Raw genomic sequence first — 144,179 nt, 5'->3', positions numbered from 1 at the left:
ACCTGTCTATCTGTCCCCAAAGAGCAGTATTTCCACTCATAGAATTAAACCCAACAAGTATTTTATGAGGCCCAGTTGCATGTGAAACCCTATGTAAGGATTGTACACAAAGATGAAATGATGTACAGCAGCTCTATTTTGGAAGTAGATGTAAGCATTTCTCTGACAGAGACTTGGTTTCACATGCGCCTTGATTTGTAGAATTACGTGTGAAGAAAGGTCCCACTTCACACACAGCGGTTCAGTCTTCCTGCTGCCTCATGAAGAGCATGCTGTCTTAGGTTACGGGTATTCACTGAGTGGTGCATCCTGCAGGTGCAGTGGGTGTGGTCAGGTGTGGGAGGAGCTGGGCTGCAGGTGGCGCGTCGAGGCCGGCGGCCTTCAGAGGACACTGCTTAGGGAAGGGACACCTCTCTTTGGAGTCTGGAGCACTGTGGGTTCTGCAATGGGGTTTCCCCTACAGTCACTGCCACACTCAGCCGAGTGGGCTGTTCTTATGAGAAGGAAGAGGCCTGCTGAGCCCGGCTGCAAGGCCAGCATAAAAGACCTGTCACCTCCAGGAGAATGTGGGGTCCCCAGCCACAAGTCCAGCCTCCCTCAGAAGGCCTCAAGCCCAGAGTTCCTGATACAAACTGGCCCGTGACAGCTGTGCAGTGGGAGCTTCTTCCCCGTGGACACCAACACTCCTTCTGTAAGTTCTCCTGGAGGACCGGAGGGCCCAGGTCTGTGTTGGCAGGGCTTCCTACTTACGACTGGGCTTAACTGGGTTTCTGAGTTTCAAAGTTTCAAAGGAACCCCGAGTTAGCACCAGAGGCCACTGGCCCAGACCTGGCTGCGCTCTGAGGCCAAGTGCCACCATGCTGCACCCCGAGGCTGGGGGCCAAGCTCCTTCTAAGTTAATTTGAAAGACTTCCTGCTTCTGACTCTCTCTGCTAAATGAGGATCAGGTCGCTGCCATCAGGATCCTGGATGTCTCCTTCTCCTGAACTCGGGTCTGCTGACTCTTCTCACCAGCCTCTGACAGTCAGCACTCTGCACAAGGGCTGACCTCCCAAGTGACCCCTGTGGGGAAGACGGCCCTTCAGAGTTGCGGACTGCGGTGTCTGTCCAGGTCTCTGACTCAGGGTTGAGTGAGGGCCAGGTGCCTGTAGAGTCAGCTGGGGTCGGTTAGGCCCGGGAGGACCCTGCACCGCTCCCAAGAAATTCCCACCTCCTCCTGGCTCACTCTCTGTCCCTCCCTGCCCACATGGCCCCCCCTGCCCTCAAGAGGCCTCGCAGGATGAGTCAAAATTACTGGTGGAAGTGTGTCCCCATGCGTCTGGGGAACAGAAATGGGTGAGAGCTGTTGACGAGGCTTTCCTGGTAAGAGCCTCTGTACCGCCAGCCAAGGGCGTCAGTGCATGTGCGTTTCCTTGGAGTCTGGACCTCTGATAGCGTGTAATTTGAAAGGAACTCAGGAAATAATGTGTCATAGGTAAATGCATGTGTTTTTCTTCCCTGGAAAGCAGTTTAAACACTGTTGGAAGATTAGCGTCTTTCAACATCTCCTCTTTAAATATTTTACTTCAGAAAGTAAAATGAGGGCGAGACCTTAACATGGGTGGTAAGGCCAGTGTCACCCAAGAGGGCGGAAGCTGAGCTGCCAGCCCCCTGCTGCCCAGGTGAGGGCACCCAAAGGTCACTTCCTGGCACTCTGCACCCCCTGGAGGCCGGAGGGCCACCATGTCACCTCCTTAGGCAGTGAGGGGAGGTCCTGGGAGATTGTCCCCAGAGGTTGTTCGAATCACCAAAGGCAAAAGGAAGAGAGGGGACGTGAGTGCCACCCCAGGGAGAGACGGGAAGTGCAGGTGAGGACAGGTGGAAGCCAGGTGCGCCCCTCAGAGCCGCTGGAAAACAGCCAGGCTCCCCCGCAGCTTGGGAAAGCCCAGAGACACTGAATGGCAAAGAAGGAGGTGTTGACAGGAGTCGGGGAGGGAAGCAAGGGCTGAGAAGCCCTGGGATGAGCACATGCTGTGGTCCTGACGGGAGAGCGGGAGAGAAGGAGCAAGCAGAAACACTGGAGCAGGACCAGTGGCCCCTGGGGAGCCTGGGCCCCGGGGCTGAGGGACAGGGCAAACAGGGCTTGGGTCACCTTCCACTGAGCTCTGTTTCTGTCTTCTGAATCACAAATGCCAAACAAGGGCCCGAGGGCCTGGGTCAGGAGGCCGTCACAGAGAGGAGGACAGCGGTTAAACTGGAGGCCTCCCCATGGGGCTGGAGACCAGCCTGGGGGCAGCACCTCAGTGCCCGCCACACCAGGCACTTTTCCTCAGCGGTGCATGGAGGAGGCCTGCCCTCGTCCCCGGGCGCAGGCAGGACCTGTTCGGGTCCCACTTCTCCCCACCTTCCACCGCCGTCAACCCATGAACACCAGCCCGGGGCCATCGTGACCAGTGTCTTGACCCCTGCACTGGGAACACCTTTACCCCTCACCCCTGCCCAGGTGGGGTCTTAAAGGTGCAGAGTCTGTCCCGGCCACTCTGGAGCTCTCACCTGCTGGGCCAGGCTCGGGTCCTCTTCTCTGTTCCTCTGACGGCTCCTCCCAGGTCCTGCCTCTGCCATCCTTACCAGACCACCTGCTCCTTCGTGCCACTGTGTGGCTACCCCAGCTCTGGAGCATGCAGAGCTCACCCTCATGGCATCGAAGTCTGTCCCCTGAACCCAGCCCTCCCCTGGTGACCTGCATCGTGGGCCAGCCTCGGGTCAGGGGCTGGAGACACAGAGACGGAGCAGTTGAGCTCTTACTTCAAGATCACAGAGCAGTGTGGGATGAGGCTCCGGAAAGTCACTCACCAGAACTAAAATTGCTGCAGAGAAGAGTCAATTAAAAATCAGAACTGGCGCACCGCCCCTCGGGGACTCTCCACAGCCTTGAGGTGACACCCTGGAGTAGGACGGAGGAGCTCCCTCTGAGGCTTACATTTCATCAGACCTGAGTACCGAGGAGCAGCTCCACTCTGCCTTCCACACAAGGAGAGCAGGCCCTGTCTACATGGAGGGCCCCCCCGAGCGTCCCCAGGGCACTGAGCAATCAAGATTCTTAAGACATCACTTAAAGTTATTTAACTTAACCAAACGGTTTATCCCAACCTTAGTGAAAACCGGTTTCCTGGGGGCATTTGCTGAAACCTTGCTCAGCATCACAGTTGTGCAGGGGTCCCAGCTGCCATCCTGGGCACTCACCCCATGTTGACGCCCTAGCCAGTGCTCTCTAAGGAGCCTCTTTCTGCATTGACGATAATTCAATGAAAGCCTTTGGCTAGTCAGACAGGGTTAGAGAAGGTCCAGGGAAAACGGACTAAAAATGAACATCTGCTAAAATCTTTTCTCCCCCTCAATGAGCACCTTAGGACAGAGGTTCAAAACTAGCCTGTGTGTCTGGAAAGCATTCTGAGAATGCAAGTCCTGCTCTGACTAGAAAGCTCATCCTGGGAGGGGATCCAGGACCGGACACGACCCTCAGTGGGTTCTACACTGAAAACCCTACAATAGGCAAGTCCAGGACCTGAAAGGATGATGTCATCCTCTTTTGTATATAAATAACCCCCAAAGGCTGTGGGACAGATGCAAAAACCCTACACGACCTGCCTCGTCTATTGTGGTACATGAATGGTATTTGTGACCCGTGGTGTCTGTGAGACTGACACTTATTCTGGTGATGTAGCAACAATCTCTCTGCTTAAAAAAAATCCATTCTATTTTCATTTTTGTTGTTGAGTTTCTGATGGGGAGATTTGATGGTACAGCTGTGTCCAGAAACACTTGTTTTTCATTCCTGAGCCACAAGAAGTGAGTTCTTCGGAGGAGATGGATTTGCAGTCTGAACCCATGGCCTGGTAGTTCTTGGGCATGTTCTCACTGTGTTCCTGAGACTCTGTCAGGTGCTTAACAGCAGGTGCAGACTTCAGTCCCCAGGCCAGAGGGGAAGCTCAAGAGCCCTGCACCACAGGGCCTGGGGCATCGACTGGAGAGGTGGAGAATTCTGCCTACACACATCATAATCCTAGTCACACTGTTCAACAGGCTCTTGGGCTCTTGGCTTTCCCCTGGATGAGGAGGGCCTTGTCCTCTGGCACGTGGCCCAGGAGACGTGGTGTGTCAGGGTCTGGCTGGTGGGAAGGCACCAGTGCAGTTGCTGGTAGGTGCCCACTGGGGAAAGCCAGCCATTTTTAGATTTTTTAAAATACCTGCATCTCTGAATTTGTCTACAGCAACTTTCTAATGAAGTCCTCTGGGAGCATTCTCTCCTACAACAGGCCCCCAAGGTCCCAAGGCCTTCCACGGCCCCATCGAGAGCACGACAGGGGTCAACGGCCCTCCTGAGGAGACTCGTTCCCTGACCACACACAGGCAGCACAAAGACAGAGAGAATTGCGTTATCTGGTGACCAATATGAATCAGGCAGTGCACAGAGGACTCAGGCTCAATTTCAGTGGGGATTATTTGTAGGGTCCTGGTTTACTGGTTTCTCAAAACTGTTTATTAAATCAGACGTAAGATTCACAATTATTGGAGATATTCAGAGTAATAATGCAATAAAATGTAAATAGTATTTTAATATCAACAAATCTTTATGTTTATCATCTAAAGATTTGCATACTAAATAAACTAAGAAAGAAAATACGTGTTGTAATCTATAATAATTGAATAGATCATGTCACAGAAGAGTGTCCCTATTCATGGTAAGACTATAACGAGAATTTACATGACACACACACGTGCCTCCCAGAATGCTGGTGTTCCCCGAGCTGTCACGTGGCCCAAAGCCCTCAAGTGTACTCTCTACCAGATGGTTTTCTGGACTCACTTTTCTGCATTCACCTCCTTGAAAGGTCATCTGATAAGCCACCATCTCACCGTACATCTTTTCCCAAGCCCTCTCCAAGTCCGTAACATCAGCTTTATTTCAGTTGTCGTTAAAGCATTTTAAAATTTGATTTCATCTGTTTCCTGTGCATTCATTTGTATTTAATATGCCTTGGCCTCTGTCTGCTCTTTTCATGTTTCCTGTGCTTTAACCTTTTCCTGTTTTAAGCACCAGGAATGTGCTTGGCTTTTAATGTTCTTTTTGGCTCTGCCTCCCTGATCCTCAGTGAGGAGTGTGTCCATGGTTAGTCGTCTTTGCCATGAAACCCAACGCTCTCACACGTCTTTTGAGTGGAAAGGGAGTGCCTGAAAACTATTAAGCAGAAAAAGTCAGAATAACATGGTGTGTGTGTGTGTGTGTGTGTGTGTGTGTGTGTACTCGCTTGCAGCAATAGTGGAATCATGGGGCAGAACCCAGGGGAGACAGTGTTGGGGACGGGGACTGGTGCTGCACTTGCTGAGGGGTGACTGGGTTGGGCTGCACTTAGTCACTGTTGGTGTTGATCCTCTGAGGGCAGCTTAGGGGGCTGGGTCCACAGGGGGGCAAACCCAGTGGGGAAGCAATGGGTGGGAGGTGCCCCCAGGACCGGGCAGAGGTGCAGGGGCTGTCTGCTCCTGCAGCTGTGTCAGGTGGCCGGGAAGGGTCTGCAGCCACTGCGGTTGGAGAGTGATGTACTTGTGGCTGGGTCTGGTCCGCAGCCATGGACAGATGGCACGGGCCCAGGGAGCACGGAGCAGGGGTTCAGTCTGGGTGCACCTGGGGTGGAGGACCTGCCCTGGGCTCTCACCTCTGTGGGGTAGGACCTCTGGCCTCTCCTGCAGCTGTGTCCTGGGGTACTGTGCCCCACCACCTGTGCTTCAGCTTCGAGGGGAAAGACACTGCTCACCAGGCCCACCTCTCAGGCCTGTGAGGATGGGTGGGTGACAGCTGTGGGTTCCTAGAGCCACACAGCGTGGGAGGGCGCTGGGTCAAGGAGGCCCTTGCTCTGCACACTGCCACCCAGTAAAGTGTGATTCCAGGTCTGATGCTGTTTAAATGAGGCGGATTTCCATGGTGGGGAGAGGAGGAGGCAGTGGGCTGGGGGCGGTGCTGAGATGGCCCCTCTGAGAGCCCGGCTCTGTGTCCCCTCACTTCTGCAGAACCACGGCAGAGACAGCTGGAGGGCTGGGGCTGCACAACCGTCACCTTCCTTTCTAAACTTGGCCTCAGCCACATGGCTCAGAGGCCCTCGGGTTCTGAAAAGTTTGCCGGATGACACTTTAGTTAAACCAGTCATTGTCTGGGAGAGCTGCCTGAGGCTGGCGCCAAGGTGGAATCCACCGTGTTAGGAGTCCCACCCCATTCTCTTAAATCCCCAAAGTATCCATCTAGTCATCAGTGTGTCAAGCTTTAATTCAAACGTTTTCAATATTTGTGTTTCATGTGCCGATAAGAAAAATGTCTTATCTAGGATGTGCATCACCTTCTGACTTCAGGAAAGAATAATAAACTCTTCATTCTCTGCGAGTTGCCGCACACTCAGGGCAGCGCTTCACTGAGTGTCCCCAGCCTGGTGTGTGAAGAGGCAGACACACCACCGAGGAGCCACACCCTAACAACGAAGCCTGGGCTCTTCACCACTGGGGCTGAAATGGAAAATGACATCCTCAGCCCCTTCCACCTTCCTTAGATACGTTGGTATACAAAAGACTGCACATAACTGATGTGCACGATTTAGTGACGATGGACAGGCACACACTGTGTCAGCACCCCCACAGTCCAGGTGGTAAACACCCCATCACTTACTGAACCTCCCCGAGTGCCTTTGTTTGTCTCTTCAACACGAGATCCACCTCACACCTACACCCAGGGTGCTGCGCCATGTAGTGCAGCTCCACTCCTGCGTCTCCTCCCGTCCCCTGGAGGGGACTGCTGTCTGCTTCTGTGAATATTCTTGATGCTGCGAGCAAGAGGAATCCTGCAGTATTCGGCCCCTGTGACCGACATTTAGTTTAGAGCAGTATCTTTCAGGTCTGTGCCTGGTGTGGCAAATGGCAGGACTGATCCTCTTAAGGCGAAATGCCATTCCATGGTGATCAGCCCACATTTTCTTTATCCATTTATCTGTGGACAGGCATCTGGGCTGATCCCTGGTTGTGGACATTGTGAACGGTGCTGCAAGAAGGACATGGAAGGACGGATATCTCCTTGAGATCCTTTTAAATACTCTTGGATAAAGGCCCTGCAGAGGTGTAGCATGGGGCACTGATGTGAGGTGGGTTCTTTGTCTTGTGAATCTTTGAAATCCACAGACACAGGGTGAGAGTAAAGTACCAGGACTTCACAGAAATACAGAGAGCGGAGCTCCTGCAGCGGGGTGCAGGACAGGGATGCCCACAGATGGCTCTGGTCTAGGGGTTCCTGAGCATCTGTAGGTTCAAGGAAGTCAGCCTGCTGCCCGATCCTGGGCAGGGCATCAGTGTCCACAGGTATCCATGCAGACCTTAGTCCACTCAAAATATCAATTAGGAGGTGGACTGCAGGTCACTAGGCCCTGATGTTAAAATAGCCTTTTGGCAAGTTTCCCAGCAAAAGTCCGCAGCTGCTACTGTGCTCTGCTGCAGGGAGTTACCCAAGGGCCATTCCAGAGGGTGGTGCTCACCCTCCTGACAGTTGGACTTCACGGACAAAGCCCTTGGTTGGTATGATTCATAGTAACACCCCATTGAATATCTCAGTATGAGACAAGTTGAGTGTGACTGTGGAATGAGCCCTGGGTGACAGCTGGAAACATTACCCAGAGCACTGGGCCACAGTCCATCAGAGAACCTGCAGTGGACGTTGCTCATGGCGTCTCTCTTCATAACCACGGGATCACAGATCCCTAATTATGACTAAAATACCACCTATAATAACACATTGATTTTATTCTCTAAAATTTCTACTTGACTGACCATCTAATTATTACCACTCTCCATCAGTTGATGAGTTAAGTCTTCAGTAAAAGATGAGATCTGAAGGTACCCTCACGTATCAGGAGATGCTTCAGAAATAAAGTGGAGATGATGCGTTATTTGTACTTCAGCTTTATTGTAAAGCCAAATTATTATTTGACCCCATAATGACTTTGCATATAAGTGCACACCTCAGGAAAACTACTAGAATCTGCACTTTTAGGGCTCTATAATTTTCCATGAGGCAGTGACAATTCACAAGGAGGGAGAGCCCCACCCTGCTTGGGCTGTAGGGTGCAGAGATAAACCTTCAAGACTAAAGCATGTCTTACACTGACTGGTTTTGTCCCCAGACGCTCATGGTGATGGTGGGGAATTAATTTCCTGAGGCTGGTCTTCTGCCACAAGGTTTCTAGACTTGTTTATTATTTGTTTATTCAAGGCTTATAACTCAAAGTTGCTGTCTAGAGAACTGTACTGGGAATAACCTCTCTGGTCATGCTTGGAAGACAGAGGGCCTCAAACGGCCAGCCAGGGGGCTTCACAAGCCAGGTATCAACAATTGGCTCACATCCAGAAAACCAGCCGGCCCAGAGCACGGCCCAGCTGTCCTGTGGGTGCCAGCAGCGAAGAGGCTTCTGTGCCACATCATGGGAGGGCCAGGACCAAAGTCCCAAGTTCCCACCCTGCATCTCCGTCAGACATGGGAGCAGCCGTGTGCTCTGACGGGAATCACAGACAAACTGAGCTTTGGCAGGGAAGCCCAAGCTGCACCCACAGAGCACCCCACCTGGGCTCTGGGGGCATGGAAATTTGAATGGGAAAATTAGATCCTATGTGTACTAATGTCCATCTGGAATTGAGAACATAGGAAACCAAGCCCCAGAATTAGAAGCAGTACCCATGATTTTGTTTCTGATTGAAGTCACAGACTTCTACCACATGACAGCTGTTAGGATGGTTTAGAACATTGCTTGTGCTCACTGCACACTCACTGTGTCAGGGTCGTTGGTTATACAAAGTGTGGGTAATGAAGTCAGGTGTCGCTATAGAGTACCTTTTTCTCTAGTTAACTAACTGGATCCCACTGCAGCTGGCTTCTTCTGTAATCCTGGGTGACTCTGTAGCAACAGGTGCAGGGCAGCAGCACTTCCACGGCTCTCTTCAGATGCGCAGGTGCAGGCGCCTCACCTCACCTGGGGAGCTAGACCACCAGTGAATGCCAATGTCACCACATCGTCAAAGTCATTATTCTCAGAGGCTGCAATAACAAATAGAATTGATTTTATCATTCTTCTAATATTGAACATTTATATTAATTTTCAGTTGTTCCTGGTAAAAATGATGCTCTTAGGAAAGCTTTTCTACATGGGGCACTGTATGCAAATTATGAAACTGTGTTCCAAAAGGATGCTATGAAGAATCATTTTTGCGCCTTGGGGAAAAGTGGTTGGTCTTCACAGACAATTGCTTTTAATAAACTAAGAGGACTTTTACTGTGAAGTGAAAAGAGGAATCCTTTGGCAGGAGAAATAAAACCAAAGGGTTAAAGGAACGGAGAGCTGCCTGATCCCCTGGTGGGTGCCTTTTCCTGGTCCTTGTGGGAGCGTCCTGGCTGTGGCTCTGCTGGGTGGACGTGCAGGACACCCTGGGGGTTGGCCAGGACAGGCCCGTGCTCCCTCCAGTCCTATAGCCCCTTGTTTCCCAACTCGCCCTTCAGGATGTTCCCTAGTCTGTCCTTGGTGCCGTCCTGGAATCTTGGTTGTAAGAGGAGACACTAAGCAGAACTGGGCCACTAACGTTTGACATATGGGACCTCCCTCTATGATTTAAAAATAACCGGGCAAGGGATTCAGCAAGTCCAAGACTCAGAAAGGGGACAGACACATCATGAAGGCACCACCAGAACACCACTGTGGTGTGGTGTGGTGTGGGGAGACACAGGACACAGAGCAAGCAGGGGCCAGCACAGTGGGGAGAGCACTGACCAGCCCCACAGAGAGTGCTGCCTTGTGTGGTGACTGGGGTACGTCAGGAGCTGGGGCGATGGAGGACAGGTGCATCTGGATTTCCCAGGGGAGCGTTTCATGGTCTGCATGGTGAGCGCCAATGTTATTCTAAAAGGACATCCACGATGACGAAGAAGAGTCTTCCCTGGCTTCTCCTCAGCCACAGCGCTAGGAGCCCACCAGCTCTGCTGAAGTCCACGCTCAGAGAAGTCCACGTGAACTGTTGCAGAGAAGCAGCGACTTCAGAGACAGCAGAGCGGAGCTCAGCGAAGCCTGGAGCCGCTGCCTCTTACTTTGTGTCCAGAGTCCCCTTGTGGGCGCCTATGCCCAGAGCCGAGGAGCGCCCTGACAGTGTCCAGGGTGTGCAGCCAGCGAGGAGTGGACTCCGACTGCCTGTTCCCTAGGTAGCCCCTGGCTGCCAGGCTCCTGGTGTGGCCCTCTCTCTGTCCCCTGGGTGTCCCTGTTTGTTGAATGGGAGTGCGTGGGATGGAGCTGTATGGGGCTCCGGGGGAATTTCCCCTGAAATGGAAGAAGAGCCCAAGGGCAGGAGGAGCCCCTCTAAGTTTAAGGACAGAGGAGACTTATCTTGGGCAGTCGTCACAGTAAACAGACAGCCTGAGAGAAGACATCTGGCCCTGGGACACTGGCACACCCTTGGCCCCTTAGGCATCGACTGGTTTGAGTAACCTTTGATGGTTCTCAAGAGGCTCCTGATCTGGTCTGATCTTTGTTCTTCTGTTTCCAGACACAGCAGCTGCAGCCCACTGCTGGAGAATCATTAATTTTCTATAAGATCAAGCAGATGGAAAACTTCTAACTCTTCATGCCCAAGTTGCTAAAACTTTCTTTTGAGACTGCTGTTTATTAACAACAAGCCCACACACATGGGGTCAGCAGACACGGGATTTCCCAGGGTGTACCTGACATTGGCAGGCACTCCGGTGGGAAACCAGTCTGGATATGGCTTCCTGGATGCGGGGAACTTCCCAGAGGCCTGGGTCAAGGGAGGATCACAGCACAACTGCTGGGCTGATTTGCAGGTGGAGGAACCTGGTGAGATCCACAGGGGAAAAACTCTGGCACTAGGGAGCACCGAGCAGGCAGACACCCACGCCCGAAGGTGGTGCGGAACCTCATCATGGGCCAAGAAAGCTGTGACACCTTATTTAGAAAGTATATTAAAAGAGCTATATAAAATCTCCGGGGTTCTGGATAAATACAGAATTGGATATCTGAGTTCTTATTGAAAAGCAATTTTCAATTGATCTTCTATGTCTATGTGTGATTTAATTAATAAGTAAAATATCTATTTTCTATATAAAAACCCCAGCATCGTTAGCCCAGGAAAATAAGATTCTTTCTTTTCCACTTGGGCTGCAAGTCACTGGAATTCTAGCAGATCTAAGAAGCACCTGCCACCTGCAGGCTCGACACTGGTGCTGACTTCTGGGGACCCAGAGGAAGTGAGCCAGGCAGGTCATGAGGTCGGGCCAGGGTTCCGTCGGGTCTTCCCCAGCCTCCGCTGCAGGTTACCTGGAGTTGGGACCAAGAGTGACAGAAGTGTGGCAGCATTCCTGGATTCTCCAGGAGTCTTGGGACACAGAGAGAAGGTAAGAAGCACCTTGACCACTGCAGGACAATGCAAGAAATCTAAATGCTCCGACTTCTCACAAGTGACAGGGTGTGGTCACCTGTGGGTGGACTGCGAATGGACCCTCTGCACAGGAGCTGCTTTCTTGCTTCACCGGAGGAACCCCAGCTCAGCCTTTCCCCCTCAGGCTCTGCTCGCAGCCAACCCCTGTCTGCCCAGACCAGCCTTCCTTCCTGCCTGCTGCCTCCTCCAGGGCTGGTGGAGCCTGACTCCCCCCTGAGGGCTTGCAGGGAAGCCCCCGCTAGGCATCTCCACCGTCCCACTGTGCTGCGTTGGGTGAGGGCAGAGGGCGGGGCCCAGGCAGCACGAGAGGAGAGGAGCCAGCCTGCGGTGGCCTCCCAGGAAACCCTTGCTGGTGTGTGTTCCAGTGTGAAACTTGAGACGCCAGGGCCTTTCTTTCTGTTGTTGATGGAGATGATACTGATGTTGCCATTTACTGTGGTCCTGTTATATGCTGGACACTGACCCGAACTCCTCACAAACATTATGTCATTTAATCTTATCCGTGACCTGTGGAAGCACAAGCTATTATCATCCCATTTGAGCTAGAATCCAAATTTGATTTGTCTGATTCCACTCTGCAGCCCTAATGGAGAAAGAACATCCTAGATGAGATGAGATCTAGGATGAGACAGAAAACAGGGCCACCAAGTCCTAGTCCACTTGGGACACACCAAATAGCAAATCCGACTAAGTCTAATTTATTATTAGAAAATACAATCATTCAGCTTACTGCACTGGGTGGCCGACAAGCCTAGGAATTGCTTCAAGCAGCCATTTCTAATAAAATCTCTAGCACAGGAGGAGAAAACATTTGCAGAAGCAGGATAAAGACTGGGAAGAGTTAGGGGCGAACACCTCATTTAAGCTGTGCTCTCAGCCTCGACTGCTCATGGGAACTACTTTTCTGATTCCCAGGGCCACACAGCAAGCCAGTTACATCAGAATCTATGGGGGCAGATGCAGGCATCAATATTTTTTTTAAGAATATTCTTCATGACTCTCACATACAGCACAATTGAGAAGCCAGAGGTTAAATGTAGGAAAACCCAAGTCAACATCATCATTGAAGTCAGAGACTTTCTACTGCCATGTTGGGGAAAGCCAGGCATCAGTGGGTTCTCACCTGCGAGTCCTGTTAGAATCACCCACGTTCCTTGCTAAATCACAAGCCCAGGTTTTGCCACAAGATAGCAAGGATTGGTGTATTAGGATGTGGCTCAGAGTCCTGAGGATTAGAACAACTAGAGTGGTTTTAATCCAAGCAACTCCAGAGCATCTTTGAAGAAAGCTTGTGAAGATCTGGCCACAGATGGAGGGCCCACTGGGTCCCGATGGAGCCACAGCTCCTGTGGCCGACGGGCCCCCTCTCCTCTCCTGAGGCTGGCCTGAGCTGCTCCCCCACCCCAGCTGGAGTTCTGGTTGTCCTGTGGTCATCCACTGGCCAAGCTTGGAGCTCACCACAGCCCTGGGAGTTGGTAGAAGGAAAACTGAGGAAGTGGGAAGAAGGAATTACCGTTCCTCCCTGAAAAAATAGCAGTGAGGCTGAGCAGGGGAGTCTGTCTGTGTTTCCTGGGAGTGGGGAGGGAGGTGCTGGGAGGTTAGTGTGCGTATCTGGCCCATGGCCTGCAGGGTAGCCTTCTCTCCAACTCCTGAATCCCAAGGGAGGCTGAGCCGTTGACACAGTGCCAAGTGGCTTACAAATCATGAAGGTGAATCTTTAGTCTGCAGGGGAGGGGCAGGAAGACATTCACTGGGTACCTGGTGGAGCAGGAAAATCAGGTTAAGTTCCAGGAAGGAGGAGTTTGAGTTGATGAGGCCGCTCACACAGTGGTTTAATGGGTGCCCTCTCTCGCTGCCCAGCCAGGATCTTCTTCTGGGCCCAGTAGAGCAGGTGCTGAGGCCTCCCCCAGGTGCTCCTGATCAAAGTCCTTCTCCATCACCGTTTGGGGTGAAACAGCCCTCAGTCTTGACCTCTCCTATGGAGATTGCCCAGTGCAGAGCATTCCCTGCGCACACCCAGCCTGTTAGGGAGTGGTCCACACCAGTTCCTGAGCTCCCAGTGCTCTGTCTGCCTCTACCAGCCCCGGGCTACAAGTAATTAAAACTGAATTTTCTCATTTTTTACTGCAAGTTCTTTTACATTGAGCCAGATGCATTTATATGTGCATCTTAGATTTTCTGATATTTGTGTAATAAACAACTCACTGAATTGGAAAAATAACATTTCTCTGCAAAGTGTAGTAACATAATCCAATACCTCAGCTAAATGTAACTTGAATCCCAACTTTACTCCTAGTCTCATGTAGAACATCAATTTTCATTGCCCACTCCAGCAGTCAGAGGTAGCTCAAGACAGAACCACGTTGCCCTGAGATAGCTTTCTTCATAAAATCAAGCAGGCAGTTCTGACATTCATGAGGATGCCCATGTTAGTTACTGTTTTGTGTGAAATAAAAACCAAATGTTGCATTTGGCAAATGGATTAGCCAGTTTATGAGTGCTATTTGCTTGAGAAAACTCAGCACTGCCTTCAGAATAACCTTTTCAAGCCTTGTCATTGGTCCAGAAGGACAACAAGCCTCTTGCCATCTCCATGCAGGCCAGATGCTGCCTGGTTAACACGGGCACTTGCTACGGCCAGCATGGAAGGAGCAGCCGTGGCCCAGGAAGCACCTCTCTGCAGTCCAAGTTTCATCTGGTCCATCATCTGGGCTGCTCCTTGTGAGTGCCACCCTCCCACCTCCACCGGCTGCAGACCCCGCGAGAGGACACAGCTCTGCCCTTCCAGAGACAGCTGAGACCCAGACAACTTTCCCTCTCACAGGTCACTTGCTAGCCCTGGCCTCTCTTCTTCCCCTTCCTCCTTGTCCTGGTTCCCTTCCGACAAACAGATGTCCTCAGAAAGTGTGCCCCAGAGCTCTGGGACAAGCCCTTGCCCTCTAAATGAGATCTGCCCTGCACACTTCCTCAGGTACAAGGCTGGCGTGCCTGGGAGTCTCAGGTTCTGGGACACAGAACTGCTTTCCTGCCTGCGAAGCAGCTGGCTTTCTTTACTTATTTATAATTTTGTACAGGTTGAATCTCCATTATGTAAATGGACACAATCTTAGCTGATTCTCTTGGATTTTTTTTTTGTTTGTTTTTGTTTTTTTTATTGTTGGTCGTTCAAAACATTACATAGTTCTTAATACATCATATTTCACAGTTTGATTCAAGTGGGTTATGAACTCCCAATTTTACCCCGTATACAGATTGCTGTATCACATCAGTTACCCTTCCATTGTCTCTTGGATTTTTAAGCTGATGATCATGATCATCAGCTTAAAAATCATCTCTTGGATTTTTAAGCTGATGATCATAACAATGTAAATCGTAATCATCTCTTAGCTCTATTTGCTGTAGATGATTTATTTTTTCCTGATGTATCTATATTCATTTAAATTCCAGGATAATGACACTAGATATTGCCCACTTCTGAAATTATCAGGTTGTTTGTGGCCTTAATAGGAATGTCTGTCATTCTTGAAAATTTAATTTGTTCTGTGGAATACCAATGCATCCTGAACATAAAAATATGTTTTTTTTCTGGAAAACGTTAATAAAATGTTAAGTATATGATATATAACACTATATATTTTATAATATATATATATATGTATATGCCATTTCATTTGTTAAGTTTATTGAGACATAATTTGCCTGCAGAAGTCACCCTTTCGAAGCTCGTAGGCTCATGCTATTTAATGTGCATACACTCAGCTGGGATTCTGACCATGCAGAACCTGCAGGTCTCCATGCAGCTACTCCAAACTCCTTTGTATCCCACTACCCTTCATCACAGCACCAATAACCCATGGTCTGCTGTTACAGTACTTTGGTTTATACAGAATGTCACATAAAATGAATAAAACGATAGATATTTTTCTCAGAGTTCTTCCATTTAGATTTATGCTCTTGAGATCCATCCCTGTGCTGCGTATATTGGCAATAGTTGCTTTTCGTCGCTGAGTCATAGTCCATTGTACAGAAATGAAGTCGTCCAGCCACCTGCTCAGACTGTGCTGTGTTTTACCATTATGAACAAAGGCACCGTAAGCACCTGTGTGGAGGTGTGTTTTTAATTCTCCTGGATAAATGAGGAGCATTTTGGGGGTCACATGATAAGTGTAGGTTGAACTTTATGAGAACACAAATCTTTCCTCTTCCTTTCTCTATTTCCATAGACTGAGCGACACCTAACTGTAAAGAAACTAAAAGGACAGAGAAGCAAGGTGCAGAGGCAGAATGGCTAAAAGGCAAATGGCTGATATATATAGCTCACACCCACAGACACGCACACACATACACATACAGACACACACCAACATACACATACACGCACCCACACACACACACATACCCCCCACACACCCACATATACACACATATATAGACACACATACAGACACACACCCACATACACACACCACATATACACACATACAGACACACACACCCACACCTACACACACACACATACACACACATACAGACACACACATACAAACACACACCCACACACCCACATACATACACAGACACACACACATACACACACCCACACACCCACATACATACACAGACACACACACATACCCTATACACACACACACGCCTACACAATATATACTATATGTATATGATTATATACTATATGTATATGATTTTACATATAACATGTGTAGTATGTATATATGATATACACGGGGCCTATATATACACATATTATTATATATATGTAGAAATCAAGTCTTCAATCAGGTAGCAATTTGTAAACATTTTCTCCAGATTTCTGAGTTGTCCTTTCATATATTTATTAAATTTTTATTATTTGAAAATATTTCAATTGTGCAGAAAATTATAGATAGTATTGCAGTCAGCATTAGTTAACATGTGTTTCACATTACTCCATTAGCCTGCTTTTCAACTTTTTGTTAAATAAAAATAAACATCATATAGATGTATAAATTTTTTATTTAATGAATTTTTATTTAAAAAATTCACTGAGATAATTTTCATTTTAGATAAAATTCTATTTTGGTGCATACATATTAATTTTACAACATTATTCATAAAATTTTCTTTATTAATCAACAAAAAAGCTCAGCATTTTTATTAAGCTTAATGCTCTTGCTTTGGATTATTTTTTTTAAACTATCATTTCTATACTTATAAATGCCTAAAAATATCAGGACATAGAATTGTTAGTCCTCAAAATTTTTCTTTTAAATATTTAATTTTGAAAACACTAAATCAAAATATTGATATAAATACAAGACTGCACATATGGAAAGTCTGATAAGTCCAATCAGTTTTGATGAGATTATTTTTCCTTTGGACTTTATTTTTCTATTCTGATGATATTAAATTCAGCAGTCCATCCATGTGTGTCTAGATAGGTTTCTGTACTTTATTCCTGGGTGTCTGCGAGTCCTTTTCATTTGCAATATTGATATTGTTTTATTTACATGGATTTCAATCTATTAACACTGTGGTATTGTTTCTTTTTGGTAGGCTATTTCATTTAACATTTTGTTCTGTTCAATTTTATGTTAATATAGCTACTGAAATTTCAATTTTAAAGCAATATTTTAAAATAATATTTAATTATTATTTTATTATTATAATTTAAAACAATATTTTTAAATAATAAATATGCACTTTAGATAATTATTTTACTGGCTTGACGTCCTTCCTTCAATGGGTGCTTGTTTGTAGTTTACCAAAGCAGCGTCCTATTGAATGCTGCTGAGGAAACAATGTGAAATTTCTAAAGTGTGTGTTGTGTTCTGCAGTGATTTCATTTCAAGGAAGATTGCTGTCCCGACTTCTCCCTTCAGAGTCCCTTATTGGCTGTAATGTCTTCTCATCTGCCCTGAGATTCTCCTGTGTTCTCAGGGACAGTTATGCTTGTCCTGTGCTGGGGGCTGAGACGGGATGGGTCCCGTGGTGTGTGGGTCCCTGTTCAGGTGCCCCTAACCCTGCTGAGTCACACGGGGAGTCTGCCTGGCTCTGCTGCAGGAAGACAGGGATTCTGCACCAGCCTGGGAGCTCTGGTGGCAGCTAGGGCCAGCTGGGCACTGGGCCAGCCTGGGAATCTTCCCGGGAGCCCAGGGCTGTGGTGGGCAGCTTTCTGCCTGTCTCCGCTGAGGGCTGGGCCTGAGTGTGTCTGTGGACAGATGCCCTCGGCTGTGGGACCCAGAGGTGCAGAAGGCCTGGCCCCAGCCCCTGGGGCAGCCAGGAGGTGGCGGACCTGTCAGGAGGTGTAAGGAAAGCCTGTGTGTGGACGTCGGGTCCCAGGGGTCTGCTCTGCAAGGGGTCACTGAACTCAGGCTCTTCCTCTTCCTGTCTTTGCTTCCAGCTGCCATGAGGTGACAGCCCCTGCCATGGGCTCCCACCATGCTGGCCTGCCTGGCCACAGGCCCCAAAGGAATGGAACAGCTGACCGCGGGCTTGAGCAGAAACAAACCTGGCCTTTTTCTTTCCTTTGAAGTGCTGGAGGTTGAACCTGGGGTTCTATGCACACTAGGAGAGGCCTCCCCCACGGAGGGACATCCTCAGCTCTCCTTTTAAAGTCGCCATCTCAGTATTCCTTACAGTAATGAAGCGGACTGACACGGAGGGCCCGAGAGCCCCGAGGAATCTGAAGCTGGAGGAATTTAACCTGCAGAGAACGTGAGGAAGGAGGGCAGGGAACGGGGCCTGCCTAGAGCTGAGCTGGCAGCCTCTGCGTCCGACCCAGGACTGACCTCCTCTGCGGGTGTGCTCTTTCTTGTTCCCAGGAGACGCTCACGGACACAGCTGTTCTAGGTCTGCACACTCCCCCAGTGCACCTGGGTCTCCCACCGGAGCTTAGCCTGGGTCTCCCACCGGAGCTGCCTGGTGTGGTGAGGAAGGGGAGCATGCCATCGGGACAGAGACCTCCAGGGCCAGGGCCAGCCCTCTCCCATGAGAGCCCGCAGGGAGAGGCACGAGGTGAAACCCCCTTGTGAAGTCTGTATATGTCATGTCATTTTCAGAGGGTCTCAAAGCCAGGTGACAACTGGCTCTGAAGAAGTCTCCCAGAGGTTGTGACTTTCAGACAGAAGCAGGACTCCCAGGAGGCATCTGAGCACCACGGAGCTTCAGGAGCAGGTGACTTCCAGTCTACCCACGTGGCCGTGCGAGGCCTGGCCCTGTGGTCCTGGCAGCACCAAGCGGTCATGGGGGTCCATCCCAGTTTTGCCAGGGCCTCTGATTCGGGTTACTGATGGCTTTCTAATTGCCCATTGGCAGCCTGCACCAGTTTTCAAAGGTGAGATGGCGGCAAGCTGTTAGAAGTACTCTCCCAGGCAGAGGCCAGGGGACAGGAACAGACAACTGAGGGACACCAGAGCTGCACTCCGATCCTCGTGCTCACATCCTGTGGGTCGCACTTCTGGGGAACTGCTGTTAAGAGAGACCTAGTTCTGGGGAGACGGTTGAAAGGCAGGTTTGGGGGCCATGGATGAAGCGAGTTTGGTGCTGGTCCTGTGTGGCTGTGTATGTCCCAGGAGGGTTTGCACATACATGTACACCAGTTCATCACCTGTATGTCCCAGGAGGGTTTGCCCACGTACACCAGTTCATCACCTGTTTGTCCCAGGAGGGTTTGCCCAGGTACACTAGTTCACCACCTGTATGTCCCAGGAGGGTTTGCACATACATGTATACTAGTTCATCACCTGCATGTCCCAGGAGGGTTTGCCCATGTACACTAGTTCACCACCTGTATGTCCCAGGAGGGTTTGCCCAGGTACACTAGTTCACCACCTGTATGTCCCAGGAGGGTTTGCCCAGGTACACTAGTTCACCACCTGTATGTCCCAGGAGGGTTTGCACATACATGTACACTAGTTCATCACCTGTATGTCCAGGAGGGTTTGCCCATGTACACTAGTTCACCACCTGTATGTCCCAGGAGGGTTTGCCCAGGTACACTAGTTCACCACCTGTATGTCCCAGGAGGGTTTGCCCAGGTACACTAGTTCACCACCTGTATGTCCCAGGAGGGTTTGCACATACATGTACACTAGTTCATCACCTGTATGTCCCAGGAGGGTTTGCCCATGTACACTAGTTCACCACCTGTATGTCCCAGGAGGGTTTGCCCAGGTACACTAGTTTGTGAGGGCATTTCCTGAGGTATGCTTATGTATTTTCCCCAAGCTTATTTTAGTTCAGTAAGAAGCCTTTTACGTAATTGTTGAAGTCAAAAACCAAGAAATCATTTGGATAACATGCCTCTCAAATCCACCTCTCTCTCCATCTGTATGTCTTGAGTCCTCGAGTCTGGAGTCTCATCTTCTCTGTAGATACCCACTAAACCTGACGCAGGCCCCATGGTCTCTGTGAAGACCCAAGCCGCCTCCTGCCTCCCCTCGCGGCTTTTTCCTCCCCATCCAGAGGAGTCACTGCTCCCTGAGACTTGGGGTTTCCCACTTGCCTAGGGTGGCAGGTGATCCGGCATCCACCCTCACTCTACCTTCCCTGGCAGAGGTAGCTGAGCAGGGAGCAGGATGGGTCCTCTGTTCCCCCTGCTCACCTGGGCCATGATCACCGCAGGCTCTTGGGCAGACTGGAGGGGTTGCACTTCCTAGCCCCACATTCCTGTGACAGCTAGGTGATGCTCACAAGTTGAAGGGACACTTAGCACTCCCCATCACTCTGGTGCTGAACCTTGCCGCCCTACAGTAACCTTTATCTGGAACAAATGTGCTATTTGGACCCAGGGCACTTCACCTGGCCTTAGGCCTTAGTCTGCACAGAACTGCTTATGGAAACTTCCCACCTGCATAAGCGTGTGTGCCGGCGTTACCTGCAGCTCAATCTCCAACAGTGGCCAGCTCCATTAGGAGCTTGGCCGTACGTCTTCATTCTGAATTGTTTCACTGCTGAAAAGAAATATATTTCTCTTCCAGATAATTGCATCAAGTTATCACCTGTCCTCAGGGAATTCTGGAAGAGACACAGTAGTAAAACTGAAGAATTATAGCATTTTATTAGGAACTTGTTTCCAGTAGGAAATTCATTTCCATGACAAATAGAATCAATAAAGACATTGATCATCTCCTGTGTGCCTGTAACACATTTATAGTCATTTTGAAAATTCAAAGAGAATTCAAGAACATTCCTGCTGAGAAAAGGCTCATACTCAGTTCTAAGAAGCAAAGTACAAATGCATAATAAGAAAAATAATGAAACCTCCACATGGGTTTTTAAACTCACTGCTGACATAAATGCTGAGCATCTGAGTGGAGTGGAGTGGGCTTTACGAGGGAGGCACAGAAATATGATAAAAGCTTTCCAGGATGACCCTGACAGAGGCCAGTCATGGGGCAACCCACAGAAGACAGTAATGCTGGTCGCAATCTCACCATCCGGCCCGAGGAAGGAGCTGTGGACCGCACTGTAAAACCCGGAGCACCAGCCGATGGAATTACTTGTCACTTAGAAACTGAGACATCAGTAAACACTTAATTGGGGAGATTTCGTGTTCAAATCAGTGCTGGGTGAGCAGGATGGGTTTCTCCAGGAGGGCAGGAAGGGGGCAGGCAGCTGTTAAAATATTCAGGAACGTAGAGCAGGATGCAAACATCTCTTTCAGCCTGAAATGTAGGCTCACAAGTGCTAAATGTGTTATTGCAAGAATCAAAGATAAGAAAAGGAAGACGTGGGTGAAATATCAGCGCTGGGGAAGTGTGAAAACCGTTTGGAAGGCTCTGATTGCCTGCTGATGCATCTGGCCTGCGTTGGAAGAGGAGGTGATCTTCAGTCAGCTGATGCCACTCCACTGGCCCAGGGGGGTTGCCATTACCTCCCCAGGCAGAGGTTTCCAAAGTGCTTTTCCAGAAACTTGGCCTGGTGGAATTTTGAGGTGGGTGGGCTGAGGCGTCTGTCCCTCTCTGGGGCCCTGGAGGCAGAGTGGAGCACCTCACGCATTCGGTGGCCTGTGGTCCACCGGGAGACCCTGACTTGTTCTGTAGCTCGGTGCCTCAGTTCTGAAATGCCCATTTGGTTCTTACAGCCTCCATTTCTTTCCTGTAATTTAATTTCTGCTGAGGCTTGGTGCTTTCTTTTGCTTCAATCATCTTTGTATTTTTTCCTTGAAGCCTTTTTTTTTTTTTTTTCTATGAGGACGGCTTTGAAACCTATCAGATCCTTCCAGACCTCTATTCCTGATCTTGGCATCTTTCTTCACTTACTCTGTGACCTGCCTGCCTTGTGGCATGGTGAGTGGCTCGCTGTCCCCACCTGAATCTCACTCGTCTCCTCTGTGCCTTGCTTGGGCAGGGGCAGTGGTGCCGCAGCTCCCCGGCCTGGGGTGCAAGGCGGGCTCCTGGCCAGCCGCGGCTGTCTGAAGCCGTCTTGGCAGCTGTCCTTCTCCCTGTCCGTGTGCTCTGTGCCCGGTGGCACTTCCAGGCGGCTTCTGCTGTCAGCAGGAACACCAGGGCCTGGCCTGGGCTCCCCTCTGGGCTCCCGGGGTCCTGTGCCACCTGCTCACCCACATCTTCTCAGCTTGCTCTCCACACAGGTCAAGGCCACAGGAAGAGGGACATGCACCTCTGCCCTCCCAGGAGGAGACTCAGCAGCCCTTCTGTACCACGTGTCTCTGCTCCTCAAAGCCTCTAGATTCCTGAGGGTCTTACAGACAGAGGGTAGGGACCTCCAAATCGGGACCCAGTCCGGTTGGCTTCAGCCTAGAAGTTTCCTGTGGAAGTGGAGCCTGTAAATCTGAGTCTGCCTGTCCCAGGCTGGGGTGCTGCTGAAGCCAGATTTAAAGTTAGGTAGTCAGTGTAGTTAGGTAAACCGGGTCTAATACCGAGTGAAATCTAAAATGGAGGCCATGCTGGGAATGACTCAGGGAAAACAGGACAACTCATGGAATGTTAATGAAGTCCTGAAGAGGCCCTAGGCCAAAGTCCACCTGGAAGAAGTATTAATGAATAGCCCCCAGCAGATTTGGAGATAGCCCATCACCAAGAAGTGATAATGAAGTCCTTCCTGCTCAGACTACTTCTTTGGCCCACCTGTGTCTACCCCTCGGGCCTTCCAACCTACATTCCATCACTGAAAGAACTATAAAAAGGGGAGACAACTGCACTTCCACGGATTCCACCTTCTGGGTCCCCTTCTTCCTCCGGGAGAAGTCTTTTCTTCTGTCCTTTAATAAATTTCTAATCTCTACTCTGACCTTGCCTTGGCATGCTTCTTTGGTGTTATTCTTCAACATCGGGGAGCAAGAACTCGTCACCGGTCAACTGTGGTAACACCCTCCTGGTGTGGGCTCCCTCCCAGGGGCAGGGTACAGTGGTCAGGGGAGCCCAGGTCTCCTGCACTTCCCCTCCTGGTGTGGGGCTCCCTCCAGGGGCAGGGTACAGTGGTCAGGGGAGCCCAGGTCTCCTGCACTTCCCCTCCTGGTGTGGGGCTCCCTCCCAGGGGCAGGGTACAGTGGTCAGGGGAGCCCAGGTCTCCTGCACTTCCCCTCCTGGTGTGGGCTCCCTCCAGGTGCAGGGTACAGGTGGTCACAGGAGCCCAGGTCTCCTGCCACCTCTCCTCCCAGGTGCAGGGCAGAGAAGTGTGGATGTTCGTGGATCTTAGCCACTGTTACTCTTACGGCCACCTCTTTCTTTTCCACAGACATCCTAAAATACAAGTATGACTGGTGTCTACTCTGTCTATTACTGGAGTTTTTGTTTGTGCATTTGTTTGGCACTAGAAATTGATTCCAGAAGCTCTTTTACAACGGATCCATGTCCCCAGCCCTTTTTAAAATTTTTCAGACAGGATCTCCCTAAGTTGCTTAGAGTCTTGCTAAGTTGCTGAGGCTGGCTTAGAACCAGTGTACTCCATGAGATTAAAAGCTGGCAATCCTCCTGCCCCAGCCTCCTGAGCCATTGAGATTAGAGGCATACGCCACCACACCCAGCATACCTGCAGACCTTGATGGGTGCCCTATTGGCGGACACGGAGTCCCTTGAAGGTGGCCTGTGCTCTGTGAGTGGCTGGGATCCTCCTTCCTGCTGGGGAAAAGCCAGCTCTTCCGGCAGGTCACCATGCAGAGTGTGGCATTCACAGTGGACGACTTGTAGCCTGGAGTCCTACTCCTGGGAGCAGCTGGTGTATTAATGCGCTTGTCCACCAGGCCTGGAATACCACTCCTAGAAACTGCTGATTTCCAGTGGCTTCCCAATCTCCCATCCCTTTCTGCATGTTAAAGCATTTCATTGGGAGATAGGAAAGTATGAATTTTTGTAATTAACTCTACCATACAACTCAAAAGTTCCTATATTAATTTAAAAATGGTGGTTTAAGTTACTCTCCCTAAAAGCAGTTTTAAGATCTTCCCCTAATTTATCCTGGATTGCCTCTCTGTCCGTCTGTCTGTCTGTCTCTTGTCTATCTATCTCTCCACCTGCTTCACGCGGTGCATATCAACACCTCCGGACACAGAGGGAGAAACCTTTTCCTGGTGAATTAACAGCTCCTGGCTCCTCCCGCTCACTGGCGGGCAGAGCATGGTGGCTGTGGGGTGCCTCTTGCTGGCAGGCGTCTGTGGCAACCTGGACCCCCACCATGGGCCTGCACTGCCCCCTGCTGCCTTCCTGGAGCATGTCCCCACTGTCCACTGCTGGAGAAGGTTTCTGGAAACAGCAGCCTGTGCGCCTTTCCTGAAGGGAACCTGGAGTCCTCCTTTGCAGTTTACGGTCATGTGCTTTAGTCAGCGGTGGGCACTGATGGTTTATCGCATCAGGTATGATCGATGCTCAGTGTTGCATTTCATTTTTAGATTGATATTTGTACCTGCTCATCCTAATCTGGTCAGACTGTGCCCTTGGTTTCTGGGTGGGTGCAGTAAGTACTTTGATTGCCCAGGAAGAAATCATGATTCTTTCTCTGAAAAGGTGCGGGAAACAGCTTTGGGAAGGTCACATCCAGCTGACTTGCCCCTGAGATGTCCCAGTAACAAGCAGGCTGCCAAAGAGCCCTCCTGCTAGGCGTGGGGGCATGGTGGTACCGCTGCTGGGCTGTCGGTGATCTGGCCATGTGACCGCCCACCTGCGGTGGACCTCCTGAGGTCATTAAGTTAGAGGTGTTGGCACTGATGTCCATTCAGAGGAAAACCAGAACAGTCTACAGTCATCCAACTCCTGTTCCTAAGGAGCTTTTCATCTCATGGAGTACACTGTGGATGAATTTCAAATGAAGGAAAAGTGCAGAATTCTATATGACTTCAATAATGTTTCAACAAATGGAATAGAGCAGAAGTGAATCCAGTTCTTCGATCATTAACAGCAATCTTCTCTGCATTTCCTAAAGTATGTTGTCAATGTTTTCTAAAGTAAAACGGGGTGTTTTATTATGAACAAAACATTAACAGTTGGTTTAAAATGAGCATCTTTGACTATGCAAAGAATAACCTCGTCTATATAGCACACTTACATTGGGAACAATAAAGAATTTGATGAAATATCTTTTGTTTCATTATCTACTGACATGAACATTCTTTTTCATCAAAGGGTCTGAAATTTCAGGCTATTAAACCTAAAATCCCTAAAACTAAGATGGTAAGGGTTATTATTTAAACATTTTACAAAATTCATTAACATCTAATTTATAATCATTAGAGCTCTATTTATTATCAACATTGATCTCATCAGATCTTAAATATCAAGACTTCAATAGTTTTAGAAATTATTGGATACATTTATAATCTAATATTCCTAATATTAGATTATAGTAGCTGGGGTTATAATTCAATAGTGTACCGTAGCTTTATAAGCCATGGATTAGAATTTCATCATTATGTACATGAGAACCATTATTATTAAGTTTGGTAACACTCGTTCCTTGATGGAACCCAGGTAAAGCAGCTGAGCCTGAAGCTTGAGTGGTGGTTGACTTGTGTCTCTTTAGATTCCCTTCCCTCAACGCACACATTCTCCTTTTTATTACTTTTTGAGGTGATTCATGGCTTCACAGAGAGGAGTCTGTTTTGTGGAGTGTTGCAGTGCAGAGCCTCTATCCTGTGGGACTTCACATTTCTCCCCATGGTTCACAACTGGACCTGGAAGACTCTACTTAATTTTAGCCTAATTCATTATCATTTTTATTTCCATTTTCTTTTAGAAAAAAAAATCATTCATGATTTAGATGACGGAACAATTATTTAAATTATCTAATATCTATATTAAGACTTACTTACCTGTATTTCTATTCTTACATGTTCCTGTTATTCACTGATGTCATGGACAGCTAGAAACCATCTCTGCTAAAGCCCTGGGGCCTGCAGCACCTTCCACGTGGCCCCAGGCCTGTGGAATCGGACAGAACCACCGTGGTGTGTGCAGGGCCAGGAGGCGCCTCCCAGCAGCACTGAGCCCCAGTACCCTGGAGGCAGGGGAGGTGACTGGCTGGGAAGGAAGACAACAGAAATGGCCATGAAGTTCTGAGATGTGGAAGGTGCCCCAGACGGGGACCCCGTCCGTGGCTTTACTCTAGACAGTACCAAGAGCAGTGTGAGCACTGCTTGATTCACCTTGACTGAGTGCAGAAACCCCAGAGAGCTGATGCAAGGTCACCATCTTGGGGCGCGGGGGAATCGATCAGCAAACAGCCCACGGCACAGGGTGATGTCGCAGGGTGAGGCCACTCCAAGGCTTCACCCAGGAGAAGTTAGGAGGACAGTCCCAGGACCTGGGTGACGGTAGGGAACATATTGGCCGGGAAATTTGATATTTTAAAAACTTTATTATGGCGAGTTTGGAAACAAAGGGTAACTCGGGGGAGAGTAAGCACCTGTTCCCTGTGTGCCTACCTCTTGATCATCATGAGCAGCGTTGGCCACGGCATTTCACCTCCCCCAGTCTTTTGGAAACAAGGTGTTGTTCCCTCCACTTTCCATGATCCTCAGAGAGCTTCCAGGATGGCAGCAATCGGCCTGCAAGCCTTCTCCCCAGCTGTGCCGACAGGTTGTTGACAGGTGACAAAACTACCCCCTGAGATGTTCTCCAGGACTCTTTGGCAGATGTGAGACCACTGCTAAGCCAAGATACAGACCACCCACAAGTGCCAGCACGTTCCCTCCCGCACCTCTGCCTGTGGTCGCTGATGGGCTTTCCCTAGCTGCAGCGCATCATTTCCAAACTGCTCAGACCCTTGTGTTGTCCCTCCCATGGACCGCGGTGGCTTTGAGATTTGGTGCATCGGTGCACCACGGTGGGCCATTCCTGCTTGCTGATGATGGACAGACCACAGCCTGGTCAGCACTTCTAGTGGTGTGGCCAGAGGCACTGGGCTCGCCAGGTTTTTGCTGTGGTGACTGTAGACTCCAGAACACCAACACAAAATGTCCATGTGCACGGTCTGTGTTTCCCTCTCAAGGACTCAGGGGTGACATTGCTCAATACTGTGAAAAGCATGGGCTCAAACTGCCAACCCCTGGCAGAGTGGTTCTGTGGTTTTGCCTTCCACCTTGCGCTGGGTAAGAGATCCAGGTCTGTGTGCCTGTGTGAGGATGGCCTTGAGCCTGAGCCTAAGCAACTCCATTATAAAAATTCCAGTGGAAACCTGCAGTCTCACTAGGCACTCCCACAGAGCCCTCCAGTGTGGCCTCAGACAAGTTACTTCCCCACACCCTGATAAACAGAGTGAAGCCCCTGGCAGGCTGTCCTCACCTGCTCAGAGGGAAAGGCAAGAAGATCAGGGTAGAGACCACCAGGCCAAAAGTTTCTGACTCCAGGGTAAATGATGTCACTGAGAAGTCCCACGGTAGCTGATAAGGATTGAAAGGGGGGCCAAAAGCCCCCAATTTTAGTATAAATGATAGAGCAAATGAACAGGGATTCAGCCAGCCAAAGCCAGGATGCACTTGAGCTGGAGAGCCTAATGAGGACCTGACATCCCATCACTTGTCATTGTTCCTGAGCCTCTGCGTGATCCTCACTGCTCTCAAACTCTACCTCCTCATCTGGACCTTGGTGAGAGCTGCAACTCCTCCCTTACAACCCCCTCCTCAACCAGTCGTTCACTCGAGGCCAGGAAAAGCCCCTGGGTTCCAGACCTGGTCACCAGAGTGAGTGTGCATCTGCTGGACTTAAAGCCTAAGGCTTGAGACTTTTGAACTGAGCACACAGAGGGAATGTCTGTCATTAGCCTGTCACGATTAAGTGTGTTTGCAGTGCTCAGAATTAATCTAGAATTGCTTGCTGTGAATTAATTAATCTAGAATTGTTTGCTGTGAATTGATTATGTCTATTGCAGTGTCTAGCATGGGGAATTGTCGTTTTCTTGATTAAGAACCTATAGAGTGAAATTGTACTGAGTAATTTGAGTGAATAAAGCATTGAAAGGGGCAGAAGCACGTGGACATTCTTTATTTCTCCCCTCAACTGCATACGTCACAATTTTGCCCCCTTCGCACGACAGTCTGTGACATTGTTCTTTGGAGGAGTGGCCCTTCCCGAGTGTGCAGTGCTAGACCACGTGGGTTCTGATCTGGTTCCCTTGTGAGAAGCCATCTTCCGTGCTCTCTTGCCCATGGCATTAGTGAGTGGTCCACCTCTGTGTCACTCTGGGTGCGATTTGGAGAGTGGGCCACCTCTGTGTCACTCTGGGTGCGATTTGGAGAGTGGTCCCCCTCTGTGTCACTCTGGGTGCGATTTGGTGAGTGGTCCCCCTCTGTATCCCTCTGGGTGCGATTTGGAGAGTGGTCCACCTCTGTGTCACTCTGGGTGCGATTTGGAGAGTGGTCCACCTCTGTGTCACTCTGGGTGCGATTTGGAGAGTGGGCCACCTCTGTGTCACTCTGGGTGCGATTTGGAGAGTGGTCCCCCTCTGTGTCACTCTGGGTGCGATTTGGAGAGTGGTCCCCCTCTGTGTCACTCTGGGTGCGATTTGGTGAGTGGGCCACCTCTGTGTCACTCTGGGTGCGATTTGGTGAGTGGTCCACCTCTGTGTCACTCTGGGTGCGATTTGGTGAGTGGTCCCCCTCTGTGTCACTCTGGCTTGGTTTGGTGAGTGGTCCCCCTCTGTGTCACTCTGGGTGCGATTTGGTGAGTGGTCCCCCTCTGTATCACTCTGGGTGTGATTGGTGAGTGATCCACCTCTGTGTCACTCTGGGTGCGATTTGGAGAGTGGTCCATCTCTGTGTCACTCTGGGTGCGATTTGGAGAGTGGTCCCCCTCTGTGTCACTCTGGGTGCGATTTGGTGAGTGGGCCACCTCTGTGTCACTCTGGGTGCGATTTGGTGAGTGGCCCCCCTCTGTGTCACTCTGGGTGTGATTTGGTGAGTGGTCCCCCTCTGTGTCACTCTGGGTGCGATTTGGTGAGTGGTCCACCTCTGTGTCACTCTGGGTGCGATTTGGTGAGTGGTCCCCCTCTGTATCACTCTGGGTGCGATTTGGTGAGTGGTCCCCCTCTGTGTCACTCTGGGTGTGATTGGTGAGTGGTCCACCTCTGTGTCACTCTGGGTGTGATTGGTGAGTGATTCACCTCTGTGTCACTCTGGGTGCGATTTGGTGAGTGATCCACCTCTGTGTCACTCTGGGTGCGATTTGGTGAGTGGGCCACCTCTGTGTCACTCTGGGTGCGATTTGGTGAGTGGTCCCCCTCTGTATCACTCTGGGTGTGATTGGTGAGTGATCCACCTCTGTGTCACTCTGGGTGCGATTTGGTGAGTGGTCCCCCTCTGTGTCACTCTGGGTGTGATTTGGTGAGTGGTCCCCCTCTGTGTCACTCTGGGTGCGTTTGGTGAGTGGTCCCCCTCTGTGTCACTCTGGGTTGATTTGGTGAGTGGTCCCCCTCTGTGTCACTCTGGGTGTGATTGGTGAGTGGTCTACCTCTGTGTCACTCTGGGTTGGTTTCTCGGTCAGACGTGCGTTTTACAAACACTTGTTCCAACTCTGTCCCTTGCTTTTTCATTTTCTTGAAAATCGATTTCAAAGGCATTTGCTAAAGTTAAAGATCCATTTATCTCTTTAAAACTTTGGCATTTCTTATCTCCTTTCTCTGAAGGTATTTCCACAGGGAAATGATAGTCCTTTCACAAAAAAATGCCAGATTGTATACACACACAGAAAAAAAGAAACTCAGCATTTCATATCATGAATTAAAATTATCTTGGTATGGATCAAAGACCTAAAATGTGAGATAAAATTACCAAATTTCTAGAGGAACATGAGAGATAACGACACTGGTAAAGCCAGAATTAGACAGGCTGTTGGTATAGACAGGTAAACCGAGTCAGGTCGATCAAGGAGGCCAATTTGAGTGAGTCCGGGAAGTTGGACACTGTCCCCTGAGGGACTGAAATGCCTTCAGAGCCCTTCCCCCACCCCGTCAAGATAACCCGCCGGGCTCCAACCTGTGGCTAAGGTAACCTGTCCCAGAATGTCCCTCCCTACAGGGAGTTATAAAGTTGTTAGTTAGTGCCCAGGGCTGCTCCATCTGGCCCTTCCCCCTGTCCATCTGCTTCTCACCCTTTGGCCACCCACTGAGCATCTCCTGGGCCTAGTCTCATGCACAGGGAGGAGAGAGGTGAGGGGAAGAGAGCAGGAGAACAAAGGAAGCCTGGGATATAAAAAGGCAGAATCCCTCGCTTCTGGGGACACCAGGATCCAGCTGTGGCCCCCTTCTCCCTCCCAGGGGAAGTCTGTGTTACCCCTTTAAATAAATCTTGCTCTTTATGCTTGCCTCGGTGCTTCTCTAGTGTCATACTTCAACATGGGGAGGCAGGACTCGCACTGGTTTAGACAAATGTTTTCTTATAGCCCCAAATTCATGAAATGCATACATAGGTCCCTCTGTCTTATTGCCACTGTCTTTCTGCACCCCTGATACATGGTGTCCTCTGGATGTAGCATGCTTGACTTTTCTGCCTGATGAGTGCTCGAGGTCTTCTGTGAGATCCCGGGGGTCCAGGGCCGTGAAGGAAGGCCCTGGCAGTGGCTATGCCCCAGGACTGCGGCAGTGTTGGAGACAAAAGCTGGCAGTGTCCAGCAAAAGCTGGAGACCTGGGAGGGGAGATTTCCTGTGTCCATGTACCTGACGTTGACGTCAAGTGTCAGTCAGCTCTTGTCCCCGTGGCCACAAGTCCTGACAAGATCAACTTGGAGGAAGAAAGACCTATTTTGGCTCAGTTTCAGAGGTCTCAGTCCGTGGCTGGCCAAGTCCATCACAGAAACATCCTGGTGGAAGGACATGGGCGAGAAAAGCCCCTCAGCCCTCACAGCATCTGGATAGAGAGCGCGGAGGGAGAGGAGATAAAGTCGGAGGGCAGGACTTCCTCAGACATGCCCACCTGCCTACTGATACCACCTAGTAGTCCATTCAAGCTACTAACCCATAAAGTGGATTAATCCACTGATGGGGTCCGAGCCCTCCTGATCCAACCATGGCCTGCAAGCCCCACCTTGGGATCTTGCTGCACTGGGGACCATGCCTTTAACACATGAGCTCTGGGATGTTCCAGATCCAGACTATAGTGCCCGGGATATTCTGACTCACAAAGACAACATGCAAACACCTACATAGCTTTTCTGTTTTCCGCAGGCACATCTTTCCAACAATTTCAAACAGCTGCATTAAACAGCTTCGATCTTGAGGACTGACCTCAGAATTCATGTCTGTTCAGCTCCCACTCCACTTCACCTTAGGTCACAAACACTGCCAACCCACACCAGTTCCCGCCTCGGAAGACCCCTCCCTCCGAGTCCCTCAGAGCCCAGACCCATCGGCTGGGAGGCTCCCCAGACCTGTCTTCCTCCATCCCGCCCTCCCACAGCTCTTGTTGAGACACCTGGTTGGGTGACCAACAGGTCCTTGGAGGTCTTCACGGACAGCCAACACCATGCTGTCCTGGAACTTCCTTGGGGCTTTATTCTAGAATTTCCATTCTTTCTGTATGACGTTTTTGTAGGTTAACAACCACCAAGGATATAGAGTAACCCACTATGGTTTTAGTCACTGCCAGCATCTTTAGACTTGTTAGGCGCCCATGCCGTGTTCACCCGCCTTGCTCTGGGGTTCACGTCTGTGTGTGTGGTAGAAACGGATGCACCTCACCACACTGTTGTAAATAACAGGGAGGGACGTCTCAGTCCAGTTGGAACTGGAAAAAAGCAATCTGGCCTCAGTGCCCTGTTCAGAGCTCTGAGACTGCGCCATGTCCTGGGATGCTGTGGAGAACCTAATCAGTTCTCCAGTTGCCACCACTAAAGAGCCACGTAGCAAATAAGCTTCTCTAATGGCAGCACTGGGAGCCACGTCAGTGATACTCTCTGACCCTGCAGGTGCGTTCACCTTGAAGGGAAGCGAGCGCACCACACTCCAGCAGATGTGCCGCCTATACTCCTGCAAGTGTGAAAGGAAGATTATGCTCCCAGCACTCCCTCAGAATTCCCCCTAACAGAGTGCTGAATGCGTGGTGAGGAATGGACAGCACTGGACAGCACAGGGACATCCCGTGGGCATCATATGGACACCATGGGGATACTGGCATGGACACTGTATGGATATCACATGGACACCACATGGACATCACATGGAAACCACGTGAACACCACATGGACACTGCATGAACAGCACGTGGACATTGCATGGGCACCACATGGACTCCACATGGACACTCCATGGACAGCATGTGGACATTTCACAAACACTATATGGACATCATGTGGACACTGCCTGGACACTGCATGGATATCACATGGACACCACATGAACATTACATGAACACCACATGGACACTGCATGGACAGCATGTGGACATTGCATGCATACCACATGGACTCCACATGGACATTCCATGTACACGTGTATAGTGCATGGACACCACAGGGACCCGCATGGACATTACATGGGCACCACATGAATATCACATGGGCACTACATGAACACTGCATGGATATCATGTGGATACCATGGGGATACCACATGGACATTACATGGATACCACATGAACACCAACCACATGGACACTGCCTAGATAGACAGCATGTGGGCATTGCATGGACACTATATAGATACTATGTGGACATTGCAAGGACACCGCATGGACATCACGTGGATACCATGTGGACACTGCATGAACAGCACATGGACAGTGCATGGACATCACATGGACAGTATGTGGACACTGCATGGATATCACATGGACACCACATGGATATCATATGAACACCATGTGAACACCACATGGACACTGCATGCACAGCATGTGGACATTGTGTGGACACCACATGGACTCCACATGGACACTTCATGTACACCATGTGGACAGTGCATGGAGATCACATGGACACCATGTGGACACTGCATGGACACCACAGGGACCCGCATGGACATTACATGGACACAAAGTAAATATCACATGGGCATCACATGGCACAGCATCGGCATTACAGGGGCACCATGTGGACACCACGGGGACACCACATGGATATTACATGGACACTACATGAACACCAACCATATGGACACTGCCTAGACAGCATGTGGGCAATGCAGGGACACCATATAGACACTACGTGGACATTCCATGAATACTGCATGTACATCACATGGATATTACATGAACATCCTGTGGATACCATGTGGATACCTCATTGACACTACATGGATACTGCATGGATATCATATGGACTCTGCATGGACAGCACATGAATATCATATGCACATCACACCAACACCACATGGACATTGCATGGATACTACATGGACACCATGTGGATTCCACATGGACACCACATGGACACTTCATGGACCTCACATGGACACACCAACACTGTATGAATATTACATGAACACTACATGGACACCATGTGGACTTCACATGGACACTGCATGAACACCACATGGACACTGCATGCAGCTACATTACGATTTGAATAAAGCTATTTCTGTGCAAGTGTGTGGAGAAGAACAAGCAAGGACAATGATCTATGCTATTCAGAAACCAGACAGAACATCTTGAAATCTAGAATCTGTTGTTGTGAAGTTTTGGTTTAATGTAAATAAGGACCACGCAGTACTCTGCTCTCTTCAGTTGAGCATGTTCTAATCATTCTCCTCACTTCCCACATGGCCGTCTCTGCAACACACTGGTATTGGTCTTTGGGCCCCCTGTGCCCTTGGTCCCGGATGCATGCATGTCCTGAATGTGGTCTGCTCATCTGTAGGCAGAGCAGTTGAACATCTCCCACTTCAAGGTTGGTCTGATGTATATTTGCAAAGATGTGGATGCCCCCCCCAATCCCCAGACCCCCTGGCACCAGCAAGACCCACTCCGGTTGGTTGCACGCCTTCCAGGAGGTACAGCAAAAGTCCTCTACCACTGTGGATGCCATCTTGCTCTTAGAGGTTTCTCACAGCAGGCAATTAAACTTTAAGAATCCATCAATTCACTAAAGGTTTTAGTAGGTGTTATCCATGTGATTTGGCATGCTTAGCCCTCAGAGGTCAGTAAAGAGGTCTCTCACCTATAGAGAGAAAATAGAAAAAGCTGTTGATTCCAAAGGCAGTTCTTGTCTCCATCGGGGGATCAGGCTGGACGCACTGGACATCTGGCAACAGAAGACACACACATTTACTGTGGTCTCTCACCTGTGGTCTCATAGAGTGCTCCTCGGTCTGCCACTCAGAGTGCAGTGGAAGCACCTCCACTTATAAAGGTGGAACTCCGGAGGAGCTGGAGCTGAGGGGCACTTAGAGAACACCCTGCAGAGCCCTGGAACTCCCCGCACTCCCCCCTGCAGAAAACTCCCAGTGGGGCACAGAGCCCCAGGAGGGACTGTGTTTACAAAGATTAGTATTCTGCCCTTTAGGGCACAGAATTCTCCTTTGGTGTGGATGCTGACAAATTCATGGGCAAATAGAATTTCCTTCTTATGACATTTAAAAATCTTGGAGTGCTTACAAGCACTTCTTAGAGAAACTATATAATGGATCTGCTATTGCTGTATCTTAAGATTATTTTGAAGAAATGATTTACTGGACTTCATAAGACTTTGCTCAAATACTTTTCTTGCATCTGTCTATTTAGAAGTAATTCTTAACTTCTTAAGATTTACCTAAAAGTAATTTGTTTTGTTCATGGAACTTTTAAGGATCACAAATGATCATAATCATTGGAAATTTATAGTCAAAACCAGACATTCTAATTGAACTGCACTTTAATTAGAATTACATACATCAGTATTAACCTGGTCACAGATGCTACAGATCAGGACTGCATGTGTGATTTTGTGAAATTGTTGCACTTGGTGGAGGTTTTGGAGGAGTTAACAGTAGCAGGCAAGTTGTGCAGTCGCACTTCCTCTAGCTGGGACCCCTGTCTGGGAGGAGGATTGAAGAGAAACCTTGCAGACCTGAGGCTAGCTAACTTCCAAAGGGAAAAGGCCGTGGATGAGCAATCTATTCCAGAAAGTGGCAAAGGCATTAGCAGAGGGAGCATGCAGGAGTGTAATTCTTCCTGAAGGTGCAGCGCTTGGCATGGGAGATGGCTCCTCATGAAGGGTGAAGAAGTCCCTCACTCCTGGAAAAGGCCGGAGGAGACACTTGTACACTCCAGCACATTCTGCCGAGTAGAGGAAGGGCCTAGAGTGGCTTCCAGGAACATGAGAAGCTACCAAAGCCTCTGTATACCACAGCGGATTAGTCTGATCAGAGCCAGAGTGTCGCTTGGGTGTTGGAACCACAACACACAGTTACATGACCGTGATGCACGTGACTGGCAGTGTGCATGGATGGAGAAGTCCCTAAGAGGAGAAAAGCAGCTGGAGTCCCAGGCTATCTGAGCGTGATCCCAGGGGTCGCACGAGATCACTGAGTGACCTCCAGAGCGACCTCCCACAGAGCCTCTCCATGTCGGTGCTGCACGCAGGCAGTACACTAACCCTGCAGGTGCACAGCCCATCCTCAGATGTCCCATGTATCACTGAGACTTCACGAGGGACAAAGGAGTGGAAGAGATTCTGTAGGGAATGTCATGGAGCCCCTGTGAAGGCCACATGAGCACTTCAGGAGGAGGAGAAGAAGTGCACACACAGTGGCCGAGCTGGGCTGTCTGCACTGGACAGAAGCCCTGCCGCTGCTGGACTGAGTGTTTGCCTCCTGGACACAGAGCTCCCAAGGGCCAGGGGTTCCTGGGGCAGGGCCCGTGTTTCCGCACCCGACCTCTGTCTGGAAGAGAGCAGGTGCTTTGATTAATCTTTTGTGGGTTTTGGACCATTTTTCAAAAAGCCCAGATGATCCATTGCCTCACTGGGAAGAGGTTCCATCAGAGAGCAGGCAGACAGCACCACACCTCTACCTGCGAGGACTGCCCAGGCCAAGGTGCGCGGTGACAAAGAGTGGGTGGCACTGTGGGCGTAACAGGACAGCTGCAAGGGGCCATTGCCCCTCTTAGCCTTGTCCCCTGGCTGTGAGGAAGCTGTCCCAGGGCTCCCCAGAACCACCCAGAGAGGCCTCAGCTGGAGGCAGGCTGCCGGCCCAGGGCACCCCTCACTGCGGTCTCTACCAGGTGGATGGTCCCTGGGCTTCCCCCCTTGGTGGCCTGGCCTTCTCCTTCCCCGTCCTGCACTGCCCTCCCTCCCTCCTCCATTCTCATCCCTCCATCACCACTAATCTAATTTATCACACATTGAGAAAGAGAGAAAGGTCAATCATGAAGCATAAAAGGAGCCAGGCTGCCACTGATGAGGTAGAAATACTGCTAATAACTTGTGTAGATTAATTCTCCCACAAGTTTCCGTGTGTGCATCCTTAACCTCATTACTGAAGAGGAAAAACACAATATATCCTATTTTGCAACTTGTGTTTCCACCCAGAGTGACTGGGATATATGCTGCCCTCCACCCAGCCCATCTGTCGGCAGTGATGGACGATAGGCTCTGCATACAGGAGCGTGGACGTCAAGGAACGGAAGCGCTCCGGGGCTGACCACAGGAGCAGCTCTAGTTGGTGGAAATAACAATACAATCAGTGCCCTTGTGACTCAACTCTGATTTTGCAAACTCACAAACTGGAAACAGAGGTCCAACTGGCTATCCAAAAATAGGAGGTCCTCATGGTCCCCATGACCAAGTCCCAGTAGAGCTGCTCCCAGAGGGTGCCCAGGTGGCTCTGGCAGCCCTGGCATGAGTGCGCTCTTGGGCAGGCCAGCGGGGGGACATGAAGCTCTGTGTCCCCCTCCCCCCGGGCTCTCGGCCCTCGGGTGAGCCTGTCTTAGGCAGGGTCCAGGCTGGGTAGGTGGATTTTGCCTCCACCAGTCTGGCCTGAGGCTGCAGAGCATCTCCTGATCCTCTGGGTCTACTGCGTGCTGAGTCTCACAGAGGACACTGAATCTGTTGGAAGGAGGAAGCTGGACAGGCTGCTGGGCACAGCCACTTGGGGAAGTTACTTCTATAGCAGACAGCCTCTCCTGGTAAGCGCAGGAATGATTCTGATTGGTCTCCGATGTTCCCATCATCATTCACACACCCTGCTTACAGGCTCTTACCCGCCACAGGCCTTACCCACTGTCGATGTTACAGCAGCAATGGTTCAGAAACACCCCTACCGTGGAACAATGGCTCTCAGGTACGTGCCGTGCAGGCGCTGAACATGGGCATCACCTTGGCCATCGCCCACTGCTCTCCTGGGTTTGCCTAGAACTTCCAGGGTGAGGTGGCCCGGGGCCTGGTGTGCTGCAGAGCAGAGGACACGGCTCCTAGATGCGGAGCTTGGTTCAGGAGCCAGGAAGACAGCTCTGAGCAGACGTAGATATTATTCCTGGTAGCTCTGCCAGGCTCTGGGGAGGAAGAGCCCAGGGGCATGTGAGAAGCCAGCCATGCTGAGCCTGTCCCACTCCTGGGCCCTGCATCGTCACCGAGTCCTACCTCCTTGGTCACACAAATCAGGGACTTCTAGCAGGTTCCATCGTATGTGTTTCCGTCCCTTGTTGGCCTGTTTTCTTTTCTTTTTTTAAATTATATGGTTAATTTCTTCTAACTGACTAGTGAGCATGCATATATGCATTCTGTATATGTATATTGTGTAAATATGCACTCTACATTTCTAAGTATATTCACACATGTGCATATATATAAATGTACACTTATATTTATGATGTTATAACATATTTATATGTATTGGGCTGCTTCCACCCAAAGTTGTCATTCTAGGCTTCTCACCCATAGCAGACAGCTCCCACCCCATCACTTGTGCTGCGCTCTGCACCCTTTGCGCAGGCTCAGTGCGGCACCTGACGGTTGTGCTTGACATTCTTTGCACCAAACACTGGTGGGCAGTTGGTGAACATGGTCTCTACGATGATGGCTTAACCTGTGGGTCATGTTGGTTCCTGTGACTTTAAAACACAACATTGGTGAATCCTGATGCAGAATCCAAACACCTGCACTTGAACCTAGCAGCAGGTCCAGGAATCTATCTAGGAGAGTTAGAAAAGGGCATGGGGACTCAGTGGGCTTCTCTTGGGAAATTCTGGGAGCTTGGGGGTCATCTAAGAGTCTGAGCTTCCCTAAGACCATCATCCAAAAACCCCCGTGAAAAAGAGAGAGAGAGAGACAGAGACAGAGATCTAGAGACAGAGACAGAGAGAATCCCGGGGAGGCCTGAGGCCCTGCTCTGGTGGCCCAGCTGTTGGGACTCCCAGGCTGGCAGGTGTGGATGAGGAAGGCTGACCATGCCGTGCTCAGTCTTGTCCACCTGAGCAGGAAGCCCCTGGCTGAGCCCACTCACAGCCCAGAGCCCCGAGGGGAGCGAGTGGTCATGCTTTCTCTGCTCTGCCGGGAAGGGCTACTGTGCAGGGGTCAATCCAAATGGCCCCACACGTTTATGCCACGTGTTTACACTCGAACATGTCAGGGGCAGATTTCCCACAAAGAAATGAAGAAACAGGACGTTGAGCCTCTGCTGGCTTCTTGCCGGCCACGCGGACCATGCATTCCTGTGGCCCTGGGAGTCTTTGTTTAGGTCTTTATCTCTTTGGTGTCCTTTTTGCTCTACAAAAGTCTGGTGGGCAATTTCCTGCCTTTTCTATTTTGAGCAAGTATCTTCGGGCTTTGTGGCTCCACAGCTTAACTCTGCAGTGTGTCGCGCTACCTGGGGAAGCTTCAAGTGCAGACGAGATGCAGTGAGCTGCGTAGAACAGATCCTCGTGTAGCCACCCCTCTCCTTGCATCAAGGACTAGGAGCCCCTGGGAATTAGGGTCCTTGCAGGTGTAACTGTTGAAATGGGGACATACTGTAGTTGGTGCCCTACTCCCGTGACTAGTGCCCTCATGAAAAGAGGGTACACTGGGGCCATGCCACCTGAAGGTAGAGGCAGGGTGGCAGGGATACAGCTGAAGCCAAGGGATGCTGGGCCACTGGGACTGGACAGACAAGAAGGACCTCCCCAGAAGCCTACAGGGAGCTCGGCTCCGCTGACACCTTGATTCCAAGCCTCTGGCTTCTGTAATCATGAAAGAACAAATTTCTGTTATTTCAAGCCGCCTAGGGTACAGTTACTGGCTATGTCAGACACAAGGACAGAGGGGAGACATTCAAAAACAAATTGCAGCCCGTTGCTATGGGAATCCTTCTTTCTGCTGTGTCCACGCGGATCCCAGGCACCATGCCCTTCCACCCTGAGTGTTTCCCCAAGGTACATCTCTGACAAGGACTTTTCAAGGTGAATCACCATGCCAATATCGTGTTCAGCAAAATAAAGTCAATGTCTTTTTTCTTATACGGAGGTGCTGGACAGTCATTTAAATGCTTTCCAGTGATGTTGCAGGTTAATTATGCTACCTTACGTGGGGGACAGGACTCACTGTTGCTTTTCAGAATCACTGTGTCACTAGGAGATGTACATATCTGTGCAGAGAAAGGAAATTGTCTGGCAGAGGAAAAAAATGGTGATGATGTTCAGTTGGTAGGAAGACTTTTGTATTTTTCTTCTTTCTGCTTTTCTGTTTTTTCTAAATTTTCTGGAAAAATTATAGACTCATGTGGCTAAAACATAATTTGTAAAAGAAGTTACATATGACTTCTTATATATACTCAGCAACAGAATATGTCTTTAGCACAGAAGCAGCATTTTTGAATGTTAATGAAATATTGATGTGGAGTGCTTTATAGCTCCCTGAATTTTTATAAAAGTCAGTCCTTGGGAACTGCTGCTCAATTAGACGCTTTGTTTTGATTTTAGGGGTGGATTTACCAGCAAGTTATAGTCCCAGATAGCAGTTCATTAGAGATGTAGGAGTTTTACATGCATCAAAATACATTAATTTAGTCTCTGCCTAGTGACATCTACAAAAGCAACCGGCTCCAAAAGTAAGTGAAGAGAAGGTCCGAGGTGGCCTGGCCCTGCTCTGCGGCTGCCCGGACAGTGGGTGATTAACAGGTGCTTTCCATAGAGCGGGTTGATTGGAAATGGCTTTGAAGTGATAATAAAACTGAACGGGCTGAGGAAGTGCTTCTTTCTGCTCCAGTTTAACGCTGACTTATAAACTTGACTTGGAGGAAATTGAAATGTTCAGCAAGGACACATGTCTGAGCCCCGCGACCTCACTCTGAGGTCTCGTCATCTGGCGTGAGCTGTCGGGGGCTGCTCCCTGCACCAGGCACACAGCCTCCAAATGGCTGAGTTGACAGAGCAGCGCACACAAGTGCCTGATCGATCCAGATTTGTAGCTGATTTCGTCTAATCTGAGAACCTCTACACCTGACTTTCCTTCCAGTTTGGTAATTTTCCCATCTCTACTAAGAATCTATATTTAATTCTGAAAAAAAGGAAAAATCAATTCTCCAAAGAACATTTATTTCCATCCAACTTACAATTTATGGGGCAGAGAAAATAATTTTTAAACTTCTACTGAAAAAGTAAAGATCCGATCACGGGTCCATTTACAAGTCTGTGTAACGTGCGATGGGACCGTGAAGTTTAGATATTTTAAGTGATAGCATCGTGTGATACGATCATTTCTTAAAGCCATATTGTATCTTTGGTAGTTTTCAGATTTAAAGAAAGCCTTGAAAGCGTGATTTACTTACGTATTTTAGAATTCGATTTCCTAATGTGTTGACTTGGTCTTCGCAGCATCTCTTAAAACCCTGGTGAGTGTTGAAGCCACAAGCTTGGGCTCAGCTGCAGCCTTTGGACATGTGCTCCTGTCTGGGACAGTGGCTTCATGTGGCCTCAATGGCTCACACTGACCTATCAAGGCAACAGTTTGCACAGCCCCCTCAACTTTACAGGACACAGGTATTCTCGCCCTTACCTTGTTAGAAAAAAAGCCCTTTAAACACGTCAAATGGACATTTATGGCGGAGAGCAAGGAAGAAGTCATCTGCTGGAGAAATCCTGGAAGCCCAGCCCAGGGGACAGGAGAGCTCACTGATGGCAGGAGGGACAGTGACCACTTCTCACCACATCACACACAGCAGGGTGGACGCCCTGCTGTCACAGAAACAGCACATGTGATCACTTACAATCCCCATCCTTCCAAGCAAAGGACTGACAGAAGAATGGGTTCCTTTTTAAAGCCAATTCAGGCCAAAATCATGGCTCATAAGGGACACAGAAGGTGAATCGCATTTATTGGGAACTCAGTGAAAGGAGATGGACTTAATGGCAAAGCCAGAGCCCCAATAATCTGCAGAGCCTGAGGCATAACTCTGAGAAGCCCGTTTCAATCACTTTCAATTACACTGTGGATGACCTCACCTTCCTGAAGCTTTTGTTCCTAACAATGCTCATTGTAATGATTTCATGTTAATTTTCTTGCTCAAAATGTATAGGGTAGCTACGAAATAAGTGACCTACTGCCTATGCTACTACTAGGAACAGTAAGAACTGCCACGTGAGTTTTGAGCTCACTTGCAAATCCATTTCATTTTGGAACATATTGCACTAGGGACATGAGTCCAAAACACCGTGTCCTAGGATCTTGGGTCACTTGCCAGTTACATAACCAATTTAATAGACTGGCTCATTTGTTTAGGTTGAATTTTAATTTTAGGATTTAATTGTGTTTATTTTTATTTAATTAGTTCATTTTAAATATGTGAATTTTTTTAAATGTATATTTTTAAAATATATATAACATGTTCTATTTTAGTTCAATCTTTTCCCTTATATGTAACCATTTTTATAGTTTTGTTTTTTCCTCTTAGTATTTATTTTATTCAGACTTAAACAAGTGTGTAGCTGATTATATAAACAGGACCTCTCCCTACGCCCCCTCTTGTTCTTCCTGTCACAATTACCTTTTAATTTAACCTGGGTAATTAGTTTCATGTGTATGACTGTGGACATAGCTATAGACAGAGACGAAGTACTTTTTCTTTAGTGATGTGTCCAAGAGGTCATCCCCAACCGTGGGGAAGAGACCGCTCCTGTGGAACACTCCATTGTTCCCTGTTGTGGGCATCTGGGTTTCCACTTGTGTGTTCAAATGCAGCAGTGTGACAGTGATTTCCGTAAGTTGGCCCCATTCTCTCTGCTGCATGCCTTGGTGGATTAATGAGAGTGTGGTTGGCAGCTCAGACTCCCACCCATTTGTGCTGGGGTTGTGCCTTGCCAAAGTGAGCTCCTGGGCTGGCCCAGCAGGCTTCCCTGGAGCCACGGGCGGGAAGCCCCCTCTACCAGCAGAAGGCCCTGCCAGAGTTTTCACAGCCAAATAAAAACGACGTACTCATGAAATTTTAATCTGTGTGTATCTTATGGTCTAGCTGACAGTCTTTTATAATTTTAAGGGGTATTTTCATCTTTCTTCTGTAAACTTATCTATTCATCTCTTTGGTATAGTTTTAAATAGGTTGTTGATGTTTTTATTGTAAATATTTAGGAGGAATGTCAAGGATATTCAAACTATACTTGCTTCTTTACATTAACCAATGAACTTTTGAAAGATTGTCAAATTCCAGAGGGAAAGACTGGTATGACATTGGGATCCCATTAAATCTTAAATTAACCAAGACTGACATCTTTTTACGTTTTCCTTTCCAAAACCGTGGGTTGTGTTTCTATTTATTCATATTTATTTTGTTTCTTTCTGATGTATTTTGAACTTCCATCTTCTGGGGCACTTTGGATCTTGTTTGAAGAACAGTTTGCATTTGCAGGGGACAGCTGTAAGGGCTCCTCTTGCAAGCGACCGACGCCCCACCTCTTCCTCCCTTCTCCTTCTGCTAGTGCCCACTGGCAGGGCTGGCCTGGGACGGCTGGAGAAGCAAGGGTGTGCCATGCCAGCGTCTTCCTGGTGACTAGGTTCAGAGTCTTCTGAGCAATCTCTCTTTTTTTATGATGTGGGGAGGACTTGGTTTTGATTGTAGCTCTCTTTGGGTCATTTGCCTATCCTCACAGTTGACCACGAGCTGTCCAGAGGAACCCAGCACTCCTTCATGCCAGGTTGGAAATCTCCCCGGCTGAGCACCAACTTCCCTGCCCTCAAGTCCTGCCTTCCACAGAACACGGGAGACACATGCCAGCCAGATCTTGACCTTTCCTCAAGTCTAAAGAAGGCTTCCCCTTTCTGAGCGAGGAGACCTGCCTCCACGTCCACCTCCCCAGCTCTCTGCCCCTCAGTGATCAAGTGCTCTCAAAGATGGAGCTTCCTCTGCAGGGCTCCTCTCTCCACCTGAGCACCCCCAGAACTGCCTTTACACCCCCATGACAACTTTGGCTTCCTCCAGCATGCCCCTCCAAACCCTGGCACCTCTGCCCACTACTCAAGCCCAGAGATCCTCTGCAGGTGTTCCCTACAACAGCCCCTACTTCTCAGCACCAACTTGTATCTCACTCAGCTGCCATAATCAACTACCAGGGCCTAAGTGGCTTACGCAACAAACAGCGGCTCCTCACAGTTTTGGGGGCTGCATTTCAAAGTCAAGGTGCCAGCAGGTTGGGCACCAGGCAAGGACGCACTTCTCATTCACAGATGGCCACTTCCTCACTGTGTCTGCACTGGGCAGAAAAGGGCAGGGCCTCTTCTACAAGCCACTCTTTCCATCCAGGAGGTGTTGAGGGCCACAGCCGAAGGGGCCCCAGCAAACTTCCAGCTGCCAGCAAACTCCCAGCTGCCAGCTGATGATTGGCTCACAGCAGCCCCAGCAACTTCCAGCTGCCAACTGATTGGCTCCTCTGCGGTGATGCTCATTGGGCTGTTTCCCCGCCCTTTCAGACCACGGAGCTGCTCATTGGGGGACTTTTTTTGGCTCCGCCCACGTGACCCAGCCAATTGGCCTCAAGAGCGGGAGGAGTGGGGGAGGTGGAGAGGCTTGTGGGAAGCCGGTGGTGGCAGTTGGGCTCTGAGGGTTTTTCCTGAGGAGCTGTTTTGTTTGGCGTGTGGGGTTCTAAAAATAAAGTTCGTTTCTTTTGACAAGTGGCTCCTGAATTGTGCCCAGCCAGACTGTGGCAAGGAGGGCTCCACCCTCATGGTCTGATGGACTCCCAAAGGCCACCTCCAGTGCCGTCACCTAGGTTAGGATTTCAACAGACAAACTTTGGGACGCACAAACATCCAGTCATCGCAGCAATTTGCAGCCATCTCACATATGCAGTGATATCTAAAAGGGCACAGACACACAAAACATCCCTTGCAAAGGGTGACAATTGCTTAGAAATGTGTATGCATAAGAGTCAAGGGTAAGATGTTCAATTTCCACCAACATACCAAATGAGACATGTTTGATTTTTTAAGTATCTACACAAGCTCTCAAGCCACAGCCTGTGTTTTTAATGCAGTTTTAAATTTAATTCACAACTTTTACCAAATTCCAATCTTAGTAATTTGTTATTCAGAGAGGATAATTTGATTAATATGGTACCTATATATCCCTCAAGGTTGTAATTAAACTAGAAGTCCGATTTCTTGGATCATATTGCTAAAGGCAGTAGCTTTAATGAATTATACCCACGCCCCATTTTGTATTTAGCTTTCAGTAGAGAACACTTCAGCTAAATACTATAATAGTCATGTAACGAGTGATATTGGTATTGTTTTTAGTATGTCTCACAAAGTTTCCTCTTTGAGGTTCTATCTTACACTGCTCTTTAGGGACCAATGCAAGAGCTGTATCAGTAAGGTGAAGCCTTACATCCACCATCTGCTTGGATTTTAGGGCATTCTTTACTAAGTACTCCTGGTGGGTTCTCATCTTCAATGCAACATTTCCCAAATACCTGCGTGGGCCAGACATGGCTCTGGGTCTTGTGATCCACTGGCAGATAAAGCAGAAGAAGCCTTGGAGCGGAAGTGGGATCTGATGGAGCAGGTAGGGGGAATAAGCAACTGGCCCCTGGGTGGCACTTGAGCCAGGAGGGAGGTTCCCAGCCAGGTTGTGCTCACGTCTCCCAGAAGCACCCTGCCTGGAGCAGCTGGACAGGAGCAGGGGGCATGGAGAGTGGGGCAGTGGGGAAGACTGTCCTGGAGCCTGTTGGGCAGAGGAGCTTGTTTTCCTCTGAAGTGGAGAGCAGAGGGATTTGCAGCGTGACCTACATGACCTACGTATTAAAGGAATCTTTCTGGCTGCTCTTCTGAGAAGTAGCAGGAAAATGTGTGCAGCGACCAGTGAGCAATTATCATAGCTGTGTCCACTGGTGGCAGTGGACACCAAAGGAGGTGGTAGAGTGACAGGTCTCCTGATGGCTGGAGATTTCTCTGGAGATAGACCCTCTGATGCAAATACGGCAGAAAGGTACGAGTATATTCATCTTTGGATTTGGCCATCTTCCAACACAACTAGATGATTCAGTGTTTCCTCACATTTTACAATCTAAAAAGAATGAGTGTTTAGATCTTCCCTGTGTTTTTGCTAGTCTAAGATGATGTCTACCCTACTGCATCTACTACTGTTTGATGGAGTAGGGTAGACATCATCTTAGACTAGCAAATTAGAAAAGAATAATTTCTAATCTGTGGTTGTATTTATTTCTTTGTGGCAAATTTACCTGAGTCCTTTAAATCCTTTGGGACACTCAGGTTCATGTTCACAAACATACCAGATAGGTGGGCTGATTTTGCTCCACAGGTCTGCACTAGAATTGGAAGTTTGGATTGTAGCATAAGGGTGTGATACACATTTGCTCATCACTAAAACTGTTTTGAAATATGCCTGAGGTTGTTAAACCCAATGCACATGAGGTGACAGAGTTTTGATGATTTTATCCAAGTGCAGGTGGCTTCCTGTCCTTGGGACATCCAAAATACATGAACTCGAATTTACTCATTGTGAACAGAAGCTGCTCAACATTTGGGGATCCTTTTGGGCTCTTACTTTTCATATCTGGGATGGAGTCAAGATATGCGGAAGATTAGAAGCTGGAGCTTAACTCGCTAATTCGACCCTTGGAGCCAATGGCTATACGGTCTTATTTTTGTGGAGTGGAGGTGGGGAGAGCCTGGAGAGCTGGAGGAAGTGACCCCTGGATTCCACTCGGTGGTGATTCTACTCTACGCTGCATTAGCCCCAGAAACTCTACATGGTTGATGTGAACACAGAGCTTCAACCTGAACTTTAGTCTAGAATATCAGCCCTGAAAAGTTCTGCTTTTGAAAGAAAATTCAGAAAAAACTGAAGCATTAAACACCATTTTTTTTCTCATGGAAACTTAAAGCTCTCTTCTAAATGAAGAACATTTTGAAATGATTAGATAAAAGCACAACGAGGGTAACCACTTGACAGGGTGAAGAACGGCAGCTCAAGGAAATGGGACTCAGCGCATCACTTCACAGAGCAGCATCCCGCACACCGCCTGCTTATGTCCCCAAGCTACAGACTTGACTAGGCCTGAGATGTGAACGTACTCCCAAATCAATTAGAGGAACCCTGATGTATGTCCCCCACCCTCCAATATGGACGAGCTTCTCTGACAAGTGTATGCTCTTTCAGATTCCAGTTCTGGCTTGGTTGTGACCTTAGGCAAAGTACACTTTTTTTCTATCATAGATTTCTCATCTGCAAAATGATGATGCCATGTTCCCTCCCATCTAGACACAAATGACTGTCTTAATAGCTGTCAGGCACCATTAGTCTAAGCAGCATAAAATACTAAAGAGGAACAGGCAACGATTCAAAACCAAAATAAAGCAAAACTTCAAGTCGCATCCACAGTTATGCATTGATAGGATTGCTGGCTTCTGCTATATCTTTCCTAAAATCATCGAGCTGAAAATGTTTGGAAAGATGAAATAAGTAAATGCAACATCTCATTTCTGTTTTGTGCTGCTATAACAGAATGTCAAAAACCTGGTAATTTATTAAAAAAAAATGTTTCTTTTTCACAGATCTGGAAGCTGGGAAATCCAGTATTAAGGGGCTGCATCTGGCCAGGGTCTTGGTGTTGTGCCATCTCACAGCAAAAGGCAGAAGGGCAGGACCCCAGGCCTCTACAGACAGGGTGCAGGGTGCCTTCTGTATCCCAAAGAGTGAGACTCCTGACTTCCAGAGTCACCTGCCTGTGCTGCTCCTCCTCGTCGGGCCATTCATTATCATCACGGTCCTCCTCCTCATCTCCACCATCACCACCATCACCACCATCATCCACATCACCGTCACTGTCACCATCACCAATTCCATGACTCTCCTCCTCCTCCTCCTCATCACCATCACCTCCACCACCCTCCTCCTCCTCAGCACCACCATCATCCACCATCACCATCATCCAACACCATCACTGTCACTGTCACTGTCACCACCTCCACCACCCTCCTCCTCATCACCATCACCTCCACCACCCTCTTCCTCATCTCCACCACCATCATCCACCATCACCATCATCCGCCACCATCACTGTCACTGTCACCGTCAACACCTCCACTATCCTCCTCCTTCTCATCACCATCACCTCCACCACCCTCCTCCTCCTCAGCACCACCATCATCCACCATCACCATCATCCACCACCATCACTGTCACTGTCACTGTCACCACCTCCACGACCCTCCTCCTCCTCACCATCACCTCCACCACCCTCCTCCTCCTCCTCACCATCACCTCCACCACCCTCCTCCTCATCTCCACCACCATCATCCACCATCACCATCATCCAACACCATCACTGTCACTGTCACTGTCACCACCTCCACCACCCTCCTCCTCATCACCATCACCTCCACCACCCTCCTCCTCATCTCCACCACCATCATCCACCATCACCATCATCCGCCACCATCACTGTCACTGTCACCGTCAACACCTCCGTGACTCTCCTCCTCCTCCTCCTCATCACCATCACCTCCACCACCATCCTCCTCATCTCCACCACCATCATCCACCATCACCATCATCATCCACCATCATCCACATCACCGTCACCACCTCCACGCCCCTCCTCCTCATCATCACCATCACTACCATCACCATCATCATCCACTATCACTGTCACTGTCACCATCACCAACTCCATGACTCTCCTCCTCCTCCTCATCATCACCATCACTTCCACCACCCTCCTCCTCATCTCCACCACCATCATCCACCATCACCATCATCCAACACCATCATCCACATCACCGTCACCACCTCCACGCCCCTCCTCCTCCTCATCACCATCACCTCCACCACCCTCCTCCTCATCTCCACCACCATCATCCACCATCACCATCATCCACCACCATCACTGTCACTGTCACCACCTCCATGATACTCCTCCTCATCGACACCATCACCTCCACCACCCTCCTCCTCATCTCCACCACCATCATCCACCATCACCATCATCATCCACCATCATCCACATCACCGTCACCACCTCCACTCCCCTCCTCCTCCTCATCACCATCACCTCCACCACCCTCCTCCTCCTCAGCACCACCATCATCCACCATCACCATCATCATCCACCATCACTGTCACTGTCACCGTCACCACCTCCACGCCCCTCCTCCTCCTCATCACCATCACCTCCACGCCCCTCCTCCTCATCATCACCATCACTACCATCACCATCATCATCCACTATCACTGTCACTGTCACCATCACCAACTCCATGACTCTCCTCCTCCTCCTCCTCATCACCATCACCTCCACCACCCTCCTCCTCATCTCCACCACCATCATCCACCATCACCATCATCATCCACCATCATCCACATCACCGTCACCACCTCCACGCCCCTCCTCCTCCTCATCACCATCACCTCCACCACCCTCCTCCTCATCTCCACCACCATCATCCACCATCACCATCATCCACCACCATCACTGTCACTGTCACCACCTCCATGATACTCCTCCTCATCACCATCACCTCCACCACCCTCCTCCTCACCACCACCATCATCCACCATCACCATCATCCGCCACCATCACTGTCACTGTCACCGTCAACACCTCCACTATCCTCCTCCTTCTCATCACCATCACCTCCACCACCCTCCTCCTCCTCACCACCACCATCACCATCATCCACCACTATCACTGTCACTGTCACCACCTCCACGACCCTCCTCCTCATCACCTCACCTCCACCACCCTCCTCCTCACCACCACCATCACCATCATCCACCACCATCACTATCACTGTCACCGTCACCACCTCCACGACCCTCCTTCTCAGCACCACCATCACCATCATCACCACCATCACCATCATCATCATCACCAGTCCTCTTCCTCATAATCACTCTCATTGTCACCATCACCACCGTCACTGTCACTCCTGTGATCACACTCCTCTTCTTGTCCTTGTCCTCTATTTTGTACAGCATTTTCTAGAAAACAGAGGCCTTTTGTGTAAAGCTTTTTGTTTGAAAGTGTTAGCTTTTAACAATTCAGGGTGGACACCTGGCCCCACTAACAGTCTACAAATGTGCTGTTCACTAAGTATCTTATCACAATAAGTGAGAGTGCTGTCAAATGAGAGCTCTGTGCTCCATTAAATGCAGTTCCCCAAGAGTGTACGCAGAACCTTCTGCATGGGACGCACTGTCCAGAACCTGTCGGGACCGCAACAAGCTGTGGAGGCTTCTGTTTAGGAGTAATGGTGTGTGAACTTCGGCACAAAAGTCACACGTGAGTCCTTCAAACAGTAGGTAACATGCAGTCATGAGGGAGATACAAAAGGTGAGAGGGTTGGAGACAGCCATGGCAGGTGTCAGTTTGCCTGCTTTTTAGAAGCCAGGCAGAGTCCACCGCCCCCACACATCTGGCTGCAGCTGCCCGTCCACAATCTCCCACTTCCGTCTGGCATGACCACCTCTCTGGGAAAATGGAACCCGCGGCTATGGGAAGGGGATTCTCCAGCACAGCAGCCAATGTGTCCTCCATGACAAGCATCTGCTCTTCTCCCAGACAGACACCTGCTCCGACACACACTCTCTCAAGTCTGTGTGCATGCCTTTCCCACCTCTTTCAGGCTGGCTGGTCAGCTCAGGGGTGGCCTCAGTTGCCTCAGGGAGCTGGACATCTCACCATGGGCACTGTCTCTTCCTCAGAGTCAGCATTCAAACCTGGGGCACCACGTCCACTGCAACTTCCAGCTGGTGTGGCTCCGGCAGTGCCCACGGGCTGGGCCTGGTTTGATGCCCCCTGAGCCGGTGCCGCCGGTGGGCTGACCTTCTCCCTCCTCCGGGAGGGTGCCTGGCTGTGGAGACAGGATCACACTGTCTTCCAGACCCCTGTTTATTGAGCTCGGAGCCTCCTCTTCCTAAGGGAAGTTAGTTTCTGCAGCTGCGATTACGTCTTGGCTACTCACGTCTTCTGAGATCTCCCACCAGTGCTCTAGCTGAGCACCCTTTAGCCTTTTCAGCTAGATGGGATCCGGAGAAACCTGACAACTAGCTCCCAATTGCTGGGGGGAAAGCTCAGGAAGGGATCTGAGCTCAGCCTGACTCTCTCAGCATCCCTCTCCCCCTCTGGCGCCAGCTTCTTCGGGAGCTGAGCACCGGGGTGGGGGTGAGGGGTGTTTTCCCTACAACCTCCGTCTCTCCCCTTTAGAAGTTTCCTTCCTCCTGCCTCTGGCTTATCATCTCTGCAACTTTGTCCAGTTCTGCCTTCTAGTTCACTATTTATCTGTCCTGTTGATTTTTATTTTAACTTAAATGTGACCAAAACACATTTATGTACACACACACACACACACACACACACACACACACACACATAGATAGGTAAAAACATGGGAAAATGTTAAAGATCAAGGTGGCCAAAGAAAGATAGGATTGAAATGATGAGGTGAGCCATGTTTCTATCAGACTGACAGGGAACCCTGACCGACGCAAAGGTCCTGAATTGTTGGGAAGAAAATTTCAGAAGAAACTTTTCAAATTAAATTCAGGGTGGTGTGAAAACCAGGTTAGAAGAGGGAATGACATCTACTAGGGAAGTGACATGGGTGAGAAAACCAAGGAGCCCAGCCTGAGCCAGTATTCTGGAGAGCGGGTGCAGTGCCACAGGAAGAAGGCTGTACACACAGACTCCTGCCCACGTGGCAGGGGGTGGTGGGACGCAGGTCCCCTTGCGAAGACCTGCAGTGGCACTCTCTGACGCCAAGACTTGACGGCGCTGAGTTCTTTAAGAACATCACCATAGTTACTGAGTACCTGAAACAGACTTGTTTACCCAGCTGCCACAGACCTGGCCAAGATGGTGGGGTATTGAGACGTCATTTGCAGAACAAATGTTCACAGCAGGACCATCCGTCTCCCTCTCTGGGAATGTTCTGCACATATTTCCATGATTATTTCCCCTCAGTGGAAAAAGAAGATTTGGAAACCAACCATTGTTCTCTGCTGTGTATCAATCCAGTTGATTACTTTGATAGATAATATGATTTCATGCAGACACTAATGGTAAATATTGTAAAGTTAGAATATAAGTAGGTTTTAATCTTTTAATTTTGTTCCCAGATAATGGAACTTGAACAATAACAAACAACCATGTGTTCTGACTGCTGCTTGTGTATAATCTATGGCTACACAATTACATTAGCAGAATGTACTGTGTACTAGCATTGAATCTTTCTGGAAAAGGCAGCCTCTGCTCCACAATCCTGTGAGTCTGCTGCCACCTGCTGGCCTGGGACATGCACAGGGTGGACACTTGGGCTCCACCTGCCTTTCAGAAAGTCAGTCCCAGCCCCAAACAGGGTAGCCTTGGGTAAGTTTTCAGAAAAAGCAAACACCCCCTGTATGGTAAGACAAATCAGTGACCACACATACACTGATCACAAATGGTGAGGCACGAGTGTCCGTCAGGGTGCCTCCAGTGGACCCAAGGTCAGCGTTAGGAAATCCTGCTACACAACAGGGTGGGGCAGAACACAGGACAGTGGCACGGGATGGAATGTATACAAGGAAGTTTAATATAAAATGTCTTTAATATCAAGCATTGTGCATGCCAGGTGAGTGTCAGGGTCATGTTGTGAAACCCGATGGTCCCTTTCTCTGTTGTCTACAAAGAGGAGGAAGGGAGAGTCAGGGTGAGCCAAGGTAAACCCCAGGCCTCCTTCTGAGACGGGGTGCACTCACAGCTGCTGCAGTAGAGGCAGGGCTGAAGGGCAGCAGCAATGGCCTGGGCATGGCAGGAGGAGACCAGAGAGTGAAAAATAAAGGGGCTCGAGTTGTGGAAATGCTGGGATTGCCAGGGAGGGTGTCGGGAACAAAACCAGGAAGGGTGGGCCAAGGGGGATCAAGGCGTGGAGGAGCCTGAAAAGCAAAGCAGAGACTAGGGTGCTGGGAGCATCCGAGGCACGAGGGACTCCCTGGTGTGGACAGAGGACACCAATCACCGCCCAAACGTCCTGCCTAGAAACCAGAAATGTTGTGTGGGGACATGGTGTTTTATTTAGGATTTTCTATGACCCAGGTCATAGTCTAAGTGGGAGACACAAAGGCATCCTGAGCTCCAGGGTCTGTTCCCGGGCAGGTAGGCAGGGCTATGTGACCAACCCCGTGTGACACCTGGAAGGACCTGGGAACCAATGATGAAGCCTGAGCAGAGGGTTGTCCACGGAGGCCAGGCTCCGGGTGGCTCAAGGAGCCCTACTCTGGAGTCGAGGGAGGTGGACCCCACCCAGGAAACCAGGGAGGTCCAGGTCGGGAGATCCAATATCTGAAAGACTCCGCTGAATAGAAATGAGCTTTGAGTCGAGGTCTCAGAGGTACCCCGGAGATGGTGGGTCTCCGTGGGACTTGCTAACGTTGGTTTGTCCCGGAGGAAGATGGTCACGAAAGTGTTCTTGGAGAGACAAACCAGTCTGATGCGGAGCGCTTCAGCATAGGGAGCGTGGCATGGCCTTGTGCAGGGTGAGGCCGCGAAGCAGAGACCCTGGCTCTCGTGAGAGGGAAGACGCAGGAAGTGTAGACCTGCGCCGGCCTGCGCTGGCCTGTCTGTCCAGGGCCAGGCCAGGCCCACTGCCTCAATCCTGCACAGTTTCACAGACACCTGGGCCAGGCAGGGCCACTCAGATACTTCGGCAGCAGACTGTTCCGGAACACTGCCTGGGCCACAGAGGCGACCGGGGCCTCCTTTCCTGGCTCAGGTCTCCATCTGTGACTCAATGTCCACCTTAGTCCCACTCCATGGCTTCTGCCCGTGGATTTCCCCATGTTGTTGAGGGCTCTCCATCCAGAGCGACCCCGTTCCCCCGCTGGACCCCGCCGAGCCTGGGAGCCTCGCCTTGCTCAGCCCCTCCGCCCGCCCCGCCACGGAGTTGCCTCCTGGTTTTCTGATGGGTCCTTGCTGCAGCAAACCCACTGACCCACTTTGATCAGCGACCGTGTTTGGGGGAGTCTGGAGCCTCCTGCCATCCGGGCACAGGCTGAGCCCAGGCCGCAGCCCTGGGCAGTGCTGCATTTCAGAGGCAAGCACGACTGTAGGACGGGGTTGGTGGGCCGGAGGAGGCAGAGGAGGCAGAGAGGATTTCAGGAAGGACGCCGGCCCTGGCATGGATTGCGGGCCACACAGACGGGACAAACCACAGGTTTGAGTGACCACGCCCAGCCAGCCTGGTGACGCGACTTCTCTGCTTTGGCCCTTTCTCCTTAGCCGGTCGTAACAGTTGACAGCTCTCAGATTTCCATCAGATGTCCACCTGCCTCTGAGGTGCAGAAATGGGCCTATTGCACCGTCCACGTGCTGCTTCGCCCTCTGGACCTCTGACAAGCCCCCTCACAGCTCTGGGGCTGAATCCACTCTCCCGCCTCGTCACAAGCGCACTGCCTGTCCACGGCTGGCGCTGATTACCAGGAAGCACTCGTGAGACCTCCCTTCCCTCTCCTCACAGCCGTCAGTCCTCCTTGAGGCTGACTTTGTCTTCAAGCTCCCAGGAGTCCCCTCCCTGTTCCACTCCACTGCATTGGTCCCGGTTGTGACCTTCTCTCCAAGACTCCAGCAGCACCCTCCTCCCTGGCCTTCCTCCTGCCTTCCTGTCCCCTCCAGTCCTACTGCAACCTGTTGCCATAGCGATCTTTACAGAGTGGAATCTGAGCAGGGATGCATCAGCCAGCGTCAGCCCAGGAAACAGGAGCAACTCAAGCTCACACCAGATTTAATAAGGGGACCAGAGGTGTACACTCAGCTCCTAGGACCGGAGGGAGGGCGGGGCTCAGTGTTGCTCCCGGCAACCGCAGCCCCCAGGCTCGCTCGAGAGCCCTGCTGCTTACACAGGCAGGTCCCCACAGGCGAGGGCTGCTGGAAGCCGCTTCCATCATCATCACAGCTCAGCAGGACACGGCTGGGCAGGAGCCCAGGGGCCAAGGGTCTGGTCACCCAAGAGCCCCCTGCCCAACTGCACATCTCCTCAACGTGAAGCCTGCCCACCAGGGTGGCCTGGAGACGTGTCCACTGAGCACTGTACCTGATGGCTGCACGTCTGGCCTCCTACCTGGGAGAGGACAGGGGGTGAGCAGTGCAGGGGGCTCAAAGGCTCCAGGCAGGAAGGACGTGGGATAGCAGGGGCACAGGGCAGCCTGCTGTGGTGAGGCCCGGGGCGCTCGGGAGGGAGCATGTCTGAAGGAGTGGGCTGGACCAGTCTCCAAGTGCTGGAATTAGTGTGTGATTCATGAACCAGATTGAGACACGAGGGGAACTTGAGCCCTGTGACCAGGGGGAAAGAGGGCCTGGTCCGATGAGAAGAAAAGCAGTCATATTAGGGGTAAGTACCACGGGCAAGACCAGAGGCCGGGTCACAGGCAGAGGCCGGGTCATGGTCGGCACTCCTTCTAGCAACCCTGACAAGGTAGTTGAGGCTTTCTCTGAGGTAGTACCGAGGGCTTGGGAGATGCAGAAGGCAGGACATGGGAGAGAATTTCATGAAATAAACTAGGACCTAGCCACTGCTTGGAGGTGCCAGGACACGGTTGGTCTTGCAACTGGAGCAAATGCCATTTGACAATGCAATAGCATGAAAGGATTAAGAGAGAAATGTTTTCAGGGGAAAATGTGGCAATCTAAAAGAAAACTCCTAATTTGATCTTCGAAAACCAATTTTCTTCTGGATTATCTCCACATTCACTAGGCTGTCAATAAGACCTATGGTTTATTGTGTATGCAGTGGTCAATATTCTCAGATGATTCAATTATGTGACAGTTGAACAAGACAATCCAGTTCTAGAAACTCAACATGACTGCAGAGACCTTCTGTGGGCAGTAGCTCCACTGGAACCTTGGGCTGAACTGGGAGGCGGAGGTCGGCTGGAGAGGAGGCTCGGTGTCGGACAGCTCAGATCCAGCTGGCCACGGTCCCAGCTGAAGGACGAGCCTGCAGGGCCGCTCCAGGCCGGCTCTGTAGAGAGGCAGCTCTCCCGGCGGGGGCAGGCCTGTGGAAACCACGGTTTTCTGAGCTGAGGCTCGGGTTTGTTTAGGGAATACACAATTAACTCGGGGGAGATGGCAGGAACCAGATATGAAGGGAATTAGACCCAAAGCTGGGATGCTGGGTTCTGCCATGAACTGTGCAAGGCAAGGGGGCATCAGAGCCCCTCACCCAGCGGGCATCTCCGTCCGATCACCCAGCATCTCCCGAGTGCAGGCACTGACTGGCTCACCCATGGGGAGCTCTCAGGCCAGTGTGGGCATCCCCTGTCATGGTGCTGTCTCCTAGAAATGCGCCTCCACTTGAACTTGAGGAAAGCAAGGACAGGGCTTGTGTCGGTCAGGCTTATGTCACTGTGACCAAAACACTTGACAAGAAAACTTGGAGAGGGGAAAGTTAATTGGGGCTCACAGTTTCAGAGGTCTCAGCCCACAGAAGTCCGACTCCACCGCTCTGTACTGAGGCCAGGCAGCACGTCCCTGTGGAAGGGCCCAGTGGGAGAGAGCTGGTCAGCTCACAGTGGGGTTGGGAAGCAGAGAGAGGGACAGGTGGAACTCAGGGAGGCTGCACCCTTCCAAGGGAGCCTCCAGGGACCCCCTCCTTCAGCCACACTCCACCTGCCACAGTAACCCTGCAGATAGTCTGCACAAACAGGGTAAACAACTAAGCTGTGGCTCTCAAAATCCAATCATTTCACCTCTGGATATTCCTTTACTAATGCAGGAGCTTTGAGGGACACCTCACCATGACAGTTTGCCAGGAAGGCCTGAGTCACAACTGCACTGAACCCTGCAGCAGTTCCTAAGGTGCAGGACGCCTGCCCCGCAGGTTTCCTGTGGGTCTGCAGTGCTTCTCATCAGTGGGCTGGTGCTGAATGTAACGGGACCTGGGGACACGGGGGATTCTGTTGTGCACCTTCTACAGCAGCAGGTGGTTCCTGTCACCCTGTGCCCACCTTCTCTGGGAGCCAGCAGGCATGGCAGTGTGGGGCTGGGCAGGACCCCCCTTTGTCCTCTGCCCTGCATCTAGGGAGAAAGGCACTTACAGAGCAGCCTCAGTGAAATGGAGCCATGCAAAATCAACAACTGAAACCACTTGTGTTTCTACTAAGAACAAACTCTCCAGAAGATAATTAAGAAAACAATCCCATTTACAAGAGAAGAAAAATAAAATGAAATATTAGAAGATAAATTTAATCACGGGGATAGAAGGTTTCTACACCAAAACCTACAAAACTCCAATGAAAGCGATTAAAGATGACACAAATGAAAGATAAACCATGTTCATGGATTGTCAGAATTCATACTGTTAAAATGTCCGTGCCACCTTATGTGATGTACACTTAATTCCAAATTCCAATGGCATTTTTCCCAGAGATAGAAAACAAAACCCCTAAATTCATCTAGGAACATAGGAGAGGAGGCACAGGTAGTGCACTGCCTGATTTTACAACCTTCTGCAAAGCAGAGCCACCAAAGCACCCTGGCCTTGCCCAAAAACAGACACACTGGCCACCGGCCAAGTGGAAGCCCAAGGATAAGTGCATGCATTGGAGTCAGTGGATCCTGAACCCAGGTGCTAAGAACACACATGGGAAAGAGCAGTCTTCAGTGAGTGGCCCCAGGGAACCAGAACTCCACATGCAGAAGAGTGAAGGCGGACCCTTGTCTCATTCTCCACATAAAAGTCAACCTGAAAGGCTGCAATGTGAGACCAGTAACTGTAAAAGTACTAGAAGAAAACATGGGGGAGCTTCCCCACCTTGTTCTGAGACAAAAATTCCTGAATCTTTGTGCTGTCCACAAGCTGGAGAGCCAGAAGGGCCCACAGTGTAATTTGGTCTGAGTCCTTTTTCCCAAGGACGGGGTTGTGGTGTAAGACCCATTCTAAAGAAGAAATTCTGAAAACCGTAGGGCCAGTGTAAGTCTGAAGTCAGAAGACCTCCTAGTCTGGGTCTCTGTGTCAGGGGCAGGAGGAGATGGGTATTCCAGCACAGGCAGAGGCCAAAGTCCCCTTCTTCCACCCCCTTAATAGCTCTGACCATGCCCGCCAGGTCCTCTCCCTGGGTCCACTGGCTTACACCCCTCCTCAGCAGCACTGACCATGCCCACCAGGTCCTCTGCTGGGTCCACTGGCTCACACCCCTCCTCAGCAGCTCTGACCATGCCCACCAGGTTCTCTCCCTGGGTCCCCTGGCTCACACCCCTCCTCAGCAGCTCTGACCATGCCCGCCAGGTCCTCTCCCTGGGTCCACTGGCTCACAGTCCTCCTCAGCAGCTCTGACCATGCCCACCAGGTCCTCTCCCTGGGTCCACTGGCTCACAGTCCTCCTCAGCAGCTCTGACCATGCCCGCCAGGTCCTCTCCCTGGGTCCACTGGCTCACAGTCCTCCTCAGCAGCTCTGACCATGCCCACCAGGTCCTCTCCTGGGTCCACTGGCTCACAGTCCTCCTCAGCAGCTCTGACCATGCCCACCAGGTCCTCTCCTGGGTCCACTGGCTCACAGTCCTCCTCAGCAGCTCTGATCATGCCCACCAGGTCCTCTCCCTGGGTCCACTGGCTCACAGTCCTCCTCAGCAGCTCTGACCATGCCCACCAGGTCCTCTCCTGGGTCCACTGGCTCACACCCCTCCTCAGCAGCTCTGACCATGCCCACCAGGTCCTCTCCTGGGTCCACTGGCTGACACACTGATTTCTCCCAGAAATGCCCTCACAGACACACCAGAACCAGCAGTTTACCTGAGGGTCCTTTCGCTCTGTCAAGGTGACACATGGAACTTCCCATTCCAAGTGCCTAAAGCAAGTGTAGACCATTGTTCAGCGTCAGGACAGAGGGAGGGGCTGCCATTTGTGTCAGGGTGAGTCTGGAGTCACTGGTGGTGAAGTAAGCCAGGCCCAGGAAGGTAGATGGTGTGTGCCCACTCACGTGTGGGCCCAGAAGCAGAGCAGACCTGGCGGCGTGGGCTGGGCGGCAGGAGAAAGGACAGCTTCGGGCCCAGGGCATAAGTTTCTGCTCTGCAGGACGGACGGCAAGTTCTGGAGAGCAGCCCGGGAGGGCAGTGAGCACTGCTCTGATGTGTGCTTGAGGTTCGCTCGTGCCAAGGACGTGAAGTATCTCTCCCACAAGAGGCAACTGTGAGGTGGTGGGCGAGGTAAAGAGGCCGATGGAGGCAGCTGTTTCACAATGCACACGTGTATCCAAGTTCATGTTCCCACATTAAATTTATGCAGTTTTAATTGTCAATTATACGCTGATAAGCCTAGAAAAAATGAAAAATAAAATAAATAACATTCTCAAAGCTTAACTCTGAGTAGAGCCTGATTCTAAATACAAAGCCCATTTGGTCAGACTTGTCAGGCAAGTGAGACTCATTTCCAGGACCACAGGCTCTCTGAGCCAGGCGCACAGTGGTCTTCTCTGCCGTTACGGTCAAGTGCGGAGGATTCTGAAGGACTCTGTCAAGCTGGGCACCTTCTCAACTGGTTCTGGATCAAGCAGGACCTGGCATCTGGAAGTGCTCACCTCAAGGTTCTCCTCTGAGTCCAAACCCGTTCTCAGGTGTCACTTCAATCAAGAGCACTCAAGTGTGCGGTCCCTGACATGGTCTAACCCGAAGACCAAGCCTTCCGGGGTCCATCCTGGGTACTGGCTGGAACCACGTGCAGCTCAGCAACAGGAAGTGCAGTGCAGACATGTGACTTCCTGGGTCTCAGGGGGCCACATGACCCAGTGGAGGGATGGACAAGCACTTCGGGAGTGTAGTGGCTGCAGGGACAGAAAGAGGACACTTGGAGTCCAAGGTCAGCACTACAGGACAGGGAAGGGGAAAGGAAGAGGTCACATGGAGTCCAACGTCAGCACTAGAAGACAGGGAAGGGGAAAGGAAGAGGTCACATGGAGTCCAAGGTCAGCACTAGAGGACAGGGAAGGGGAAAGGAAGAGGTCACATGGAGTCCAAGGTCAGCACTAGAGGACAGGGAAGGGGAAAGGAAGAGGTCACATGGAGTCCAAGGTCAGCACTAGAGGACAGGGAAGGGGGACAGGAAGAGGTCACATGGAGTCCAGGGTCAGCAGCAGAGGACAGGGAAGGGGACAGGAAGAGGTCACATGGAGTCCAGGGTCAGCACTAGAGGACAGGGGAGGGGGACAGGAAGAGGCCATGTGGAGTCCAGGGTCAGCAGCAGAGGACAGGGGAGGGGGACAGGAAGAGGCCACATGGAGTCCAGGGTCAGCACTAGAGGACAGGGGAGGGGGACAGGAAGAGGCCACATGGAGTCCAGGGTCAGCAGCAGAGGACAGGGAAGGGGACAGGAAGAGGTCACATGGAGTCCAGGGTCAGCAGCAGAGGACAGGGAAGGGGACAGGAAGAGGTCACATGGAGTCCAGGGTCAGCAGCAGAGGACAGGGAAGGGGACAGGAAGAGGTCACATGGAGTCCAGGGTCAGCACTAGAGGACAGGGAAGGGGAAAGGAAGAGGTCACATGGAGTCCAGGGTCAGCACTAGAGGACAGGGAAGAGGGACAGGAAGAGGCCACATGGAGTCCAGGGTCAGCAGCAGAGGACAGGGAAGGGGACAGGAAGAGGCCACATGGAGTCCAGGGTCAGCAGCAGAGGACAGGGAAGGGGACAGGAAGAGGCCACATGGAGTCCAGGGTCAGCAGCAGAGGACAGGGAAGGGGACAGGAAGAGGCCACATGGAGTCCAGGGTCAGCAGCAGAGGACAGGGAAGGGGACAGGAAGAGGCTACATGGAGTCCAGGGTCAGGAGCAGAGGACAGGGAAGGGGACAGGAAGAGGTCACGTGGAGTCCAACGTCAGCACTAGAGGACAGGGGAGGGGGACAGGAAGAGGCCACATGGAGTCCAGGGTCAGGAGCAGAGGACAGGGAAGGGGACAGGAAGAGGCCACATGGAGTCCAGGGTCAGCACTAGAGGACAGGGAAGGGGACAGGAAGAGGTCACATGGAGTCCAGGGTCAGCACTAGAGGACAGGGAAGGGGACAGGAAGAGGTCACATGGAGTCCAGGGTCAGGAGCAGAGGACAGGGAAGGGGACAGGAAGAGGCCACGTGGAGTCCAGGGTCAGCAGCAGAGGACAGGGGAGGGGACAGGAAGAGGCCATGTGGAGTCCAGGGTCAGCAGCAGAGGACAGGGAAGGGGAAAGGAAGAGGTCACATGGAGTCCAAGGTCAGCACTAGAGGACAGGGGAGGGGGACAGGAAGAGGCCATGTGGAGTCCAGGGTCAGCAGCAGAGGACAGGGAAGGGGACAGGAAGTGTTTCCACTGGTTCTTTGTGAGGCAGTCTGGAAGTGTCAGGTTAGTAGGGAGGGTGCAGGTGGACACTAGATGAAGCTAGCCGGCTGTGGGTTATCAGGTGTGGGGCTGTAACGGGTCTATTTTTATATATCTCAGAAAGTTTCCAAAATAGCAGGTTAAAAGCAAATAAGTAGAAAGTAAGTCAATGAAGAAATTAGAAAAATTTCTAGCAAAAAATTGAGCATTTGTTAAATAATATAAAAGGGTGAGTGTATTTAATTAGCCAGTAATCTATGAGAGATGTTTTGACATGTCCTCAATGACATTGATATAATATCCTTTGCTTCTTAAAAAAGAAACAAAATAAGACAAAACTCATCAAAAACAACTTAGAAGTGTTTAGGAAAACTGAAGATGTCAGCGGTTTTAAAACACCATCATTAGAGGCTGGAGCTGTGGCTCAGGGGTGGAGAGCTTGCCTCGCCTGTGTGAGGCACTGGGTTCAATCCTCAGATCAATGTAAACATATATAAATAAAATAAAGGTACTGTGTCCATCTACAACTAAAAAAAAAAGTATCATTAAATGTCCATGTATGGCAGTAGAATCTCTTATTAAAAATATACCTACTTACAAATCTTTTTCCCCAACTGGCATAATTTTTTTTTGATAAGCAAATATACTGTTGGAGATAAAATCAATGGAACTGGAGCCATGACCTCACCTGGGTGAACCTGAGCCAGATCCTGTGTTCCTGGGAAGGGACATGCGGGTTCCGGGTGCTCGGCTGCTGAGGCCCTTCCTCCACCAGAGGGCTCTGTGGGTAAGAGAAAGGCAGACTTCAGGAGCTGAAGCCGGGGCACAGGTGCGCACTGGACCAGGTGAGGCCCTCTGTACCTGTCATTTACTTGAGACAACTTATTTTATGAGACTAGAAAGTAGTTTAATTAGTATTTTCAGATATTCTGTTTTCTGAGTATTTAATTAATTAATTCCAAGAAATGTTTACACTACAGTTCGCCCTTGCTCTTTTTCCCTTGGGAGGCACCATCGTCAGCACTCCCTACAGATGGTGCTGATTTCTGAACAACACAAAATCCTCTTGGCCCAGCTGATACTTCAGAAATTGGGACTCTCGCAATTTAATACCACTCCAAGGTTACTTTGAAAAACATGATAACAGCATTAAAACACAAAATTGTGGGTTCTTAGTTGGAATCTATGTTGACTCAGAGAAACTCCCGTGTTGTGACAATGTTCACCTCTCACCTCATGGCAGATGCCCAGGGAAAAGCCTGCACGCAGACAGCAGCCGCCCTCTCTCTGCCCTGGCTTTGTGTCACTGGGGCTTTGCACTTAGCCGGGAACGTGTCGGTCCCACAGAGGGAGGAGCGGGATTCAGGTCAGTGTGGCTGCCCTATGTTATCCCAAGGTAAGTTTCAATCTGAAAAACTGGGGGGCGTGCCAAGAAATGGGGACCTGTGACCTACACACGGGTGGGGAGCACGTGGAGACGCTGCCCATGGGAGGGAGCTGAGGCCAGCTAAGAGACACAGACCTGAGCGAGACAGAAAGACCTTCCAGGAACTAGAGGGCACACGTGGAGCCAGAGGGAAAGGCCTGCATGGCGGACGAGCTGCCAAGAGCAGGCCCATGAGGGCTCTGGATTCCCAAGCCCAAGAGCTGAGGTAGAAAGTCCTCCGCAAGCTCAGGGAGCCTGCAGCCAGCAAAAGAAGACTCATCAGACTTCAGCGGATGTTCTACAGCCCGAGGACGGGGAGGGGGGCAGGAGGGAACAGAAGAGGAGCAGAGTCTCCGCCAAGTGGGGCCTCCGTGTGGTGAGACGCCGGGAGGCAGGCGCAGAGATCCCGAGTGAGGGCCCCCGACGCCCCGGGTCTGCTGAGGACACCCAGGCATTCAGGAAAGCTCCAGGCACCATAGAAGAAGATTCTGACAGCCAAGCACAAAGAGAAACTTTAAAGGAGAAAAGAAAAACTCACACATCAAAGGAAACCTCAAAGGTTCAAGGTGGCTTGTCATCAGAGCCATGGGGAGGAGAAGGCCACAGGTTGACAGTCGAGTGCCGCATGGAGAACGGTCTTTGAACAGGCGCTGTCCAGGCAGCATACCCAACGGGCCATGATCTGGGCCTGCCTCACACCCAGGCCAGAGTTACCTGAAATGCATCCAGTGCTTCATGAGGAGACAAAGCTCAGCACCTCTGGAACAGAATGTAGGCAGACATACCCATGACCTTGGAGTGGTTCCCCAGATGAGATGCTCAAAGCACAAGCATTCAACAAAAATAGGCCAAGAGGACTTCAAACAGCACGCTTCAAAGGACAGCTCCTAGAAAGAAAAAGGGAGCTTACACAGGGAGAGAGAGCACTAGCAAACCACGGGTCCACCAAGGGGACCGCCTCCAGAATGCCCACAGACTCTTTAAATTCATTAGTAAAAGGAGAAGGAGCTCACAGCAGCCCACACCTGTAATCCCAGCTACTTAAGAAGCTGAGGCAGAAGGATTGCAAGTTTGGGGCCAGCCTGGACAGCCTGGTGAGATCCTGTCTCAAAACAAAAAGAGTGAGTTCTGGGGACGTGGCCACTCAGTGGAGAGCAGCCTGCTTTCACCCCTGTGCATCTCCAGAAGGTGCAAAGGAACTCACTAGACATGACTTCACAGAGATGGTCAGTGTGTGCTCACAGAGGCCCAGGGTCACTCATCTTCAGGGGAGTGCAGGTCACAGCCACAGTGACATGCCCTTCCCACCCTTTCATGGCCACCATCAGTAAGACAAGATAACCAGGGTCCCTGGGATGTGCAGATCCTGATGGATCTTGATGGAAATGAGGACTCACAGCCTTTGGGTTTGGTGACTGCTTATTCTTCAGCCTGTGCCTGTGTGCTCCCTGCCCCTTGCTGCAGGTGGAGGTAGATTCTCCTCTCTTGTTGCTGAGGGCTCTCACGTCACGTGAACTGATGAGTTCTCTTTAGTCATCTGTGGCTGAATGTTTGGGATATCTCCATGTTGTTGTTGCAAACATTCTTTGTCAGTCTCTCTGTGGACACATTTTTTTCCTTGGGTTAATACCTAGGATTGGATTATGTGGGTCAAAAACTAAATGGATATTAACTTTGTAAGAAAGTGTCTCTCCCAGATAGAGTCTCGGCTGAACCCTACAAGACCTTTAGATAACTCTCACTAATGCACCTCAAATTCTTCCGTGAAATCGAAAGAGAAGGAGCACTTCCAAATTAACTCCACAAAGCCAGTATCACCCTCGTATCAAAACCAGATAAGGACACACCAGGGAGAGAAAACTACACACCAATATGTCTGCAGAGCTTAGGTGCAAAATTCTAATAAAATATTAATAATAAATATTAATAAAATATTAGAAAATTATGTTCAACACCCCATTCAGGAGATTTTACATCATGCCCAAGTTGGTTTTATCCCAGGAATGCAAGGATGTTTTAATATGTGCATATCAATAAATGTGATTCACCACATAAACAGAATTAAGGACAAAAATCACTTGGTCATTTCAATAGATACAGAAAAAGCCACTGACAAAATTCAGCCCCCATTCATGATAAAACACTGAAGAAGTAGGGCTAGAGGAACGTACAGGTACAGGAATGTACAGGGCTAGAGGAACGTAGAGGTCATCCTACCTCAGGGATACGTGCACGTCCTGTTTACAGCAGTTCACAACAGCCAAACTGTGGGGCAGCCTAGGTTCCATCAGTGGAGGGCTGGATGAAGAAAAGGGGTGCATGTGCACGATGGAGTTTTGTTCAGTCAAAAGGAGCATTAATTCATGTCATTTGCAGTAAATGCATGGAATTTGAGACCATTAGGTTAAATGAAATAAGCCAAATACAGAAGGCCCAGGATGGTGTGTTTTCTTCACATGTGGAAGCTGGAGAGGAGAAAAGTAAATAAAGTTGGGGAATCTCATGGAAACTGCAGTGATATCAGTAGAGGAGAGGAAAGGGACCAGCCGGGTGGAGGGAGGGAAGGGGAAGGGGAAACACGGGGAATGGTATTGGCCACAGCACACTATTATACTGTCGGCATGTACAAGTAGGTGGCCACCAATCCCACCATGTGGGTGACCGTAGTGCACCAGTAAGAGTACAGGAAAACAGAAGGTGCCAGGGCTTCCCAGTGACGGTCTCACTGCCCACCTGCCGGGTGGAGGAGTCTGCGTGCCCCTCACCTGGCCCTGATGCTGACAGGGGCTGCCAAGCAGGTGTTCTACTGCCCTCTGCCAAGTGGCCTGTGGTCTGTGCCTGTTTCCTGGTCACTTCCATCACTGTTTCTCTCTTTGGTACTTGTCCCTTCCGACTTTCCCTCTAACTCACAGGGTCTGTTAACCCACAGCCATCTTGTGAATTCTGTATATTGTGCTCTATCTATTACCTACCTACCTACCTACCTGCCTTCTGCCTACCTAACCATCAACACCTGGAGCTTCCCACCTTACCTTCAGGGCACCGGGGGGCCGGAGGATCGTTTAAATGCAGGCTGAGGAGGTGGGCCTCAGGTCTGGGTCGCCCTCACAGTGGTGCACCCAGAGGAGGACAGGGCCCCAGGGCCAGCAGGGACAGGGTTCTGGGCTGCTTCTCCAGATAGCTGCAGCCCTCCCTTCTAAGGTTCCTGAACTGCCAAGCGGAGGTGACCGCACGTCCAGAACGCTGTGCGGCCACTTGGGCTACAGGGACAGGCCGTGGCCGCTGACTTTCAGGGAGGAAAGGAGCCTGTCCTGGCTCTTGGGGGAGATCACCTAAGTGGACACCCTGGTGAAGTGGGGTCCTCCAGCTGGTGAGAGTGGGGTGGGACCCAGGCCTGAGCGTGGGCAGTACCCTCCCCTGTGGCAATAGGAAGGCAGGCAAATTAGGGCCAGGGTTGTGTACTGGTGACCAGGAGAGTCTGTCCAGTTTGGCTGCTGTGCCTCGGTAAGTTTGGCACACACCATAATGAACACCAAGGCCAAGGGTCCTCTTGCAGTCAGTTTAGGGTAACTGGTCAATAAGACGCTGAGTCCATCTCTTTCCTCTCAGGGATTTGATTGGCGCTGGCAGAACTTGGGTTTCCTGCCCAGTTTCCATGGCTCGTCAAAGTTTCCAACATGTTTAGGAACCTACCACATTGACCGCTGGTGAAGTGCAGGACCCTCCACTGGGACCCAGCACAAGTGGCCAAGTCCCTTGCTTTCCCGCCTCTTGTCCAGGGTGCCAACTTCAACTGTTTTCTCCTCCACTCGGAAACCTGGAAGGTGCTTGAGGAGGGAGAGGGATGTGGGGGTGGGAGCATGACAGGACGCGCAGGCCACAGGTGAGCCTGGTCCCAACGCCTTCTGCACCCGGTGGGCTCAGAGTCTTTGCAGGTGCCGCCTTGCTCCCCGGACAGCTGTCCTCTGATGGCCCCTTGATTCAGGCCCTGCTTCCACCAGAGCCTTCGTTAACTTTTTCCAGCTTTTGGATTCACTGAGGATTTGACCACAGCCCTGGCCATGTCCACCCACCCACCCCGGCTCTATCATGCCTTGCCCCTCAGCAGTTCTCCATCTTGAGCGCAGGCTGCCTCTTCAGCTGCACCTTGGTCCCGCCTCACTATCTGAGCTCTTCTCCCTGGGGGCATCGGGACAGTGTCCCCCAGTCAGCTGCTTCACAGAAGCCCAGTGAGTGGAATTGTTGAGAGCCACAGTCAAGTTGGAATGATGTCTAGCCTGTTGCCAGAGGGAGCGGTTGAGATGATGATGGTTATGTTAAGCTGTGGATTCAGTTGTATGTAGACCCCTGCTGTCCAGCTCCAGGGCGGCTGCTTTGGAGTTCTCACGAGGATTCCTGGGGAGTTCTCCTTTTGGGGAAGTTCCGGAGGAGGGAGTTCCGGTTGGTGGTTCCTGGAAGGGCCGCGTGGGTGGCGTTCGCGGGAGTTCGGGCAATAAAGGAGTTCCTGTTTTGAACCTACAAGTTCCTCGTGGCGGCTCGGTTGTTTTGTGCCAGCCAGACTGTGGCATGGAATGAGGGCAGGCAGCGTGAGCCGGGCCAGGACGCTCTGGGGGTCGAGCAGGTGGACAGAGGGCAGAGCTGAGGGGGGCCATCGGGGCGAGGTGGGGCCATGCAGTGCGTTCCAGGGCGCTTACTGGTCTGAGGCTGAGAGACAGAGCCGTGGTGAGGTAAAGTCCATGTTTGAAACTTGGGTACGGAGGCCAGAGACGTGCAGAGGCTTCCGAGGAGGAAGGTCCAGACACAGATCTCGGCCCTGGCATGAGCAGTGTCAGCCCGCCACCTCCAGAGCTCTCCAGGGGCTGAGCAGGGGGCGACAGCCCCCATTCTCATGCTTAACTTTTGGCATCAATCTTTTTTTTTTTTTTAATTTATTTTTTAGTTCTCGGCGGACACAACATCTCTGCTGGTATGTGGTGCTGAGGATCGAACCCGGGCCGCACGCATGCCAGGCGAGCGCGCTACCGCTTGAGCCACATCCCCAGCCCCATCAATCTTAACTTATGGCCCTTTTGTATCGTTTCCTTCAGATTTGGAGGTGAAACTCCGTGTGCCTCACGGCTGCCATCGAGTGGACGGCTTGCGTTCCGTGTTTCAGGCAGAATCTCTTGTCAGCCGCACGCTGAAATGGCCCGCTTGCCTGGGCGTCAGCGGAGACACCGTGCATGGGACAGGCTCCACCAGTGTGTGTGGAAAACACAAAATGGCTTTGGACCACCACGCTGATTTCTCGGACCCTTGCCCCTTGGTCATGTGTTCATCTGTGGCTGTAGGCTGACCTCTCGACTTTCAGAACTGTCTCTCTTCCTCCGTCGTCTGTCTGTCTGTCTGTGGGTTCTCTTCTGTTCCAGCACCTTTCCTGGTAGAGCCAACTCCGTAGCCTCTCTGCCCCTCGGTCCATCTGTCTCCACCAACAAGAGGACGTGTGTGCCCACTGTCCGCCACACAGGGCCATCTCAGAGGACGTGTGTGCCCACTGTCCGCCACACAGGGCCGTCTCAGAGCACATGGCTGGAAACATGCGGAGTGCTTCCGCGCCTCCGAGACCGTCCGTCACCCAACAAAAGCTTCTCTGCCCTTCGGCCATTTACTCAGGGATGACCGCGGCTTCCTGGGTCTGCTTCTGAGAACTATGTCCCCAGGCCTGTTCCGTGACTCAGCCGCCGGATGCTGCTTGGGTATTGTCGCTCCTTCCCTTCAGACTTCAGTGTGAAAACGTGTGAGTGCCCCCGCGCCAGGGCACGCAGAGGGCTTTGTGGGAGCTTCTGCGGACCCTCTGTCCTCCACACAGAGGGGGGCCAGGCGGCCCCTGGGTTTTGGAGGGGAGCTGCAGTCTAGTGTGCCTGTTGGCCACACGGTGCCGAGGACTGGAACTGTCATCGGACTGCAGAGCCCATCGTTCCCTCTTAGGAGGTGGAAGTGGGCAGGACGGGCTGTCCAGCCATGGGAGGTGACCATGTGAGGTGACCAAGGTGGGCGGAAAGCCTGAGCCCCTAAGCCATGGCTAGGGCAGGGGACACAGAGAAGGTGCAGCCGCTCCGCAGTCACTGGGTGGTGTCGCCCTCTGGTGGAGGGTCCTCATCACAGGGTGCCAGGCCCTTCATGGCCATCGCCTCCCTCCCTGCGTGTCCCAGGTCACTGGGTCTTTCCTGGTTTCTCAAGCTGCCTGCATTGCTGCAGGACAGGAGTGACAGACGCTCAGTGAAAGTCAGTAGCCCCTTCTGGAGCCACGTGGCCAGGCCATTAGTACACGTGTGTCTTAATACACGGGTTCACTGTGTGGCGCACACAAGGACTTCACGTGCAGGCTCCCGTGTGTCCAGCGTGACCCTGTCGCTGACCATGTTAGCTAAACATTTCAGGCCAAAATAAAGCGACCTGCACTCCTCCATCTTCCACCCGAATGACGTGGCGTCCACACCGCCCTCCACAAGTGTTTGGTCCCCATCTTTCTTCTGCTGAATGAAGTTTGACAATTTGTGACAGGACAGAAAGGAAATTCATTATATTTAGTAATAGAAAACCCATTTCTCATTTTTCACGAACCAAGCAGCGCAATGAAATTGCCTCAGCCTCTGTCTCACAGTCCTCCCCTCCGTGGTCCTTAAGGTCACCCACAAGGATCTTCAATTTCCTTATGTTCACGGCTTGGCATCTGGTAATTTCCAGTATCAGAAAACATACGGGGGCTATATATTTTTTCCTCAGAAGAAATATTTCTGATCTGAGAAGAAATAAATCTGTCAAGGGGAAAATATCAAAAATAAAAAGCATGACTGTAATAATCACGTTGATGCCACGGCCAATTTTGCTCATCCTGCTCGGGAGGCAAAACGCCTGCCCCCCTCGGGGGGATTGTCATGTAAGAGAAATGGAATTTTTATTTCAATAACCACTGTGGTTTAAGGGTGATTCATGAATAAGGAAGCACAGCAGCCTCGAGAATCAAATTTCCTTAAAATATTATTTTGCATTCTGTCCGCTCCAAAGGTGAGTGAAGCCGATGGGCGAGTGTGAGGAGTGCGCGGAGCTGTTTCCACGGTGTCCGTCAGGCAGCGCACACAGGGCCCACACGGCCACCAGCCCAGGGCTGGCTCTGCAGATGGCACAGGAGATGCACCTGCAAAGCCATGTTCCTTAAATTAACCACTCCCCATAATTTTGATATTAAAACTGGAGCAAAAGCTAGCTTGGGTCAATGTCACCCATAAGGGGTGGCAGGGGCTCCGCTGACCGACCAGTTCCCCACAGCCCAGTTCCCATGTCCTGCCCGGCACACACCCTAGCTCAGGCACAGCAGCTTTCATTGACAGTCCGTAGCAAGACTGCGCGTCTGAGAGTTGCTTCTCCCAAGTGCACACCTCTCCAGGGCAGACTGGACGAACGTCCATCTTCATCAACAGTTTGCACCTGTATGCTATTGTAGAACGGCATGTGGCTCCGTGAAGGAAGGAGACAGTGTGGAATACTGGGTCAAGGGCTGCCCAGGTCCATGCGGGCAGTGCCGATGGCGCTCCAGCAGCACCCAGTCCCCAGAAGAGCTTCAGCCACCGGCCAGACTCCTGGTTTCATGGCATGTGGTGTTCAAGGGAGGTCGTGTGAGATGACCATGTGAGGGAAGGTGACCGTCCACTGCCAAATGCTGAGTGTGTCTCTTCAACATACCCGTCCTCACTGACATTGGGAGGTGGCCACATGGTCCTATGTAGATGTAAGCGTTCCCATGCTTACATCTGATCCCACTTCTCAACATTTCTTTTTATCAAAAGGGAATATGGAAATCATTTCCACAGTTAAATATTTATAATATCCCATTTTATACTATTTGAATTTCTGAAGTAAATTGTGAAATTTAATATATTTTCTCTAATTTAAAGACCGTGATCTGTAAATTGTGCTCAGAAGGATTCGTTGCTTTCCCATTCTCCTTTCCAATGGCAACTCAGCGCAGCCACTCTGACTCTGAAAAGAGAATGGACTCCATCTTGTCAATGAGACTAAAGGTCATGAACACACCCAAGCAGAACCTGCAAGAAATGGTGGCTCAGAGCAGTGACAATGAGTTGAAATTGGGGAAGGCCCAAGGGCCAGGGGCAATGGGCTCTGCCAGTTCTGGACGGTGGCTCAGTTTTCTGCATCCAGAGGATGGCACTCGCAGCACAGGCAGGTCACCTTGTGCTTGTGGAGGTGGCTTCTCAAGAGCTGTGGGTGGTGCTGCTCGTGGGAGGGAACTGCCCGGTCCATCACGGGAAGAGCCTGTCTAGCCAGAGGTGGGGGTACTGCACCTGCCAGGCCACCTCCTCAACCATCACGGGGCAGTGAGCAGACACCTGCTGGGCACCGCTGACCCCAGCCAGTGCTGAGGGAGTGCAAGCAAGGGGCCAGAGTTTCTGCCTCAGAAATGTTTTCCACCCCTAAAACCAGACTCTCACTTTGCTCAGGAAAGGAGCAGAGGGCTGTCAATTTAAAATAAGAGCTCGCTCTCTCCCAAGGAGCCGCCATCCGTACGTAATTACCACCGACCTTCATCCAAGCTCTCAGGCCACGCAGAGAAAGTGACGGAATTTAAAAAGCATCGGAAATCATTCTTACCAGGAAATGAGGATGTCCCGGAGAAGGAGGTGCCTCGGAGCTGAGGCCCCCCCCGGGACATGTAGTAAAGAGTCGGGACTCAGCAAGCTTTCGAGTGACCGTCACTGAACCAAGAGGTCAAGGGTCCTCATAGTAGGAGCCACCTCAGCACGGTGACTCCTAGGGTCCTTCATTCCTGCGTCTGTCCTTTCCTTACTAGGGGAAAGGACCAACAGCCAACAGTGGGAAGCTGAGGGGGCAGCAGCCATGTCCCTGAGACGCCCACCTTCCGATCCCGTGGGTTAATCTGTGGAGCCAACCTCTGCCCTCTAGTCTCAAGTCATGCCAAAGCCTCCACGTGAGCTTCTCCACCTTGTTGCATAAGGCCATAGTGGAAAGGCACACTGAAGACCATTAGAGCATTATTTAGAATTCACCTTATGGATCACAATGTGCCGGGGCTATGAGGATGTTAATGTGAAAAAGTGGGCCCAGACCCCGTGCCGTGTCCTAGATGCAGGTGATGCACGGTTGAAATTGGGGTGTTGGTGGGCACGCACACACACACGGTTTTAAATATATATTTAACATTTATGTCTTCATAACATTTATATACAGATAGCATTTATATACAACATATATAAAACATAGCGTATGTGTGCGTGTAATGTGTGTATGAACGTGTTTCTCACACAGTCCAGCTACCCTTGGTAGTTTGTTCCATCTAGAGTTTTCCTCCACACTCCCTGGAGCATGAGCTGGCCTCACTGCGCTGAGCATTTCCAAGTGCAGGGCCTTTCCAGGACCTTCCGCGTCTCATGCACTTAGCCCTGACCAAGGCAGGGGACTGGACGCTGCTGCTGCCCTGTATCAGGGTCATGGAGACAAGGAGGCTGGGCCCTCACTGGGACCCAAGGCTCAGGTTTCTTACAGGTCAGTTGTCTTCAGGCTGCTGGGCAACCGTGAGTGTGCACACACACACGCACACTCACACACACTCTCACATTCATTCACACACACTCTCCCGCACACACATTCACATACACATACACACACATGCACACACACACACGCACTCATGCACACTCACAGACCAAATTCAGACATACCTACTCACACACATACTCTCACACATGCACTCACACTCTCACACACACATGCACACTCACACTCACATGCATACTCACACCCACACTCATTTATACTCAGACACACCCCACACACATGCACACTCATGCACACTCACAGATACACACTCATACACACCCACTCACATACACCCTCACACACGCACTCTCACACACACACACCTCCCAATTTCATCCAGATGCAGGTGTGTTGCTTCCACAGTGTCCACAGCATTCTGCAGAGCACGAGGCCCCGCCTGCCCTCCCTGGTGTGGCTGGATGACCTCCCAGCTGGAGCGGGCGAGTCCTTCAGAGTGTCCTTCAGCATGGCACTGTGTGGAGTGGCTCCAGGAGCTGTGGGTCCCTCCTGGTGTGAGTGAGGCAACGAAGGTCCCCTGGAAGATGAGGGTCCCTCCAGGTGAGAAGCAGGTCCCTGTAATTAAGTCTCAGGTGCTGATTCACCAGTGAATTATCTGTGCTCCATCAAAAAATCACAATTCAATAAGCACAGGTTAAAATAGAGCACTGAAATCCTGAATTCGTTTATTTTTAAGCTCGTGTCCCTTAAATTTATGAGTGTGCTCATCAATCATGCGGTCGACCATCTGTCCTCTGCTTCCTGTGTCGAGGAATAATCACTCCCCTCTGCTCCAGGGACTCAGTTGACCTGGCCGTCCACCGCCTCAGCTTCCCTCTTCACATTCTGGCCTATCGTGGCCATTGTGAAACCTGAGACCCAACCGGGGGAACCTCTGTGGGTTCACTCTGTGGGCCCTTCCTCTGTGGGTCAGCATCTCCTGTCCAGCCTGCTGCCCGCTTGAAGGGCCCTCGGTGTCCATGCTTGCTCCTCCAGGGCTCAGTGCCATCGTCATTCCCAGCTGGTGGCTTGTTCTCTCTGCTCCTCTGACAATCCAGAGGACCTCACTTTTATGAAGCCTCCGTGTCTGCCTCCTCTTTCCAATAACTTTTGTACCATAAAAATGTCCATGGCCTTCCCTACACACATCAAAATCAAGAGGTACTCCCCTTAACCTCTGCCGAACTCCTGCCTGCGAGACGGGAGATACTAACAAATGACCGGGAGCCATTCCTGAATGGACCGTTGCAGAATTCTCCTAGAGGCTGTCCCCAGGGGACAGTGTGCCGCTGCACCAGCCAGGGGCAGCTTGCTGTGAAGCGGAGTGTGTGCAGCCCTTTACACAGAAATCGTGTGTGCACGGGTGCTGAGAGCCATAGCTGAGACGGAATGACGCCTGGCATTTTTGCCAGAACAGAGTGGTTGAGAGGTGATGCCAGGGAGCCATTGAGATGACAGAGGGTTATGTTAAGCTGTGTATTCAATTGCATATTAGACCCCTGCTGTCCGCCTCAGCCTGCTACTTTGAGGTTCTCAGGGGATTCCCGGAGAGTTCCCATTGGGTGGGGAAGTGCTGGAGGGGGGATTTTCCGGAGGAGGGATTTCTGGTTGGTGTGTGGAATGTCCCAGGGAAGGCCGCATGCGTGGCGTTTGTGGGAGTGCAGAGAATAAAGGAGTTCCTGTTTTGAACCTACAAGGCTGTGTGGTGGCTCAGTTATTTTGTGCCCAGCCAGACTGCGGCACACGAGGGACGCTGGTGGAAGTCATGGGTGGACTCACAGCCCATAAATACTAACACTGTGAATATTAACACTCCTTCATACTGAAATTCTTATCATGCAGTTTGTCCTTTTGAATTCTTACTATGGAGTTGGGATTCAAAAAATCCAATACAACTCCCTATTCAAGGTTTTGTAGAAGCATGAAAGTATTCCTTTCAATCTGCTTATAAATGATTTTCCTTTTAAAATTGAGTCACACCCACATACCTTACATCATCTACGTATCTATCACGATCTATTGGTAGCTGGCAGAGCCGTCTGCTATCTGTCATCCCCATCAGCTATCTATCTATGCCTATTCGGATCATCTCCCATTCCTATCAAATAGATCTCTCTATCTCTATCAAACATGTTTTGGTAAAAAAAACATACTCAAGCCTTTGTCACAATGGTGGAATTAGAGCGTCCACCCAGCTCCTCCGCCTGATAACAAAACAACCACACAGTGAGAGGGACATCTGTATGCGTCGTGGACCTCGGTAACAAGTGCTTAGAGAAGAGATGGTGCATCTGCCCCTAGGAGGGGTCTGCTCCGTTAATGTGTGCATTTGAGAGCCTCTTGTCCCCACACGGGGCCAACTCAGACACAAGTCCATGACAGGGACTCCAGGCCCTGCAGCCTGAGGCCCAGAAGCCAAGCCACCCCACACTGACCAAGACTGGACATTGGCAGTGTCGTTCCCTTTCAGTGGATCTATCATTACTCACAGTCCTGACGACCAGCAGCAGGAAGCTGAGGCCCGCAGGGGTGATGGGGAAGTTGGGCATGGAGGAGGCCCTTCCTCCACACCTGTCCCCAGGGCATGGCAGTGTGCCTCCTGGTGCAGAGGAGCGTCATCATGCCACAGCCTCCGCGGGCCACAGCCGGGGGCCCAGGCCAGCTCAGGGAGCCACCGCTCCCACCACACAGGCCGGCAGCTGGGGCCCAGGTTGGCCTCCAGAGCCTTGGTCTGTCTCCTGGGGACCTAGCAGAGCAGAGTGGACCCTGGCAGCCTCCCCCTCTGGCCCTGAAGAGAAGTCTATGGGCGCAGGTCTCCAAATGTTCCCCGGGATCTCTGTTCTTTCAAACGTGCCTGCCCCAGAAAGAGACTGCCTCTGTACATCACGCTGCTGGCTGCGCACACATCCTGGGAGGAGTCTGCCAGTGTCCTCTGGTCAGCAGATGAGCACCACCTTCAGATGACTCCCCACAGAGGGCATTGAAATGCCGGACTTTGGCACAGGCATGAATCTGCTAGACAGAGTATAGAGTCCAGGAGCAAACTGCAGCAGGTGAGACATTCGATGCACATTAAATCCACACTATAGACACATAGAAAATGATTGTCTTTTTAATAAATGATGCTGGGAAACTAGGCATCCCCTGGAAAAATATGAACCACTTCAAATCCCTCAATTTCAGGCAGATTGAAGATACATATTTTTTTAAAAAGCTATAAAAGCAAAAGAAAAACAAACAGGAGAACTTTGTCTTTCCATAAGGCAGACTTTCTTATGGAAAAATTCAGAGATCATAACCAAAAATATGAGACAAGTTTGATATCATAGGAACTTTTAAAAAATCCTTTTAATAAAAACATCACTCAGCAACGTTAAAACAGAGGTAACAGGTGAAAATAACCTGCACAGAACAGACAAATGATCGTCATCCTGTGAAATTATTCTTAATTAACAAGAAAGAGTAAGTCAAGAGAAAAAGTGTTAAAAATCACAGACGAAGAATTACAAAGTTTTGTGTGAGGTAATTATAGGGTGGAGAAGGAAACATGAGATACAGCTTTTCTCCTCTCCATCTGGGAAGTGAAAATCACTGCATCCAGACCTGCCACAGAGACAGAGTGCAGGAATTTGCACCCCAAATGATGGTTTGGGGAGTACATGTCAGGAAGAAGTTTAGAGAGAAATCTGCCAGGATCTATCAACATTTGAAAGTCATGTCATTCTTGAATCAATCCATTTCAATTCTGCATTTATATTCTATAAGATTGTGTGCACATTTTTAGAATAAATCAGGTGCAATTATATTCTCTGCAGTCTAGTTTTTATAAAGAAAAATGAAGTGTCTCATCTTCAGTGTATTTTGTAACAAGAAAAAAAACAAAATGCACTCATGGGGAAATGATGAAATATATAGCACAGTTATATGATAAAATACCATTTAGCCATTTTAACTTATAAAATAGCCCTAAATGTAAAAGCACAAAAATTCTCTGATATGTACTTTCAATAAAATTAAAGAGTGAGTTTGTGGAACAATGTAAATACCATAATTAAATTAATATAAAGCACTTCTACATTTTGATAATTACTTACCTTTGAAAATGCAAAAAAAAAACGTGGCCTGTTTGGAAGAGAACACACAAAAGCAGGCTGCTCTAAAGGTGGAAAAGATGGAGCGAGACCGAGAGGTGGCGGGGACAGTCCTTTAACCATCACGACTGAGCATGTGATTCTTCTTACGAAAAGAACGCGATCCAGGTATTTCTTGTGTCTTTTTTTAAGACACGAAGTTTATTACTTATTTGTTTAGATGCATCGACTGCAGCCCTGGAGAACGTGACCCGCCTCTCGCCCGCGTCCCCCATGTCCTGGCAGGGGTCTGGTGTGTCAATGTGTGGGTAGGTCCCTGGTACTCCAAACTCCCCTGACCCACAGCGGCAGGCTTCTCACAGCAGGGAACAGCCTGCAGGCGACCCTTAATGGCCCCGAGTCTGCGTTTTCTCCTGGCCAACACTGAGTCCCTACATTGAACGCCCACCATGGAGCTCGGGTGCCATCTGAATGTTCTTTCTGTGAAAGCCTCGGGGGAGAGAGTGGGGCCCACCTGGATGCCTGGAGGTAAAGCACACAGAAAGGTGATGAGTTTAGACCTTGGAATCCAACGAAGATGGATCTTGAGGCTGGGTTGCTGTCCCCCAGCTGTGGCCAACTAGTCATGCTCCTTTCTTTGAAGTGACTCATTTCCTGCATCCTGAGTCAGGCCACAGGGTTGCTGGGGGGAGATGCCTCACACGGAGCCTGGTATTTGGGAAGGAAATTGTCCGGAGCTGCCCTGGGTGCAGACGCCTTTAAGTCCTGATGCACCAGGTTCTGAACAGTGACTTCAGTGTGGTACCTCAGGGCCAGGTGGAAGTAACTTGGGCGTCACCCCAGCTAGGGCAGCAAGGCATGGCTCCAGAAGTAGTGTTACCACGGGGTTGAGTCACACTCACCTGCTCCTCTGGAATCCTACCCTTTGCTCTCTTTGGGATAGAATGGTCCATGGACCCTCCCCTGGTGTGTCCCTATGTAAGAATCAAGGATTCCAGGGGCCTTCTTTTTCCACAGACCCTTAAGGTCGGAGGGCCGCCATGGATCTTGGAAAGGTACTTCTGTGTGTTGGCGTGCTTTGTCATTTTCTAAGTTATTGGGAGCGTCGGATTTTGTGAGCCCAGCATTGGGTCACCAGCTAGGACAGATGGTGGCAGGAGATGACGAATGGCTGCTGCCCAGCCGCCCCTCTCCACCCAGCAGAGCTCCCTGACATGTGCTCAGAGCCTCTTGTGTGTCGAGGAACTTGAGTCACTAAGTTATTCAGAGAAACCCCAACTAAGACAAGAAGGGCAATGCCGGACACGTGATCACCACGTCTGTCATCTTAGAAGATTGACAAACTGAGGGGAGGCCATTGTCCCCAGGGCTGTACCCACCCAGGCGCTGTGTGCTCTCGTGAGCTTGCCTCCTGAGGTGTAAAGTGCACATTCGGCTCGGTCTGTCCTGAGTGGACTGTGCTGACTGATGTGCTCACCATCTTCCTGGCTCTTCCTGCTCTGCAGGCACCTCAGGCCCTTGCAGACCACACATGAGCACACGGTGCCTTCGATACAGTACTCTGCGCCAGAACTCGTCCTTTCTGAAGCAGGAGTAGACTGAAGACTCAGGGCTGGGCTACAGCACAGCGGTAGACACCTGCCCCCCACACAGAAGGCCTGGGTTTGATCCCGGCATCGCACATACACCCACAAGTTAGAACTTCAGCTACACGATAGAACTGGATTTTAAGTATTACATTTTCAAACGCTGGATGTCTACTAACCTGTGCTACAGACTGGGAAAAACATATATTACAAATTACTAAAAATGATTATGAATTATGAGGATTTCTGAGGTCAACTGTTATAATGGTTTTTAAAATTTATATTTTGAATATTTTCTTAGTGGGAAAACAGATAAAGCAAACAGATAAAATGTGAAGTACATGAAGTGTCGAGGGTGCCCTGCACAAGGGTATGATGGGTTGGTGCCAGTGTGCCTACCTGAGGACCCCTCCCGGGGTGCAGCTCCAGGTCCGGGGAGCAGCAGAAGCAGGGGTGGCCCCTGACCCCCTTCCTCTCCCTCCTGCTGCACCCCCCACCCACTGCACCCTCACGGGGCCCCTCTGTCATTTCCGAGCCCCACAGAAGGCTGAGAGTGGAAGGCCAGCAATGTGACTTTGTTGGACAACAAAACAAAACACACCCAACAGGGAGATCCTCCCTGCAGACTGCTGCGCCGATGAGGATGAGAGAGCGAAGGGCACCACCTCTGGACCGAGGCTCCTAAATCTCATATCACCTTTTTCACAAACAGCATTCCTCCCAGAAATAATGGATTCATTTTTAAAAGGCGGCTGACCTGTGACAGGTGGAAGTGCAGAGCTGTGGGTCGTGCGCGTGGGTGACTTTGGAGCTGCCTGGTTTGGGGTAGGTATGTGCATAGGACCTTTAGGAGAAGGGTCGTTTTGCTAGGAACCAGCTGGGGCTGGGGTTTTCTAAATTAAGCCCCTGCACGTTTAGATGCCAGCAAAGGGTCGTCTCCTTGAGGCTGCGATCTACAGGTGGGCCCCTTGGGCCCTCTTCAGGCCACCTGCCTGCTAACATGAGAGGGTCACTAAGACAGGACAAGTCCACCTGGAGCTCGCATCCGCCCAGCAGCAGCACTGGTGGCCAGCAGGAGGCGCAGGTGCAGCACTGCTGCCCTGGTCACCATCTCCTGAACCAACCAGGCGGGGTGGAGAGGGGACAGGTGCATGTGACCTGCAGCCTCCTGTGGTGTCCCCACAGCCCTGGGTGGGGCGTGAGAGGCCCACAGTGGGATAGTGGCATGGGGCCAGGAGCCTGCACTGCCCTTCTCTGGTGCAGGGCTCTGAGGAGCCCATGGATTCTAAGTTTGGGTCTGGCTTCCCGGTCCCATGCAAGGGCACCATTGGGAGGGAGAAGGGAACCTGCCTTCCCAGCAGCTGCCTGACTTATTTCCTATTTTTGGTACTAGGGGCTGAACCCCGGGCTGCTCTATCCTTGAGCCACATCCCAAACTATATTTTGAAACAGGGTTTTGCTAAGTTGCTAAGGGCCTCACTAAGTTGTTGAGGTTAACCTTGAACTTGCGATCCTCCTGCCTCAGCCTCCTGAGCTGCTGGGAACATGGGATGTGATCCTTGTGGGCCTGCTTTTATCTCTTGAGCAGCTGCATAGACTCGCACCTGGGCTCTTGCCAGGGTTCTGCACCCGAGACTGGGCCCGGCCCCAGGTAAGAAAGCACAGAGTCTGATCCGAAGTGTCAATAACAGTGTGAACTTGCAAAAGGACAGATGATGATCTCTAAATACAGATACTCAGCATCGTAGCTATAGAGAGTGTGTGGAGGGCTCTGTGTGGAGCACGTGATGACAGTCACCCTTCCTCAGAAGTGGGAGTTGCTACTGACAGCTCTGCAGTGCCACTTCTCACAGTCGGCCATCCTGCAGGGGGGCCATCCGGAGCCAGGCTGCCTGAGGGGACTGCCTCCAGCTCCCCAAGCCACCGCCCATGGTCTTACCTGTGTCCAGGGTGATGTCCCCCCTCCACCTGCGCTGGACTGGTGGTCAGGCTCACCTAAGAGTACTGTCTCCAGGGCAGAAGGTGAGAGTGACTGCAGGACTGGGCAGACACATCTGGAAACATTCTGAGACATCCGGAGTGAACACCTCGTGGGAATGAGGCTCGAAACACATCAAAACATCCAGCTGCACCATTTCTTACCTAAAATTTTCTTCTGGAAAAATCCATCGCTCTGGGGGCCCATGACAATCTTAAAGGTTAAAAGATATAATTAGCACACAAAAGATGATCATTTGGAAAAATGACACTGTAATTGGAAATTGTTTTATTAACATAACGGGTCAGCGGATTTTCCGACACAATGGCTTCTAATTGGTGGTCAGACATTCCGAAAGTGCAACCGACGTGCTCCACAGAAAGCACTTCAGCTGGTTCACTTTAAAATGGAACCAATTTCCACTGCATCGTAACCATAACAACTTCTCTTTTTAAAGAAATAATAAGCAAATAATTTCCCAAGTGTTAAAATAATAGGCGTTGCACTCGGGAAGTGTGCAGTGATTGATATTTTCATAGGCTGACATTTAAACACTAGCAGCAGGCACACCTTTATACCAGTAGCACATTTTCTTCTTCTGTTTATATATTAGGCATTAAGATTTTTTTCTTTAGATTGGATAACCTAGATTGTTATAATCAAAATGTGTTTCTTACATGGGGTCATTATATTTAGTTACAAAAACAAATTTAATTTCCGATAATGGTGAACGTGGCAGGCAAATCATCATTATTATTTTTTTTATATCTTTAATAATAAAAATTCAAAGACTAAATCTCAGTTTATAAAGCAAGTGTAAATATAAAATAAATAAATCATGCCTTCTTGCATTTTGATAATAAATTTGCATAACAGCTCAAGTGACTGAGGTTGGGTTTGCAGAGGACAAAACCAAGATGTTTCAGCCAGTGTGGCTTCTGCAGGTCCCGGTGGCCATCAGGGGCCAGTGTTCTCCTGAGTGGCCTTGGTGACCATCTGCATGGAGACTGTCAGTCCTGGGGGCGGGGGCGGGGTCTTCAAGCTGAAGCCTGAGCCCAGGAAGGTGGGCAGCTGGGGAGTCTGGAGTTGGTGTCCTCCTCCCTCCCAGAGCACGGACTTTGGGCTGGACCCTGAGGAGGGTCTCCCTTCGCTGTGCACCTGCCACTCTGTCCTGTGAGCAGCAGGAAAGCTGCGCGGCCCAGGCTCCTCCCTCAGCTTGGCAGGGGTGGTTCAGGGGTGGTTTGGGGGCGGCTCAGCCATCACGGGCCCTTTCCTCGTGTCTTTGCACCCTGCCTTGGATGCTTGCTGATTCCCTTTCCTCTGATTTTTGTCCTGACACTATCTGAAGGGCTTACTGTGTGGCCACCTCAACAGTTCCCCATGCAGACCACACAGGTCCAAAGAATCTACCTTTATAAGATTTCAATCTCTGATACGATAAAATGGGAGGGGGATTTTGAGAGGAGACCCCTTAAAGATGGACATGTGGAGGCTGCCTTCTCTCTGCCCTGTAGCACTGAGCACCGTGATGCAAGCACTCTGCACACCTAGTGCTGTTGGTAATAGTGGCACACGGCAAAGACATGCAGGTGCAAAGCCGAGTTTCATGTCATCATTATGCACTTGAGAGATCTTCCAGGGGTCTGAGAATTCACTGCACAGGAAGTTCAAGGTAAGCGAAGGGTGGAAGGGTGGAAGGGTGGTACGTGGGACCTGGTGGGTCCAGTCAACCTTCCTGGCTACCCTGACTATGGTCATGATGGGTACCTTGAAGGGCAATTCTGGAACTGTCTCCAGGGAAAAGCCAGAGTCAGGTGCACTGGCATCGTCCTGCAAGGTGACCTGGGCAAGCAGCCCACAGTTGTCAGGCTAAAGTGTGCAGCTTGCCCACAGGGGCCATTGGAAAAATAACGAAAGAACAGAGAAGAAGTCAGGAGTTTGAGAGGAACAATTCCAACTTATCTAGTTCTCATTAATGAGCGTGGGCCCCAGTAAGTGCTCAGTGCCAGACTGGTGATAAAGTAGATGATGTAAGATCTAACGGGAAATGCAGGAATGGGATAATCAGGTGGTTTTATGATGTCAGCAACCTTTCCCAGGTGGAGTTTCAAGCGTGAGCCTCCACACACAGGAACAACCTCCTCAGACATGAACCTTGTGCCCGACCAGCTCTGCGGGCTCCATCTTCCACAGAGCAGACAGCTGTTCACATGGGAGGAGGAGCAGCCGGACCCTCCTCGTCCAGGGGCACTGGTGCCCGTCATTCATTGAGACTTTAGGGTCCTGACTTGGTTAATAGCACTTCAAATGCAACTTGTTCACAACAAAGGGCATGAAATTCTAGCTCAAGATCACAAGATATAAAACCCACACGTTAGCTCTGAGAAAGCATGGACTAGGGATGTTAATTATTATTCAGCCAAGTTAGCCTCTGTGACCTCACAGATAAAATTCACAATGTTCAACAGCGATCCATACTGGGACCATCATTATGCATTTAATAAAGTGGAGAATTTTCTACATTCTCTTCTCTTCCAATTATATATATTGATAACCAAATCAATGAAATCATTCTAACCAGTCTGTTCAAACTTCTCATCCAGAGTCTACACAGGATGCAAGAACAAGAAGGTGTGGCACACCTCCCTCCCTTGTTCTCTGGGTCACCTCGGAGATCACAGGAAATGTGGGGAGAAGCACATCTTCAGCTTGGACACCAGTGACGTGAGTGACAGAAGTCCACTGGGTCCTGCTCCTCTTCCACCCAGTTAATCATCTAATTTCATAGACTAGTGTTTTGCATATAAACAATAAAAAACAAATATTAACCTTGGAGAAGCCCAGGCAGGCCTGCCCAGGGGCAGTGAGTGTGCGCCAACAGAGTCGAGGTGGAACACCAGGGTTCAGAATGGCCGGGAATGTCTGCATCAGCTTTTTGTGACCACAGGGGAGTTGGGAGAGGGGTTTCTGGGGATTGGGAGCTCTCAGGGCTGTACCCAGCGCAGATGGAAATCAGAATCCCAACGAGCAACTGGCTTTATCCTGATGCAGCCTCCCACCAGAGCCACCTCAAGTGCTTGTCTCATGGCCTGGCCTTTTAGTTGGCCATGAAGCCACTACCTGTATGTACCTAGTGACATGTGTCTGTATATATGATGGCTGACTGGAGCCAATGTCAGTCTACTGGACACCATGTCCTTTGGAGTGTTCCGAGATCTTTAATTAGAGGGGAAGGGATAGGGAATTGAAGTGGGAGGAGAAGGAGGGTTGAGAGGAAAGAAAGAGATATGCCCAGCGAGGCCAGATGCCCGTAACAGAGAAACCCTGAGCTGGTGTGGAGGGGCACAGGAACTCTCTGTACCTCCCCTCAGTTTTTCTGTAGACTTAGAACTGCTCTAAAAATTCAATTCTACCCATTAGAACAATCCTAGAGTTTTCTCAAGCTGATAGCTTGACCCTGTAGGTACAAAGATGTTTCTCCTGTGTGGAGACATCCACACAGCTTCTCAGCATCCAAGGACAAGAGACAGTCTTCAAGTGATGGGTGCGTGTATTGAGGACAATCGTGACTCAGCAGAGAGGAACACCTCTTTAGGAAGCAACCGGCTCGCACCTGTCATGTAAATGATGTACGTGTCAGTGGGCAGGCGCAGCTAGGAACTGGCATGCAGATCAGCCTCCGCATCTGCCTTGACTGTTTTTATCAAATACAAACATCTACATTTTGGAAGTGAGCTTTTGCTTGCCTCCAAGTGCTTCTGAACACTGCTGTGTGCTTAGAGCCTCTTGAAGAGGGTTTCTGGCACATGCATGTCACAGGAGAGTGGATGAAACAGACCATCTTCAGAAGGCCTCGCACAGATACTAAAGACCCATAATAACAGCAAAGCAGGACTCGACCTTCAATCTTCTTCTAAGGCCCCTGTGGTGAACAGCACAATGTCCGCTCACTGAGTAAGAGCTTGTTAGTACTGTAAGCCGCCCCGGAGGTGTGGAAGCTCAGTCTTCAGGCACTTGCCGTGTTCCGGATCTCTAGACGTGAGTGGGTCTGCCCCCAGGCTCGGCAGGGGCCACTGGGAATTGCAGTCAATGACTGGAGCCTGCATCTCTGTAGGAGGAAGAGATCCCCTTAAGACCATGTGGCTGTCAGGTCGTGACCCCCGTGACCCTGAAATTTCTCGAGGCAGTGGACAAGGAGTTTCAGTTCCCCATGACATCCCTTCAGACACAAGTGGCCTCCCCAGCGTGCGACCATGTGGCTGTGGGGTCCGCGTGTCGTCGGGTTCAGATGGCAGCCCTCTCAGCAGGTCTGCCGGCAGGACTGAGCAATGACACCGTCCTGTGCTCACCAGAGAGTCAATGTCTGCCCTGCGATGACTAATTAAATGAGAAAAAAACGCAGTCAAGGTGATGGATGGGACTCCCCGGGCAGGGGCTCGAATTGACTGGACTCATTTAAAATGGCTGCACAGATAGCTCTGCGTCCACGCAGCCTGCACCGAGCTGTGTTTTTAAACCTTTGGGAAGGTTTAACTTCCCAAGCTACCCTAGAAAAGTGGGCTTGCAGAGCACACGGTGAAAACACACCTAAATTCTGAGCTGTTAGCTCATTAGATAAAGTAACAGAGTGGGATAAAATATGCCCAGAGAAAAACTTCCCTTCCTGGTTTCTGATTTAGCAAGAATGAGAAAAATCAGATTGATTAGGAAAATGGTTTTTAACCTTTATTCTTAGCATAAATCAAGAGGCTCATTTTTCAGTCCCTTCCTATAGAATTCAATTAAAGGTCAGATTTGTAATGGAGATCCTAATTATTAATGTGTTGCTATTTTAATTATTAATCAGTTGAAGTATTTGCATAATGGATAAAGAAAATGCCCAAGAACAACTTTGTAGCATCTAAAGGGCTTTCAAATATCCTATCAATATCTCCTTCATGAGATTAGGAGAATCATTTTTCAAACACATCCACATAGAATATTTATTCAACGTCTTAGAAAGGTAAAGTCTCTGCTACCGTTCATCAGCAGATTCACTAATCAATTATAACCATTGTGCTTTGGAAACATTTTTAAATGTTATTAGTATAGAAGCTAGCAAAGCAAAATAGTAAAGATACATTTCATACAATCTTAACTCATCGATTTCCAAAATAACAGCCGGTGGATGGTACCGTCCAAGCGTGTCCAGCCTTGGTGGACTCCACCTGCAGAGTATGGAATCTGGTTTTCTCTCTTCTTTTAAGATGGTTTTAGGGTAAAACACAGAACTCCCCTTAAATTCGAAGTGCTACTTTTTAAAAAGTCATTTTCAGTTTAATTGGATTCTTTCAATTACAATTCAACTGTGTAACCTCAAATATTGAGAATAATTTTAGATGTTACTTATATAAACAGGTAAACATTGATGGTCCCAAGAGCCAATCCTCCCCCCCTCCCCCGCCCTGTTAGAAGGAGAAAAGGAAACAAGAACTTTCCACTTCAAACAATTCATCCAGTGACATTTGAGGGCAGAATCAGTGATACTGACTAAAATCAGCTCTTCAATAGCTAATGTGATATTTATTAGGGGTTGGTTTAACCAATGTTAGTAATTATAAGAGACACAGAATTCACTATTAGTTAGCTCATCATGAATTATGCAGGACCAGCCTTTGAAGGACTGGATGGCCATGTTCCAACTGTCCCTGTGTCTGGTGTGGGCTCGGCCACTCCTACACTTCTTCACACGGATTCCATTTTATCTGGTAAAAATTTTACTTTTCGGGGCTGGGGTTGTGGCTCAGTGGTAGAGAGCTCACCTCACATGTGCGAGACCCTGGGTTCGATCCTCAGCACCACATTAAAATAAAGAAGTGAAATAAAGGTATTGTGTCCAACTACAACTAAAAAATAAATATTTAAAAAATTTACTTTTGTTGTTTACCACAAATATTAGCAGGAAAGTGCTTCGTTCACCTAAAGATTGATATCAAAATATCAATCACTTTTTGGGAAAAGAGATATAGTCCAATATTTACCAAGAAGACATTATGTTTTAAAAGCAAAAATGTTTTCATTCTAAAGCTCTCGATTTCTCCTTCACCCTGAGGTGTCCACTTGGGCATTAGGAGATCCTTCCTCAGATGCGTCTCACTCACATGACCCGAAGGTCATGCTGGCCAAGACAGCAACAGGGTGGACAACACGGGTTCCGTTTCAGAGGGGGACACAAGTTGATAAATGTCAGCAACCAAAACACTGCACAAGCTTCTCCTGGAGTCTCCCTGATTGGAAGTTTGTTTTGCTCATCCATTATTTATTGGAGAGTTCACCTGAGCATATTTAGATCGATTTTGCAGCAGCAGATGCCACTTAGATGCACCTGCTTTGGAAACGTAGCAAGAACTGGTGTGTCCAGTGGACCCTCCCTCTGAACTGGAGGAACCTGCTCTGTGGCCCACGTGCGGCTCCTGGCCACCTATCCTCTCTGCCACACGCACATCTGCAGTATTCCTTAAAAGTGTTCACCACACAACACTCTTGTGCACACTCATGCATATGTACACATCTGGTATTTTAGAATCTGTTAGGAGATACATACATATATATATATATATATATATATGTGTGTGTGTGTGTGTGTGTGTGTGTGTATGTGTGTGTGTGTCAATGTGAATACACACACACACACACACACACATATATATTCTCTATTATAAAATTGTGAAGAGTCTTTATTTAAAACGGTCGGCTTCAGATGCTGGGCCATAATCAAGGTCGTGTTAAAGCAACAGCTTCACTGAGTTATTCCACAGTGGAGTTCTTTCCATGTTTAAGACGAAGGGTCCCCCAAGGTACAAACGTGCCTGCCGTAAAAGACCTCTGAGCTCCGTGAGGCTCCCTCGATGAGTTCAACCTCGTAAACTTTTTCTTATTCACAGTAAAGCGGTGCTAACAGAAAGTTGGTGTAATGCATACCCACTGGGACACAAACACGCCATTAGCTCTGGAGAGACTCGGCCAGGGCCACTCAAGAGATTGGGTTCTGCGGCTAGCGCCACCGCAGACCACAGGCATCCTGAAGCGCGCAGTCGGTTAGAGGTCAAGGTCAGCACAAGAAGCCACAGTCCAGGAGGGAGGGGAATTCATCTCCAAGGAGAGGGCTTACTGGAGCAGCTCTCGGTGGGCTTAATAGCAGCTGCAAAACCAACGCATTGGACTTCGTACAGCGTGAGGAAATGAGAGGACAACCTGAGAACCACACAGCAGGCGGCCCAGAGCCTCAGAAGTCAAAGGGCTTCTCCAAAGGCATGACTCAACTTACAAATGTTGACTTTAAGTTTTAAAAAGCCACCTTAAGAAGCCAAGAAACTAAAGAGGTCCTACTGGCAGCCTCGGATTCCCACCCACACCTGAGACACTGTCCTGAGCAGCACACTCAGGAAACCTCGGGTCCATGGCTGCGAGACGCGTACCCCACCGCTGACCCGAGGACCGGCCTCAGGCTCGGTTGCTTCTGAGATTTCATTCCAGATTTCATTCTGCTGAGCCAGGAGGGCAGAGGGTGGAGGAGAGAGTGGTCAGGGGGCACTGAGGCTGGAGGCCGGCAGGAAGCTCTGGTGCACTGTTGCACAGTGGGGTGACTGCAGACAATAGCGCGCAGTGTGTCTCAGAAGACCGGGAGACAGGCCTTTGCAGGCGCTCACCACAGAGAAATGCTTGAGAGGACCGGTGTGCTGACCCTGATCCACACAGCACACCAGGTGAGCGCGTGCTGAAATGTCACACCCACCCCATCAACGTGTGCAATCTTTACAATTTTAGGTATCAGTTAAAACACATTTTATTAAATACTAAAGATCAGAAGCACACGTCCCTTGGGAGCAGCATTCGCCCTCCAGTTGGCCTTGTGCACACAGGTCCTAGGTGGCTGCTGGCTCCCGGAGTCTCTCTGCTCCCTCCTCAGAGGCCAGGCTGAGGCCTGAGCCAGGAAGAGAGCTGCGGAGGAGAAGGTGAAGAGGGAGAAAGGAGGAGGGGAGACCTGGAGGCTTCTCACAGTGGCTTCTCAGCCCAGTACAGGGAGAGCTGGGAAGGAAAGGAGTTCAGACCCCTGGAGAGGCCTGTCTCAGCGGAGCCACTTGCTCCAAGAGCCCCAAGGTGAGAACATGCGCAGGTGTCCAGAGCTCTCACGGCAATGCTGGAACGGCATCTGCACCACGTCCAGCATTTAGGAGTCAGAAATCGTCTTTTGCAGCAAAACTGAGTTGAAAAACACCATCTGGGAAGAGTGTCACTGGGCAGTCACCAGTTGGGGGTAGAGTTCTCCTGGGACGAGCAAGCCACACTCTGGAGGTCTGTGGTCCAGCCGGGGACTTGTGGTTGCTTACTCACTAAGAGGGTGGGTGCATGATAACCCTCCTACCACAATCAAGCAGCATTTTTAAAAACCAACCACAGAGGCAGCACTGTTGATGAGTGGCCAGGATTTCTGTGCCTGTTTACCTGGCCCACTTCACAGTGCTGCCTGGATCGTTGTGTGACTTCTCACCCACTCCTGCCTCCGGCTCCCTTAGGCTCCATGTGCTGTCTTGGTGACCCCAGATTTCCTGAGAGCAGGGCAGTATTGGGTTTTCCCACTGCATGGCCTTCTTATACTTTCCACCGGCTCTAATCAGAGTTTGTTTAAAAAGTAGAGAAACCTACTTCCCCAGCGAACATTTAAACCCAAGAAAAGCAGCCACATAGCAGGGCATCCTGGGGGAGAGTCCTGCATCAGGAGAGGAAGCAGAGACCACAGGAGAGGGGTGCAGGACAGGCAGAGGCTGTGTCCTGAGCTCACCTCCCCGCGTACCCCACCTCCCCGGGTACCCCACCTCCCCACCTTCCCCTCCGGTTCCTGTCCTCTGCTGGGGTCTGCACACCTCCCCTCCCCTCTCTCTGTCTTCCTGTGAGTTAGAAGGACTCAACCAGAACACATGCGTGGGGCACAGGGGCCGGGGACATGCATGGACTTTAGGATCCAGAGGACTTGCGTGTCTCTCCCTGGCAGCTGGGGATAGTAACCAGGGTGCTCTGGATAGCTGTGGTCCAGAGCTCTTCTTCCTGGCCTGGCAGCCATGAAGATTTATTTGAGTGTGAATAAAAATGGCAAATGAAACTAACTGGCTTGACACACCTTGAGGAAGAAGCTCATGGAGAAGAGCAGTGTTGAAGACGCGGTGGGACGCAGGGCAGTCTGGAGGGACACTGGGCGGTTTTCAGGTCTAAACAGAAGCAATGCAAAGCACATGGTTTTGGTCCATTTCAACATAAATACATGAAATTCATTAATTTACACAATTTGATTCACTCTGCTTCTAAAAATTTTGAAATCTAAAAACAGAGTATAATACCTCCTTCTCTGTTAAAATTTTATAATGCAGTTTGAGAAGCTAACAGGCCCTGCCTACAAGTGAGATTTGCATAACCAAGGAAAACGCTGAGCTGAGTAGCTCCAGTGAAGCTGTATTTTGTATGGAAATGTTTTCGGGTCCTCACACAGCTCTCTCACGGGATGTAAGGTAAAGGACGTGTGGGCTGCTGGCTCTGTCCCTGTGCAAGTGCAAACAAACGCCCTCGCATGTAGTTCCAGTGGGGCGCCTCCATTCTGTGACGATGAGGAGAAGTGACCAAGTCACTTAACCTCCAGCTTCTCACTTGTAGAGCTCGGATATCCCCGCTGAGAACATAAGTGGCAAACTGTTTCACAGCTGGAGCTCCTTGGAAGATAAGTATTAATTCAAGATATTCTGTGTAGTGGGAAGCATAATGCCCATTATGACCCCCTGGGGAATAATTTTTAAAGCAAAGAAGGAGGCGCGTCCTCGTGTGTTCCACAAAGAGCATGTGCAGCAAATCAAACAGGACTGAGGCAGCATTCAGGCCAGGAGACATCGGAACATTCCAGAAAACGTCCTGCACAAGAGAAGACCTGGTCCTGGCCTTGGACATGGATGTTCAGGACAAAGTCACCGCGTCACCACATACCGACAGCCCCCGGGACAGCGAGTGGGGTGCTCAGGATACCACGGTGGGTGGCGCCTCAGCAGAGCCAGAGAAACCCCTGAAACAGACAGAGCTGGGTCACGGGGCAGGGCAAGTCCGAATGTCCCACAGCAGGCGCACGGGATGCCGCCCACGCTTCCCCATCGAGTCCCCGTCCACTTAACACATTAAGGTCAGCCTGGGTTTTAAAGACGAATATTGACTTTTTAAAGCTTCAAGTAATATGATGTCCACTTTGAAACGTAGATAGGAATTAAGATCAATGTCGAGCCTTTCCACAGGAGGAAGAAGGACCGCGACGCCCCACTCGGCTCCGCGTGTTCCCCCACTCCGCCCAGCACCAGCGCTGTTGTCCAGGGAAAGGTATCTGTAAAAAGACAAAGTTAAAAAAATGAATGAAAAAGAGAGTGTCTTGAATTATTCATTATTTTTCTTTTAGTCAAGAAATGTGTTCAGGATTTCAACATTTAATGATAAAAAGCGCATTATGTAAAGTAGCTAAAATGTGTTGTAAAACTAAAATAATTTAAATATCTTTAATTTTTTGAACCAGAAATGAGAAAACTGGTAAAATCACCCTGAAACCATATAAGGGAAAAGGAAATTTTAAGTTATTTTTGGAAATTAGCCTAGTTGAGTGTCAATAAATGTGGAATGAAGGGCATCATTTGCAGTAGCCACATCTTGTAGGAATGGATAAGAAGCAAATAACAACTCACTTCTTCCCTATTTTTACATACAAAACAATTTTTAAAAATACAGCTTAAACTGAAAGAGGGGGAAAAAGCCAATATGTGAGTTTGATCAAGAATTTTCTTCATTATAATTAATTTTCTGGAAAAAGTAGCAAGTTCTTAGTTTCTATTAAAATAGATAAAATAAAATGCTATAGGAAGAACTTCAAAAAAGACAGTGACTGTCATTGGCTGCCGTGCACCAGAGGGATGGTGTAAAACAGAAGGTGGCTTCCACGGTGACTCCTCACCTGTCTACTATGACACCAGGCTGGACCTCAAGAAATGAGAAGCTTCAAAGCACACATTTTTGTATTAGTGAAGGGCATTAAATTAGCAGGCTCAGGAGAAGTCATCCAGAGTCCTGAAGAGACAGGAATGGGAGGAAGGAGATGTGCATTTCCGAGAATAGAAGCTGTTTCTCTTGAGAATGGAAAGATACCAACATGGTACCCAGCCATAAGGAAAGACCTCCATAATTACTGATGGCTGAGCCAGGAAACTGACATAGTATAATTAAGGACAGAATAATCCAACACTTGTATAGAGGACAAATTAATAGGGCCATGTCCCCAAACACAGCCGAGATTGAAAACCCCAGAGAAGGTCAGCGGAGACAGTTAGGGGAATCGCCACGGAGAGTTTCATTTAGCTTGAAAATGAACGGCAAATGGAGACCAGAGGAGTCATGAAAGTGTGCACTAGTTCCACAGAAGAGCAGGGTCTCTCCCCAGCGGTGAGCAGAAGCAATGTCAGAGACACCAAGTTTGATGGTATCATCATCTAGCAGTCTGCCTTTAGAGTGTGTTGCTGCTACTCCTTCTTGTTTTAGGGTCACAAAGACATGTACTGTGACACTTGTCATGTCCCATGAAGAGGAAAGAAAGCAGACTTTTGTTAAATGGGAGAGATTATCAACTAATTTTTTAAAGTCACAATTTTAGGACAACAAATTCAGGACATGAGTGACATAAAGGAATTCATAAATGAAGTCAGATGCATGATAACTGTTGACCGTTTGTGTTCCTGTAGCATTTCCTGAATCTAAAAGACAGATCTAGACACAGATTTCAGAAGATTGATGAGTCTAAACCCACATCAGATCCCATTAAACTAACCAGACAAGAAGCTATTCAGATCACATTAAAGTTTCTGTTTTTCTCAGACCTATCCAATATGTTATTTATAATCAATCATTTTGCTTAGCTAGTAAAGAAATGCTTTTATCACATTTGACATTTGGACAGTGCTTCATTCACAACAATTTTGGGGGTTGGATTCTTTCATGTTGGGGTGCTGCAGCAAGGTTATTTTTCCATTCATTAGTTGAAAAACAATTAGAAAAGATGGTGCCTACTCTCCAGACAGGTGGCAGGGCCTGTCCCAGAGGACTCCCGGTCAGCAGTGGACACAGCTGTGCTGGGAGCCCTGGGGAGGCAGCTTTCGTGTGTTTGTGGGGCACAGTGTGTCGATTCCATACCTGCTTACAGGGATGCTGATTCAGCAGGGCGATGAGCGTGTCTTTCTCCGGAAACCTTCATCCTTTCTGAGCTGAGAATCTTCACACTCTTCCTTTCTAGCTCTTTATGGAACCAATGCTGTGAGCAGGGGCCACCCTGTGCTGCAGAGGTGGGAGTGCATCCCCCTGCCGGCCCGGCTCTGCTGCCCTCTCCCTCCTCCCTCAGCCTCTGGTAGCCACCGCCTGGGATCCACTTTCAGATTCCACATGGAAGTGCGAACACCTGGTACTCGACCTTACATGCTGAATTTCACCCTTAACGCAGTGTTCCTGAATTCCCAGACAATGACAGGGTCTCATTATTTCCTGTGGCTGAATGATATTCCGTTGTGTTTAGGTGCCACATTATCTATTCATTCATTAGGGGATACCTCAGTTAGTTCAAAATAGCCTCTCCAGTTAAAATGGCTATAACCAGAAAGATTATATAACAAATGCTGGCAAGGATTTTAGAAAGCAGAACTCTGATGTAGGTACAAGGTAAGTTACTATAGGCATTATGGAGATGGGCATGGAGGATCCTCACAAAACCTAGCCCTCCATCCAGTCCAGCAATCCCATCACGGGGTGCCCATCCCAAGGACATGGAATCAGTCTGTCCAAGAGATATTCTAAAAGACGTAAACTGAATCATTCCTCAGGAGAACACAGGGCAAGGGTTTGGACGTCAATGCAAGGGCTTTAGGTGGGATGGGGAAGAAAGAGACCAGGAGTCAGACCTTCCTAAGGAGAGCGGATTTGGTGACAGCCCTGTGGAAGCGAAGGGCAGGCGTGAGCATGGAGTTTTGTTGTCATGCTGTGTGTACGAAGATTCCTGAATCAGACTCAGGGTGGAAAATCAGGGTTGCTTTTCCTCTCATGTGCCCACGAGACCCTGCTACTGCATTTGGTACTGGCACTGATGGTGTTGGTATTTAATGTGATGTATATCAATAACAGGAGAGGTGTTTTGTTGAACACGGGATGGAACAATTATGTAGAAATCATTAGTGCCAAGTTCCAATTCTGAGATTTGCAACTGGCTCTGCTCACAGAGTGATGAGTCACATGGGTTCTGCTATAATTTTACGAATTATTAAATGGGTGAATCAGGGACACACTGCTACCTCACAGGGTGTTCTAAAATAAATCTCCTAAAACTGACTCACTGTTAAGATTTAAAGTCACAATTAAGTCGACTAACAAGGCAACAAAATTATGATGGTGGCATAAATATAGAATCACTATAAAGAGCTGACGGAAAAAATAATCAGTGGAAATCTATAAAATGGCAAGGATTGAAGAGCATTGTGCAACGGAGGAGATGACAGTTGAGAGCAGCGAGGATGTGCACACCAGTTTTATTCCAGGAGTGGCTCCGGAATTTCAGCAAGAGCTATTAAAGTGAACAGGAAATTAGCATAAACAAAACACAGAAGCAGGAACAGCTAAGAAAAGATGCACTCGCCCAGATTACCAAATTGACCATGAATGAAGCCTGCGGGCAGGAGGAGGTCCTAGGAGAGAGGCCGTCCAGCCCTGGGGCTTGACTGTCAAAGAGCCAATCGCTTGGAATCGCACACACTCCAGCAGTTAGTTTGGAGAGCTAATTTTACCCTTTGCTTCATCAAGAAATGATCACGTGCCCTGAAAGGAGGACACTGATATCAACCTAGAGGAACAAGGTCATCTTTTCCATGCACTTAGACTTCTTTAATTGCAAGAATTCCGTTGACACATACATACCAGAAAAAAGTGATTTAAGTCATAGAAATTATGATAAATATGTTTTCTTGAATAACATTGAGATCTTTTAGGTGAAAAGAATTGTTTCTGAATACTAATAAACATTCCATCCAATCAGTTTTACTATAAAAATGTGACCCTTAGCTCTGAATTCACACTTCTGTGTCTTCTGCCAAGTCCCGGAAGTGTCCCTGGATGGAAGAAGGAGAAGTTCTCCATTTGGGCTTGTTCAGGTGTTCTCAAGATCTACCTGAAACAGGAGCTGATTGAGCAGATATTCAAAGATATTCACAAATGCCATGATGAATATTTAACTCTGGGTGCATCTTTAGAAGAAAACAAAATCCCCCTATAAACTTAAGGTCTTACAAAAATTATGTCATGAGAGAAAAGAGCAACTCTGTGGAGGAGAGATGCCAAATGGAACCTCATTTATATCTACTGAACAAGTTGCTTTGGCAATGGAGATGTGGAAGTGGTGAGCTGTAAGGTCTTCTGGGTTTAAGGTTAAAGGTGATGTTAAAGGTCTGGAGTTCAGCTGGATCCATGTACCTACAGAAGTCTTTGTCCTCTTCAACACACAAAGGACTTTACTACATGACTAGAGTTCTAGGCATTTTTAAAACTAAGTAGACGACACAATACACAAGTAGAATTTAAATGTAGGAATTGAAATTGAGATATCTTATCCCAAGTCCCACATACAGATAGTTTCTTACATAAACAAGAAAAAACTATTAATCTTCAATACTGCATAAAAGACTTATAGAACCTTAAAATTTTGTAGTAGTTGAAGTTTCACAAGACAAGATGAAATCATATGCACAGTACACACACACACACACACACACACAAGTATAGAACACAAAGCTGACTTCTCTGGTGTTGCATAGAAGAGACATTTTGAGGGCTGTCTTGCTACTCACAAAACAATTGTGCAACATATTCTTTGTAAATAACTCTCAGGTGTTGGCAAGGAGACAGAACAGAAATGAACATAACTCATTCCTAGCTGAACCTTCAGTGTGGAGCTAGATTTCGGGGAGGCTCGGAGTGAGTGGAGGAGATGCAGAGGCAGCCTGGGGAGGCCTTCTTGTGACCAATTGGTTTGAAGTGCTGTGAGACAGACTGTGTTGTCCTAGGACCGAGTTAGAGTGGGAGAAGCCTTGGAAGTCAGCGTCACTTTGGAGAAGAGCAGGTGTGGCCACAGTCAAGACGGTAAGGAAGGCAGAAGCTGGCAGGCAGAGAAGGAATGAATGACGGACAGGAGTATTCTGAAGATGCAGAGGAAAAGAGCATGCTGGGCGTCCACTGGAGATGACCGCGCTCATGTGAAGTGGAACACATGGGATGCACTTCTCACCCAGGGAGAGTTCTAGAATGCAAAATGCATGCCAGGCCAGAGGTCTGCGTTTGGAAATCAGCAAGCATCACTGCTGTGACAGCTCGCGTTCACGTGAATCTGTGCACTGTTACTTGAAAGTTGACTCTGATGAGTTAAAGATGTATATTGTAAACTCCAGGCAGCCTTTACATTTAAAAAAGAAAAGCATAAATAACTAATCAGCATTGGAGGTAAAATGAAATCAGCAAATGATCAGTTCACCCAAGAGAAGGGAGAAAAGGAAACAGAAACAACGGGCAGTGGCTAGACAGAGGGTGGATGTAAACCCAAGTGGACCCGCGTCACGCTGGGAGCAGTCTTATCCGCACCTGGCTCTGTGTGTTGCAAGAGGCTCACTTAAAGCCAAAGGGCAGGGAGGCCGTGCCCGCACCTCTGAAGGGGAGAGAGCCGGAGCACCTCGGATGTCCCAGGCAGAGCTCTGGAGGCTCTGCCTCGGGGACTAAGGGCCTTGCCTCAGGACACCACGGGGCCACCCAGGTCCAGCCACAACTCAGCAGGCCCCTGGAGGCCTGCGGTGACACTCGGGGTCACACACTCCCCTCCTCTCACAGAGGCTGCTCTTTGGCCTGGCTCCTGGCTCCTCTCCACAGCCCGACTGCCTTCCTGTGGATTCCAGGATGATCACGATTTGGTTTTGCCTGTTTCTTGACAAGAAGGAAACATCCTGAATGTCTGATGGTGTGTCTTCCTTATTTTGCAAGCTGTGTGTTCCTAAGGCTCCTAGGTGTGGCTATGGGCAGCCTGGGTGAGGCCCTGGAGGTCATCCCGAGCACTAGAAGAAAGACTTCTCTATGGTACACTTAGGAGAGAAGTGGCAAAGCATCCACTGTTTGCATACCTAACCATGCGTGTATTCACTGAGATGCATTCTGAGATGAAAGGATCCCCAAACTTGCCGTGCCCACATCTGCACAGCAGCCCTTTCCCCAGGCCTGCCCTGGAATCTCCTCCTTGTCTGAGCCAGCTTTGCATGTCATCCACGTCACCTCCTTCCCTCTCCTTTGAGCACTAACGTGGCCAGAATCCCAGAGGCCTGAGTGCTCCTCGGTTCTCATTCATAAGCAATTGTTTTTGAAAAACACCCTGATGATTTACAGAGTAAAGGGCATAGTTTAAAGGAAACAGGATACTCACCAGGGAGTGGCATCGGAACACATTGGGATTTTTCCCTAGCCCCAGCCAGTAGTTTTTCCTTAGTTCTCAAACAATTTTGATTAAGTTTTTTCAGAGGCCAACTTGACCTGCATTTAAAACATTTTCCCTAGCATAGTTTATTGAATTAAATTTGGTTTTTGTAACACACAAGAATAACCCCTTAGATTTAAATGTTTTCACCATAAAGAAATGATACATGTTTGAAAAGAGATATATTTAACCTGATTCAAACATCATGTTACATGGCACCCCATTAATATGTGCAATTTTTTATTTGTATGTATCAGTTAAATCAATTTTAAAGCATAATTCTTTTACAAAAATAATATACCCATATAATTAAAATATCATCCTGAGGGTTTTCTACTGAAAGACAACATTCTTTACACATGACTCCAAAGCATTTAGTGCATGAAAGAAAAAGAGAAGAACTCGGCACCTCTGTGTAGGGAGCCCTGAGCTCCCAGGAAGGGTGTGCACAGGCCAGGGTCTACCTGCTGAGGAGGGCTCTGCACCTCCACCCTGATTCTGGGAGACAGGGCGGAGGCCCACCACCAGGAGTGGCCACCAGAGGGCACTGGAACCAGGGTCTGAGCTGGGAGGACTCCAAACACATTTAACCAGTTAAAGATAATTCACACTTACTCTTATCAAAATGAGGATATGTGCATTTTAAAAGCTAGAAATGATCACAAGAAGTTTACTGATTCTTTTAAAAAAAGTTTTAACAGAGACCACACTAAATACTAGTTTCTATTGTTTTATGTGATGCTACACTTACAGAAAAAAATTACACGTATGGTGGTGTTGTGATCTTATGTAAAAGGAAGGGAGATCAGCAGAGAAAAGAAACCCAGGGGAGGGAGGAGGAGAGGGAAAGGGGAATTATATTGGCTGGGTCATATTGTTACATTGTGTGCAGTATGGGTACGTAACAAGGAAACCCATCATTATGCAGAATTTTAACACATCAGTAATAACAATAAAACATGGAAAGAAAAGTATGTTGCAAGAACAGTGTGTCAAGTAGGAACTATCATATATTTTCACCAAAACAAATGCACTGAGATCTTTCACGTAATCCAATAATGACGGATCCTGTTCAGTAGAGGTCTCCTCAAATCAAGCAAGACAGACATCCGGGGGGAATGAAGTTACACGTTTAGATATGAGGTCCTTGTTTACACCAATTCTCTCTCTCTCTCTCACACACACACACACACACACACACACACACACACACACCCGTGTTTTCCCAGGAAGCACCTCATGTCTGGGCTGAAGGAGGCTTTAAGGGCGTTGCCACCTCTGAGCCACCCAGCGCACGGGGACACAGTACCTAGCTATCAGTGCTCCGCCAGCGGCCTGGCACCTCTGCACCTCACTCTGCCTGCCCCGTGTGCCGCTGCTGCTGGGGCCTGGCTGCAGCAGGTGTGGGAGCAGGAAGGCAGGGAGCTGCTGCAATGCTGGCTTCATTTCCCCCAGGGGTTTGGCACCAAGTGATTATTTAATATTCACCCTGGGTCCCACAGTGGCCAAGCAGACAGAGAACACTGGGTAATGTGACCCCTGCACTTGTTGCCTGAGCAGCTGTGCAGCGGGGCCTGGAACATTCCTCCTGCATCCTCCCAGGTGGAGGCCCCCAAAGCTTACCAAGAGGCTTCCAAGAGGGACACAACCACAGGGCAGACAAACGGCCAGACACAGAATCCTGGAGCCAAGTTGGTAGATCGGAGCAGGAAGTGGTTAGACGGGTTTTAGTTCATTGTTATATTATTTTCTGCCATCTTAGTATCTGGTGCTAGAGATGGGACCTGGGTCTAAACCAAGCTCTCCCCTACCCTGAAACCCTAAAGGTATCATGAGCTTTCTTCTCCTGAAAAGCAAGGCTAGCCTATTGTATGTTTACGGAAACATCCCAAAAGAAGAAGACTAAAAACCACACAGCCATTTCAACGCTCAGAAAGCCCTGGCGAAATGTGTCACTCATCCTACTCGGCTACAGTTTCATATTCTAAGCTGATGTCAGTTGCCTAAAAGTATGAATAACACTTTTATCCCAGGCAGAGCACTAGGAAATGTTGTCTCCATAAAGGGACACCACGGAGTGAAGGGAGGACCAGTCAGAGGCAGCCTCCAGCCACACACCAGGAGGGGCAGCGGATAGCCTCAGCAGAGCCCAAGGTCAGGATGGGAAGCCGGTTCCTCTAGGGCCAGTTTGTTCTTCCTTCAAGACACTGAGCCTTCCTGAGCCACGTTCTTTCCAGAAAGACAATGGATTCTTTCCATGCCACTGTGTTTTTAGATGGATTAAAATGTCACCTGTGTGAACGGCGTCTGTAAAGTGTCCCCCACAGTGGCAACACGTTGTTACCACTTTGTCACCATTGGTACCCTACACAGAGGCTCTGCTTCTTCCTTCCCTTATAACGTCTTTCCTGCAGATGAAACCAGGGCCCTAAACACCTGTCAAAGCTGGGCCTGGCTGGGCCAGGCTCTGACCCTGTGCCCACGGCTCAGTCATGGAGAACGACCTCTAGAGTTGGCCAGCGCAGGATGCACTGCCTCACGCAGCCCTCTGGGACGTTTTATCCTCAACATACAGTGATTCACGCGGATCAAACAAGAATTTCACACCATGGAAACTAACTGGCCCTGCCCCCCGAGACAGACAGACGTCCTGCAACTGTGGAGTCCTGCATCCCACTGCACTGGGCCTCAAAAGCACAAGTAGAGGACCTCAGGGCTCAGGCCAGGAGAAGGTCTCAGCCATGCTCCAGAGGGGAAAGGCATGGCGGGGCGTTCAGAAGGGCATTGGGTCCCATCTGGGCACAGGGCCACCCCAGTCCAAGCCCACCCAGAAACCTCAAATGTGGCCTTATTTGTAGTTAAACCCTTTCTGGTATAGATTAGGGTAAGGCTTGGTCATGCTGGGTCCGGGTGAACCCTGAGTCACGCGACTGGTATCTTCAGAAGGGACAGATGAGGGAGATGGGAGAAGCACCCAGTTCAGCCCAGCCCATCCCCTGAGGAACAACTGGACCCTCGTCCTCCTCCTGAGCAGGGGCACAGTCCACAGCTCTCTACCTGTGTGATGAGGATGGGCACACAGGGGACAGGAAAGGCCTGGGGGGCAGCTCCAGAGCTCACCCCTGCCACTCCCTCTGGACTGGCCTCGGCACACCTGCGCGTGCCCTCAGGGGGTGTGAGGCACGTGATCAAGACACCTGAGCACATCCCCTCGCCCCATCCTGGCACATCTTCACAGCTGGCCTGGCCTGGCCACGTTGGTGTGTGTTCCTCCCCAAGGGGGCTGCAGGCGGAGACACCGATTTGTCTTCCCTCCTCTCCTCCATGAGCGCCCAAGGCTGTGGTTGAAGTCATGGACCTGTGACTTTAGAGCAGAGTGATGGGCACACCTCCCCTCCACAGAGGAGCGAGGGGCTCCCAGAGGTGGAGGGGTCTCCCGGCTCCCCATCGAGGCCGCGCAGGGCCTTCTCTGACGTCTCAGTGACTCCGGGGAAGACTGCACTGTGACGGTGCTCCTCCTTGGCTCTCCTATCCATGAGCCCAACTCTGGGGTGTTTTCCAGGCCTACCGAGTAAAGACACAGGAAGCTAAAACCAAAGAAATAAATAAATAGCTTAGAGTGGAACCGTGACACTACCGTGGCCCAGAAGTGCGGGAATCGTGGGAGGAGGCGACACCTCTGCTCTTCCTCTGCACGTGCCACCATCTTCATCATCAGTCTTTATCCCTCGCTCAGCTCAGCTTTGGTGTTTTTTTTTTTTTTTTAAATTTCAGAACCGTGTTCCCCAGTGCATCTTTCCTCCTCATTTTCCTGACAAAGCCAAGGGAGGGAGTGCAGCTCTTACGTGATTCGACGTGCTCCCACCTGAGGCCCTTCCTGGCGGAGTGTGGGGAGCAGGGCGCTGCTTGCCTGAGGAGTCCTTTTCTGTTGAGTCGATTTCCTGAACCACGCAGACGGCAGGCTGATCACTGCGAACGCCACGGGAACACAGAGGAAGTATCTCTCCACAGTAGGCCCCTTCACGGCACACACCGTGGGCTCAGGCCCCCGAGCCCCATGTCCCTGGTCACCTGGGGGAGCCTGTCCTGTGGTGGGCGGGCTTTAGTGCTCCTTGGCTGTGTTGGCTCCATCTGGCCCTAAGTGTGGCTTTAATGCTCTGTCTCCACATTATAATATGGACAACAAAGAGAGGTTGATCAACTGTATTTGTTTTGCATTGGCAATTGTTTCAAATCGTACGGTGAGCATTTTTAAATTGAATTTGCTTACTGTGAGCAAAAGGAAAGATACAGTGTATGATGCTGATTATTTTAAAGAAAAATGCATGGCATTATGAAATCAGGATGTTTACAATGGCAAAGATTCCTAAGATGCTCACAAATACTTCTTGTCCAAAGCCTCCTAAAACAGAGCTGTGGAACTATCTGCTTCACTGTACAAAACAGCTCTTTGGAGGAGGTGTGGTGACAGCAGGTGAAGCCCTATATATGTTTGCAAATAGAGAGGATCCGGGGTGCTCATCCACTTGCAACCCAATCCACATCACCCATTATGTGAATGAGTGGTGAAAAATAATTTCCCATATCACCGAGGTATCTCCACACTAAGTGAATTGCTGGCTCTGGCCCACCGAGAACAATAAAGAACTGCTACCAACAGCTTGCACCCAACAGAGACTGCCCTTGCAGTCAGGCTCCCAGCTTCCTGGGAACAGCCAGCGTTCGCTCACAGGCAAACACCATTCTGCTTCAGTGGAACAAATTTTAATGAGCCCTTATTGCAATATTGTATTTTAAGCGGTAGCTTTTAGTTCTTCAAAATTATGTCCACTAATTAGAGGCATATGATCAACCCAGCCATCTCCCAGCTGTAAATTATGATACATATTCATAGTTTTGTGAGTTTTACCTTCTGTGAAAAGCTCTTATGCAAACAGTAATATTTGGAATGTCATTAGAGTATAAAGGCAATTAATTCTGAAAATGATCAATGGGAAGAGTGTCCTTTCCCCTCCATCTCTGGTTTATTTATGTGTTCCCATTAATTATGCCTAATTTTCTGTTGGCACTTCTCTTCCTAATGTAATTCAATTTAGGCATATCTTTCTAGAGACTTATTAATAGGTAGGGTCATTTATATTGTGTAGCACAAATATTTTATAATCCACTAATCTTGACAAAAAGGCAATGCCTTCCCAATAAAAAATGCATGAGGAGTAATGGTTCCCTATTAATAACTTATTAGGTCAGGTCACACAGTTTGAAGTGTCTATTACACTTTAATTTTATCAGATTCCTTCCTTTGGAATCGGCCACCTTTCCCTTGTCTTTCGATTGTGGTTATTTTTAGCTGCACCCTGCCTGGGTGACCCCGCAGTCCTGCTCTGCAGGTGCGGCGGGATGCAGAGACCCCAGGACTCTCTTAGAGAATGAAGCGTCTCTGTGTCTTAAAGTGCCTCCTCTTCCTTTGAAGAATGCCGATTGTCCGTGATGCCTGATGGTTATTGGTCCACAGGTCTTTCAACAACAGACTGGTTCCCCAGGAAATCCTCACTGGACATTCAGATATGATTCCAGGAGGTTTGTGAAAATCATGAAATGGATCCACGGACTTCTTTTTTTTTTTTTTTGAGGCAGTGAAATGCAATTTAGGGCCTTTGGTTAAAAGCCACCCTGTGTTGGGTCCATGTCTGTACGATGACTACTAAAGCCAGCTGAGTGAATAGCGAGGCCCAGGCTTAAAGTGCCTAACTGGTAGGACTTGCCCTTTTGACTTCTTTCCCTTCATGGTGCACAGCCTTCATGAGATCCCGTGAAGGCCTTCAACGGCGCTGGCCCCACGTGACTTTTCATCCTGGGAGGCAGGATGCTGAGGGATGGGGGGCTGGAGGAGGGACGGAGGCTGGAGGAGAAACACTCCCCTGCTCCAGAAGTTTCTCTGCCGTCTGGTGGCCAGCCGACCGCACAGTTGTCTGAAAGGTCCCTTCCTGCAGGAAGCCCTGACTCGGAGTCCAACAGCGTGTGGGTGTGAGGCCAGGTGTGCTACCACCCTCAGGGCTGCGCAGGGCAGAGTGACAGTGTCGGCGGGTGCAGGGACTGGGGACGACCGCAGGAGAGACGACCCACACAGACACACCCTCGCTCACTCCCTGAGGGCTGCTTGGGACAGTCACCTCCTTCAGAGTGGCTGTTCAGGGGCAGGCCAGGCTCCATTCTGAGAAGAGGCATGGACTGAGGGGGTTGGAGGGTCACCGTGCACGGACCTCGAGGCTCCGTGATAAAAGACGGGAAAAAAATTCCCAAATAAGATTGAAATAGATATCAAATTTGTGCACGTGGGTAGTAAGTCTTTACCGAGCACGGTTAAATTGGAAGAATATTTGTATTAAAGTTCCTTAAAGAAAATAGATTCAACTTACGCTATTACAAAATTACACTTGATTTTAAAGAGAATTATTAGAAAACATTTTCACTAAGATTACATTCTTCCTGCTTTAAAGATATTTTAGTCTCACCTGATTTAATGATATTTTTGTAATGTTTATTATGTTGGTTTTTATTATAAATACCAGATCTCATGATGATCTGAAGATGTATGTGAATCAGGTGACCCGGGCAGTAGGAGGCGACATAATGCTGTCTGCTCTGACATGTGCACCAGGCTGGCGGCACCTGTGTGTCCACCCCACACCCCCAGAAGCCCGTCCTTTGGACCGGGGCACACGGGCCTCTCTCCTGCTAGAATTTAATTCCTTTGGATTCTGCTTGCAATTATTTATACTGCAGATTCACTCAGGGCTCAGAGCTGGGCCTGGGAGGCAGGATGCCCAGGGATGGGGGGCTGGAAGGCCCCATCCTGAGAAGAGGGCAGGAACTGAACCAGGAAGTGCCCTCCGCCTGTCACACACTTTCTGACGTAGCCTTTGTCAGTCCTTCCACACACAGGGAGCGTCAGCTCCTTACAGTGGGTTTGGAAAGGAAATTAATAACTGATGAGGTGAAGTCATTTACTCAACTGCAAACAGACCAAAGAAAAAAATCACAGTTATAATTCACCCCCCATCTGCCCAATCGAACAATCCACACTCTTTCATTAAAAGTGGAGTTCTGAAGTAGTCAGAAGATAATAGTAAGCAACCAGTGGCAAAGGGACCGGAGGGTCACAGGCCTAGTGGAGCTGCTGTGGGGAGGGCCAGGGTTCCAACTCGCCATCTGGTCAACAGACCCTCTGGATCTGCGCTCAAGGAAGAGAACCCCAGGGAGGCTCCCTGGGGAAAGCAGGCGGATCTCCTAGCAAGGAGCCAGGGGCCAGGGTGAGGTCCCTGCTGAGGACGTGGAGGGCTGGACCCAGGGACATGTTTCCCCCTTAGGATGGCAGGCTTCCTGGGTGTGGAGCCAGGTTCCTGCATGGTCGTGCCTTGAGATAGAAAGGGATTAATTCCCATGATCTGTGGCCCGCACTGGGATGAGAGCTAAGCCCCTAATCCAATAACAGGCAGGAATTCATCAAGGGCTGAACAGGGCTGATGGCAGCCCCCTGGAATGGCAGGTAGAAGAGGCCGTGAAGCCCAGCCACCCAGGGCAGCCGGGAGGGCGTGGGAGCGGAAGGGGAGCCTGGGTGCTGACGGGAGCCAAGAGCATGAAGAGACCACGATGTGGGGACCTCAGGCACGATGGCAGGTGGCCGGCAGGACACAGCCACTGTAGTGACACGTCTCCTGAGGCTGGCTGGGAGCCTTGGTTTATGCTGAGGGGTTTGAATCTTCCAGTCAGTAACTCACCTGAAAGGAGAGAGGACTGTGAAGAATGGACAGGGGAATGTCACCAGCTGCAGAACTGGGGAAACGTGGGCAGCAGCGTAGACCCACGAGTGGGCTCCACAGGGAGGCTCAGAAGGCCAAGGGCCCTGCAGCCATCACGGGGCATGAGCATGGAGAAGACCAGAGCTGCTGAGCACGTGGACTTCCCAGGAGCTGTGGGAGGGATGGTTAAGAAAATGCCCCAGCCTGGGTGGAGGAGCCCAAGCAAGGTGGTCAGTGTGTACCTAGAAGGAGGGTGGTCAGCGTGTACCTAGAAGGAGGGTGGTCGGTGTGTACCTAGAAGGAGGGTGGTCGGCGTGTACCTAGAAGGAGGGTGGTCGGTGTGTACCTAGAAGGAGGGTGGCCGGCGTGTACCCAGAAGGAAGGTGGTCAACGTGTACCTAGAAGGAGGGTGGTCAGCGTGTACCTAGAAAGAGGGTGGTTGGCGTGAACCTAGAAGGAGGGTGGTCGGCCTGTACCTAGAAGGAAGGTGGTCGGCCTGTACCTAGAAGGAGGGTGGCCGGCGTGTACCCAGAAGGAAGGTGGTCAACGTGTACCTAGAAACAAGGGACACAAACCTTTTGTCTAAAACAAGTGTTTGTCAGAAGAAGAGCAAAGTAGAACAGTAGCCACAAAGACAATGGGGCAGGAAAACGTGTCCCAGGCTGGGAGAGAGGAGCTGGAAGGCAGGACAAGTTGGGAGAGGAAGAGGGGACCAGGGAGAGACGCCATCTCGTGGTAACGGGAGTGTGCCAGAGGACAGCCCTTGCTTAAGAAGGTGTCCCCTCCAGGTAGAGACGGTCTCCAACCAAGGCCTGGAAGAGGGTGAGGTGGCCAGGGTGCACACAGCATCACTGAGAGTGGACGCAGGTGGGATGGCACCCAGGGCCTGGAGGAGAAGAGACTCCCAGTAGATCTCTGGTGTGACCTACTGTGCACCAGGCAGAGGGCTTGGTGCTGGAAAGCTGGACGTGCCTCCTGGAGACAGAGGATGTTAAGGGGGGTAGGAGGACCACCTTAGTGAGCTGGCTGGCAGGCCGCTGGCCCAGATCAGGAAGGAGCAGCGATGCCATCTGCAGCGGGTTGTCAGGGCAGGGGGTTAGGAAACAGGACGGAAGCAGGGGGCCAAGGGTCTCAGGCAGCATGTTGTTTAAGTGGTTGAAGAATCTATTACCTTTAGTGAGTGCTGCAGAGTTTATAAAGCACTTACATATCCTTTATCTCAGAAAGTCAAGGCAACTATAAAGAGGCTAATGGCTGGGGTAGAGCGAGCTGCCTGGGCAATTTGAGATCACTGCGAGAACAGGAGATTCAATTAGGGGGCTGTGATCAGAGATGGGAGAGCTTGAGACTGCGGTGGACGGATGAGCCAATTAGGACAAGCAGAGGACCCACAGGTGGATCCCAAGAAACCACCGGAGCAGAGGACGTCTCCCCCAGCCACGGACGGGCAGGTGCCTTCTGAAGTGTGGGTCAGGGCGGGCGGAGGACCTGGGGGACTGACACCGGCCACCTCAGGTCTTAGGCAGGATATGAGTGTGGACCAGGAGCCAGGGGGCAGGGTGAGGTGGTGGCCGTCACTGAGTGCTTCGGAGTGGGTGCCTGGGGAGTGAGAGCAGGGAGCTTCTGGCTGTCATGGAACACCCGCGGCAGTGTGTTTGTCCTTAGCCTCAAGGCACGGAGTGAGGGGCAGGCCCTAAGCAGGGCTCCAGCACGGCACCGAGGTTTGGGGAGAGATACCCGGAGGCAAGCAGGCGGGCAAGGGGGGTGACCCTCGCAGGCTGGAAGAGGGCATGTGAGCGTCCGGCCCAGAATTCATCCTCACACCTAGCTCATGGGAGCAGTATGACCCTAAAGGGAACCGCAGTTAGGAATTGGTGAGGGGACGTGGCTCAGTCTTCTCTCTTCCTTAATGTGTCTGAGCAGACACTCGGTTTACCTCTCCATCCTGTTTCACGTGGTGGAAGAGCAACAGACACAGGCTCGAGAAGAACAGAGAGCACGTTCTCTTTGTCCTTTCAAAGGCAAACTGCACCGAGTGGACAGTCTTCAGAAGGGTCTTCTGATGGACTAACTCATGTTGTGATGTTCCAAGAATATCTTTATCCAAATTGATAACCAGTGCACTGTCTGTGCTGTCTGACACCATCTCACTGCCTATTCACACTATCCCAGGAATATGGTGGGTTTTGGCGGGGTGGGGGGGGTATTTTGGTTTGTTTATTTTACGGTGCTGGGGATGGTACCCAGGGTTTCATACATCCCAGGAAAGCCCTCACACCATGCCAGGAAACTACCTCTGTGTTATCTAATTTCATATTTTAAAATAAAGTTTGACAAAATGTGTTTAAAACATGAAAAATGATTTCCTCCATTTTTGAAAGCAGGACTCTTAATATCCCTAATAATTTTTATGACGGATACTTTTGTCAAATTAAGTGATATCTTTTTAAAGATATAAAAAAATGTGTAAAATTTGTTGGTAATTCCCACTAGAGGGATTTGAAATTCACAAGCATGCATTTTAAAACATAAAAGGAGAGTAAAACAGACAGTGACTGCAGCCTGCTGCAGATGTGATCTGGGATGCAGGGTGCCACCCGGGCTCCGTCTCTCCAGCAGCCAGTTCTGCACAGTGTGGTCCACTGATGGGGATTTTCTCTGATGGTCTCCTGTTTGCTATGGAGTTTCCAAGCTGCGTAAGTAAGTGCACAGCATCTACGCAGGGCTGCTCCCTTCGCTCTGCGTGGAACCCGAGTTGCCTGACATCCTGCCTCCCCTAAAAGGCAACTTCTTCCCCCATCGAGGAGTACCAAATAGAAAACGTAAACACCATCCCCAACGATGGCACCAACTGGCACACCCACGACACAGTAGGTGGAGCAGGAGCCCTGCCTTGGCATCGCAGCGCCAGCAGCTGCAGCAGATGCCCTGGGCTTTCTGGGGAACGGAGGATGCAGGGTAAAAATAGACACTGGCGTGTACTGGGAGCCGAGGCCTGGGGCCATCTCAGAAAGTCCACTGATGGATCTCAATCAAAACCCTGGGCCTCGTTGTGAGAATGATTCACCAGTGCACAAGGTAGCGGGCTCTGGGTAGCATTTATGGTGGCTAAATGTCAGAAATGGTGAAGTTCAAACTGACAAAGGGTTTTTAGAAAGGGTTTCAGCTTTTAAATATGAAAGAAACAGGCTCTTGGCCCTCATTACTGGAACATGTTTTAACTTGAGCAGTGGACGGCAGGAGTGGAGGATAGAGACGTTTGTGACCCCGTACCCTTGCAACACACTTTGACCAGAGCTTCTTTTAGTCTTTCTTGAAGAATACAGGAATTTTACCTGATTAAAGTGCCAATCAAACATAGACTGAATATGCATATGCATGTACATTACATACACAAACACATGGGATATGACTACGTAAGTAGATGTACATTATTAAGATCGATGACTCAATAATGTTTTTATTTTTTAACAAAAATTAGAATTGAAGACTGGACTACCCAATGCTCTTTCTCAGTGTGAGTAGCGGACTCTGTGCATGTATTTGTTCTCAAAGCTGTAGTGTTTTTCATTCTTGTTGTGTAAATTGTGACTAGCGGTTGTGTCAAGTGGCCCTTGCTCCACTGTGAGCTCTGCGGTCACACCACTTCCCTACCCCAGCAGCACTGCCAGGTCTGCGCTGAGTTACCTGCTTGGAAGCCAACCCTGGAGCTGCAGCAGTCGCTGAGCACCAAGGGGGTCAGGAGAGCCAGGTGTTCCTGGCACCTACCCCGTGAAAGGGTCATAGGCTCTGCCTGTGCCCAGCCTCCTTGACTAGCACCAGGGAGGCTGTTGGAAAATGCTCAGGAAGGAGCCTGTCAGATGGAAGGGCACACAATGATGATGAGACTGTCATCGGGCCAGGCAAAGACTCCATCAGAACCCATTCTCCTCAGAGCTGCACAAGCCCGGCTGCCCACCTAGCCGGAGCTTCCCATGACGGTGCACGGTCATTGTGAACCCCTGGATCCACCAGGACAAGTTCATCCACCCGACATGCATTACACACAGAACGTGCCTCAGATCCACAGAATGCAAGTTCAGGATGAAGCACAGAACAATCACGGCCCGAGAGTAATTTGATGATTATTATCATTTTTTTTTTTTTTTGCAGAAAAAAGTACTTGCTCTGTTGCCCATCCTGGCTGATAATGGCACCTCTGAAAAAGAGGGTACCTTCTCCTTATGCTTGTGGCACCTACACCCTGAGGTTGACATAAAGACAGAGCAGGTGTGAAACAGCTCAATAGGGCTCATGGAAGAATAAACACAACACACATACTTGTGCAAACCCATGGTCAAGTGCATCATTTTGTAATGTTAAAACAGTGTTTGATCTATATGTATAGAACCATATAAATATGACATAAAATATATTGCAACTGTATTACAATTTTCATGCAATTAAATTGTATTTTAATAGAAAATTAAACAGTTATGTTGAGAAAAGTAGGCTCTGTGTCATGGTTACAATATTAATGTATATAATGTTGTGTAATTTTACATGTATAACTACTAAAAATATTTGCAATTGCTACAAGTACATTTTAACAAATATGTGTGTTTATATAATGTTTTTATTTAACCTATTCATGAGTTTCTAATCACTAAAGGATGCACTTTTTACCCTAACACCATTTATATCTGCTCAATTTCTTAAAAGGTCTTACCCAAAGTTATCAATGATTAGCATATTTTTGAAATTTGTCACTAAATGAATAAAATGCACATTCTTTAAGAACTTAGTGACTTAGGTCTGAACCTGTGAAAAGGTGATGGCTCTGTACTAAAATAAATTCTATAATAATGAATAAAAAGCCGATTCTCAAATTGTGTTTTATTACTTTAAAAAGTAAGTTAGATTCCCATTCTTTGCTGTAACTGTGGACATACTTATTAAACACCATCTTAAAACCTTCAGAATAGCTCTAAAAGCAGAACACTGCATTCATTTTTCTGCTGTCAAGCCTGGACCTGGGACGATGTAATAAGCCTGGGAACACAGAGGCTCAGCCCTCGGGAGGGAACTGGGACGCAGAGCTGGCCATTTTCAAGGCGACGGCACTCTTTCTGGCCAGGTGGCAGTGGACAGTGCAGATCACTGTGGGGAGACCTTCCCGTACACCCTGCATTACAAACAATAACGCACTCGGCCCTCACTAAGGCTCTGCTGCTACTGTTACCTGCACTCGCAGCTTCTGTCCTGAGTTCTACCTGAAACAGTCGGCAGAGCTCTGCAGGCTGAATCCTCCTAGAGACCTGCTTCGGTGCCATGTCAGCAGCGACCATGTGCCTGGGATGCCCAGCCTCCACTGTACCACCAGAGGAGAGGTTGGTGTTCTGCAGGTACGTGTGGCCAGCACCTGAGCCCCTGCCACGCAGTCCCCCGAAAGCACACCTTCTCACCCTGTTTTCGTGGCTGAAGACGAAGTGTGTACACACAAGCGTGGTGGGTGCGCGTGTCGGCATCCCTGCATTGAAAAGATCCCATTCACATGAGAAATTGAGTCCTGGAAACACATTGTTCACGGCCATGTGCAGGAATTTCCGCCACGTGGGGGCAGCATCGCACCAGGATGGGAGCCCCAGTCCGCACCCAGGTTCCAGAAGCAAGTAGTTTTGGTTTTCTCAGGGCGATTCCACGAAAATTGCACAGAGCTAAATCCATGGCGTGTTTTGTAACACAAATTTAATCATTAAGTGTGATTTAACTTGGGTGTCCTGTTTCTGTTAGCATAGGTCTACAGCATGAGTGACACCATTAACAAAGATCCCAGTATATTCACCTACTTTTATTCAGATATTGATTTTCATTTTTAAATATCCAATAGATGCTCAAACAGGATAAAAATACAGCAGCCCTAAGATCTGTTATCTCTGAGTTATTCCAGTGATAAAGAGGAGTAAACCACACATGGCTTCAATAATACTAAAAATGCATTTTTAAAATCCCAACCTCATTTATGGTGCTTGAATGAAATAATATCTATTGTTCAGGAATTAGTTTATATGGAAGAATAAAAAAAATAACCGAGGTTCAAAAAAATTTAAAGGTAGTCTATACTTCATGAATTTCTTTGAAAAAATATGTATCTGTGATACTTGCTTTAATGGATGACATGTTTATTTTAGACATATTGAAGACAAGATAGCCGTTACTGACATAGGCACCTAAGTATATTATTATAATATATTTTATCATATAAATTATTTATTCCAAAGTTCAATTTTATTTTAATTTTCACCCATTCAAGTGTTTACTTCGATTTATGAAATTTCCCACTATTAAGAATTAAAACCAAGCTGAGAAATATTTTTTTACCTAATGCAACCTCAGACGGTGACACTGGAGAACGGCAGGCAGGTGTCCCGGGCCTGGTGCAGCAGAGACCGAGCCCCTCGTCCTTAGGCTCCCTCTCCGAGGGAAGGCGGCCAGCCACCTGCTCACTCTGACAAGCTGCCTTCTCTCACTCGCGTGCTCATTAGTTTCTTGGTAAAAGGAGAATGAAGAACAGAAAGAATTAAAGCAAAGCCTCTCGAGCAATGATACCGAGCCTGATAACACACACAACTTGAGTCCAGAGCTCCAACGTCCTCCAGCATTGACCTCTAAAACATCCTGTGCTTTGACCCTGTCCTATTTATTCACGAATTCACTATTTCTTTTTTAAAATGCATGTTAGTTTTAATTGATATAATTCCAGTCAAAAGAAATAAGATTTGGATCTTGGAAACTCACAAAAATTTCTGCTTCAATAGACTATTTCAATTCTTTGAGTGTTACAATGATACAGAGTATAAAACAATTTGAAGAATAATTAGAAGTATTTGAGTTAAATTCTGTTGTTTAAATAAAATAAAAAAATAAATCTAAGTCCTAGATCTAGTTACTGGATTTAATGCAGGAAAAAAAAGGCAATTTTGAAAATAACTCAAGGTGAGTTCTTATTTGGCTGTTCTGTACAAAACTGCAGCTTTTTTTTAGCCCAAAGAGGTATTAATGATTAAAAGTGCTGCAGAATCAGACCAGCACAGAAACAAGAAGGTCTTGCTGCTGCTGTTCTGATCTGTGAAGCAGGCAGGGAGCAGCTGCATCGGGAAGGTTTGCGTGGACGTGAGGGGCACAGGTGCAGGCTGGCCCCCCGAGCTTGGAGAGGACCCGCTCGGGCCTGGCGTCCCTACCCCAGGCTGTCTGTGGCCCTAGTGGCACTGAAGCCAGGGCAGTGCTGGCCCTGTGCAGCCTCATCAGGTGAGGCGAGAAATGAGGACAAGTGGTTACTTTTAACTGCTGATTTAACTCAGGCTTTTGAAAGAAAATGGGCGGCTTTGGAAATTTCTGTCTCACACGAGCTGTGCATGGCCCTTGTGGCTGCAGGCTGGTCCCCAGGCTGGGGCTGGCTCTGATGGATTTGACTGTTTGGATTTCTCAGCAGCCATGCAGATAGCTCATCCTGGTGGTCTCTTGAGGGAAAATACTAACTCGGAACCCCTTTGCTTGATATCCCTTGGAGCTCTTTGTCTACGTGATCACTGTTTACCTGTGCCTTGCTCTTGAATATCCTTCAGTCTGTATGGAAAGTAAAAAGAAATTGGAATGTCCCTATACATGTACTGAGAATAAGACACTCTGTATGTAAACTACATATGCACATGTATGTATGCATATACATAATGCTGTTTGAGGCTATCCACTTATGTATGTGCACAATTACATACAATATATTGCATGTTAGCATAGATCCTTGTACACATGCACAAACATATACTCATAGGAATCCATGTGTGTTTATGTACAACACATCACACACATATAATACATATAACACACATAATAAACAGCACATCACATATATGCAGTATGCTAATAACAAAATTAAGAAAGATTTGCACAACAACCTGATATTTGATATATTTGGAGAAAGAATGTGGAGATTAAGTTTATTCATTTATTCAATCAGTCTATATGCACTGCCTACCCTTGCCTGGTGTCGGTGTTAGAAGTTATGGATAAAATAATAAACAAACATCATCTCCAAATATAAGGAGATGAAAACTTAGAGAAACAGTAATTTCATGGATAATGCTTAAATTATATTTTTAATAAATTTACAATGTATCTAATACATATAAGAATTTTCCATATTAATAGCATATTAGAAATATAATAAGCTGTGAGCATTCACATTTATGAATACTCTGGACTAAATTTTCATGCAGATGGATTTGAATCAGCTCTGTGAAAAAGGCAATGTTTGTAATAAAACTAACAAATGCAATTTGATGTTTCTGTGAAATAATACAGTATCTGAATGAAATTTAAAAATTTTAGACAATTAATCAAATGCCTCAAATTACCAACACATTGGGTACAAGAAGGATGAACAAGTACCATTTGGATTGCAGTTTTGTTTTATCACTGTTACAGGCACTTATCTAGGAAATAGTTTAAACAATCACTTATTATTAAATCTACCATAGTTCCTCTCTTTGCCTTATTATTTGCTTTATGTTTCCCTCTTCATTTCCTTCCTTTGCACCTACGCTGAGCAGAGTGAAGATCTCGTACAAAGGAAGGGTATTTGGGGGCTTAATCTTCACAAAGTATTTAGCATTAAAATCATGTTGCCCTGCAACCTAAATTATTTTTATCTTCCCTGACATTTCAAGTTCCCTTTTGAGAACTATTTTTTGGTAGTGTATTGTTCCTCATGTCCAGATCCTTAATTGCATGACCATCAGGAAAGTGATATACAGTATATCTAAAGATCACACGCTGCTGTAAATCTCCAGCACAGTGACGTGGTTTATAAGGCAAATTACAACTCCATTGGACTCCTTGAAAGCGATTAAGATTGTTCTTTTTGTTGACTCCTTTGGCTACAGTAGGCAATTATTTTTTTTAAGGCTTACTTTGGTTTAAAAATAAGCAATGATGAAATAAAGGAGTTCTAGGACTAAGCAACTTGCTTTGGTTTTGATGCATCCACATGAGAAGTGAGAAAGGAGCTAGTGTGAGACTTTGTCCACAAGTTGTGCTCTGGCTCTCTGCATTCCATAAATAACATGGAGAAATATCACTGAACCCACAGCACGCGAGGCTTGAGGTTTCTAGGGGCCTGGCAAGCTCTCTGCCTCTGACCCGGGTGATGGGGTGCTGCTACCCCAGGTCAGTTCATCTCCCTCTCCCACCACCAAGCCCTGCTATTCACTGATATGTAGCTCTGATTTTTCCCAACTCCTAGATTTCAAATCTTCTGCCACTAAAAACCCAGCTCTATTTACTTTTCCTCTGCTCTAGGTGACATTCTGTGCCATGAATCCATACAGGGGCTGATCGTCACTAATGTGACTTCAGTACTTGAACTGTCAGTAGCCCAAAGGGGACTGTGAACTTAGTCACTAAGTTATATGCAGAAAAACATTCAACGACCCTCTAACCCATGCTTGCCACCGTGTTCTCAGCCAGTCTGGAAGCTGCTGCAGAGCCTTCCTGCTCTCAGCTCCATAAGTGCATGTCCCACTTGATGCTGTTCCTAAGCACTGACTGCCGCCTGTGGATGCCTGTGTATTTTGCCCTTGCATCTTGGCCTCTCTGGGCTATGAGTGCTTTAAAATGTGCTCTAGTGCCATCCTTATCTTATTACCCAGGAAAGTTCACTTTCTGTGGCTTCCTAGCTACAAAATAACCCATTTCATGGATTTTCTATTCTTCAGCTTTCAGACCAGTCGATTAATTTTACTTAGAAAATGGTAACTTGTTTTTTAAAAATTTGAAATAATTATGTATAATTTTTGTAAATAGCTAACTTTAAATCCATCCTATTAAATCACATAAATAAAATGTATAATATTAACATTTTATGGGGACTTTCAATATTTTGACTTTGAGAATGGTAATTGTTACATGTAAATTAATGTTGCTTCCTCTTCTGTTTTATTTGATAGGAAGGGGTAAGGGAAGGTGACTCATAATGACTGAAACGGTAAAGGTGACATTCATCTATTTTAAAATCCCAGTTAAAAATAAGCAGTGAGAAGCCATAAGTTTGTGACATTAAAGCCTCAGTCTTCTAATTCATCAGTGAGATGTTTCACAAAACTTTTTGATTTTTGCAAATTTTCCATTTGAATTCAAAATGAAAAATCCAATGACAATTGACCAGTTCAGTAAACAATGGTTGTGAGATTTCAGAACGGTGATCAATACCGAGAGTCCGCTCCGTCAGTTTTCTTGGAACCCCAGCAGAATAACTAACACAATTAGATATTGATGGCATGTCACAGGCTTTTTATGACGAGTGAGCTCCACGCATCTCCTGCAAGTGTGTGCCTGCGCTCCCAGGACGAGCTGGGGTTTGGGGAAACCGGCCTCATCCGGCCAGTGCCGGCCTCGGGCCCCAAAGCTCTCACAGCTGGCTGGAGGCCACCTGGGGATGTCTCCTGTCGCTTCGGGAGGTAGCTCGGCACCCCTCCTGAGCAGCCGCACCCTGGGGTGGAGTGTCGTCAGTATGGCAGGCACCGGTCCTGTTGGTGCCCACCCTCTGAGGCAGCGAGGTCTCCTGTGGCCTCTCTGTGCCCAGCCCTGTGCGCTCTGCTGCAGGCCCGTGCCCAGCACCGCTGTGGAGCCTGAGCAGAGCACCAGGTTTTCTGTGCAGCCCGGGGTTCTGATGGCAAATATTGAACCAATAATTGGAAATTTTGAGCTTTGCTGAAGGCGTGTGTCAATATTCTATGCATCTTGATTGAATTTAGCGCTGTCTTTCAGCTTTCGGTCTTGGACGGGCATTCCCTGCTGTCCGAGGTTGGGAAGAAGACAGGCCAGAGCAGTGGGCAGTCTGTGGCCCACGTACGCACGCTAGCGTTCTGACTTCATGACTCCTTGAAAAAGTGCTCCCCCTCACTCCCTCCACAAACCCGAACACACATTATAACAAATGGCATGAATCAAAGTGTGTCAATGAGTTTAGAAACCCGTGATATTTTGACTCATATAGATTGGAAATGACAGTGAATGTAGGTATCTTCACAGTGACAATTTAGTATTCGAGACACTTATTGAAATAAGGATTTTACATCCAGAGTTGGCAGCAGCCCCTGTGTGGTTGCAGAACCCCAGAGCGAGGGCAGGGGTCCCCTCCTGAGGCTGCCTGGTTCTGCACTCTCTGGCCACCCTGCTCTGGCTGGCTGGGCTCTTGCCGGGTGCTCTTCCCTGGTGGGCTGTTGTATGTTCGTTTCCAAAGCTGGTGTCATCAGAAGTGAACCCAGGAAGAAAGAACACATCTCACTGTTTTGCGGATGTTACTTAAAATCCTGGAGGGCAGAGTCCCTGCACTGTGCTCCTCTGTGGAATCATAGGCAGTGAGTGGGAGGAAAGGCCTTGGAACAGGCTGACCCCACCCTAGGAAGGTCCACAGGCAGGTGACCTCAGGATGGAGACACATACCAAGGTGATGCCGTGGAAGAAGGGCAGAGGGTCAGCACAGTGCCATGATGGCACTGATTTGCCCCCAGGTGACGCCAGGCAGCTTGAGGCCACTGTGCTGTGGAACCAGAAAGAAGGCACAGCGGGAGGCTGCATTCCAGGACGCGTTGTCTTCCTCTGCTCTGTGGTCCCTCCAGGGTCAGAGGCCGAGGTCCATGTGCAACCTGACTCTGGCCTTTCTAGTGTGGCCCCTTCCCCTGGAAGCCCATGGGTGCTGTCCAGCACCTTGCCCCTCTGGGCTGAGGCTGACCGCTGGGTTCTGATGGCTGTGATTGCTGGGGCTACAGACATGAGAGGGGATCTGTGTGGCATGGACATCCACAGGCCGCACTTTCAGGTGAAGATTTTCTTCATTGCACAAATGTTCCTCGCTTCCGCATCTGCTGCCTTTCTCTGGGAGATCGGCACTGCCCATGTGGGCCACTGTGTCTGTGCCTGTGCCTTTGTTCACTCTGACGGCTCTCAGAGCGCTGCCCAGCAGAACCTCCTGCGGTCCTGTCCAACTCTGCCTGCTGTCCAGCACCACCTTCCAAAACCGTGGTCTGCATGGCACATCTTGTCCCTCTGTGCACACTCCAGAGGGCAGGGCCAGGAGACAGCTGTGGAGCCTGGGTGTGTGGCGGCCTCCACCATCCCTGCCTCCACCGTCCTGTGCCACCTGCATATTTATTTGAACCCTGGCCCAGCAGAATTTTGTGTTTCCTTAGGAAGTAGCCAGTTCTTCATTTTTATGATAATTCATTCCAGAAGTGTGCTCACAGAGTGGCTCTTTTGGTTGATAAGGGGCATGCCTTACATTTCCATGTAAAGAACATCTCCATAAATTTATTTGTGATTTTGATAAAACTAGATATAAATATTTGGTTAAGGAGCATCTTACTGGTTACAGCTTTGCCAACTCTACTGCTCTGCTGAAAACCAGAGGGGACACAGTGACTTTGACTGGACAGACAAGGGTGACATCACCTCAGCCGGGCAGCCTGACTCCACTCCGGGGCCCTGTGACCTGCTCTTGGGTCTCTTCTCACACTGGCTCTGCACACTGGCAGAGGCCACCTGTGAGTCTGCACTGCAGAGCTAATGCCCAGCACTGCTGGACAATTCATTCCTCCTCCACATTTGGGTCAGGGGAGCGATTTGATAAGCTTTGTTTGCTTCTTTTGTAATTTGCCTCTTCAACGCGGCGCTATTCCCTTTGAAGGAACCCTGGAGACTCCACCTATCTGCTGTGTTGCTGTCTGTCTGTGGTGTCCACCAGGGACACAGTCCCCAGGACAGTCTTTCTGGTGTTCACTGTTGGGTATCTAGGAACGGGGAGTAGAAATTTGCAAATGGGGACTCCTTAAGCAAGGAGCAAAACTAGAGCTACTTCAGGTCCAGTTCTCTCCCGAGTTGGGCCAGCACGGGCCTGCTGACCTCCCGGTGTTCACGTGGCTGGGTCTGCTGCCTGGAGAGGGGAAGGCTGCTGCCTTCCTCTTCCGCCTGATTGGGAAGTGCTGCTCCCTGGGTTCCCATCCAGCCATGGGGTGAGTGCATCGGTCAACCAGGGTCTTCCTCATAATCAGATCTACCTACCCGGAGCTCCCTTAGCAGAAAGAGAGGGTGAGTACTTCCTTACTTCCTGGTGAAAGTGTAAGTAAAAAAACACGTGGCCTTGGACTCTTCGTGGGGTCAGTCATTGTAGGAGCGGACTTTAGGGTGGGCTCCACAGGGATGATAAGCTGCAGACTAATACAGCATGCAAGACTGCTAGCTAGGTCACTCCACCTTTCACCAAACCCGTTTTCATTTGAAAATCTGACCGATGGTGCCTTTATTAAGTAATTGCTCTGAATCATTTCATCTCCTCCTTATGTGTTCTAATTTCCTCATATATTTGATGACCTTAAAATAGATTAAAACCACTTCAGTCAATGCCCAGATTTATTTCAGGACATAAATTACAGAGGAGTACATAAACACATTACATGTAAACGGCAGGCTATGGAGATGCATGTTCTGGTTTTCCTAATGGGGAGAAGGCTGAGGCAGGGCGCTCGGTACTTTGCGGATTTTCTTACCTCAGGCAGGTGCTGCCAGTCACCGGAGCAGCTGCAGCCTCTTCCGTCCAACCTCCCCCGGCACTGTGCGGTGCGCATCTTCCGCTGCCGGGGCACCAGCACCACCAAGCCGCCACTGTCACAGCATCTGCTTCCTCCTCTGCTCTGACTCATTTCACTGGCCTTACTCACGGCCCCACTGAGGGACCTAAGTGCTGTTTTCAGGTAACTCACCCTCTATTAGGGGAGCGAGCAGATGAGGAGGTGACCCCAGGCTGCGGCCGTGAGAACCTGAGGACTGACGCTCCTGCAGCGAGGAAGCGTGAAGCCAGTGACCAGGGTGGCATGTCCAAGGGAAAACGGTCACCTCCTCCCTGAAGACGGGCAGTGGCCGGGACGGCAGAGGCAGAGGCGCGGCCTCTCTCAAAGGCTCCAGGTGGGATGCGCAGAAGCGAGAGCCTGCCGTGCTGAGAAAGGAGAAGTCAGGGCGTCGCCAGCTGAAGACAAGGGAGGTCCAGAGGAGTGGGGCCAGCTCACGCTGCTCAGCCACCGCACAGGCCTGCCTCAGGAGCAATGCAGCCCACGGGACACCAGAGAGGAGACACTGCCCCAGGAGGGTCTCCGGGGGCTCAGGAGAAGATGGGAACAGCAGAGGGTGAAGGTCCGCGGCTATTCAAGGGGCTCCTGTGAGGGACCCCGAGTTGACTCTGGGGAATCTGAGATGGGGTCCTGTGGAGAGAGAACAGGTCAGCCAGAGGTGGGAAGCTCAGGAGGTAGGAACAGAGGGTCGAGCTGTCCACGCGGGGTGGGGACAGGAAGGTAACAACACGCAGCCACTCTAGAGTCCGCCTCAATGGGTGGATGGCGAAGGCAGACGGGGGCAGGGTCCGCATGGTGGAGGGCCAGGGGCGCAGGGGGGGAGGCGCCTCCGTCTGAAGGCGGTGTGTGCTGTGAACGACCCAGGCGGGCGGACCTGGCTCACGGCTGAGCACTTGCGAGGCTCTGGGTGCCATCCCCAGTACCGACAAAGACAAAGGAGAGGAATCCCAGGAGGTGGTGACAAGCCACTAAACAGGGGAATGACTGGCCCCGTTGGACCCACCCTGTGGGCAGACAGGTGGATGGACGCAGCGTGGGGAGGACAGAGGCAAAGGGGAGTTGGGAGAAGGAGCAGGAGCCCACAGCAGCCCAGCGTCCAGGAGCAGGGTCACAGCGACAGATGCAGGTGTCCTAACAAAGTAAGACTGAAACAGCGCTTCAGAGTCCGCCTCTAGGTCAGGGCCAGCACGGTGCGGACAACCTGAGTCGGGCGGCGGGGCGAGAGCCAGAGCCTGGTTGCAGAAGCAGTCAGAGGAGCAGAGCCTGAAGCCCTGCAGGTGGAAAAGGAGAAGACTGCAGGGAGAGGCTGTGGGAGGAGCCCCCTTCCAGGCTGCGGGGAGGAGCAGCGGGAAGGGGGCGCCCAGGCACCTGAGAGCACCCACAGAGCACCTCTGAGCCGGGCGAGCGAGAGGGGGCTCCTGGGAGGCAGTTCCACACCTGGCGTGGGAATGGTTGGCTGTGTGTCGGCTCCACCTCTCCCAACTCAGCAAAATGCAAAATGTCTGCAAAATATGAGTGATTAAGGGATCACACAAGTCGGGTTTGAAGCAGGAGGTGGATTCGCTGGGGCCTAAGGGCAGAGGCCTGTGGGTCCAGGGAGGCAGCCTGGCTCTGCAGGCCTGAGGCTGGAGAGAGCACACCCCCACAAGCACACGGAGGAGAATCCCATCAGCACGGACTGAGCAGGGCGTGAGCAGGGCAGTGGCTTCTCCACCATCCGGATCCGTGTCTGCACGCGTGACACCCACTTCACTTTCCCTTCTGCTCACTGCTACTCTTCCTCTCACCCATAGAACATTTTCTTTTTCCTCTTGAGGTGGAAACATCACACCATCCCTCATGTTGTGGATCACATTCTTTATCACCTTCCCGAAAGCCATTACCACTGGAATCCAAAGGAAATGCCTCTGACTGCGTATTCTGTTTCACTAATAAAATTAATCCTCATGCATTATCTCATTTGGCCATGAGACTGCTTCTATGGGGATGAGCAGGATAGATAACGTTCGCTCTTCTTTATAAACAACGAGAAAACTCAGGCCGAGGGAAGTTCAGGGACTGAATTCTATTGGCACAACCAATGAGGGGCACAGTGGGGCCTCCGCCCACAGCACAGACCCACGTTCTGACCGCTGGCAGCTTTGGGGAGTCCCCCAGCTGGGTCCTAAAGTGCAGCCCCCGGCTCTGTGCAGAGCAGGTGCTCCTCAGGCGCTCACCTGCTGAAAGCGCAGGCACAAGTGGTAATGCAACTCGTGCGAGTGGCCAGCAGCATGTTCTGGTCATCTCCACCCTCTGTGGGCACTCCTGCTCTTGGTCATCTTGTGCACAAGGACCTCAAGTCCCCTTTTATCGTGGGCATGTGGTCAGCCTCCCTTGCTGTGGATTTCCATGGAGTTGCTTAGTACCCAGCACGCAAGAGGCCAGGGTGGGTGGTTCCACCCACCTGCTCTGCCTACCATATTAGCTACATGGATTAATCATCATCATCCCTGTGACATGCTCTCTGGAGTCCCCATCTGAATTCTGTGCACTCAGAGAGAGCTCAATAGGTATTTCCTGTTGGCTGACACATCGACCAGCTGACTGATTACTTAACTGTGAAACCTGGATTTGGGGGATACGGAATGTTTTTCCTGGAATATTTGTGTCATAGTATAAAAATGAGGAATTCTCCAACTTGGACTGGGTGGTACCTGCACCCACAGCATTTCACCCCAGGTCAGAATGTCCTGCTTTGTCCTTGACTGCTTTTATTTTCAGCTTTATTAAGATACAGGTCCTTCCAATTGTGCTCACTCCTTCACACCTGACTCTTTGGAGGTTATGGGTGGATCTGCATATTATTGGCTGCAAGGATTTTCAGTCATTGCTGGTCACTCCAGAATGTCCTCATCGTCCCCAAAGAAGCCACATTAGTCCTTACCCCTCACCCTTGTGTCCTCCTCCTGGGGCCCAGCAGTTTCTGATCTGCCTTCTGCTTGCCGCCTGTCTGTTGTGGACACTTCCTCCAGATGTGCTCCGTTATCTGTGGCCCTTGACTGGCTTCGGTCACCCCAACCCACCAGGTTTGGCTCCCTTGTTCCTCTTCATTGCTGAATAATAGTGCGGTGAGACCCATGGTCCTCTGCTGACTGTCCATCCACAGTGGACATCTGGACCACTGTGACGAAGGCTGCTGTCGGTGTCCGTGTTCCAGGCCTCGTGTGCACGTGTCCCTGTCCTCCTGGGTGTACATCTGCAGGTATAATGACTGGGACACACGGCGGCTCGGGTCTAACACGTGGAGAAACGCCAAGCCATGCTTCCGGTGGCGCACCATTCGAGTTCCTGCCTACAAGCTGAATATTTCTATGTGGCTTTTTGCCTTTGGTTTTATTGACTTCTTTTGACAAACAAATGTTCTGTTTGTTGAATATTCAACTCAATGACAAGTGGCTTTTCCAAGACAGTGGTGGAGACGATAGGCCTGGTAATCCTCCAAGGTCCCCGTTGGATCTGATTCATCCATTCATCTCAGGATGCATGAGTGCAAGTAGCAGGAGACCCTTTCAGGCCGGTGGAGGCCTGTGGTCTGCACGCGGAACACAGTGCTCGGGGCTTTAGGGAACTGACCCTGCAAGTGGGGCAAGGAGGTGCCAGTACGAGGGGCAGCAGTCCCTTTATTTAGTGATCACTCTTTACGAAAAAAAAATGACAAGAAAAGCCCTCAAAGTCCTTCTGATAGATCTTTGAAGTTACAGAAGCTACATTAGAAACTGATTAAATGTCCCCATTTAATGACAATTCCCTGAGAACACACAGGCAGGACATGGGTTCAGGAACCACGTCCACCTCTGTTCTTAACTAAAAAGCAAGGAGGGCTGGGGCTGGGGAGCAGCTCAGGGGGGAGGCGTGCCCAGCATGCTGGAGGCCCTGGTTCCATCCCCTTATTATTAAAATAATAAAGACAGCTGGGCCTTCCCACACCTCCGGAGAGCCCCAGACAGGTTCTCGGTTGGCAGATATCCCACTAAGCATGGATTTCCCAGATCAGCTCCCCCGGCTCCTGGCCCTTGGAGTTCCACATCGCACCCTCCAGGGGCGGCTGACAGCTGGGTGGTATTGATGTCAGTTCAGTAAGATGGGACTTGGCCACAGATGCTAACGAAGAGAGGAGAGGGGTATAAGAAGTGCTTTAATGCTGAAAACTGTAGTGCTCATTTCAAATTCCAGTAACAACCCAGACCTCATTCAGCCAGCTACGGGGCTGGGTATCTTCCCCGTCTGATTCTGGAAATCAAAGCTGGTGAGAAGCCTAAGTGGATGGTCTTCCAGTTTAATGTCCCCTGTGAAGATTCTGGAGGATGTAACAGCATTTTGAAGCATGTGGGGTTCCAGGGGACCAGAGGTTTTCCGTAGGTGGGAAGACCAGGACTGCTGTGGATGGCGCCGCTCCCACCCCGGGCCATCTTCCCCGGGAGTCTTCTGCTGCCCCGCTCACCCACTCATTCTTTCCGTGAGGTCTTCCTGTGGTGCATTTGACAGAGCGTATTTCGAGATTGGCACAGAGTCCCTCCCTGGTGAGCATTCACAAAGACCCCTCCTCGAGTGGCTGACCCTGTTCCCCACTCCACGCACGCGTCTCCCTTCTCCCCTTTCCTCTGCAGGAGGAAGAAGCCCTTCTGCATTTGCATGCCTCAGGAAGCGTTCATATCTACCCCTCACAGCCAGCAGCACTTCCCATTCTATTAAAGGGAGATCAGCAACTCACAAAGAAAACAAAATTTCTGTCAAGCACTTGGAGAGGGAGCTTACGAATGGCGCCGTGGAGCCCCCATCAGCGTCTCGACAGGCTCTTCTTCACGCAGAGACGCAGGAAGGTGAGGTCTGATAGAATACTTTCCTAAAAACCCTGAGTGAATAAAGTAGTCTTGGGAGAAAGTTCCTGGATACAGATTACCTATAAAAAGAATAAAAGGGATGAGCATTGGAGATTTTTCATCGCCGTAAACAAATAATTTGTGATCGCTCTCCACTCAAACCACAAATAGGACCAAGAATTAGAAGTGCCCCGAGCTGACCAGCACATACATAGATCACTGCTCTGCTGTAATGAAGATTACCTGATAAAGATCACAATATGACAGCTTTCCTTTCGCACCGGCTGCTCAACAGCCAGAAACGGTTTTCTGCGGCCGGCCGGCTATTGATCCAGCCCCCTCTTGTCAGTGATGCAGTTAATGGGAATTCCACAGGCAAATAAAAGCTACATTTTGTCTTCATTTTCATCTGAAATATGAGCTGGTCCTTTGTACTCTCGACAGTCATTTATTACTCATTTTGCTTTATTGATGTTTATGAGCTGAAGCATAAAATGATTCTCAAATGTGGTTTAATTGAGACAGCAGTTGACACTGTAACCATGATTACTGATGTGCCACCAGCGGCCTGAGGACCATGAATCAAGGTTGGCTTTTCATTGGTCTTGGAGGTGGCACACAGTAGAGTGTCCTTAAGAAGCCACCGAGCTGGAGCCGCAGAGAGACGTCGATTTGTCTTCATAGGTGCTGGGAGAGAGCGCCTGGTCCTTAACAGGAAGCCACACCGGTGTTTCTTAGCGCCTGACGCTCAAGGGCCCGCTTCCCTGCTGGGCGGAAGTTCTTCTAGGATGGGGCCCCAGTTATTAATTTTAGAATATTTTCAGCCAAATATTAACCTAAAAAAATCACAAGAGAAAATGCTCCCAGCCAGCGGCACACAGCAAGAGGGGCGGCCAGTCACTCAGCTCCTGGGTAAAATGGCAAGAACAATCGATACTGCGGAGGAGTATTTTTTATATGCAGTTATTAACTCATAAGCTACAGTATACCTCATCTCATTTCGACAGCAGCTGAGGTCTCCATCTCCCCCTGGAGACCCCTGCAGGTCCCATTATGAGAATCATAAATAATATGTGCTAATGAGATATGAATTGATTATGTTGGAAAAGCTGACATTTTCATCCATCATTCTAAATGATGTTTAACAATGGATTACCAGCCAGTAATTCCTCTGATATGAGATTAAATAAAATAGCCGGCTGTTTCAGCAGGCTAGCTCAAGGAGATGGCAATAAATCTGCTCAATTACTGTATTACCAATCCGTTTTTCACTGCTAAGGATATTATTATTTCATTTAGACTTGTTCATGCATCATAGATTATTTTATTTCAGGCAGTCAATGGGAGAAACTGCAGCGTTTTAGCCACTGAGCCGCGCCGCGGAGGGCTTTGCGGGAGTACAGTAACTGCCCTCGGTGGGCCCCAGCGCCCTGGGAGAGGCCGGGCAGCGGCCCCAGGCTGATGGCGACCTGCACACCACATTGTAGGGGAAGCATTTTCCTTGTGACCTAATTTTCTTTACTTATCTGAAAAGCCTCAACCCAAGGATACTGCCTAAGAAACCAATCGATCGAAACGAGATTATCAGATCCTCTAAGATGATTTGGTCCTCATCTCAGTGCTTGGTAGATTGAGAATGAGATCACAGGGCCTATCCTTTGGCCTGGCAAATTAGGTTAGCGGCCACCGCAGCACAAGGGTAGCTTTTTCCTCGTGCCAAGCAGACACTGGCACGCACACGCTGTTGATGGGGAAAGTCGGTGGGCAGGGGGGCGTCTCACTGTCTCAGGTTCCCCTCACCCTTTCCAATGACCCCATGAAGTGCTGACCACATCGAGGTCATCCATGGTGAGAAAATCAGGGAGTGATGAGTGGCCTCAGAGAAAAGACTCAGCAACTGCCCCTCATCCTGAAATGTCCTGCTTACAGCGGAATGAAGGGAGACGAGGTCAGACTCTTCCAGGGCAAGCCCACACCAGGGAGGCCCCCATTCCATTAGTGCCTCCACCCGCCCTGGCTCTGTGGCCTGAGCTGGACCAGCTGAGATGGCAGGAGCAACCAGCTCTGGTGGGCCTTTGGCTGTGAGCACAAATGGCAGCTGAGCCCTCGCCTCCTGCTTTGGGGTACACAGTGGCACAGGGGCAGGAGAGGCACAGACGACCTCCAATGCAGACCGCCCAAAATGTGAGGGTCCTGCTGCAGGCAGTGGCCTTTGGAAGGTGCTGATGGTCTAGTGCTTGTCCCGTCTGCCCCAGCAGACAGCTTGAGGAGGCTTGTAGATTCCCCTCAGGACACCGGCCAGCAAGTCCCCCACCTGGTGACTGCTGAGCAGACCAGCTCAAGGTGCAGCTCAGCGCCCTCTGCCCTTTCCCTTGCCCCCGTGCTCTGGGATTCACCTCAAGCAGCAGCAGCAGTAGAAGCTAGGGAGCCTGTGACCTGGCCCTGGCCCTGGAGACTTAACCATGGGAGCAGACCTCAGGGGTCAACTGGGGTTCTAGACTACTGCACTGGGGACCTGCTGCCCATGGTCAGGCAGTGTGGTAGCTGCTGCAATGAGACGGCATGCCCATGGCTAGCATGCTGCCCACGACAAGTCAGGCACAGTGCCAATGGAGGGATGCACAGGCGCAGAGGTGGCAGTGTTGTCATAGGAGGCAGAGCACTGACCAGCACTGGACTAAGGAGACAAGGCTATGGGATGAACTGGCTTGAGGACATCTTTTGAAGCCTTAGCAAATGAAGATACTGGGCTCATGGTAGCCCAACTAAGTCTGCGAACACGTGAGGCCTCCAAGGCCAGGCTCAGGGACTGGAACACTCACCGTCCTGAGCCGGGGCCGGGCCAGCCCTGCTGTTCAGAGGACAGCACAGGGTGACTGCTGACCAGGCTTCACTCAGAGGAGAACTGGGGTACGGCAGGTGCCGGCCCATCCTGGCTCTGCAGCGTTTGAGTTAGAAGCAGAGGCCCCTCTCCGTCCTGTGCAGGCAGCGGCTCCTCCCCTGCGGGCGGCACGGCCTCACCTGTGCAGGCTCACAGCGTGCTGGCTGCCCACTGCTCCACCAGGCCTGAGACCCGCGGGCAGCAGGAGGTCATGTCTCAGCACAGGGACACTCCCCCTGCTGGACTTCCCTAATGTGACGGAAGTCCCGCTGCCCTCAGCACAAGGGGGCACCTGGGCGAACCGCGTGCTCTAGAGCCATGTGGGCTGTGCACACAACAGGAGCAGGGGCACGCGTGTTCCTGCTCACACCAACACGGCAGCTTCCGCAGGAGAGACTGCGATGGGCGTTTTATATGTGAGGATGGCAAGGATCAGGAAGAACACATCCTGCCCTAAAGCATCACATGCAGCCGAGGAGGAATTTAAACCATGTTTTCTCTTCTTCTTTTCCTTAATTATTTAAAACCATGTGTGCAGTTTCTAGTTACTAGTAATCCTCTGCCACTTGCTTGCCAGGAGGGGAGCCTAAACCCTGAACAGCACTGTGTTCATACCCTCTCCCTGCAAAAATATAGAACAAGGACAGGAAACTATAGCAAAATTGACATTTTTACAAATTGATATGCATTTTATTAATCAAAAAACTGTTGATATATTTGAAAAAGGTCATAAATATGTGCAGAGAATATGTTTAGATAAAAGCAAAGGAATTCTCTCAGGTTGATAAATGGGCTCCCCATGCACCTTCAAGGCCAGCAGGGTGGGGACAACCAGCAGGGACCTTGAGCCTGAGGACCCCCGGGGGACTCTGTTTCTTGGCAGCTCCAGGCGGCCGGCAGTGAGGTTACCAGTGGGCGGGGGACAGCCCTGCTGTTACAGACACCTGCCGGACACAGGGGCTTGAGCTTGGGGACAGGCATGTGCCAGCGGCAAGGTTCTGTGAGTTGGACGTGCAGCTGGGCTGAGCAGGGGCTCGGGTCCCACTGCCTGCCTTATGCACCTCGGTGACGGGCCCTTGTCTTGCCTTCGGGGGGCCAGGTCCGTTTCCACTCTGCCAGTCTCAGCTGGCCTGTGGGTTATTTGGCTCCACCTGGAGCACAGAAATGCGTGCTTTGAAATCTCAGGGGACTGGGGATCAGCCTGATGGGCCGGCTCGGCTGGGGCCCAGTGTCTCTCTAAAGCAGGTCTGGACGCCGCTGCGAAGGCACTCTCAGCCGTGATCAGCTCTCCTTCATCCTGGTCCAGGGGTTGAACCCAGGGTGCTCGGCCACTGAGCCACATCCCCAACCTCTTTTATTTTTTGAAACAGGGTCTCACTGAGTTTCTTAAGAACTCACTAAGGTGCTTATGGCCTTGCTAAGTTGCTGAAATTGTGATTCTCCTGCCTCAGCCTCCTGAGCCACGGGGATCACAGGCGTTCACCACTGCGCCCAGTCTGTGATTAACTCTAAACCAGTGGACTCTGAGTCAAGCAGACTCTGCTCTGTGGAGCAGGTGGCTTCGTCCCCATCAGGTCTCATTGAACACTGCCCCCGGTGCATGACGCCAGAGACAGGTTAGGCCCCAATAAGCGAGACAGAATGCGGGAGCGCACGTCCTGCTCACCTCTTAGAAACAGCGGGAGGTGCGTGTGCTGTGGCTCAGCATCCCCCAAGCCCTCTCCAGCTGCACCTGTGACCCTGCCACCAGTGCTTCCCTTTTCAGTGACACAGAGTGCTACTGGAGCACCGAGAAGGCCTGCTCTGCAGTCAGTAAAACTCAGGTCGACCTCCACCACCTCAGACATAAGCAAAAGTATGCCACATTATTAGGAAAAAAGATAAGCATCAGGGGAATAAGATGAATAAATTTTCCCGCATAGAATGCAAGAAATACAGGTTGTCAGGAGGGAAGAAAAAAGAAAAAAGTATTTAATTCCATAGGAGCCTAGAGATAAAGGAAATTCCTTATTCTTGTTCTGGAAAATTCCATTCATAGGAATTTAAAAAAGGGGGGGAATTTGCCACTAATCTTAAGGATTTATATTGGATTTACCTTTACCTACTATGAAGTTATATTGTACATAAATTAGGATGGAATAGCTTAAATCATACTGGGCATGAATCTGTAATTTATAAGGTATTACTTACCACTGTGTATAGTTTACTAAGAAAAGCATAAATTAAAAACAAAAACAAAAACAAAAAAAACAAAGAGAACATATCCCTTTGCCCCTGAAACATCAACTTGAGAGACAAGTTCATGAGTGCACAGATCATACCTTGTCTTTGCATGATGGGTAAGATCCTTTGTCCTAGAGGATAATCTTATAGTCTAAGCCCAAGGATTTTCTCAAGGTCTATAAAAAAGTCTGCTATAGCTTCTAACCTTTGTCTCATTAGTGAAAACACCTCTAATCTCAGCACCCCTTCCGCCTTCTTGAATCTAACTCACTGGTGCTTAAGTGATAAGACATGATTAATAATAGAAAATCCTAGAATGAAGAGACCTGTTAGTTCCAGGGAATGTGCTCCCTGTGGGAAAGAAAGAGAGCAGGTGTAAGTTTAATGGAAAGAACGAGGCAAGGAGGGCCTATCAAACACGGCACCTGCACTGCCAGGGCCCAGGAGTCCGTGATGGTAGAGGGCTGATGAGGGCAGGACGTGGCCCAGGGTGGCTTCACAGTCCTAACTAATGTCATTACTTCGGTGGTGGCAAACACTTTGTATTACCTTAAGTCAAAAGCCAGTATCATGCCAAATAACGGAGAAATCTAATATTCCTTAATCACCTTTAGGATGTATTGCACATGTGTCAACGAATAGGGAACCATAATTTCCAGATCAGCTTTTCCAGAGAAAGCCATGATTTTCTTCACAACGGAATGGGTGCGGGTTTATTTTCAAAACATGCACAAGTCATACATACCACATATATGCCTGCAAAATACATCTGAGAATCTTTATCCAAAAATCACCATCTTATACAAATATGAACAGTCAATATATAGATCCAAACCTATCATTCTATGTCACCAGAGCATTTGGGAGATCTAATATTCTAAATGATAGGACAATTTGGCCATAATGGTAATCAAATTAATGGATAATATTATCAAATTTCACTTAATTTTATCCATGGAAGGAGAGACTGTCATTAACCTATTAACTATGAAGACTAAGAAAAACTTGAGACTGTTCAAGTTCACCCATGTACCAAGTTTTGGAGACAGGATCAAAACTCAGGCCTCTCTGATTCAAAACTACTGCTTGACTACTAGTGGGCTCTCAGCTATTAGATTTGGGGAATCTCTCAGTTTTTAGTCTTATTGTCAGACTTTATAATAGTTCACCTCAAAATGCAATCATTCAGTTCTAAGCAAACATGGGGAGGTCATTTACGATCTGTGCAAACCGTCAAGTCCACTTGGAAGAGCCTATACACCCTGCGTGCCCGCTGCTCTGTGGTGCTGAGGGAAGGGGTGAGAGGCGCCGGCCCAGCCCAGAGAGCCAGCCTGGGGGCGGGGGCACAGCACACTTCCAGGGGAGCCTGGGGGGCAGCACCTGGGGCTGGGCCCTCCTGTGCCAGGTGGCTGGCCTTTCTCCCTACAGGGCAAGGGAGACAAAGGAAAACCTGGGTGGGGGGAAATAGTGCTGCTTCTAGAAATAGCGCTGTTGGGAGGGAGGACCCGCCTCTTTCCTCCTGTGAGGTGATCTCGCGAATCAGAGAAGTCCTGGGTCCACCTAGAGTTAGGTATGAAATATAAGGTTTAGGTCAAGGCTCATATTTTTGCCTATAGAAGTCCAGTTGCTACAGCATCATTTATTTAAAAGCTAGCCTTCATCCTTTGAATTGCTTTTTTATCTTTGTCAAAAATCAGTTGAGCATGTTTGTATGGTCTATTTCTGGGCCCTCTGTTCTGTTTCATTGATCCATGTGTCTGTCCTTTGGCCACACTGTCTCGATTAGTGCAGCTGCAGAACCAGTCTTCACATCAGAAGCATAATTCTGCAAATTATCTGAAGGTTCTAGGCCTTTGCTTTTCCAATGATGCTTGAAAAAACCTGTGTATATTAAAAATCATGTTTCTTAGATTTTGATAAAAATTGCTGTAAACTTATAAACCAACTTGGTAAGAATATACACCTTTACTAGGTAGAAACTTCTGATCTATGGACACAGTATGTCTTTCGGTTTATTAAGGTGTTTTTAAAATTTTTTTCTCATCAGTATTTGGTGCTTTTTAGGTAGACATTTGTTCATTTTTTGATAGATTTACACCTAAAATTCCCATGAAGGGTTTTCAACAGAATCATGCTTTTAATTCTGGTTTCCACTTGTTCACTGTTAGTATATAAAAATGCATTGGGGAGTATTGTGTTGATTTTATATCTTCTGACCTCGCCCAACTCACTAGTTCTGGGATGTTTGTTGTAGATTCCTTTTTTTTTTTTTACAGGAATAATTATGCAATGTAACTTTGTTTCTTTCTTTGTAGTCTGTTGGTCTCTTGCTGAGTTTCTTTGTCTTGGTGTACCGGCCGAAGCTTGAGCAGCAGTGGCAAGCCTGGTCATCCTGGTCTCATTGAGAATAAATGTGCTTATTCTTCAGTATCAAGTGTGATGTCAGCTGCAGATTTTGGTAGGAATTTTGCTCTTTCTATATCTAGTAGGCTGAGATTTTATTTTCTGTTGTGAGTGAGCATTGGATTTGGTCCACTACTGCCTCTGTGTCGCTTCTCTGATCACCTTATTTTTCTCCTTTAGCTCTGTCACATTGCCTAGTTTGAAGTTCAAGGCTGAACCAGCCCTGTGTACTAGTAAAGTGTAACTCTTCTGTTGTGTGTTCTACTTTGTATATATCACTGGGTTAAACTTGTTATTTACTGAAAGGTTTTTATCTAAGTTCCTGACCTATACTTTTCTGTGACTTTCCCTATTTTCTCTATCTTGTGGGATGTTAATTCATCTTCATAGGTTTGGTTAAATTTTCCAGTGAAACCCTGTGGGCCTAGAGATTTCTCTTAAAGAAGCCTTGAATTCCAACTCATTTTTTCTTGCTTAAGGGACTTTTCTGATTATTTATTTCTCCTTGACTGAGATTTGATAGTTTATTATGAAATATTGGTCATCTTTATCTATGAGCATAACTTTGTTCACAGAAATCCCTCATTTTTCTTCCGTGGCTGTACAGTCTATTCCGATAATTTTGTTCCAGTCTTGGAATTGGCGATTATGCCTCCTCTCTTAACGCTGTCACTTTTGCTGGAGTTTAATTGACTTAACTATTTTTTTCCTCCAAAGAACCACCCTTTGTTTCAACAGTGTTCTCTGGTTCTTCTTGCAATTCCACTGATTTCTCCTCTTCCTATGTTATTACCTCCTGGACTTGCGTTGCCTCTTTGCTCCTTTTCCCTGTGGAAAAGTGCCTGAGGAAAGGTGTCCCCCACTGTCCCTGTCAGGACTTGGCACTATGACTCCCCCAAGCATCTCGACTCCATCGCACCAGCTTGGCACTCAGAGTCTCTGTCCTTAGCCTGGTGTGTGTGTGGTGTCTCGAATGTCCTTGAGGTCTCTGTTTGGAACATGGATTATTAACAAGGGTGTTGTTTAATTCATGAGCGTTTGCGATGCTTCTGTTCATGTTATTCTTCACCAGTTCGATTCCACCGTTGTTAGAGAACTGCTCTGTCTCTCTCTCCGCCTCTGGTTTGGTTTGTGTTCCAGGATGCGGTGGATCCTGGGAAACATGCTGCGGGTGCTGGCAGGGCATGTATCCTAGGCTTCTGTTGGCATTTGGCCTTGCCTCTGGCCCAGTGTCCACTGGCCTTCTGCAGGTGGTGCACCACGTGTCCCCTTGTCTTCTGGGGTGCTGCCCACAGCTGTTCCCCACCCATCTGTGTTCCTGTTTCCTGGCGTATGTGAGAGCTCTGGGCTCAGGTGTCTTCTTGGGGTGAGGCCTTCTCTTGTCATCCAGTGCCCACCCTTGGCCCTCGTGGGACTTCCTTTCTCCCTCTGTTGCATTTCCAGCTCCCTTGGGTCGTGCCTGGTTTTCCGCATCCTGAGGACGTTGGCTGTCATGTGAGGAGCGCTGGATGCCCTTCAACCTCTGTTCTTGCACGGAGCCTGTTGGGCTGAGCGCAGAGGCCGGCTTGCTCCTGAGGCCTGTGCTTCCCATGGCAGCTCTGTACGATCTGCAGAGCTCTCTCAATATGAATCTGGTGGGTTTCTGGTCCTCTGGATCCCAGCAACCATGATACTCTACCTGTGCTGCTGGTTCTGGTGGCTGTCAGATTAAGGTCACACTGGCCCCAGGTCACTTCCTGTCATTGGCTTTAGGCTGTGAGATTCTGATCTGCTGGTACCACAGGGACAGCAGATGGGGCCACCCCATCTGGATGGACTGGTGTCTCCATTCACACTGGCTGCGCCTGGCACTGGGCAGGTGGGTCCCAATTGCCTGGACTGGGGGCACCATGGGGCTCTGGCTGGGTCTTCGGCTCTACTGCTGCCCCTGTGGGCAGGAAGCATGCTGTGTCCCTTGGGGCAGATGTCAGTGGTGGCCCTGGAGGGTCCATCTGGGGTCAGAGACAGGCTTCCCGGGCCTTGGTATTTACATGGTGGTATCCCATGTTCTCATCTCTTCAGTGCCGGCTGCAGAATCCAAAGGAGGCCCAGGAGGCACCTGCCCTGGCTCCTGGAGCCCTGGCCCTGACGGCGTGGCTCCCCCCACTCTGCCTATCCAGTGACCCTCTGAAGACTTTCCCAGGGTCTTAGAGTATTCAGAGGGCACGTCAGGGAAAGAGAGTCCATGCCAGCTCATCTCGAAGTCTTGGCTTCTGCCTTGGAGTCAGAACTGCATCTCTCCTGCCCTGAAGATGCTTCCACACCCAAGGCCATGGGCGTCGGCACCTTGCAGGCCGTGTCCTGTGTAGGGAAAGGCCGGAGTTCCAGATGCTGCCTTCTGGAGCCCATCCCAGGAAGCCAGGGGCTGGGAGCACAGCCAGGGACCGAGGCTCAGGACTACATCTGACCCACGTCCACTGACTCAGCACAGTGGCCTCCAAGAGAGGCACCAGGCCTAGCAGCCCAGCGCTCCACACAGACCTCTCATGTGGACGCCCGTCCTGGTGGGAAGACGTGAGACTTGCATGTGGTGGGAGATGAAAGATCGTATGTTCAGACCTAGAGGCAGATGATTAAAAAGTAAGGACTTGAAGCAATAAGTGTGAACCTCTATGACCTTTAGATCTGTCTTGGCCGGATGTGAAGGTCGAGCTGGTACAACTCCCTCAGCCACACAGTTCTCTGCAGCCAGCAGCCTCATCCGACATTTTCTCAAAGTGACGACTACCCAAGGACTGCTCTCTGTGACTCTGGGATAATGTTTCAAGGAGAGTTAAGTCTAATCACATCGTTTTTACTTTATTTTGATAAGTACACAGTCACCCCAAGACCTGTGGGCTGCCGAGTGCTTGGTTGATGGTAGAGAATGATGTCCCCTGTCCCAGGATTAGAAGTCCTCTCCCCTGGGGTCACTGACATGTGGCCCAGAGGCTAAGGGCTCCTGTGAGGAGTCTGGGGAATAGTCACTTCTACCCTGAAATCTCTCAGAACTTCTCCCCAGACAGCGAATTTCCTATTAGAAGTAATTCTTGAGGTTAAGAATGGGGAGACTTCTAGACCCCACTCACCTGAAAAGGATAGGAGGCAAAAAGTAAAGTTCAGGTCACAAACGGATGCCGGGCTAACCAGACTTAAGATGGATTTCAAAATGAAGTGTTGGTCGGACAGTCTTAAGAATGTGGGAAATTTCCTGAATGTTAGATGTTTTTAATTAAAATGATAAAAACAACTAGCTTCTAGACCCAAATCTAAGTGAGAATATCACATTTTTGTAAATTGACCCCTATGGAGCTTAGATAACTAAAAAATATAAGAATCAAAATAGAATCTCCTAGTAATCAAGGCAGTATTCTGGATGGAGTGATAGACACACAGACCAGCAGAACAAACAGGAAGGCAGAATAGAAACTCAGGAATATGCCCAATTAATTGTGTTACAAAATAAAGCAATTTAATTGAGGAATTACCTGTTTAACAAATAATGAAAGTAATTGAGTATCTGTTAAAAAAAAATGAGCCTTGACCTAGACCTTACACCTACTCAGACTGTACTCAGATTGAATCATGGACATGACACACAACATAAACTGTAAAACTGTAGAGAAAGCATGAGAGGGGGTCTTCGTATCTAGGGCTAGCCAGAGTGTTCTTAGACAACCAAATGTTCCTATAGGATGCATAAATACTCACAGGGCTCGGGATTTCATGAGATATCCCAAGCCTGTGAATATGCAGCCAGCAGGCCACAACAGCAACAAAGAATGGACTCAAGTTAGATAAATAAACGTAAGGTGTAGAAATTAAATGACAGACACCTGGACTGATGTCTGTCCCAGAATGATTTCTTCCCAGTGATTCATTGAGCTGAATGGGAACGTTAGGTATTTACTTAAGTCTTTGTTAAGTCTTCGTGGTTGTCTGTATTTGAAGGGTTGAGTGTGGTGTTTGGATGCACACCCAGTGATACCCACAGGGAGCTGGCTCTGCAGTCAGGCTAGTGAGCACACCCTCCCTCACATCATCACCGCTTCCTTTTGTGCAGAGGATACTTAAGACTGACTCTCAGATCCAAACATACCACTGGGTGAGCCATTTTACGTTTACAAGCTTTCTATATTCTCAAAGTTGGCCCACCAGTATTCAGCTTTGATCTCCCACATGAAAAGGTTTCTATTCCTAATTTAAGCAGGTTTTAAGTGAGAGGTGTGACTATGTTCCCTGCTGTTCAGTGCACATCAGCACCCTGCACCTCCCACCTCCCACTTTGAAGCTCTGCCTTTGGGGTGATTGAAGGCTTTTGAAAATTTGGACTTCACAGCACACACTGTTCTTCCTCTAAAACTATGAAGGCTAGTGCAACGGAAGCAGAAACCAATCTCAAACTCTTCATTGCTCTTGGTAAGCCTGTGCTTGTCCCCGACCTTAGATAATTGAATAGGTGTCTGCCCGGAATTACTCGGACCTCCAGCCTAATTGGGACTCCGTTCATTTCCCCTGTCTATAAATTAATTTGGGTGGAACTAGACATGTTAAAGTGTTACCAGCTGTAAGATTAGGCTGGCTAACTACTCAAAGGCCAGAAGAAAACGGAAAAGAACACAGAGGTTTAGGCAATTTAGTCTATTGTAAATGTGATTCTGAATCCTTCCAGTGTGCAGAAAGGGAGGTTGAACAAGTTAGTGCAAGATATCCCAACACAAATGTTTTCCATTATAACTAGGCACAAAAGTTTTTCAAAGACCAGGCAATATGGGGGGGGGAAATCAAACAGGAAGTTTAGTCCCAGAGTCCTACGTGTCCACAGACAGAAACGGGTGTGGCAATACAGGCAAAGCGCACTGAGCTCCGTCTGAGCAGGGCTCTGGCCCCAAGGGACATCAGTACCAGGGTGGCGCAGGACCCAGCCACCCAGCCGAAGGCAGATGCGCATCTCTTCAGTCTGCACAAGTTTAAGAGGTGAGTAACACTGAAGGGCTCGTTAGGAGAACAGGTGCCTCACCTGGGACCCACCTGGAGTCCAGTGATCAGAGACAGTGCTGCTGAATTCTCTGGGCTGTGGCCTGATTCCTGCCTCATTTCCAGATGTTCTGTCCTGGCCTCCTGTGGGATCAAGACCACTCTACTACAGCCACACAGGCGCCTTGCTCCTCCGCCCTGTCCTTCCCCTGACCATATTTATTATTCTATTGATTAATTTTTTCAGTTGAGAAGTGATTAAAGATTCACAGGAGTTCTCAAGGTTGCACACAAGGTCCCCGGTCTGACCGGCTTTCCCTCCACTGGCTACACCTGGATAAGGAGGATAGATCACCTGGCCAGGCGGCTGGCCACATGCCTGCGTGGGGTGCATCATTCACCACAGGTGAGAACCACCGGGCAGGATGCAGAGCCTCACCCTTGCCAGTTCCCCTTCCTGCCTCTTCACAGTGGAAGTCATGCAGCCCCTACTGTCCCTGGCCAGCACCCACTGAAGTGCTCTCCATGCCCACCACCCTGTGACTTCAGTAGTGCTTATAAATGGAGCCATACATTGTGTAACCCCTGCAACTAACAGGTCACCAAGCACGATGCTCTGGAGGTTCACCAAGGCAGGGGGGTCTCTGTCATCTGCTCCTTGCTGTGGCTGAGGAACCCTCCAGGGTGTGGACGCACCATGTCTTGACCTATGGCAGGAGACTCCCATTGTGGCCAGCTTTGGGCTACTATGAAAACAGCTTCAGTCAATGTTTGTGAACAAGTTTCTGTGTCCACACAAGTTTTCATTTCTCTGTAACAAAAGCCCAGTAGCAATTGTTGGACCATATGGTAGTTGAAGGTTTAGTTATTACTTTTTAATACTCCATTTGTTTTTTATATACCAAATTATATTCTTGCCAGTGATGTCTGGGTGGTCCAGTTTCTCTAACTCTTCACTAGGATTAAGTGATTTCTGTTTATTTTTTTTTTTTTTTGGTCATTTCAATAAGTACATGGTGGTGTCTCATGATTTTGACTGGCTTTTCCCTAAAATCTAATGATGGTGAGCATGTTTGCACATACTTATTTGCAATGTGCATCTCTTAGGTAAATCATCTGCAGGTCTTTTGCCCATGCTCTGATGGGATTGTTTGCATTTTTTCCTGTGAGAGTCAAGAACTCCTTACACATTCTAGATACAAGCCCAGTGCCAGACATGCTCACAGGTGTGTCCACACCTGGTCCTTATCTCCCACCCTTCAGAAGAGTCCTTTCCAGAGCCAGGTCTTTCATCTTGATGACAGTCTATCAAAGTTTTATGTCATAGATTATGCTTTAGAATTTAAGAATGCTATGCCTAGCCCTACATCGTGAAGACTTCCTCTCATGACTTTTCTAAAGGTTTTATAGTTTATGTTTTGAGTTATGTCCATGATTCACTCTGAATAGGTGTGAGACGTAGGTCAAGGTTCGTTTTCTTAAGAATACTCAATTACTAACACTATTAGTGAAACAGCAATTTTTCCTTAATTAAATTGCTTTACAAACAATTAGTTGGGCATACTTATGGGTTTCTATTCTGTGTTCCTATTTCATCCTGTTGATCTGTGTGTCTACCACTCCATCAATAATACCATCTTGATTACTATGTTTATGCAGTTAGAGTGATTTCTCCTAATTTTTTTCCTTTAAAAATGATGTTATATGACTATTCAATTTACTCTGCCCTTCAATGAACATTTTAAAATAACCTGGTGCATATCTACAAAAATTCTTTCTGGGCCTTTGATAGGGATGGTGCTAGGCTGGATGTCAATGGTGGAGACTAGCGGCTTCGCGATGGCCGTCTTCTGATCCAGGGGACAGTTCATCTCCACACTCTACCAGAGCTGTCATCAACATTTACAGTTTTCAGATACAGATACTCTTCTTGTTTTATTGGATACAAAGTAACTTTGGAGTGAAGGGAAATGCTATTTTATTTTAAATGTAGATATTCACATGACACTCTGAAAAAATGAAATTTATTATCTGTTTGTCTTGTATCCTGTAATGTTTTTCAACCCACACACTGTTCTGGAAGTTTCTATATGCCTGTCCTAACATTTCTATGTAGTCAATGAGGGAATAACTGGAGGGAGTATTCTTTCTTCCTTTTTGAACTGAATGTATTTTTTTTTCTTTTATTAACTTGTTGTACTGGAAGGACTTCTAGTGTTGAGAGTGGAGAGAGTAAACATTCTTGCCTTTTGTCAGCTTTAGAGAGTAAGCATAAATACTTACTATTAGTTGTAGTTTTTAAGATATTCTTTATCAAATTGAAACCATTCCTACGTGTTTCTACTTTTCCTGAGAGTTTTATCACAAATAGAAGCTCAATATTGACACATGAGTTTAGTGGTTGTGTGATCCTGTGATTTTCTTCTTTAGCCTGCTAATATAGCGGATTACATTGACTGGTTTTTCAACACTGACACTGCCTTAAATCCCTTGGATAAACCGTGTGTGCTCATGGTATATAATTTTTAATATACCATCTTGATTACTATGGTAATTGGTATTACTATAGTATTGCTGAGTTCTTTCTGATGAAATTTACTAAGGATTTGTGCAATCATATTCATGAAAATTATTGGTAATTGACTTAGAGTTGTATTTGGTATCAGGGTAATATGAGTGTGATAAAATAAAAATTCCACCACTTTTCTACTTTTTGTTGGAAATTAGGTAGAATCAGTGTTAAAACTCTCCTGTAAAGTCATCTTTCCTAGAGATTTGTCCCCCGGGAGTTTTAACGTCTCAGGTCCATTTTCCTCAATGGTGTGAGACCATCCGAGGGACTCCCTGGCGTGTGCTGAGGAGCTGGCCTGGTGCCTGTGCAGTCGAGTGCTGCTCTGGTGCTTGAGTCGCTAGCCCGTCTGCAGGATCTGTAGTGATGCTCTTTATTGGTCCCTGGTGTGAGTCACCACATCTTCTTTCCTGGTTTCTTTGTCAGTTTGGGGCCAACTTTACTGATCTTTTCAAAGACTCGTCTGTGTCTTCGTCTCATCTACCGTCTTTGTGTTTTCAGTTTTGTTGATTGCTTTTCCACCATTTGCCGCAACACGGCGGCCCCCGCAGGATGTTGTATGAAGTGAAATCAGGGAGACACACAGGGACCAGTGTGTGGAGTCTGTGCAGTGTCTGTGGGGGCTCCCCGGGTTCCAGCGGAAGCCTGGAGACCTGTGAATCTGCCTCGGGGATGTAGGAGGCAAAAGGAGAAGCAGCCAGGCCCTGTCCCCTGAAAGCTTCTGAGTTCCACCTCCCAGCCCCCACCCCCGCGCTCCACGGGTGCTCCCAGCCTGGGCCCCACAGCACCGTGCTGTGGAGTGGTCTCTGGTGGGGACGGGAAGCCCTTCTCCTCCGTCGTTTAGGAAAGGGGTCTTCCCGGTGGCGCCTGGTGCCAACCACCTCTTGATCCATTTCCCTGCAGTGGTGTGTCCTGCTGGCACCGAGGACGCCAGGTACGGAGTCGTCAAGTAAGTGCCCATCTTTACCTTTTGCACCATGAAGAAAGCACAGAGGACCTGGTTATGGAGACGCAGTAGAATGTAAACCTGGCCTTCCTGGACTGTGACCCTGGAAGGCTAGGGTCAGGGAAGGAGGCCGGTCCTGCGGCTCCTCTGCCTCTCAGCCCTGCGTTCTGGAAGGCTCGGACAGTCTGCATGTGCATGACTGCCTCCTACCAGGTCTCAGACACACCAGTTCCCTCCTCCCGGCTTTGGAATGAACTGGTCTGCAAAGCCTCCTCACCTGATCCAAGTGCACCCAGCGAGGCTAGAGGACCAGCTCTGCCTAGAGAACTGCAGGGCGTCTGAACAGTCCGGCTGCTCCTCCAGAGCTGGGGCAATGTCAGAAAATCACAGAAAGATCCATGGAGTAGAGGGACGGGAACGGGGGAGCAAGGAAGAGAGGGAGAGGGGGATCATTAGAATTAGAGCAAATCATGTTCCAAGCTTTTATAATTTCGTCAAAATGAGTCCTAATGTTGTATATAGTTAAAAAGATCCAATAGAGAGAGAGAACAACGTGCCGAGTCCCATCCTGCTGCAGCCCTTTTCTGCTGCCCAGCTGAAAGCACACCCCTGGAAGCCGGGGGCTTGTCTCCTCCTCTCCTGCCGGGGCTCCTGGTGGGTGCTGGGTGTGACTCCGGGTGCAGGAGGTTGGCCGGGGTGGGCTCTCCTGGCCTTGCCCCGTGGGCCTTGTACAGCCCGCAAGTGCCCCCCTGCCTCCTCGGGCTTTAGCTCCACTCCCCTGGCTGGGAGCCATCTCCCTCCCCGTGGGCCCTGTTCTCACTTCTGTGCCCAGCGCTGCTAATTACCCAGGTGCCTACTATTAAAGGAGCTGTGCTGGAAATTTCCTTTTACCATCTCAAATGAGGCAGATCTTTTTACAACTTCGAGAGCCACCCCCTATTAAATTCATTTTGCAGGAGAGCGTGACGTCGTGGGAATTCATAAGGTGTGCTGACATGATTATTCTGGCTCATGGTTGAAGGTGAGGGGTCGGGGGACCGGGAACTTGTTATATCCCTTATCTCAGGTGTCTCCAGCTGGGGACTCCAGTGTCGACCCAAATGGGAATCACTGGGAGGCTGAGCGACACCAGTGCTCCCTCCCTCATCTCTGGGAGGTGGCAGCTGGGCAAAGGATGTGACCCTTGTCTTTGGCTTATAGCTGGGAAATGGAAGGATATCCCACACTCTGTAAATAAGTGAAGAGTATTTGGCATCTCCTTGACTTGGAAGGATTCGATTTGAAATTTCAGAATAATGAATATAGAAAATATCTTGAATACACGTGCTGATACAGAAGATTGCCGAGACACTTCAGAATTCATGCAGTGCCCATAGCGTCATGCAAAGGCACCAGTCTTACTGATCCCCAGGGGAAGGTCAGTGAGGCTCAGGATTTGTTGGGTCCTGGGTTCCTTGGCACAGGGTCCCTGAGCAGCAATCTGGGGTTTCCAGTCCGTTAGGGAGGGGGACTGTCTTAGGGGATGAAGTGTTCCCCTTGACAATTTGATTTTAAGAAGGAGCCTGTTGGGAAGGGTGGTAGGGAACAGTGACCAGCCGGTGAGCGGGTCTTCCTGAGAACAGACAGATGGCTGTTCCCAGTGTGACCCCTCAGCCCTCTGTCTGACCTCTTCAGTCCCCAGAGAGCAGTGACCAGGACTGACTGTGCAGGGAGGAAGTTGGTGTGTCAGAGGTTTCTGTCTTCAGACACTGCAGAGGGTGGGGAGGAGCCTGGGGAACTCCGTCTGCAGAAGCTGCATCTTCCTGACTCCCCGGAGCCCCTGGCCTGGATTTCTAGAAGAGGGCTGAGCTCCTCTTCAACCTTGCTGAGGGGCTGAGGTCAAGCTTGCTTTGATTTATGAAATTCAGAATGATGACCCTCTGTGGTCCACCAGGACCCCCACCTTGTCTGAGAGCTGTTTAGAGGAGGCGGCGGCCAAGTGTGATGTCCCTGAGGGCTGCAGACCCCACCTCCCCTCCTGGGTCCTCTCACTGCATAGCGGTTCTGTGTGTCACTGACTGTCACCTCATTCCTGGGGTCACTGTGTCCGCAGCAGGTGGAATCTGAGCAGCCCACCCCGGCTTACTGGCAGGATGTGTCCCGCAGCCCCAACTGCCTGTGCTGCCTGGGACTGAGCCTGCTGCCTGCAGTCCCCTGATGGCATTAGAAAGGAACACTGAAGGGTTGGAACAGCAGCTGCTGGGGACACACTGAATTCCTTCGAGAGCTGGTTAATCTACCTGCTTCCTATTCTGAGCTGCAGGGTCTCAAGACAGATCTTCAGATTAACATTGGGGTAACCAACAGGCTAAAGTTGGCATTTCTATTTTAATTAGAAGATTTAAAATTTGAAAGTGCTGAGGAGCCTAAAAGTTCTTTCCAGCTGTTAGGGGGCCTCTGCCTCATTGTTTCCCAACGGGGCTCCACGTGCCAAGGCAAAGAGTAGAGTAGGCAGGTGCTCAGAGAGGAGGGGGACACGAAGAGGCAGTGAGGGGGTGTGCAATGTCACCCAGAAGAGGGCTGTTGTTCCCCACCATGTCCTTCCTGTGGTTTTAATTAAACCCCAACCTTTTGTTCTTCTATTTACATGAAAAGTCACAGGAAAGAAAATTCCGGCTCCTGATTTTAGCACTCCTGCCCCTTCTCCGAGGCTGCCCACCACTCTGCTTGTTTGGGGTCGATGGAGATAAATTAAAGCATGTATGTGCATGTGTGCACACACACACACACACACACACACACACACACACACACACACACACAGAGCAGGGTAAAAACCACATCAAACTCCCTGCACAGAGGCTGAGCCCCTGGTTCGCATCCCTGTTTCTGTGAGTGACAATACAGTGGCAGCAAAGCAGGACATGCAAGGTATGAGTGGCACCCTCAACCCTGGCTTCTTTCACAGCTGCTCTGCAAACACACAGGAAGGATGATTCTCTGGCCCCCAAGGTGAGCTGGAGCCCGGCCAGCAGCAGGGCCTGTGGTCCCATGCAGCGCGGGCACTCCCGCTGTGGATGTCCACGCCATTGTGGTTCTCCTTAGGGGAGTCAGGGAGGTTGTCCTCAGGAAAGTGGGAAAATGGCCAATATTACAACCAGGCTTTTTTACTCGTCGTCATTGTGCAGAGGCTTCCACCTGGCAGAAGTGATATTCGGAGGACAGAGGAAGCCGTGAACATGATGTCAGGGCTGAGCTCTGGGCTGTGTCCTAAGTGAAAAGTTTGTGGGAGAGGGCAGGAGGGCTCAGGAGCTGGGGGAAGAGGGTCCCAGGGGCGCTGGTCTTCCCAAGGCCGCTGAGGGCCATGGTCCTTCCAAGGCGGTGGGGTGGGGCTGTGTCTTGATCAACACTGGGTGGGCCTCCCCTTTCTGGGTGACTGAAATTGTACAGAATTAATTACTGCCCTTCGAAAGACGAATTTAAAGAGCAAATCCACTCTCCCCCCAAGTTGTTTTTTTAAGAACAGGAAGAAAGAATGTAGGACATTTCTCTACTAGTTGTTGAAATGTGTCCCAATGGAAAAGGTCCATTGTTTTTTCTTAAGAGTAAAGATAGGCCCATAGGACTAGAAGGGTGCAGCCACCTTCTCTGGATGTCAAAGCTGATGGGAGAGACACTTCTGTGGACAAGGCCCATCAACTTGGCTGCAGGCCCCAGAACTAGTTGACACATTCCTCTCACCCTGGAAACCCCCATGGGAAGAGCCCAGATGTGGACTCTCTTTATCCAACCTGGTTCATATGGCATTATGCTTTCTTTAAATTGTTGATTTCCTTACAAGGAACTCTGAATCATGAACCATCCTCCATCTGGGTTTATAGAATGTTCCTTCTGTTTTCTGGCCCTCCCTCTGCCCTGCAACATACACTAACATCACTGGCTTTGAATTTACTAACAGTCTCTTGGAGGCCTGTCAAAGTCAACCTTCAGGTCCATTCTGAACATATTTGAAAGATAGCTTGTTTTGCTTTAAAAACTAGAATCTCTGTCTTGTGTTCCTCATTCACTGAGGTTCCCTTGGACTCCCTATCAGTTCTCGTGAAAGGTGCGGGGAAATTCACATTGGTTCTGTTCATCAGCTGTTACTCTTCAGCTCATGTTTTCTGCTACGATCACCTGGCCCTTCCTACGCAGGGCACACTGACCCCCCCTCCAGGCGCCTGAGTCCCTCGCATCCAGAACGCGCTCCCTTCTGTGGATACGCTATCATTCTCCCTGTCCTTACAGACCAGACCAGACCTGGCACATCCCAGAGCTCACCAGTTCACCAGTGAAACTGATCTACATTTAATGTCCATGAGGTGCCAGATGCTCTTTAGGTAATAGGTTTAGAACAATGAGAAAACCAAGCAAGGACACTTTTAACCATGTTAAAATGCTTTCAATTTAGAAGAATGTATAGTTATTCACAAATTATACCATTTAAGCTTTGTAAATATTAAGCAATATTTAAATATAAGTATCTATTTATTGCCTTGCCTTAATACCATGCAAATTCCCAAGTGGGGTCATGTTCTACCTGAGACAAATGGGATTATAGCTTATAAACTTCTAAGTGTAGACTCCTTGAGTTTGACATTGAAGATTTTAGCCACAGAGGAGAGGCACGGCTTGTGGTGTGTCAGCTCACTGCCTGTGTAAAGTCAAGTCGGGGACTATTGATATCTCCAACGTAAAAATCACATCCTTGGAAAACATTTAGCAAAATAAATATGCACATGAGTCACATGTAGAAATACCCTGCCCCAAGCAGAAAGCTGTGCTGAGTGACAAGAGCCTCCACAAATGGAGACCTCAGAACCTGTGATCAGGGAGGCTGCTGGGAGAGCTTGGCGGGGGTGTTGTCTGAAAGAAGGCCGAGACTTTTCCACACTCACTCTCAAACGAGGGCCCTGTGCTGAGAACAGCAGCCCTGACAGGACCGCCTCCCACGGGGCGCTGGAGCTGCGTCCAGTGTCCCACACTCTGCAGGCCAGAGGGACCCTCGGCAGGGTCCCGTGGAGCTCCGTCCCCTGACTAGGGCATTCCAGGGGTGCACAGATACATCCCCACCTCTCTTGTCTCCCTGCATCTCCATTAATCGTCCTTTCTGCCGGTGACAGATACCAAGGCAACATGGGAGCGCAGCACGCTGCTGTGGGCTCTGCTCCTCAGTGATGAGCTTTAGGTCATCTAGATGTTGACTTGTCACTCTGTTTTCCACGACGACTGTGTATCAATTCTATGAGTATTTAAGCATGTCAGTTTAAAGAGAGACACTCCTGTTGTGTTTCCAACGTCTGTTTCCAGACGAGGAGAGGAGTGCGACAGGTTGTGTTACCAGCCTCGTTGTGCACCAGGGAACACACGTACACAACAGGGTTTGTAGGTTATATAAATTTGTAGGCTCAGAAATCAAGATATGGTGAACTATTATATTTCTATAATCACTGATCATGAAGCAGTTGTATGTTCTCTGCTCTAAAACAATGTGCTGACTGATTCATTAAGGACACATATTTAAGATACACAAATATGTTGATCTGTCATAAGTTTTAAAAAATAAGGATTTTTTTTCTCATAGAATTCTACTAGAAATTCACTTGGAGACTGAGATACCTAAATAGTAAATCAAAGCATTCGTTAAAAAATATAAAGTCTGAGTCATTTAGATGTCTAATTAAGAGGGATTTTTTCTATGATAATTATGGATCATTATGTAGCCATTAAAATGTCATTTTGTATAAATACGCTGATTGAACCATGAAAATGCATCATGAATTTAAAGGCTTTTAAAATAATATTCACCAATAGATATTAAAGAAAAATTGTGTTTTTCTTGAAACTTTCTGTTTCTAAATATGTTGCTTGTGAATTTACAAGTAAAATCACATGCATGGACATATCAGTTGATGTACAGAAAGTATTTAAACAATTTTAA

The sequence above is a fragment of the Urocitellus parryii genome, chromosome 13 (assembly GCF_045843805.1).
Source record: "Urocitellus parryii isolate mUroPar1 chromosome 13, mUroPar1.hap1, whole genome shotgun sequence".
Lineage (NCBI taxonomy): Eukaryota > Metazoa > Chordata > Mammalia > Rodentia > Sciuridae > Urocitellus > Urocitellus parryii.
The sequence above is the reverse complement of the archived record's forward strand: the minus strand, read 5'-3'. Positions refer to the sequence as shown.